The 102,586-nt window shown below is 35.6% G+C and overlaps 2 protein-coding genes across 3 annotated transcripts; both read left to right on the top strand.

The window, feature by feature from the left end:
• The first annotated feature begins 6,151 nt into the window (after positions 1-6,151).
• Positions 6,152-16,172, top strand: LOC114152177 (ras-related protein Rab-5C-like). The gene is made up of 6 exons (XM_028029968.1): positions 6,152-6,270; positions 8,135-8,432; positions 10,176-10,327; positions 11,288-11,410; positions 11,502-11,595; positions 14,877-16,172. Exons 2-6 carry the CDS (start codon positions 8,264-8,266, stop codon positions 15,008-15,010), a joined length of 672 nt encoding a protein of 223 aa, XP_027885769.1. The 5' UTR covers positions 6,152-6,270; positions 8,135-8,263; the 3' UTR covers positions 15,011-16,172.
• Positions 16,173-25,433: 9,261 nt separating this feature from the next.
• LOC114152311 (zinc finger protein 385B-like) lies at positions 25,434-101,037 on the top strand. 2 transcript variants are annotated; one of them, XM_028030154.1, is made up of 9 exons: positions 25,434-25,627; positions 62,133-62,396; positions 87,849-88,003; positions 90,222-90,329; positions 91,904-92,087; positions 95,899-96,255; positions 97,483-97,685; positions 97,841-97,939; positions 99,502-101,037. In XM_028030154.1, the coding sequence occupies exons 1-9, from the start codon at positions 25,585-25,587 to the stop codon at positions 99,730-99,732; spliced, it is 1,644 nt and encodes a 547-aa protein (XP_027885955.1). In that variant the 5' UTR covers positions 25,434-25,584; the 3' UTR covers positions 99,733-101,037. The 2 variants fall into 2 exon arrangements, with proteins under 2 accessions (XP_027885955.1, XP_027885956.1); XM_028030155.1 differs by lacking the exons at positions 25,434-25,627; positions 62,133-62,396 and adding an exon at positions 72,106-72,474.
• The last annotated feature ends 1,549 nt before the right edge of the window (positions 101,038-102,586 follow it).

Raw genomic sequence — 102,586 nt, 5'->3', positions numbered from 1 at the left:
TCTATAAGATTAACTTGTTTTTTCAACCACTGCTGAAAACCATCACCATTACTGTGCATGAATCACAAGTTTAAAAGAAAGAAAAGACTTGAAATGCATATTTCTGTATATTTTTACCAAATTTTCACAAACTCTAAAAAGAAGTGGAAATATTCTTCACAGAGAGACTAATTATACTGGTTTACAAAAAATATTTTTTGGGAGTTGTTTATGTTTTCTCAACTGAATTAGGACTATTTTCCACAGCTGAATCCATAAATGACATCCATGTTTCTCAATCAGGTCAGGTTTTTATTCTAATTTGATTTAGACTAAATTGATTATATTTTTGTGACATTAGTTCATTTCTGTTAATATTTCTCATCCAAAAAAGGATTTAGGAGGAAAGAAAAACTATTTTCTAACACAGTGCATTGATTAAATGATATAATAAACAATGATAAGGGTAAGTACATGTGAATTGAACATTACATCTTCATTGTGCAAAATTTTCTCTCTTTTCTGTCCTGATGGATTCTCTTCTACTCTTTGATCCCAGATCCTGAAGAAAACGATCCATATGTGAGAATAAGTCATGCATTTTGGTGCTCATGTTGCTTCATAGTTCAGAAAGTTGACTTTATTGAGCAAAACCAATGTGATTTTTGGATTCAGCACATCAAAATTACCCTAAAACAGTTGAAAACCCCCAGACAACTTTTTGGTTGTTGACCAGTGTTTTCTATTTTACGGATTGAGGAACCTTTGTCTGATATGATAGGCAGTACAGTTCACATAATTTATTTAATTTTTCTCAGTTTATCTGTACTTCCATAACTGTCACATTATTAAAATAGTTTTGGAGAGATTATATTTTATCAATCAAAAGAATATACCAACAGAGTCTTTTGTTTATTTCTTCTTATTTCAACAAAATGAATACCAGAAATTGAAAAGTAATAAATCCTGCAGATGACTTTGTAAGGAATATTCAAGAGGGAAAAGAGAAGTCTGCTTAAGATTTAAACAGAGATCAGGTTAGTTTAGTGTATCAGATCCATTAAGATGCACTGTAATCTCAGCTCATAAAAAGCAGATCCAGTGCAATGATAATACGATGGGGTTGTATTATGTCTCGCCGCCTGCGTTGTGACACGGTGTCATCTCACGAAGATGGAAAAATACGAAACCAAGGACAAGCAATCACTGAGAGTACAGTGAGAATCTGAGGAAGAACCGAACAGAGTCTTGGTGACACGGCGATCTGAGAAAAACGCAGGGAAGCTGAGGACAACAGATTAATACACTTAACAGAAAAGAGCGAAACAGATTTGGGCCCTGAGAGCCAGAAATTAAGCAGAACTCACCAGAAATGAGGCAGATTCAAACGAAAGCAGCAGCAAAGCCCACTGAGGGACACAGAAAGTGATTAAAGGAGAGGTTTAACTTGTTTCTGGGAGGATTAAACCTTTAATGCACCCATGTGACAAAAACAGCCTTACCCCACGCTTGGCACGAGTAATAAAATAAAATTATTCTTTGAAACTCTTTGGCAAATACAGGCAATTTTTTACAAAAAAAATCTATATTTATATTTTTTTGTTGGCGTAAACAATAGTGAAGCTGTTTTTTATTTCTCATATCTGGCCTTGAAGTTAAGCTTTCTTAGCAGAAAGCAAAAAATAAAAACAACAAAAAAAAAAACATTTTGAGTGAAACTTTACAAATGAATTTGAAATAGCTGCATTATAATTCTGTAATCTTTTTTCTTTCGATCTTCAATCTTTAAAATTATTTTAAATCTATCAAAGATGTAAAATATTTGCTGGAAATTTGATAGTTTTTAAGGTGCATTTAAAATTAAATATTCAGACTAACATGATGCTTGTTTGTGCTAAAAAAAAAAAAAGCTAAAACATCAGATCATGTGGAGACTTCTTCATTCTATTAAACATTAAAAGATCATATGATACCTATTTATGTTACACTGTATAATGAAATAAGTTGGGAAAGTTTTTTTTAATATATTACATTTAGCACTTAAATTACTCTATCAAGCGTATTTATTTCTATTTTTATTGCCAATTATGTCAGAATCCGTCCTTCTGAGACCTTCTTTTGAGAGAAACCCAGTTGAGATTTTTTTTTCTTGTGCAATTGCGCCATCGTGTGTTGAAATGCACACAATAAAAAAAAATCTTTATTTCACTGTTCTTCAAATGTGCAGTACACTTTATTGCATTCAGCATTTTTATTTACTAAAAAGAGACAGAAACGGAAAATCAAAACAGGATTAAATTTTATTAATTTATTATTACAACTATTATTATTCTGACATATTTTTGGTGTGTTGATAATATGCACAAATCTATCCCAGATGGTCACTTTAAACTAGAAAATGATTTTAAAAAAATTAAAAAATCAATCAATCAATAAATTCACTTTAGTTTGGTAAATTGTCAACATTAAACTTAAATTTAAACATTAAATTTTCAGTTGTCGAATGTGCGATACATGCCTTGTCACACACTGAGATCTGTTGTAGTCTGAATGTGTGTATTGCATTAGTTCTTGTAGTTTTTATTAGTTTTATTTCATTATTGTTTGTAGTTTTTAATTGTTATTTGTGGATCCATTGTTCTCTGTTCTGGATGGTTTGGAGTTACTCCAAAGTTTTATTCTGTTTTCTTACTCTTTGTCTTTTCTTTCTTTCTAATCTGACTGAGCTGAAATTATTTTAAAAAGAAAAAAATACTTTGTCTACAGCAACTCCTAGTGTAGAATGGTTTTGTGCAAACAAAAACAAAGGATTTACAGTTGTAGTCTAATAAAATATTGAGATTTGACAGCCTTGACGACATTACAGTTGTCAAAGCTCATCCAGGTTTCTTCACTTCAGAAACAAAAAAACATTTCTATGTTTAGTCCTTAAAAATACAATTTAAAAATAAGTTTTCATTTCGTGTTAATAAAGTAGTTTTGCAGAATTTTCTGAAATTATCTTGACGTGCTTCACTTTGAAAGTATCTTAAAGAGATTCTGTTAATAAAACATGTTTTTGAAGATTATATTCTTATGTCCTTTACCTCCACAGATGTTAGCTAGAACATCGTGTACAAATTTAAAAACTGAAATTGTCTTGGTGCAATACGGAATGATGAGCTGTGCTTTCACTGTAGTTTTAATGGTCAAATGAAGATATTTTTATGTTAACTTTGAAACAGTTATTTAACTTTCCCAGGTATTTGGGACTGTGAAATTCGGGAAAGAAACACATTTACACGGCTGAATCAAAAACAAGAACAGTCTGCTAATAATTAACTTATCAGTAGAAATATCTGATTCTTTTAAAGGCACAATTTATACATTTTTAAAATTATTTTCTAAATTTAACAAGGAGTCAGAGAAGGGAAGCGTGGATTAACGTGATCATATTTTTTATTCTTATTTTGCAGCATTTTGGAAAAGTTGAGGACATTTTCTTTTAGCTAGATGTTCTTTACTTTTGTACTGAAGGCCAAATTTATTCAAAATTTGTGAGTTAAACATTTGTCATTTACGCATTTAAAAAAGGAAAAATAATTAAAGATTATATCGTGATAACAGAAAAGGCCAGAAAACATACGAAAAATCTGCTGAAAAACATGCCAGCTAACGATGATCCCTGTACATGTGTGGTTTCATTCATTCTGAGTCAGATGTGTTTTTGTGCAACAGATTTCCTCACACAGAAAAAAGAAAATCATTACTGCTCACTTGGTTACACAGAGATGTGCTTGCACTGACAAAATAATCAATAATGGGACATTTTGTTTGTGACACAGTTGTGTAAATGTGTGTTTTTCTGAAACCCCGGCCCAGCATTGCAACACTCTAGAAAAAACATACAAAAATTAGTCGCTTGTGCAATTAAGGTACAATAAAAGGACTCCTCTAATCTGACTGGTCTACAGTTAACATTTCAAATTCCAGTAGGACAATTTACCAGGTTAGATGCATGCGTTTTCTATCTCTGGATTATGTTTTACAATTAATAATTGGAGCAGTAATACAGATAATAATCTTCTTGCATTATTTCTTTGTTTTCCAGAAACTTGCACAGACAAGACAGAGACTGTGAAACATGAAGGCTGTTATTTTTGCTGTTTTTGTGCTGCTGCTCATCAGCCAAAGTAAGTAACCTGCGATTCTGTCATATGTATAACTGTTTGTTAGGCTGCATTCACACTGCAGCCAGTTTTTGTCCCTTTATGCGACCCGTATCTGATCTTTTTATGACAGTCTGAACAACACAGGACGGATTTTTTTCGAATGCGACCCAGGCCAGATATCCGATACATGTCCCATTCAAACGTGATCTGAACGTCATTGATACTCGACAAACGTCACTATTCTGCGTCCAGATTCGCGCAAGCGGGAAGAAAAACAACAACCACGGCGGACTATAATGAGGATTAAGTTGTTAATATGCTGCTCCGATCGGACTACCACTTCAAAATCATAAGCTATGCTCCACCGTTAGCATCCATGTTTACTTCCGCAAACACTGAAAAGCGCTACTGCTTTTTCACGGCGGTTGGCAACACACTGCCCTCTACTGCGCATGCGGGACACTTTCAGGCCGTTTACAGTTCACAATGGAGATCACATAATACTGTAGGTCGCTTATATTTGGAAGTGTGAACGATCATGCCAAAAAAAAAATCCGATTTGACAAAATATCACAATTGGGTCACTTCAGGCTGCAGTGTGAACGTAGTCTTAGATACACATATTTGGTTGTTTTCTGTATTTTTGTTCATTTTTATGAAGGTTTAAGTGTAAAAAAGGATTTTTCTTCTAGATGAAGCCTTGAGGTGTCATTGTGGTGGTAAAAGACGATGTCCAAGTTCTATAGAGACCTGCATCACCTCTGACAGTGTCTGCATCAGTGCCAACTTTTACGGTGTACCACGTACGTTTTATACTAGACCATCTGCAAAACCAGGAAAATAACGTTTTTAATACTCTTTATCTTTTGCATTTGCTTTCACAGAGCCCTTTTACTTCAGGGGTTGCTATCGAGAAAGTGACTGCAGGAAGGTGAACTATCCCGGCTTGTCATCTGCCAGCTGCTGCAGGACCGACCTCTGCAACTGATACAAACTGAGAAGAAGCAAACAAGTTCATTTAAACTGACAGTACACTTTGGTTTAATGTGTGTTTGTGCAATATCACAATAAAACTTAGTTCTGTTATCACTTTTGTAGTGAATTATTGTAATTGAACCAAAGAAATAAATACATTCAAAAAAAATGTAAACATATAAATCATCTCAATCATCAAAGATATAACAATCCTAAGTGTTATTAAATCTGTAAAACATATGAAAAGCTGAAATAAACATTTTAATGGGACCAAAAATGGTCGCAAAACATTGAATATTACATAAACCGTAGAAGATATCTACCAATAGACATAGTTGTAATGTCTGCAATTAGAAGACGGTAATCTACAAAAAACAGAAACCCAGAGGAAAAAAAACAAAACATGACATTTGTATTTCTTGCTGTTTTGGTATGGTATGTCAACCGATCTACAGAATATATTTATATGATATTCAGCTCTGAAAAAATGAAGAAACCACTTAAAATGATCAGTTTCTCTGATTTCTTATGTTTTATAGGTTGTTTGAGTAAAATTAGCATTGTTCTTTTATTCCATGAACCATTGAGAACAGGTCTCTGAAATTCCAAGCAAAAATGTAGCATTTACTTGGTCAAAATAACAAAAAAGATGCAGTTCATTCAGACCTCAAACAATGCAAAGAAAACAATTTTATATTCATTTAGAAACAACAAAACTAATGTTTTAACTCAGGAAGAGTTCAGAAATCCACATTTGGTGAAAAAAACATGAGGTTTTCAATGGGGTTCACTGCTGTGGTCTCTTATTTTTTTATATTTTAAGGGAGCCCCTATGATATTTAGTAATTTTTTCGGGTTTCTAAATCAAGATGAGGCCTTAACGTATTACTGTGGTTGACTTAAGGCCAAATGTTAAAATACAATTCTTGAGATGCTAATTAGCTACAAGTAGGCCTATATAAAACGCTTTTTAAAACAAAGTCTATTTATTTTTGCCTATTTTTTCCCCCTCCGTTTTAAAACGTATTTGTACCACGTGCTGTCTGATTGGCTCTTACCTTGTGTCACATGACTGAAGAATCCAGGAAGTGTTTTTCCTCCCACAAAGCGGAAGCGAATAATTTAGTGGACCCGAAACTGTTATTGGAGAAATTGTTTACAAAGGGTAAGACCCGCATAATTAAGTACTGGGTGCGTAGAATCGGTCCAGTCTTTCTTTCTTGATATGAGCTGCTCTGTTGGCTCTTTGTTTGTGCCGGAGGATGTTTTAGTTTAGCTCTGCTAACTCATCGAGCTTTAGCCTCGGAGCTAATTTTCTGCTGTTGTTTCAGTTCGCTCACACGGTTAAAGTTTAGCGAAATACGTTGGGGACGTTTCACAGTCGATTTACTTGGGAGTTTGTTTGTGGTTTTTAGATAAAATTGAATATTTTGTTCATGAGAGTGCGGTAAAAGGTTTAAAGCTCAGCTTTGAGACGAAAACTAGCTGCCTGTGTGTGGCCAGTTTCCTCTATTGTACACACACTGTCATAGTTTAGGAGTTTAGCGGATAGTAGAGCGACGTTTTCTGGTCTATTTCGATAAAACTTGGCAGCTGAAGCCGCGGTATTGTTTGGTGTTCATTAACATTTAGCTTTACATAATATCCACGAAAACATTGTGACCAAAGTACATCAGAAACGACTACTTACCTGACCTTTGCTAACGTTTAATGAAAACTCTTCCTGCATTGCCGTCACTGTATTTTTCGAATTATAGTTTTATTTTATTAATTAAGTGTAAATCATGAATTCTGGGATTATTTTTTGGTATAGGTTTATCCGAAATTATTTGCACTCGATTTAAAAGTCAGATTTTAATTGTGGTTTGAAAAGATAAGCTGTTCTTCCCCGCACCGCTTTTCAAATGGACAAATCTAAACAAAACGAGAACAAAGATAGAAAATGCTGTTGCTATATATTTCAATCTCACTTCCAGACAAATAAACACAGCAAACGGAGCCTCATAACTTCCTTGTTTGACGTCATGAATGCATTACACAGGGATAAAAACATCATTGTTTATTTGCAGTGTAAAGACTAATAGATTGTGATTTTATTTACACAAAGGTGTGATCTAGTTCAGAGGTGTCAAGTTGTAGATCACGGACTATAACTTGACATCTGAGGCAGCAGTCAATTAAACTCAATGTTTTTCACCAATTTTGAGGAAAAAAAATGAGGGAATCTGTTGATTTGTGTGTGAATTTTGAGGATTTGTGAAAAACTGGAAGGACTTATTGATGTAATCTGGAGTCTAGAGGGCCATATAAAGAGCTACGGCGGACCAGAACTGGCCCTGGGGCCTTGAGTTTGACACATTTTGTTTTGGCTACTTTGAAATGTAAATGTATATTTATTTAACATTAATTTATTTCTAGTTTTGATTTTATTACAAAAGTTAAATATATGTTTTAAGTTAGTTAGGTTTTAACTGGAACATACCAGAAATATTTCCAGTCTGCCTAATTGGTCTTTCTTGAAACCAAACGTAAAATGTGTCAGCCTTCTTTCAGCCAGCTGATCGGTAATGAGCAGCAGCAGGTTGGGGAGCATTGTACTACTCTATACTCAACACAATCAAAGTAATATCAATTATTATCGGTCTTCTAGGTTTCAATGCCTTAAATATGTGACTATATATCTAATATTTTCCTATTTCTAGCCAGGGTTTCCCTTTGTATTATAAGCCTGGTGGGCCACCAGGCTTTCCTTGTATCCCCACCAGGCTTAGCACTGTTTATTTATTTATTTTTTTAAGTATTGCCTTTTTTAAGATTTTATAATTGGTGTTTAGTTATTAATCTTCCAATCTTCCAATAACGCATAACTATCAAGTGATATTTTCAAATTTTCTGTCAACTTTAAACATTTTTTAAACTCAAAAACATGGCGGCCGGCTGAATGAATGACTGTCCTACTGTGCGGAGCAGCGGGTTTAGAAAGTTTTCTGTCCACCACTGAATTTTATTTTTTTGTTTTTCTTGTCAAGGACCTGAACTCTTCGCTGTAGCGCGATCCATCTGGTGTCCCCTCCAGTAGTGCGATCGCTGCCATCGCCGTTCCTCGGACTTGGCACCGGACGTTAGACGTTGCTGATCTGCAGTTCCTCTGACTACCAATGGCAGGGCGCGGCGGTGGAGCAAATCGGCCTAATGGTGCTGCGGCGGCAAACAAAATCTGCCAGTTCAAGCTGGTGCTGCTGGGGGAGTCGGCTGTGGGCAAGTCCAGCTTAGTGCTGCGCTTCGTTAAAGGCCAGTTCCACGAATTCCAGGAGAGCACAATCGGAGGTAAAAATAAACTGATAAAGAAATGAAGAGAGATGCAGTTTGAGGGTCTTTAAAGGAGAGAAACAAGTTTTCAGTTTGATTTTATATACTTAGATCAGGGGTGTCAAACTCATTTTCGTTTTGGGCCAAATCAAGATCATGAAGGCTCTTAAAGGGCCGGTTCTGCCGAATGTACTGATAGAATCCATTCACAAACTGTTAAAATATCAGTAAATTCTTATAATTAAATAATATTATTGAACATCTTTTCAGTCTGTCCAGGATTTTGTGATTCTTTTTGTGTGTGTGTGTTGTTTTTTTTGCAATAAAAGTCAAAGTTGGAATTATTTACAATATTTGCGCTTATTTTTGGCAGTAAATGTGACTTTTTATTACTCGCTGTATAGATCATGGACTATAATCTGACATTAATTAAGGCTGAGGCAGCTATTTAGTACAAGTAAGAAAGGTTTTGACAAATTTTGAGAAAAATCTGCAATAAACTCCAAATTGTTAGCACAGAAAATTGCATAGATTTGTTGATTTTGTGTGAATTTCTACAGTAATTCTGAAGATACTGGAGAAACTGATTGATATAACTTAGCAGTAAACAAAAACTGCATTGATAACATAATATTTAAGCACACTTAGTGTTTAGTGTAGAATCTAGAGGGCCACATAAAACGCTATGGCGGGCCGGATTTGGCCCCCTGCCCTCGAGTTTAACATGTGACCTAGATGTAACAGTGATGTATTGCAGATTTTTTGTATTATAATAGTGCTTATGGGATTTAAATTAAATAAACTGCACTTTGGGGAATGAAGATATATCAATGATTTATTTTTAGCTAAATAAGGGATTACATGTACAGACATGGCCAAAACCTTTGAGAATGTCAAAAATGTTTTTCACCAACCTTATTCCCTCATTGTTAATTGTTTCATTGATGTTCTGTGGTTAAGTGATACCCATTTTATATGTTTCCATAGCTTCAATTGCGATATATATTCAAATATGAATAATATTAACATCTGAAGCGTTTTTTGGCCTACATTTTAGTCAGTGAGCCATAAAGTTATCACAGTCTTGACCAAATCGCTTCTGGATTGTCATGCAGAGTTGTTCTTTAAGTAATTTTTTTTTTGCATTTTTTATTTTTGTCCATGTCCAAATTAATTAGTGATGAGAGTTAACCACATGGGATTCAGCCAGAGCTGGATCTAACGATTATTTTAGTAATCTATTGATTATTTTGATGATTGCTTTGTTAATCACATTTGCATTTTATTTCCAAATGAAAAGATACAAATGAACAAATAATTAAATTCATTTTTAAATAAGAAAATAAACATTTTGTTTCTTAAAGTGGAATAACATAGCATTCCTTGAATGGACATATGCAGTTTCTTGTTCTTTCAGCAAATTACCATGTTTTTGTGTCTGTATATTCCATTTAGTGACTAACTAAATTAGTTGTCAACTATTTCTGTAATCGATTAATCGCTTGCATTCAGCAGAGAACATGTTCAAACTACCCGTCAGACCAAAAAATCCTGGTACTTCGTGCAGAATGTCAGGCAGTTCTTGATATTTTTCATGGTGAAATTTTCTTTGCTGCCTTTCTTGACACCAGCATCCCAACGCTTTTCAATCCATGTAATCCTGACCAATGCAACGCAATCTGATCCGATTGTCTAATCGTCTGATCTTCCCTTTGAACCTCAAGTATTAATCAGAACATATTGATGCTGTTTGCCCTTCAGCTGCGTTCCTCACTCAGACGGTCTGTCTGGACGACACCACTGTGAAGTTTGAGATTTGGGACACAGCGGGTCAGGAGCGATACCACAGCCTCGCCCCAATGTACTACAGAGGCGCACAGGCAGCCATCGTGGTTTACGACATCACCAACACAGTGGGTATCAGCTGCAGGATCATAGAGTTGAAATAAATAGAGATGGCTTCTTTTAGTCGTTGAATTAATTGCAATCTAATGAAAGAATATGTTAAGTTAAGCTAGAAGACTGAAAGTTTTGCTTTGATTTTGCAAGATATTCTGAAACCTGAATCCTTGTAGGATGACCGGAGTGAAGTTGGCCCTCCCACCTTCTTCAAATCAGACTAAATTGGTGTGAAATGTTTGTGCTGTGTTTGTGCAGCTAAAATTTTTGTTTGTGCTGCTATCATTTTAAAGATATTAAGAAATGTTTCTAGAGGCCATGAAAGGTCAACGAGCCCCCCACCTGCTTCAAACCAGATAAAATTGGGTCAAAAATTTGTGCTACGTTTGTGCAGCAAAATCTTTGTTTGATGCTATCACTTTAAAGATATTAAGAAACGTTTTCAGAGATTATAAAAGGTCATCGAGCCCTCCACCTTCTTCAAACCAGATAAAATTGGTCAGTCAACTCGACTACATTTGTGCTGGTTTGTGCAGCAAATATTTCATTTGTGTTGCTTTGGCTATGAAGATATTAATGAAAGTTTAAAGGTAATTTTGATTTCGTAAAAGAGTGTAGGGGGGGGGACTGCTAGACCTTTTGAGCTTTAAAGTTTCGTTAATATCTTCATAACCAAAGCAACACCAACAACATTTTTTGCTGCACAAACCAGTACAAACATAGTCGAGTTGATTGACATCAATTTTGTGTGATATGTACGACCTTCCATGACCTCTGGAAACATTTCTTAATGTCTTTAAAATGATAGCAGCACAAACGTCTTGACACCATTTTTGTCTGATTTGGATTGAATGTGTGTTCTGGCTTCCTGATGTCTCCCTGTGTGATGAAAATGTTTCCCTTCACTTAAAAACGTCTTGAAACTTAAATGCTGCAGTTCAGAATCGTGCTAATCCAGTCCACTGGTTTACTAGGACACATTTGCACGTGCAAAAAACTGGGTGAAGGAGCTTCAGAGGCAAGCCAGTCCCAACATCGTGATCGCTCTGGCAGGCAACAAGGCAGACATCGCTGACAAGAGAGCAGTGGAATTTCAGGTGGGAAGATTTAATAATATCACTGAAATATTTCACACCAATGTTTTTTTCAAATCAGTTAAACATAAATCTTGATAAATAATCTTTCCAGGAGGCGCAAACATACGCTGACGACAATAGTCTGCTCTTCATGGAAACTTCAGCCAAGACTGCGATGAATGTCAATGAAATTTTTATGGCCATCGGTAAGTAATGAGTCAGGTCTCACACCAACAGATATTTTTGGTAGCAGCTGGTTAACTCAACTGATTGGATTGAGGTTAGTGAGAAGAAAAGAGTGGGGGTGGTAACTAAGAAGTCTAAAGTTTAAGACTGATTAACATTTGTTTGCAGTCATATGTAGTTTAAATTAGAAATGGAGGATATAGAAGAGCGTTTTCTCACTATCTGATGAGAAAAATAAACTACACTGTATAGACCAACTTACTTTTTTTTGTAATGAATTTAAGACACTCTAAGGCCTTAATTTAAGACTTTTTAAGGATACTCAAACACTTTGTATCAACAGCATTAGGAATCAAAAATCTAAAGTTCTATTGTAATCAATAAATCAATTAATCGCATGATAAATTAAAACAAACTCAATTTCCATTGGCATAAGTGGAAATTCATGCCAATTGATGCTCTTTTTTCTCTCTCTTTCTACCAAAAACTGGAGGATAAAAGTTTTCAGTTTGGTGCTTTGGTCTCAACTACTCCCTTTTTTTGCAGGACAATTTTGTTTATAAAGACTTCAAGATTCGTTTTATTTGCTGTTTGTTTATTTATTTGGGATATTTAAAATGTCTTCAGTTCCAGAGTAAAATGTTAAAGTTTACTGATCTTTGAGAATGTGTTTCTGCCATTATCATTATGTTACTTAAAAATGGTTTCAAAACAACATTATTATTGTTTATCGCAATAATTTCTGGAACTAAATTTATCGTGACATGGCCTAGGTACAACAATTATAAAATTACTCTATAAACTCTGTAAGAAGCTTCTTATCATCATCATCATCATCATCAGTAAATACCAGGGCTCCTGTCTGACAGAATGACAAATAGATTTAGCATGAAAACGTTTCTGAGAGAAACCTGTAACTTTCCCCTGCTGTCTGGCCTGTTTTGTCTTTTGAGGCTGTCATGCTTCAGATTCTGTGGTTACCAATTCACGCTGCACACTCAGCATGTTTAAGTTACCAAAGCTCCTGTTTCACTCCTTAAATACCACAACTCCAGTATTCTGCCACCACAACATCACCAGGAAGCTTTTGCATATGCTCAAACAAGCAAGGGAACTCTGATGCTACATAAATAGGGAGTTCTTTAAGAACCTCCAAAAACTTCTCCAAGACCCAAGACTTTTCTTTTCTCCCCCCTCCAAGTCATTTTGCAGTTTTAATTTGGTTTACAAAGGGCCTAAAGAAATTATTTTGGATCGCAGTGCAATTCAGTTAATCTTTGATGTGACAACTGAAGCTAAAATAGAGAGAATCAGACATATTTTGACACGAGTTATTAGCTCAAGTATATTAACAACCGAAGGAACTGCTAGACTCTTATTTTATCAGGAAGTCACTTGAAGAAAAAAATAATGTTTTCCAGGAAGACTTGGCCATGAGGCACAATGTTTCCCAACACAACCCTGCATGTTTTAGATGTTTCCCTGCTTGATTACAGCTCATCAAAAGCCTGTTAATCAGCTTAACTAATGAAATCAGATGTGCTGAAGCAGGGAAACATCTAAAACATGCAGGGTAGTCTGCCTGGAGGACTGAATATATTACTATTAGAATAGAATAGATTATAAAATTAAGACTTGATAAAATAATTTTAGAGGATTGTCAATAGAAATTATTCTCTTCAGTCAGATTTGGATAAAAATACAACCCTCAAATAAAACATTTATCCATTTTTTCCTAATAAAAATGCTTAACAAATTACAAAACAACACATTTTCTTGTGGGAAAAGTAGATGCAAGTCGGTGAAAACCGGTTTGAATGAGGAAGACAACGAGCATGCTTCTGCAAGAGTGTCAAAAATGGTTTCACATTTCATATCATCACTTAAATCTCCTGTTACTGTAATGTTAAGTTACTTGTATTTCCATCCTTTGAGCTTTTTCATATTGTGCCATTGTGTAACTACAAACCTAAATGAGTTTTAAGGAGCTGATTAAATGAAGAGAGAGCATAATTGGTTGGTTTTCAAACGTCATATAAAAAAACAATCATAAAAGTGTCCTGCAATGTGTAAAATATAATAAAACCGTATTCTAAGCTTTAATAAAATCACACTGCACATTTCAGTTCATCCTAAACTGATGTGAAAAAAGTTTGCAACAAGCACTGAAAGGACACAAATATGTTAAAATGTGGTTTTTATCAGACAATAGAAAATAGCTTTTATCTATGTAAAGGAGTTCATGTTTTGAGTACATGAAATCAGTAATAAAAAGTATAAATGTTATCTTAAAACTGTTCAAAAGGAGCAGTAGAAAGTTTAAGTTTTTTATTCCTTGCACCACTTTTCTGTCACGATCTGAAGCCGACTTCCTGTTTTTTCTTTCCCCTAGCTCACACCTTTATTTACAGCAGTTTCATTATTACCTACTTTGAAATGTGTGTCCCATAAATAACATGATTTCACACCTATGCTCGCATATGAACACATTTACATCTGCACACAAAGAGACACTCATAAATAGAAATGCATACATGCATCTCAGCTCAGTTCTTTGTGGCCCTGGCAGATTTAGATTCAAAATTATTTTCATTTTATAAAGATAATAAAACTCTTCAGCTCCCTGCTAAATCGGGACCTCGTAATCTCTAAAATGTTTAAATACAGTCAGAAAGTAAAAGATTACTTTAAACGCAACCTAATAATTTTGATCTTAACCTTTAAGCATATATTAATGCAGCTCAGGAATAAATTAAGAGACCACTGCACTAAATCCCATTGAAAACCTCATGGTTTTTCCACCAAATATTTATTTCTAAACTCTTCCTGAGGTAAAACATTAGTATTGTTGTTTCTAAAGCAATATGAGCTTGCTTTCTATACATTATTTGAGATCATTGCTCATTTTCTACAAATAAATACTACATTTTTGCTTGGAATTTCAGAAACCTGTTGTCAGCAGTTCATAGAATAAAAGAACGATGTTCATTTTACTCAAACATATTCCTATAAAAAGTAAAATCAGAGAAACTTATCATTTTAAGTGGTGTCTTAATTTTTTCCAGAGCTGTATAATACAAATCCCCACCTGTTACATTAGTTTATCCAGAGAAATTTCTATTAGTTTATAAATTCTGAAGTACTTTTCTTTATTTTGTTTGTATTTCTTTCTATTTCATGTAAAGCACTTTGAACTTGCCTTGTTGCTGAACATGTGTGCGGTTTTGAAGGAAATAACGCTCAAAAACAACACTTTGTTGCTGAAAACTTCATTTGTTTTCACATTTCTATATCTCTGTAGCAAAGAAGCTTCCAAAGAGTGAGCCTCAGGGCGGAGCAGGACAAGGCGGGCGGACAAGAACCGGGGTGGATCTACAAGAGGCGACCCCCGCAGGCCGCGGCGGCGGCGGCGGCGGCTGCTGCGGCGGCCATTAGCAAGTGCAAAACGACAAATCTGGAGAGCGAGCCGTGAACTTCATTTTAAGGACAACATGTAGCTAAAACGCAGGCAGGCGGCAGGCAGGGGAAGGCAGAGCCTCTCGCTTCTCCTGTATTTAATCTGATATTACAGATGTGATTATCTGGATCCTCTTTGATTAAAAGAACTTTAACGAGAATCATAAGCTAGAGGGAACTCCCAGCATCCTCCAGTACTTCTTTACCGTCTTTCCACTGTTTGTCTAAAATCCCGTTCATCTTCCGTCTGTTGATTCAGCCTGTTTGGCTTCTCACAGAGCGCCATCTTCAGGTCGTTGCTGTTCTGGGTGTGCATGTGTGTTTGTTCTGAGTGCGTGAGTCTGTGTGCGTGTGTGTGTGTGTGTGTGTGTATATATAAATATATGCACACACACATGGTCGATGTCTGTCACTTCCTTAATTGCTGATCTTTATTTAGTCAACCAGTACGCAATATTGTTAATGCTAAAATTGCAAGCAGCAGAGCGATGAAGCTTTTTGTCTTATTACAATGAAATTCATATGATTGCATACCTGTTTGTTTTCACCTGGGATTTAACTCAGTAGTTACTAATGTGTATAGTGAGATCTTTGTGTGCCTCCACACATACTACAAAGATTACTAAGATTGTAACCTGTAAAGAACGTCGTTGCCTCCAATGTCTTCAAGGGAAAATGTCTGAAATGAATCAGTTTTGTGAGTGGAACTTATTGACTTTTGCACAAATATTGCTGAAAAACACAGTGAGGTTCATCTACAACCAACAGTGAAAAGTCCATATAATCTGACGGGCATGCAATGCATGCATCTCCCATACCGCCATGCCTATATCTATATCTGTAAGGATCGGACTGATCGGATTTCCATGCCCCGCTAGAAATGTAGATGTTATTTCTGAGAAGGACTCGGATGAAAAGGATAGTTTTAGAAATGCTCACAAATTATTTTTGTTTTTTTGGAGGAGTGATGATTTGGTGGTTCACTCATAAAAAAGAAAAAAAGCTTCTCAAATGTTGGAAAAATATAAAGTTGCTTTCATTTGTTGTGTCCTGATAACTAACATCGAGATGTTAGTTATTTTTTTAAAAAGAAATATGAAATAACTTGTAAATCAAAAAAAATAAATAACATTCAAGACTTCCTATGTTTTTTAAAAAAAAAATATATATATATATATATATATATATTGGGATTTAAATACATTTAGTTTTAATAACTTTTTGGATGAAAATGAAAACATTTGTTTTAAAAAATGAGTATTTCAATATTACAATTCAGTTAAACTCCTATTAGTTCTAAATTAATGACAAAATTCCCCTTCTAAATACATTTGAGTATAATCTAAGACCAGTAAAATGTTATTTGATTCATGCACTGCAAAAACATAAAATCTTGCCAAGTATTTTTGGTCTAGTTTCTAGTGCAAATATTTTATTACGCTTAAAATAAAACAAACAAACTTAAAAGTAACTTTTTAGCAAGATTTAGAGGCTTGTCTTAAGTAAATAATTCCTTAATATTGATGAAAAATTTCTAGTTCTACTGGCAGATAAATTAACTTATAACGTGTGTTGGAGGTGCGATGAAGTTTGGCTTTTGTCCTCTACACCCTTTCTCCAGACTCTGGGATTTTGATTTACAAATAAAATATGAAAATTACATGCAACTAAAAAGAGGACAACAGTCTAAGATGCTTTTGTTGTCTTGGACATTTTTCCTTCCACTCAATTTTCCATCACAGTGTTGTGACAGAAAACGCATCTTGTCAAGCAATGACCTTCTGTGGCTTTCTCTAGTTGCAGATAATGTTAATAACATCCTACCTTACTAAAACAGACAATTTATGTTCCTATGAAATACAAAAATTCTTAGAGAAATTGCATTTTGGACTTTGATTAGCTAGAATTAGAATAGATTTTTTTTTTTAAACTAATAGAATCGTTTAAATATTCTGGGGAAAAAATTAATTAGTAATTATTTCCCAACACTAGATGGTAGCACAACACTTAAATCCTAAAACCAGAAAACACTGAGCTCTCTGAAAGAAGAGGGTCTCTCCAGGTTGTTGGTTTATATAAACAAAGCAAATTAAATATTTATTGTATAAAATAAAAGAACCAAACACATTCAATATTATAGGCATTTTCCTATGTGATGTGAAAACATGGACAAGGCTGCCCATGTTTTCTGTTGTACATACATTTATTTACATGTATGTAAATACTGTTTTGCTTTTTCGCCTCTTTTTGAATGTTTGATGACGTATTTTGGTCAAAAATTAGGAAATCGTGGGCTAAAAAGTTACTTATAACATCGCAAATTAGCTGATTTTTGGCTGAAATACTGGAGAAAAAAAAAACGAAAAACGTAGAAATTCTGACTATATTTTGGTTTTTGTACCACGTAAAGATTACTATTGACTAGTGACTCCATCTGGTAACAAAACCGTATGGATGGATGCCCCCTGGGAACTAATCCTCCCCCTACCAAAATTTCTGAATGAATTAAGCAATAAAAAGGAAATTTTGAACAATTTCCATTGGGGGAAAAGATAATAAACAACCTGATTAGCTTTAAAGAAAAAAAAATGTTCACTTCATGTTATACAGCAAATTTATTTTAGCTTTATTTGTAGTTTCTAGGTTGGCAAGTTTGAACAATATGCCTCGAAATAAATTTGCAGGCCTTATTTAGAAACATAAATATATTATTTCACATATTTTATAGGCATCCAAGTATTTAATCTTCACAGGAAGGCTAAAAATGACCTGAATTGATCAGCAAAAATGTTAATTAGTTTAAATTTATCCCATACGTTCACCTAAAAATGAAAAATTGAGAAATAGAGAACATAGATTAAGCAGGCTGCTTAAAGGCAAAACATCTTTTTAATCTACATTAAATTATGTACTTCCAGTCTATCTTTTTTAAATTTGTTTTTGTGTTTTTTTATTCCACTAACAATATTTTCAATTTATCATCGCTGGCTCAACACATACACCCTGAATTTCATACACACTGCTTCACCGATATGGCGCCATTTCTGCCCAAAGAAAACCGACTGCTCTGCTCACAGTAAATGATTTCTCATTTGTTGGGCTGTCAGTCAAGATGTGTTCTGTCAAAAAAGAAACTCATTTCATGCTTGGCCTCTGTGAATTATAATGGGCTGAGAGCCTGACTGAAATGGACTGTGTTTAGGGGAGCAGCTTAGCAGAAAAATGAAAATGTGGCCTGAAAAATAAACGTGTTTCTCTGCCGTTTCTGGGTTTGTAGTCTTCCTTCAAGACAGGAAATGAGGTCATGGTTACTAGAATTATCTTATTAGCTATTGGGACTGTAAATTAATGTTAATATTTTACAGAAAACATAGAATTAGACGTAGATCGACTATCTTCTTGGAGAGAAAGAAATGTCATTAAATAGCAAGGACACGGGGACGCCCCATCTGGGTTGTGTTTCGCAGGGCAGTCTGAGATTTCTGCTGGCTGATAGCGATCGGACGTGAGATGTGGTACAATAATTGTCTCTTATCTAAAATGAAACATCTGCCACCAGCTTGGGGCTTAGAGAAAAAGGGAACTGAAGGCTTTTTTCCCCTTTTTTTTTAAAGCTGTTGTTGAAAGTGAACAGTTTTAAATAAAGTTCTCATTGAAAAAATAAACTCAATAAATGATTCTTAGAATTTATTACATTTATATTATGACCTCTGTTGCAGATGACTGTATATGGATACATGGGTCCGGAAAGATTTATATTCTCAATTTATAATCTCAAATATTTTTGATTTAAGCTATTATTGCATTTTATTTGATACTGTAGTATACATCTGACCTTTCACCTACATTGTTATTATTTATTCTCCACACCTGTTCAACTGTTTTCCAATGCTCTGATTTTTAAGATGATTTTTTGTTTTCTGGTAAATTGTTTCTCTTCCGCTTCGTTTTGTACATATTTATCTAGCTAAAATAACTTTTTCCTCATCCAACTTTTCCAAAATACTTATCTTTTTATGTGCTGTCCTCAAAATGTTTTTTATCTAAGAGTTTAATTGTAAGTTATTCTATGTTGCTATTTCAGAAAAGTGGAAAGTTTTGAAATTATTTCTATATTGGCACTGATGTTAAACACTAAGTGTCAACTTGTTTTTGTTGTTCAATAGATTGACTACAAGAAAAGATTATTGACATGTTTGGCCTTTTTCTAGTTTAAAGTCATTGTTTTGGAGAACATAAGAGTCCCAATTTATCATTGGTTCTCCAACAAGGTGCATCTGAAGTCCTCCATTGATTGGTCGATCAGTTCCTTGCAATGGCTCCTTCATTGGAAACCCTGGCAGATTTAGTGTAGTTAAATATTTTTGTTAGTAAGTTGTTCTGTTTTTTCTGTGAAATTGTAAGATTTAAATTATGTGTATTTGGGGTTTCTTATTAACTCTCTTAAGACATGTCTCTTTCCATAACCAACTTGATTCCATGTCCAAAGGGAAAAACCAATAAGATACACAATGATCTGAGCCAGAACCATACAGCTAAAAGTCTAGGAGTGACCTTCCTGCCAAAACAACAGCTGTTTGTGAAGTGGTTTTCCGCTCAGTCAAGTTGAGACGGTTGTGGAAGCAGAGTTGGTTCCAGGAGTGCAACCACAGCCCAATGTTGGAGCGGATGAGGTATTCTTTTCTTGTTTGGTCATTGCAGTTCCGATGTCAAAAACGGACTCATCAACAGCTAGTTCATCCCCTGCCACGAGCCTTAAATTAAAATTGCCTTTATTTTGGCAATTTTGCACCTATTGACATTAGAACGTGACGTCACGATCTCCAGAACTCCGCCCACTCCGCCATGACGGACGTCAAAACAACCAGTGCGCTTGTTTAAAGCTAGGCTAAAACAGACATCTGTAACCTAATATCGCTTCTATTTAGTTGATTTCACTTTAAAAATAGTCACAGAGTGATGCGTGGTCGGTTCTATAGGCAGACAAGGTTGCAAACCAAACTTGTCATTTTATTTTATAACTTTTTAATGAGGAAAGATACGGCGACGATGGATAGCAGCTGTCAATCATAATGACTGGCAGCTGTCAATAATAATAATGACCGTCAGCGCTCGTTGTAGTCGCGGATTTGCAGCTTTTTACAAGGTAAGATGATTAACGGTCATATACTTTATAAGTAAGTATGATTAGAAAGATATAAAATATCGCATTATGGAGAAGGTACGTGTCGAATGGTAACCATGGAAACAATGCCGCACCGTCATGTAGCCTAGCATGTATGGGAAAAAACTGGTTAGTATCCCGTCTTTTGTACGTTTTTAGGGCTGATCTGGTGTAAGGCGAAGCCGCTGTTTATGACATAGTGATATAAATCAAGTGCTGTGAATTCAGGAAAAGTCGGCAATTTGATGACCACATTAGGAGGAAAGAGGTTTCGGTCGGTTAAGCTAGCTACCGCCGTCTATGAGCACCAACCAGGTGTGTTACATTCACAGACAAATTAGCTTGACTCGAACAAGTTAAAGCCACACATAAACTGGCAAAAACAACTTTTGAAAACAATTTCAGTCACTCTGTTCAGTCCCTCACTTCCTATGTCCATCATGGCGCCTCTAATGATTAAGTGACGTCGTTGCGAAGGGTCAATAAAGAAGATCTTACTGTGGTTAAGAATACAGATTTACTAGCTTCCATAGATTTTCCTGTCACTGACTGATCCTAAATAAAGATGTTTTTAAATGAATATTAATCCATATGATATATTCACTGATATTTGCATGTGTGATAAAAATCACTCAGAGTTTTTGATAGATTATGAGTCTGATTTTTGGATAGATTGAGAGACTAACAGCGCTGCAGCACTTTGTCCTCAGTGAATCTCAGCCATTGCGTCGAGTGCCATTCCTTTCCTGAAACGGACTCAAGTGGACTTCAGTGACATTGACTCCCAAGGGACAGAATGTACTAGGATATACACTTTTACCCAGGACACATCATGATCTAATTTTCATCACTTGCCTTTCTGAGAGTCAATCATCCCTTTCATTGTCAGCTGGTCAGACTGAGCCTGACTAAGAGGGATGATCTCTTCTAAATCTAAAAATGTTTATGGAAAGTGAGCAGAGTGCTTAAAAAACAGACTGAACCAACCTCACACACACATTTTAATGGTTTACCGTGTTCTACAATAAAATACAACTGTTCTGTTTAGGGCTGAAACTAATTAATAGTACTAATTGTGGTGATCGATTGAAATAATCGTAGAAAAAAAGACAATTTGGTGAAAAAACATTCAGCAACATTTAGAGCAGTAATTAAGCCAAAACTGTACAAAAATATAAGATAGAAACACTTTTCTGTCTTTGTTTTAACTAAAACCTAAGTGTGTTTTTTATTAAGGAGTGGCTTTCGTCTACAGCATGTGTCAAACTCAAGGCCCGTGGGCCAAATCCAGCCCGCCGTAGCTTTTTTTTATGGCCCTTTAGATTCTAGACTAAACACTAAATGTGCTTAAATATTATGTTTTCAATCATATTAATACAGTTTTTATCTGTTTGCTGCCAAATTCTATTAATCAGTCTCTCCAGTTTCTTGAGAATTATTTTGGAAATTCACACAAAATCAACAAACCCCGCACTTTTTTGTGCTAATAATTGGGAGTTTATTGAAGATTTTTCTCAAAGATTGTCAAAAACTTTCTTTCTTGTACTAAACAGATGCCTCAGCCATAATTGATGTCACATTATAGTTCATGATCTACACAGCGAGTAATAAAAAGTCACATTTACCGTCATAAGTAAGCGCAAATGTTTCCAAATCAAATACTTTAATTTTTATCATAAAAGTTCACAAACAAAATCACAAAATCCTGGAGGAACTGAAAAGATGTTTCATAATATTATTTAATTTTAAGAATTCATTGATATTTTAACAGTTTGTGAACAGGTTTTATCAATACATTCTGGCACAACTGGCCCTTTAAGAGGATTTGTAATCTTGATTTGGCCCAAAACGAAAATGACTTTGACACCCCTGGTCTACAGGCTTGATTGTTGGATTGCTACAGAAATGCTTATCCCTCTGGAAGGTTCTCCTTTCTCAACAGAGTGACCATTGGGTTCTTCGTTTCCACCCTGACTAAAGCATTTTCCCTCCGATCGCTCAGTTTAGTCGGCCGACCAGGAAAAGTCCTGGTGGTTCCAAACTTCGTCTATCAAGTCTAATCGACTGAATTTGCAACATTAGACCCAATTTAGACGTAGAAACATCTCAAGGATGAGCAAAGGCTGTTGCATAAATGTGAATTCTTGGTTCCTATTTTGATAAAACTCAAACTTTTTTTCCCACATTGTCATAATTGGGTTTTATGTAGAGTTTTGAGGAAAGAAATTAACTTAATACAAATTGGAATAAGGCTGTAACATAGAAATATTAAGCGTTTCAACTAGATAATGTCCCAAAGTTTTTTAGAAATTACTTTGTAACTTCTTATATTTTCTGATTTGGATTTCTTTAGTTTGTGTTGTTTTAATTTTTTTAAAATGTAATTAATGGTGCTATACTAAGAGATTTCTTGATTATCCAGATCTTGTGGCGAATGAAACTAAATTAATCCTAATTTAACAACCGTGACGTGGAGAGGGGTTTCTTTCATGGACAGGCCATTGTTGGCTGGGGTAGATTTATTCTTCATAACTTGGAAACTGCTTTTTATCAATTTTCTCAGATTGTATTTGTTTGATGTAAAAATTCATTTGGTAATCTGAAACAAAGTGAGATAAAAAAAAAACAGTGAATGCAGAAGACGAATACGAGGGAGAAAATACGTTTTACTGCTGAGATTTGAACTGGACACCTTCTTGCTGAAAAATTACAAAGTAAACTACATTAACACCTTGAATATAATTGCATTTATTTATATTGAAGTAGAAAAATACCCGCCAAACTTAATTGCATCAAAAAAAACCAAACATAATTTGTCTACTTGAAAGCTTGATTGATGGTTTAATTTGTGGTAAAACATCAGTTCAGATGCTCTGTCCTTTTAATTTCCCAACATTTGTCGCATTGAGAAGAAAGGATTAATATTTCTACATTTTTAGATGGCCTTTAGACAGCAGGTATAATTAAATCAGTCGCATACAGAAGACAATAAATGGCACACTCTTTATGAAACAAAAAACAACTACCATAAATGACGGGGGATTGTGTAGTCAAGCTGAAACACTCTTCAACGCTGGGGGTTGCTCTGCTCCAGGCTGTGAAGTGCAACCATTATGTGGCTGCGGCTCCACACTCCATCTTTTTGAAATGAACCACTGGCATCCTGAAAGTGTCATCTCAATCAAAACATTGAAGTTGAAAGGCAAAAAAAGGAGTTTATAAAAAAGAAAACGTGCACATTGCCATGGTGACCGGGTTGGAGCCATAACACGCTTCTCCTCGTCATGGACAATTTCTTGATGATTTGAGCGCAGCAGAATAAAAATGTTCTTTAATGAAAGCACTCAAGATGATGATGGAGCCGAGGGCTGTTATTAAGTCTGATGGAGGGAGCATGATGACTGGCCTGCACACATTTTATTCTAACCTTAGCAGCAGGAGGCTGATTCTTCTTCACTGGAGGTGCCCAGTGCATGCATCTGTTGGGTTTGCTTTCGTCTCCGCACCCAGAAGCGAAAAGACGAGTACAAACACATGAGCTCCTTTATTTTTAGGGCAGCTACCTTATGGTGAGGTCAAGCAGGGCGTCAAAGGACTTCAATGCGAAGGACATAGCTCAAACTCCAAGTATGTTCCACCGTTCATGCATCACGATCTGGCTGACAGCTGAATTAAACACGCACGCATAGTGAGCTGGCCGCAGCGGACGCAGGCATGTCCCGGTGTCACTGGACTCCCCGACTCTTCTGCAGGCATCTGCTTTTGAGCGCAGCCCAACGATGTTAATGAGCAGCTATGACAGGGCCGGGATTGGACCTTACACGACATAAATACGACCTGGAGGTGGAGAGGGATTTGACGTGTCACAGTGAGATGGCATTGTCCTGTGACTTCTCAAGTTGTTTATTGTCAGCCATTAAGCTGGAGCAGGTTTTTACTATAACCTTTTATAGGCTAACATTAGCATTGTTTTTAAGCTTTAAATTCCACTTAATCTTTCATCAAATCTACTATAAGGCAATTTGTTTAGGTTTGTTTGAATAAATACTTCAGGCAAAGGAGTTAGGGGCAGGAAAATGCAACTCAAATCTACTTTGTTTTGCCTAAATGCAACCAATATCCGGCTTTTTTACCACAGTCAGAATGGCCCAATTCAGGTCTTTTCACACCGAAAAAATACAGTCTCTCCCACTTCTATATGTGGTACTTATAATGTAGTATTATAGAAAAAATTAAATAAAATTCCAAGAATAAAGTCATAAAACACTGTTACAATAAGCATAAATATACAGTACATATCACAAGAATAAACTCGTACGAGAATAAAATACTATTACTTGAATAAAGTTCTCTTCCGTATCATTGTCATTTGCAAGCCGGCCATATTGTTTTCTGTTCTCACATTGTGCGCAATAAAGGTGCTCACTTTTCCACTGGCACCCTGCATGACAGAATGAAGTTATGTTTCCATGACTAATGTCCACAAAACTCTGTAAATATTTTGCTAATGTAGACAAAAACACAAGTTTGGTGTTACCATTAGACAAGAAATGTAAATAAAAGCATACATGAATAAGTTTGTTCATGCAATGTAATTCAAAAACAAGCCACGGTATGACACTCCAAATACTTCCTGTCTGTGTCGTCTTCTTCCTGGTTTACGTCAGTGGCAACATCCGTTGATCACGTGGCTCTATGATGTGAAAAAAGTGTTTCCATCGAAACCAATTTCAACACGGCCAAAAAAAAAAGAAAAAAAACACTTCATCCTTGCGCCAAATCTTTTAATTGGAAAATTGAAATAGCTGTTTTCCTTAAGTGAATTTATTTTCAAAATGTCAAATTGTGCAATAGAAACGCAGCTTGAGAAAATGTTCAGGTGTAATTTTTATTTTTAAACTTGGATCAGTGGCACCAGTTTTGCCCTTTTTGTTTTCCCGAGCGTCTTGTATATAAATCTCCATATTTATTTATTTATTTTTTACCTAAAATTTAATTTTAGGAGGTGTTTGTTTTGGGGTTTAAGGGATAAAACCATCAGTCTCTTAATCCTGTTTTGAAAATGTAGAGGAAAAAAGCCCGTTTTTCTAAGTTTTTCTTCTTAGTCGCAACATTTCACAGCAACTCTCTGTGTGTGTGTTGCTGCTTCTTCATGCCTCCCGCTCTGTGTTTTATGTTTTTTCTCACCGGCTGATTTCATTTCGTCCTCCTCTGTTGTCCTCTGTCATCCCAGCTCGCGCGCTGTGATTCGGTATCTCTCTCGCGCAGGCGGCGGTGGCGCAGCGCGCGCCCATTACCCGCGCAGTTTATCTGTTTCTTGACTGGCTCGCGGGAGCGGACGTGCTCTCACGAGGAGCTGAGCTCGCGCTGTAATCTGTGGCAGCTGGAAATGGACAGCGACAGCAGAGGAGCTCCGCAGCAGACTCACTCAGGTAGGAAAACAGTTTTTGTTTTTACGTTTGGAGGCGGGTTCTGTTTAAACTCCATTTAGACTCGTTTTTAAAAAGCTTTTCTTAATGTGTGACTCTCTATTTTACCAAAAAGCAGCTAATTTCTGCAAAACTACCTCAAACCATCAGATGGACAAACACATATAGTCATATATACTCCATATAGCATTCAAAGTTTGTATTGTGCTTCATGTTGAGCTAGTACAAAATATAAATTAAAGTTGGGAATATTTACAGGAAGTAATTTAAAGCATTAAAAACGCAGAAAGGTCTGGAAATTTATTCCCTTGCTTAAGCTTTTCTGTCTTTTTTTTCTGAAAAGATGGTGGAGAATCAGATCAATTTTAGAATAAGATGATGAATATTTTCATATTTTTATACTGTCATTCTTGGTAGCTTTATTGGGCTAGGGCAATTCTTAGCATTGCTGCGTCTGGAGGTCAAAGGGTTGCTGTTAAATAAAGAAGCCAAATTATTTAATTCTTGTTAAATTTAAGGGGGTTTTTTTGGCTGTCTGCTGTGTTCCTTTGCAGTGGTGCATTGCAAAGGAATCACATATATTGGTGTGATTCAATATATGAATCACATCCACAATTCATATATTGTGGATGTGATATTGAAATTTTTTCCTTTTTTTATACAAAATTACATTTTAAAATTTCAAAGATTAGTTAAATATTCTTAGAAAAGATGTAGCACAATTGATTTAACTAAATATTATGCTTCTGTTTTAGCAAAGCTGAATTTCCAATCCCTCAGTATGAGTAAAGGAAAACATATTCTCAATCTTTTTTCTAAAGGATCTCCTCAGGGATTCAAATACATTCATTCACTGGTAACATTTTTCTCTCTAAATAAATTTACATGAAAACATCTTTGCTTTGTTCTAAATTGAAGCTTTTTAAATGACATTTGAACAGCTTAATCCTAACTCAGTAGGGATTATTTTTGTCATTTGTAAATGTTTCTCTGTTATGAATCATATTATATAATATAAGGTTGTTATTTTAATGTTAAGGATAATAATATTAGCCTTAAACAAAAGGAAAAAGTCTCATTCATCCTTCTGCTTGTCCATTGCTGTGAAATGGTCGGAAGTAAATCGCGGACAACAAATCACATGATATTTAGCAGAAATCAACCAACTGAATATGTATTTTTTTCAGTGTTTTCTTCCACATTTTTCATAAAAATCTGAAGCTTGTGCTGAAAAAGCAGAGCAGGTTTGCTCATTCCGAGTGTTCTTCCTGTTTCTGCAATATGGAGGTCTGATCTGCATCGTGTGTAGATTTACAAATTACATGCTAAATACCACAAAATCAAAATGTTTCTTCTTTTTTTTGGCGCACATCTAGTAAGGCCAGAGGTGCATTTGAATTCTGTTTTTCTAACAAGATTCTGCAAATTTGCTAATTTAATAAAAGACAGAAAAGAGAGCATTTTGAGGTATTTCTAAATCTGAAATATCACATTTGAGATTTGTGTTTACGTCCTCGTAAAGATCCCTGTGTGTCTCTTTCATTACTGCAAGTGTTGCTGTGGCGTGCTGAGCTGCAGCTCAATCCAAGTAGAGTAGACACACTTAAACACCCTGCATTGGCCACATCATTACGTTCTACATCCTCTTTAAATGACCTTGCTCTCCTCAGTCCCTCTTTGCGGCAGCTTCAAACCTAAATGGCCACAAATGACTGTCTCCCACCTGCCAAGCGCAGCCAACGCGATGTTCTTTTCCAACGAGGCTGAAGCAATCATTTTGCTGCAAACAAAAGATCCTTGATTCATCAAGTCCCGCATCTCCCACTGCCCACTCCCCAGAGGGATGCAGTCATTTTCACCAGCTCCTTATGTGTGCAGCTGGGAGTTTGCGCTTCTTCTTCTTTTTTTTTTTTTGCAGCTTGCTTGTTCTTTTGGATGCGAATCCGAGAAATCTGGAAACGTATATCTCCCCTTCATGTTGCGTACAAACTACTACTAAAATCAACTTTTTTTTGCCGAATAGCTGACTATCTGGGTTATTTAGTCAATCAAATTTTATTTCTATAGCACAGTGGTTCCCAAAGATTTACTAGGCCCCTCTATGGATTACAATAAAATCCCCCCGAAAAAAGAAAAAAAAAATCAACTGGGCACACACATCGTTCAACCAGACATAAACCTATAAAGATATTTTGTTTTTAAACTCCACTGAAGTTAATTTTACACTTCAGGTTGCAACAAAACAAACTACAAACCATCTTTACAGTGAAACACTTTTGTGTAACTGTTTTTTTTTTAATTCATCCATACTGCTTCCCACGCCCCCCCTGCAATTGCACTGCTCCCCCTCCAGGGGGCGCACCCCACACTTTGGGAACTACTGCTATAGCACATTTCAGCAACAAGGCATTTCAAAGTGCTTTACATCATAAAAATAGAAGAAACACAAAGTCATGCAACATAGAATCAACAATCGAAGCATTACATTTAGTCAAGTGCCATCATTAAATTTGTAATTGATTATGTTTCAAAAGCAACTCCAAGCAGGTGGGTTTTTAGTCTAGATGTAAAGGAAGTCAGTGTTTCAGCTGTTTTGCGGTTTTCTGGAAGTTTGTTCCAGATTTGTGGTGCATAGATGCTGAATCCTGCTTCTCCGTGTTTGGTTCTGGTTCTGGGGATGGAGAGCAGAACCAGAAGACCTGAGAAGTCTGGAAGGTTGCTATGACAACAGCAGATCTTTAATGTACTGTGGTGCTAAGCTGTTCAGTGATTTATAAACTAACAACAATATTTTAAAGTCTATCCTCAGAGCCAGTGTAGGGACTTTAGAACTGGGCTGATGGGCTCTAACTTCCTGGTTTTAGTCAGAAAACCAGCAGCAGCGTTCTGAATCAGCTGCAGCTCTTGGATTTTTTTAGACACTGTTGCAGTTATCAGTGCGACTAAAGTTAAATGCATGGATGCGTTTCTAGATCTTGCTAAGACATTGGTAATGTTCTTCAGGTGAGAGAAGACTGACTTTGTAACTGTCCTTATGTGGCTCTGAAGGTTCAGGTGAGAGTCCATCACTATTTCCAGGTTTCAGGCCTGATCGCTATGGTTTTAGTTTTACTAACTGAAGCTGTGCATTGACTCTAGATCGTTCCTCTTTAGTTTGATGTTTGAAGCCCCCAACTCTGTCCATGTTGGTCTGAATTGTTAGTTTTACTATTTTCCCCATTGTTTGTCAATAAAAATAAATATCAATAAATGTAAAAATAGGATTAATGGGGCACTTCAAAGAAGCATATTGAAATGTGTATTTTTCAAGAGCAGCATTAGTTTGTTATGGAGTCACAGTCATACAGTTATCTAAAAAAGTAACAACAAATAATTCTTATTGCCACTTGTATTGTTATCACAGTAGCATACCAGAAAATGTCCCTGGTTGCAGAAGTTCCAGATTACTGCTTCTGTATGTGGAGCTAAAATGACTAATTTTAATAAAATAATAAACATTGTTTTTTGGAGGAATACCCAACAATCTCTGCTCTTCCAGCTTCTGAGTGGAAACTATTTGCTGCTCTTTATCGACTTACTTGAGGACTGGGGGGGAATTGTCAGTGTTTTTCTTTTTTCATTCTAAATTTGTGCAAATCTGACAGAGGAAAATTACTCCAAAAATTACTGCTACCGACTCATGCAGTGCACTCAGTTTTTAATGAGGTGCTATACATGCACTCAGGCTGAAGTCTGGCCATATTTATGTATATTTACATTAGCACAAAGGTGGGAAATATACACACAGCACAAAAAACAACATTTTTCATTTACTGAGGCAAAAAAAAAGTTTATCGGCAAGTTTCTAACGGCAAGAAAACACTGTTGTGTTATTATTATTCTGACAATGTGTCACAAGGTAGAACAAAGGATATAGAATATTTCTTACAATCTGATGGATTAATAAATTCAGCCATTTTTAATAGCATTCAATAATTCTTTACAGTCTGCAGTTGCTTATTAAAAACATCCATATCACTTATCTTTTGAGAACCTTAAACTCTTTTTACAGGAAATATTTTTCACAATCTGCTTGATCAATTTGTCATTTGGTAAAAGTAGCTAAACATAGCATAGCACCATACTGTTATCGCTGTGATATTAACACACGATCCTTGGGAATATCCATCCATCCATCCATCCATCCATTAACCGTTCACCCTTGTCCCTAATGGGGTCGGGAGGGTTGCTGGTGCCCATCTCCAGCTACGTTCCAGGCGGGAGGCGGGGTACACCCTGGACAGGTCGCCAGTCTGTCGCAGGGCAACACAGAGACATACAGGACAAACAACCATTCACACACAACACTCACCCCTAGGGAGAATTTAGATAGACCAATTAACCTAACAGTCATGTTTTTGGACTGTGGGAGGAAGCCGGAGTATCCGGAGAGAACCCACGCATGCACAGGGAGAACATGCAAACTCCATGCAGAAAGACCCCGGCCGGGAATCGAACCCAGGACCTTCTTGCTGCAAGGCAACAGTGCTACCAACTGCGCCACTGTGCAGCCCCCTTGGGAATATCAAAACAACAATTTAATAACCATCTGCCTAATGTTTGTCATAACACAAAATCAGTTAACCCATAAATTGATTGCCTGACTTTGCAGCAGCGACTTACTTTCGCAGATAAAAACCTTTAGACTTTCTAACTTCCTGCAGTGGCTAGCTGTGCTACAGTCCTAACACTGGCTTCTATGTGAATAAGAACCACAAGTAGAGCTTTAGGTATTATCTTCTTAAATAACTGTGTTTATGTATCATTTTTGTTCACATCTTTGCTCGTGTTAAAAGACGTTTGGTGACGTTTAGTTTTTTCAGTGTAATATTAAGTTGCAATATACGAGGACGCTTTTTTCCGCTTTCATTTTACGAAACTTGTTAAATGACAGGAGATGTGTGAAGGCTATTGAGATCGAGCCTTTTAAAAAAGTATATTTTGTGAGTTTTTTTTCAGTTTGGCAACTCTTGAGAAATAAAAGGCTGATGATGTTCTTTACTTGTTAAAGGGTGTTACAAGTGCAATACATTCAAATCTTTGAAATTGTCGCAATAAGCAATTAATCAATTTAATCGCATGATAACTTAAAATGAGCTTGATAGTTTCCATTCTGATTATAGATATTTCTTGAAGGGGAATTATGCTAATGAGACACCATAATTTGTCTAATTTATTGTTTTTGCTTGTTTTATTTTGGATATTTAAAATATTTTCCAGTGTAAAGTGTTTCTTTTACAAAATTAAAGTTTATTGGACTTCCATTATTATGCCACTACCAATCTGTTACTTGAAAAATGGTGTCAAAACAAGAACATTATTGTTTATGGCAATATTTACTGGAACAATTTAACATCCAATAAAAATGATCATGACAGACCTTGTTACATGGACTCCGACTGAACTTGTTACAAGCAGATGACTATAAATGAGGGATGTCAAACAAATTTTTGTTTTGGACCAAATTAAAATCATGAATGCTCTTAAAGGGCCGGTTGTGCCAGAATGTATTGATAAAACCTGTTCACAAGCTGTTAAAATATCAATGAATCCTTAAAATTAAGTATTATTGAGCATCTTTTCTGTCCCGCCACATTTTTAATTATTTTTGTGATGGTTTTTTTTATTTTGCAATAAAAATCAAAGTGTTTGTGGTACTAATTTGGAAATATGTGCAATATTTGCGTTTATTTATGATGACTTTTTATTACTGGCTGTACAGATCATGAACTACAATCTGACATCAATTAAGGCTAAGGCAGCTGTTTAGAACAAGTAAGAAAGTTTTTGACATTTTTTGAGAAAAATCTACAATAAATTCCCAATTATTTGCACAAAAGTGCAGAGATTTGTTGATTTTGTGTGAATTTCCACAATAATTCTCAAGAAACTGGAGGGACTAATTGATATAATTTGGCAGTAAGGAGATAAAAACTGCATTAATTTGATTAACATAATATTTAAGCACACTTAGTGTTTAGTCTAGAATGTAGAGGGTCATATAAAAAGCTACGGCGGGCCGGATTTGGCCCACGGGCCTCGGGTTTGACACATGATGTAAATAATTCAAAAGACTTTCTAGAGTCAATCTAGAAAGTAAATTGTGATCAGTGGTGTCAAATGCAGCACGGAGATTCAATACTACAACCAAAGAAAGTCTACATGTAAAATGTTATGACTTGTGCCGTTTAAAATGTTTACGGATAACTGAAACACATTGAAATTATTTATTTTATAAGTTTATTATAAAAATAATCAACATAGTAGTCATGATTGTCAGTGTTTTTAAAAGACTTTAACTTATCGAACAATGATGTACTTCCAATTCAAACCTTTTTCATCCTTTTCACTAGATATTTTCAGGAAAATCTGCTCAGGATTTTTTTTTTTGCAGTCACAGTTTACATATGTATTTCACAGCAGGCCAATTTTCTGCTGGAGGAGGGCTCTAACAGCTGGATATGTTGGGAAGAGATGGGGGAGCGAGTCTCTGTCTACGGCACACAAAGGGCAGGACAGAAAATACCATGTGGATTTACCGTCTTTTCATTTAAATCTTTGTACCCATAGTTGCACATGCCTTGTACGGATATAATTGAACCTTTTTTTTTTTGTCATTAAGGAGTCAGTCTGAAGCAAGATTTCAATAGTAAAGAGCAACTCATACTATTGCAGTGCAGAAACATATTTTAGTGAAGAATTGGTGCTGACATATTTGTTTACACAATCCATAAGTCATCAACATCTGAACTGAACTTTAATTTTGTATATCTTTTGATTCATAAGACTCTGCTCCCCCTGAATTGTGCGTCATGTCTTGCAAAAGCAAGGTTGCATTCTCAGATTACCTCAATCACAAACGCCGCTGATGAATCGGACCGACCCGCTTATCTTTTTGACACCCTTCCCCTCCCCCATCTGTCGTACTTTCTCTCCTATCTCAGAGCTTTTTCTTTTGTACTTTAACATTTGGCTGCCGCCGTCTGCCTCAGTAAAAACCATCAGCTGTGAAATTGAGAATAATCATGTGGAACGAGATTGAGCGGGGAGCAGCTTGAGCTCCAGCCCTCTCCTGTCAATGGAGTCATGGCTTCTGCTGCTGAAGTCTACCAAAGACTGAACAATCACCCAATAAGCATACTGTTCCTGTTGACTTCTTGCTAATCAGTTGCCTATTTTTTAAAATCTACAGCCCTTATGTCTTTAGTGACAAGGTGGTAAAAACTATAATTGAATATAAATAACGAAATCTGTGTGTTTCCTGTGTTTTTAATGGAGATTGATAACATGTCCCATTAGCGCGCGACACTGAACGCTACAGCTGCCATGTGCGTGGCATTCCTAATGTGTTTTATGACTAACGTCCATGACAGCCAGCTGGCACACAACTTGTTCTGTCTTTATTTGAGGACCCTCTGGACAATTGGCAAAGTAAAACACAAATAAACCAAGAATTAAAAGTACATAAATCGAAGAGTCCCCACATAAGAGCCTGTTCACCTAGAAAAATACACACAGCGTTCACTGTTCACAGCGTTCACTAAGTCCTAAAATTGTCAGAACCAAATAGGTTTTCATGAAACAGTCTGTTAGATACACAAAAATTATAAATAAATCAATTAATCGCATGATAAATTAAAACAAACTCAATCATTTCCTCTGACATGAATGATTATTTTTTTCTCTGGATGATAAAAGTCTTCAGTTTGGTTTCAACTACTCCCTTTTTTTGAAGGACAATTTTGTCTACTAAGACTTCAAAATGAATTTTATTTCTTGTTTTGTTTATTTATTTTGGATATTTTAGATGTCGTCCAGTTCCAGTGTAAAATATTCCTTAGAATATAAAGTTTACTGATTTTTGAGAATGTGTTCTTGCATTATTATTTTGTCATTGCTTTTATATTACTTAAATTGTTTCAAAACAACAATATTATCGTTTATCACAATAACTTCTGGAACAATTTATCATCCAGCAGAATTTATCATGACAGACCTAGGAATTATAACCTTCATCAAAGAAGTTAGTTTGAAAAACACAATTTGAATGGAGATTATTTAATGGTATTAAGCAAAGTATTAAGAGTGTAGGTGTATAAATCTAAATACTTAAAAATGTATTACTAGTATTTAAACTATTACTATTTTACATGTATTTTTTCAGTTTTATCTATTTAATAGTATATAATTAATAGCAGGACTTTTGCATATCCTCATATAGACAAGGATTACTGTACCTAAAAACAATATTTGAAAAATATTTTATTATTTACTGTTGAGGCTATACAGGACAATGTAATGAGATGATTTAGTAAATCATGCATTAACATAATGACCATTTTAATAATAATAATAATAATAATAAAAACTTCAATATTATGCTAAGGTGAGTTTGGTGTATATATAAAAAATTAATTTATTTTTAAGTAAAAATTTTTTTTATTATTATTTGTGTACAGATCAGAAGAAGAAGGTTTCATTTGGGAGATACGTTTTTATTTTTTTATTTTTTGGTGTGTTTAAAATACTAAAATTGGTGCTGATTCATTTTACATTAGCTGGATATTCAGTTTGGAAAAAAATATATTTCGGGCAGCTGCATTTGACAGAGCTGTTTCTCCAAAAAATATTCTAGAAAGTGTGCCAGGAATCAATAATAACTCAAAGGTTAGAGTTTTAATATTCCAGTTTATTCATGATAGTATATAGACAGAGATATGATTGAAAATATTACCTTTTTTTTTAGGCGAGAAACTCCTCTCTTCATGTTCTGTAGCTAGCAAAGGAAAACAAGCACTTTATATTATCAGTAGTAATTTGAAACAGGACAAACCACCGTTATCATCAGAAGCAAATTGCAGGTGGACACCATCAGTAGAAACAATTGATTCGGTCCAGATTGCTGTTCACAGTTTCCCCCAGTGAGTTTGCCTCAAACACAGATCTGAAATGGATTTATGGTTAAGTCCCCCATTGAAAACATAATAGCTCTCAGGCTCTGTCATTATAAGTCAAATGAGCATCTCCTTCACGCAGTAAACCTGCCTCTGCTCCAATAACCGGGATCTTTATTTGTTGGTCCTGAGCAGAGCCGCCTCCATGGCTCTCTACAAACAGATATCTACAGGGTGATAAAGCTGCTCCTCGAGGTCGTAGAGAAGTGCCAAAACCTCCACAAACGATCAGTAAAACACAAGCCGAGAATGGTCAATACTAAAAACAGTCTCTAATAGTCTTGACTGCATGAATTATAAAAAGTTATTTTATAAGAAGCTGGATTTCTGTCAAGGAATTTGAATCTTCCTTGAGGTAAAACAGCATAAATGTTAGGACGATCTAGTGAAGGTGTGAAGTTTCTTTAAGAAATGCTGTGTGAGAAACAGCATTTTTTTCCCGTCATGTCATCAAATATCAACACTAGGCCTGTCACAACAACCAATAAATCAATTAATCAGATGATAAAACAAACGTAATAATTTCCTTTGACATGATTTATCGTTTATTTCTTTTTTCTCTCTTTCTGCCAAAAACTGGATGATAAAAATCTTCATTTTGGTACTTTGGTCTCAACCAGCCCTGTTTTTGTCAGATAAGTTTGTTTAGAAAGACTTCAAAATTCATTTTATTTGTTGTTTTGGTTACTTAATTTGGATATTTAAAATGTCTACCAGTTCCAGTGTTAAATGTTGATTAGAATTAAAAGTTTACTAATCTTTGAGAATATGTTCTTGCATTATTATTATGCTACTACCATTATATTACTTAAAAATAGTCTCAAGACAATAATATCGTTTATTGCAATAACCTCTGGATGAATTTATCATCCAACAGAACTTGTTATTGTGACGGGCCTAATCAGCACTCTGTATGCTAGAGTATTCAATAATCAGTTGATTTCTCCATCTTTCCTTTGGTAGCGTCATTTTGCTAACACCAAAGCGACGCTGCAGCTCTTTCCTTCACATTTTACCTCCATCTGTAAATGCAGACAGATGCTTTGTGATGTCTGAAATTGCAACCAAATGATGTCACAGATGAACAGCTGCACTTTGTTTTCCATCATATGAATGCAGGGATGCACATACACCTTGTGTGGGATGTTGAATTGTTCCGCGTCCCATTACCTTTCCATTTCCCCCGGGGACGGATTGGTGGTAGATTCAGCACAGCAGGTGAAAGTATTGCGAAAATGTTTCTCTTTGTGTGTGTTTATATGTATTGTATGTGCAGACGTATAGAAAATATGTTTTAGACTTGAACAGGATTCCACATTTTCACCGTTTTTAGCTGATTCTGCTCCACATTAGAGATAAAAGTAATTGCATAACAACAGAACTAACATTACACCTGAAGAAAAATCTCAGCTTTGATTTCAGATGTAGTTTGTGACAACAGAAAAAAACTCATGGGTCTAAATCTAGAGATGTTTTTCATGCTAATTTTGAAGTACAATGCTAATGCTAGTCAAGGTTTCATAAAATTGTTGGGGTTTGTGGAGTCTTGCAAATAATCGTTGCAACCAACAATTATTTTTCTAATTGATTATTCTGACGATTAATCAAATAAAAAATTCTGCTGATTTTTTTTATTTATTTAACCACTTATTTTTACTGTAAATACAATAACAGATGCAAATAAGCAAGTAATTAAATTCCTTTTTTTTAATGTAAAACAAATGACCATTTTAGCATAAAAAATGCAGCAAAGCGACATTCGGTTAGTGAACGCCTGATCATTATTAGTGGAGAAAGCAGCTAAAGCTAAAAAAACTGTACTAACCTGTTTTTGTTTTTTAAATTAATAACTTGGTAGCAAAAGATGTTTAATTGGAGTTTTTTGTTTGTTTGTTTTTTACAGAATTTGAACCAGGTGAAGCTAAAACTCCCACTTGAGCTGTTCTGGGTATAGCATAAGGTTTTTCATCTTAAATGGAAAATATATGTATTTTTTGTACAGCTTTGGCTTATTTACTATTCTGAATGTGTTGCTCTTTCAGCAAATGGCCATTTTTAGTCTGTATATGCCGGTTAACCATCAATGACTAAATTAGATTATTCCAATAATCGATTAATCGTTTCAGTCTTATTGTTTGTCACTGTCTTTGTTCAATTGGTGGGTTTTGACCTCGTCTTGTTTTCAGTTGGCCTGAGGTGGGTGTGCCCCGACGGTTTTCTGGGAGGTTGTCATGGAGATTGATGACATCATTGGTGCTCAGCACCCCAACCTCTGGGGTGGGGGGGTTGCAGTGCCCTGGGTGTTGTGTTGCGGCCTTGCTTCACGGCATGGATGGTTTTATGAGTTATTGTGTCTGGGGGGCTCGCTGTGGGCGGGGTGGTGATCCGGGTGGTGGAGATCGGTAGCCTGGTGGTGTGGAGAGCTGAAACAATTAACCAGATTAATCGATTATTAACATAATAAACTAATTTAGTAATAGATTAATTGTCAACTGAGAATTCAGACTGTACAATATTACCTGGTCGGTAAATTGTTACAGAAGTTATTGCGATTAATGATAATAGTGTTGTTTTGAGACTATTTTTAAGTATTATAATGGTAATTACATGATAATAATGCAAGAACACATTCTCAAAGATCAGTAAACTCTAAATTCTAATGAACATTTAATACTGGAACTGGACAACATTTTAAATATACAAAATAAATACAGAAAATGACAAATAAAATGAATTTTTAAGTCTTTATAAACAAAATTATCCTTCAAAAATAGGGCTAAAAGAGACTAAAACATCAAACTGAAGACTTTTATCCTCCCATTTTTGGTAGAAAGAGAGAAAAAAAGAGATAAACGATAAATCAGGCTAATGGAAATTATTGAGTTTGTTTTAATTTATCATGTGATTAATTGATTTATTGATTATTGTGACAGGTCTACCTCCAAGTTTGAAAAATAGGAAAGAAAACATTGCAGTTTATTGTAAAAACCTTTGTGTAGGTCCTCATAAAGTGGATTTAATTTTAAAGAGCACTGCAGATTTTACTGGAGCCTGGCAGCACAAGCTGTTTTCTCCAGCATTTCTGTCGATTGCTGCTGTATTGTCAAAAATTATATGTGCTGTTTGAATTTTTAGACTATTACAGGTATTAAATGTCTTTTGGTGGGCATCCATAAGTTGCCCTGTCTCTAAAATGTTGCTAGCTTGTGTTTCTCGTCATACATTGTCTCACTAATCTAATAGTGTTTTTAGCTTTGGATGGAATTGATATTATCAGAAATTCAGCTATATTTAACAACATTTAGATGCCTACCTCATCCGTCTGTGACCATTTCTGTCTTGTTTTTCCTTGAGCTCGAACTGCATTGCTTCACACCTGACTTCTCACACAACCTCTTCCTCTAAAATAATTCTGCTCCTTGTTGCTCCACGATTTTGCCCTTTGTGCCCAATTTTCTCAATGATGGCTATTACCACGGAGCACAAAGGACCACTCAAGCGTGCCAAATTAAATGTTTTTTAATTGAAGGCGCCATTATAGTATAGCTGTGCAGCTTGTGCTCTGTTTCTGTCATGGCTGTGCCAGAGGGAGGCGATAGGGAAGCAGCTGGGCTTGTAGATATTCTCCAAGTAATGATCGCTGTCATCATTTGGCTAAGTTTTCATTTACCGTCACCTGGACAGAATTTATTGTTTGACAAGGACTAATGTAGATTCACTCCTACTGTTGTGGTTTTTGTTTTCCTGTTGTGTGTTCATGGAAAAGCTCTTTATCAGAAGAATTTTAACGGTGTCATAATCTGTTGGAGATGTGTTTTAAGTACAGGGTTATTTCCTATTACAGTTCAGTTTTAGGATTTGTTACCTTTGAGCTAAAGTGTTGTTCTCGTAATGTTTACTGTTAAGCTTGTGTACTTTTTGCAACATGAATGAAACATTGGATTAGCAGTGAGATAAGGCCTATTGTCTCTAATCTGCCCACTATTACTTTTGATATCACCCGCCACAGAGTGCTAATAAATAAATAATTAAATAATAATTATTATTTGCTAATAATTATTTTATTAAATACTTTTTTTATTATTAAATATACTAATTTTATTATTATTATTGCTTTTATTTCTATATAAAAAAGTTATTGGACTCAGTATTTAAACATTTTGGGTATTTTATATTTGCCTGATATCTTTATTATATTTTGGTTCTGTGTCATTCCTATTTTTTAGCACTCCTGTACTGTTGGGATTGTGTAGCGCTCAAAAAAAGCGCTGTTGTTTAATGTAAGCGATTATAAGCAAAACTGATTATTTTAAAACATTTGCAGAGACACTGACATGAATAATGTTGTCTTTTAATGTTTTCTTACAATGTGATTGTCTGGAAAAAATTATTTTACATTCTTTTGTGTTATAGCTTAATTTGAATAACAAATAATTTACAATTTTTTAAGTCCACTTTCACAGGCATATCCTGCAGTTGTAATTTTCATTACATTTTAGCAAGCATGGGTTCAATTTATCTGTTTATTTCTGTAAAAAGAAAATTCTACAAAGTGTGTTGTGTATTTTTGAATTATTGCATTAAAACATCAGTTCCTTGCTAATCCAGCTGCAAGGTCTTTGTCTGGTTTGCATGTCTGCAGACTGAAGTTTTTGCCCATTTTTCCTTGTAAAGCTGTTCAAGCTCAGTTACACCGAATAGAGAACATTGTCAATATTAAATTTTCAAGTTTTGCCATGGATTCTTAATTGGAATAATGTGTGCACTTTTTTCTATCCATCAACCTTATATGTATTATTTGATTTTTTTTTTCTCTTTTACATAAATAAAGAAAAAAAAAATCCTTAAATTATGCATAAATTAGGCTTCACAATATTCCATGAAACACTGGTCAGCATTTAAAAATCCATCTGTCTGAGCCTGATTAGAAGATGACAAAACTAGAAAAAAGTGGCCGGCTATCTAAAGGAGCCTGCAAGGAAACAGTTACAACCCATTTTACCTTTTTAATACACCTAATTAAAAGTCAAACCAATCTATTCCTGTCAGCCTTCTAATATGAGTCGAAGCAGATAAGAGCTTGGAGCATGTAAGATTAGAGGAACGGGAGCGAGGCGTAGCACTGATCTTATCTTTAGACGTCCATCAACATTGGATTGGGCTTGAGAAATGAAACATAATCATATATATGCGCAAAGCATTAAAATACATCATTTTCAGTGATTTCAACAGTCCACTTATTACTAAAATCGGCTGCCGAAATAATTATACAATATATACCACATTTAGGCTAGTGATCATATTTAGTGGCACCAAATAGGAATTTTTTTTGTTTTTATTTACTGCAGTTGTATAATACCTCCCTGAAAAAATTTAGAAAAATCAACTTGAGTAAACTTATTCAATGGGGAAAAGTGACACCACCCAGCAGGTTTTTTTTTTGGCAATAGCATCATGTTTTTTGGTGTCGAAAACAAGCCGTTTCAAAAACTTCCAGAACGTAACGACACAAATCAGCAGGCACTGCCCGTTACCTAGCAACCCTGGCAAAGCCCAGCCCGTCACCTAGCAACCCAGGCTGAGCTCCAGGACGTTTCTCCAGCTGGTTTTACTGCTGTATGCACTGTGCAACGGCTACTGGGAAACACAAGTATTTTGTCGTTGATTTACAATCCAGAATAGCTCAATCTTTATGTAATCTGACCAAAGAGCATAGATTCAGTTAAAGTCCTTGTTGAGTTTAACTAACGCCACGTTTACATTTGTGATGGTATAGACTTTTTCTTTCCTGGTATGTCTCCTAACTGTTAGTTCCTATAAATGTAAGATGGCATCGTATTGTTGTTATAGACACCAATTACTTTTTCAGATTTGTTACCTCCATTATTATCCTACTTACTGAGCTTAGTGGTAAAATAAACATGGGTTTTCATGCCCAGTTGTTGCTCCTGAAACAGAGCATGATGAATTTCTAATGTAAAATTTCCTAAACACTTTGAGTTAAAGAGAAAATTTACTTCAAAGGGAAAATAATTAAAATAATTGCGTAACAGGAACTTTTTTCCCCTTATTGAATAAATGTATATGAATCAAATGTTACTGTTTTCCTCCATTACATAATGTCCATTAAAAAACTCTTATAACAAATATTATTTATGGTTTTGTTTTCTTTTTTTTACAAATATTTACTAGGGATAACCATAAATGTGTCTAGAAATATATATTACTCTAAAATGTTATTCTAATCTACAGAAACCACATAGTTGTAACGATCTTAGTTTATGAGTTTATGTTTTGTTTCACTAATATTTTTGTATTTTATTTGTAATACCGATAAAGTACAAACAAGGTTGATGCAGATATCACAGCCGAAGAGAGATATTGTTGACCCCAAAGCTAACAAAGTCAAACTCTTTGCATAGTTATCATGCAGATGTAAGTGTGGGGACTATTTTACATACTCAGTATTTTCCGAGCTCTGTTTTATATGCAGACTGAAGCTTTGAAGTTCTGTTAAATATGTGAAACCCTCTAAACGCCACATACTTTAACTTGCAGTCAAAGCTAAAAACATATATTTATAAGGTGCAAATTCCTGCTATAGCCTGGGTTGTTCTGGAGAAAGCAATCTGTTAGGAGTGTGAAACCCAGCGGTAAAAAAAGTAAAAAATAACATTTGGCAGTTTGTTGATATTGATGTTGAAAAGACTGAACATGCTGGTATCAACATGAAATTACTGTTCCACATTTTAGAACAGATAGTTGTCACGATGGTGCTAAAATAGAGGGAATATGTTAGTTGTTTTTACTTTATAGGTTTATTTCTTTTTAAACAAGGAGGTGCTCCAGTTGAAGACAAGGATTTGTTTACACATAGTTTACACACAGAGCACAGCGTTTTATTTCTGGGTAACAAAAGCAGATATCTGTGAATATAAACATCAACACTGAGAGCTGTGACTTTTTCCTCTGGCAACTGATTTAAGAAGATATGAAACACAATTTAAGTGGAAAAGACAACCAAGTATACACCAGTGTCAAGTCCCGACCCGTGTAGGACATAAATTATAAAAACAAAAAGATAAGTTTCAAGTAATATTGGTGACATTTATTTTCAGTTTCAGAGAGCTAAATAACAAAGAAAATACAGCAGTAATGAAAAATGCCAAACAAAAACTGGTGTCTCAAATCTCAAACATGAAAACTCCATCACAATCTTTGGCTTTTTTCAACAGTATGTTTTATTTAAACCTTGCAAGTAGCTGCATCTGCTGTTTTGTGCCATTATTAATAAAAATGCTAATAAGACAAAGATTTTACCATACTATGGTACAAATATGATTAGCTAATATTGGCAGTACTTATATTGCGCACAATAATACCAATGAAGATAAATGTGGACTATATTGTGCTGTGAACAATGCAGACATTCTTGTTATCATAACTGAGAGTGTGTGAAAAAATGAATTTCACAAGAGCAAAACACACCCGGGATAATTCACACTTCTTCAACACCTTCCAGTCTACCCTTTTGTTTAAATATATCGCGAACTATTTAAGGAAATTGAGGTCAACTCTTTTTTTTTTGAGTGTGACTGGAAGGCAGTGTAGGATTACAGATGACGTTGACTCAATCCCTCCGCAGCCTACGCCTCACACTGCTGCCAGCAAGGCATTTTCATTATAATCCCTTAGCACAGTTAGCTTGTGACACTCAATATGCATAGAGTACCTTGAAATCTCTGCAGGTTTAGTCTGTTTAAAGCATCTTCCTGCAGATTTGGCTGTAATAACGCCTTACATGTGCACATTTTGTATTGTAATGTAAGCTAAGTATTAAGCTTTCCTGGTAGTTATGACGAGCTTGTGCATGAGTAAGGTTTCCACCTGTGAATGTAGAAATAAAATGTAAAATGTTTTCTGGGACTTTGCCCCAGATACTATAAACCAGGGGTCCCCAAACTTTCTCCTGTGAGGGCCACATAACTTGTCCCTTCTCTGATGGGGGGCCGGGGTCAGTTTGTAACAGAAAAAGTGTGACGATTGTATGAGTGCTAAACATAAAAATGTATTGTTTTTCAGAAAGCACAATCAAATAACCTTTTCTGGATTCTTCAGAGAACAAAAGTCAGGAAATAACACTATTTATGAAATAAATAATAACCAAATAACACTGGGTTCTCCACATAAAAAAAAGGGTTAGGGTCAATTATATGCATGTATAAAATAGTTACTAACTAATAGTTAATAATAAATAAAGTTCATTACTAAGGAACATTTTATTGCAAAAGTCCAACTTATCAAATAAAAATGCACATATATGAAAATACTCTGGTATTGTTCAGGGGGCCGGACCAAATGTGGAGGCGGGCCGCATCTGGCCCGCGGGCCGTAGTTTGGGGACCACTGCTATAAACAAACAGCTTTTCAATGTCAATGTATTTTCAACTCTTAATTTAACCATCTGAAGAAAAACTGACTAAAATTATGTTGAAAGAAAATGCAAAATAATTAGTTTTAACATTCAATATCGGAGACTAGGGTTTCACATTTATCATATCGTTTATTATTTATTGTAATATCTTTTAATGGTATGAATTTTGATTTATCGTCACGATAAATTGTAATTTAAAAAACTGTCTTTTTCATTGGGATTGTTGTTTTTTCTATTTTCTCCGCTGTTTGTTCAATAAGAGTATCAATAAATACACTAAACACTAAGTGCTTTTATGCCACACAATAATCTTCTGCGTGGAAGATAATTGTTTCAACAACAATAACAAATCTACATATATGGTATTAATAAACAAATAACTATTAAGTTAGCTTTAATGTTGCAATTACTGTGCCAGATGTCACATTTTCTGCTGTGTCTTTGATGTCACAAAACATGCCTCCTTTTTGGCCTGTTCATTGATACTGGCACAAATCTGTTTCCTGTGTAGCATCATCACATTAGATATAAACCTAAATAAAACCACCCTCTTTTAGTTGGAATTCAAATGAGGAATTAATAGGCTCAACTCTGGTGAAGGATTTGTTTGCTCCAACATGTATTAAGTTCAATCTGCTTTGTAAATCAGATGCAGATTTGAAGCAGAATAGCGTGAGCAAAAGTTTCAAAAACAAGTGGAGAATTTGTTTCCTAAATTCTTCCCAGAATTTAAACTCTGCTTCCTTTCACTGCTGCACTCAGGACACTAGGATGGGATAAGAAAGTAGGAAATATATTCTCTTTTTATTCAGAGATTTTGATGCTGTAAGGAAGTTTTACCATATTTCTGTATTGCTAGCAGTGGATTGAGTCAGCAGGTACGCAGCAGAGCCTCCAGGGCTACATTAACCTGCTACATTCACCTCAAGGGGAATGTTAACGTGCTGCTAAAACATTTCAGCAGCACCAGACATACATTTGACCTGCTGCAGAGTGATGCTGCAGGCAGATGCTTGTCCAGTCCTCAGAAACTGAGCATGAACTGCTCTTTGGACTTGATTGATGTCTGCAGATTAATATCAAACTCTGATGAAGTGATACTTCTGATACCAGTACGTTGTACTGTCCTACTAAAAACAGATGTGTGTGATAAAGAACTACAGGGGTAGAAACATAATTAAAAAATGTGTTGTGAAAGAGCAGGACCTTTTTAAAGAGACAGAGACCCAATTTCTAAGCTTAAAATTACAAAGTCAAAATTCTTTTAGGTCATATTTAATACATATAACATTTTTATAACAACTGAAGGTAACATAGTTCCATGATTGTGCTACAAAGTGGAACTATGTACCTGGAAAATACATAACATTGCCCCTTCAATCAATATATATGTATACTTATACATATATGTAGTCAGCATGTATAATTCAGGGCTATGCATTCACAAAACCAGGTTTTCTCTCAATTCACAGGAGCGTTGGTCAAGGTAGACAAAGTGAGAGAGTAATATATAGAAAAAGATTAATTTTGGAAGTTTTCAACCCCAGTATTTTATATTACACCACTCATCATTTTTATCATTGGCTTCATGGCTCTCATTTCCCATGCATGCTTCTTGAAGCACCTCTAGGCTTCACAGCAGAGCAGATTCAGTGTAAATGTGTCTTTACTCTGCTCTGATGGTAAAGTGCACAGCAGAGACGCATGCAGTGCAAATCTGGTGTGACTTCTATTGGACATCTGAGGTGAACAGAGAGAAAAGAAATGGTGAGAGTACTGATCCCTGTGAAGCTCCTGATTTGCTGACCACCTTGTCAGACAAAATACTTAGGTTTTTGTGTAGATACTGAGAAGCTCTGGTATTTTTACAGAAGGTTATTGCATTATTAAGAATCGCATACATGCTCAAGTCTGAACTGCATAATTGCTTGGTAATCTGTAAATATTGTAAGCCTGGTTTTCTCATGTTTTTGGATCAGCAGATTGTCGTTTTGTAAACATCTCAGAAATCAACCGTAAATTTTAGCTGTAATTACTGAGTAAGTTAATATTTTGCTGAAATGCACTTTTTTGTACTACTATTTATTGTTTGCAGTGTTGCTCTGACGTGTTCTCTACTGTCACACTAAGGTCACATTTGCTTTGTTGCCCACAGGAGCCTTATGGCTCTCCCAGATGGCCGGTGACAGATGCCACAGTTGCTCTTGCCCTTGGTTGCAGGCGGTCTCTCCCACTAGATTAAAAATAAATGAATAAAAAAGTTATATTTGAGTCCCCTCAAGGTCCCATTTCTTCCATTTGTCCTTGGCTATTTTTTTAGTAAGATTTACTTTATATAACCTTCTGTCTCTTAGGACACGTTTGCTTTTCTTATGCATCAAAATATTTTAGCTTGATCTTCTCTGTTCCATTAGGACATTAATAATGCCCTGTCCCGTTTTGTCACCGCAGCATTTTGGCCTAGGGTTAAATGTTTTTTCGACATCTCTTCATATTTTCCGTTAAGTGTAAAACAGAAAACCTAAAGGTAGGACATTTTGTTGTTTCCTAGATAAAACCTGCCAGCATGCATCGTACAACTTTATTCTTGCTTTTTTATTTGCCAAAGTTATATTATGCTTCACTTAGACCTACAGCTATGACCCTAAAATAACTACTAAAATTACCGTTCTAAAGCCAAAAATAACAATGCAAAGGCCTTTTTGGCGTTGTTTTGTTTTGTTTGTTTGGGGCTTTTTAAAGAGTAGAATAAAGGTTTAACAAATCAGTGTTTGAATGAATGTGCCGTAATTTTACGATAATTCAGCCTAAATTTGACTACTCCAAGTATTGCAGGTTTCGAGCAGAATCCCATCCAAGGTGGTCGTCTAAGTTCAGGCTTGGTCAGTCTCAATAGGTGCTGCTAAACCTCTGAAGCCTGTAATGCATATTTTTGTCTTGCGCTCCAACAATTGCTAGAATATACCAAAACTCTGTAAGCTACTGCTAAGCGCTGATTTATTGTCGCACAATGAAATGTTCATTGCAAAAATACAAAATCTTACCAAGTAAACTGGTCTAGTTTCTAATGCAAATATCTTATTACACTTCAAATAAGACAATCTAACTTAAAAATAACTTCTTAATAAAATAATTCCTTAATATTGACGAAAAAGTACTTGTTCTATTGGCAGATGAAATAGCTTATAACATGGGAAAAATGTCTTTCAAGTGAAATAATCTGCCAATAGAACTAGTACTTTTTCATAAATGTTATTAAAACAAGCCTCTATATCTTGCTAAAAGTTACCTGTGAGTTAGTTTCCACTTATTTAAAGTTTTCTGAGATATTTGCACTAGAAACTAGACCAAAATTACTTCGTAAGATTTTGTGTTTTGATGTTGAGATCATTCGAACCGATCAAGCGGTGTACTTTTGTGCAGTGTCTCCAAAAATCAGTCAATATGATTTGTATCTGCATACAAAGTGTCTATTTTGAATAAAAGTTGACTCTAATCTGCAGGGGTGCAGTAATGGTTGACACATCTAAAAACCTAACTTAATGTTTCTACCTTCCTTCTCCTCCCTCCTTGTTGTTTCTTTCAATGCCAGAGTTTGTTTTGGTGCTAATGTTGCACTTAAACTGAAAAACGAAAGACCTTTCTCCCGTCTCCCAGCAACCAGCAAAACCAAACATATGTGAAATTTGAAGGTTTGCTCACTTCTCCCCAGCTGTGCGCTCTTATCCACAAGTGTAGAGCACACTTGTTCTATGTGAACCGCATCTGGCGTTCTCACTGTATATATTGGGAATTTTTTTATTGCAACTGCTTGTGGAGATCCTTTTTGCTGATGCCAGAGCAGCAGCTGGACACAATAAGTATAGCAGCTGCGGTGCTGAGAGCCTTACAATAGCTCACTTGGAGCAGTGCCATGCCGGTTCGTTGAGGTTTTAGGTTTGGAGTGAGGCCAGTTTGGTAGTCCTGCTTCAGTTAGTCTGATGGCCAAACTACACCAATACACGAGTTACACATTCTCGAATTTGCAGCAGCAGTGTTGAAGCTTTTTCTCATTTCACCTATTGCTATTACCGCTTTGTTTAACCTCCACCATCTCACTATGAAAGTTTTGTGCATGGCTAAATCAATCAGGGAACTCTCACTCTCCATCACATGTCATCTGTGCTCTGTGTTTTCTACACTATTCATAGAACTTAGACTTAGACTTAGACTGACTTTATTGTCATTTTGCATGGACAGGGTGTATACAGAACAAAATTTTGTTGCATACGAAGACTGTAGTGCACGTGTCAAACTCAAGGCCCATGGGCCAAATTCGGCCCGCCGTAGCTTTTTATGTGGCTCTCTAGATTCCCTACTAAACACTAAATGTGCTTAAATATTATGTTTTAATCAAATTAATACAGTTTTTATCCATTTACTGCCAAATTATATCAATCAGTCCCTCCAGTTTCTTGAGAATTATTGTAGTAATCCACACAAAATCAACAAATTCCTGTAATTCTTTTGCGATTTTATTTTTCTCAAAAATTGTCAAAAACTTTCTTACTTTAATTGATGTCAGATTATAGTACATGATCTAGACAGCGAGTAATAAAAAGTCACATTTACCATCATAAATAAGCACAAATATTGCAAATATTTCCAAATTAGTACCACAAACACTTTGATTTTTATTGCAAAAAATCACAAAAAGAATCACAAAATCCTAGAGGGGCTGAAAAGATGCTCAATAATATTCTTTAGTTTTAAGAATTCATTGATATTTTAACAGTTTGTGAACAGGTTTTATCAATACATTCTGGCACAACCAGCCTTTTAAGAGCATTCATGATCTTGATTTGGCCCAAAACGAAAAGGAGTTTGACATGAGATAAGCCAAGATAAGCCTTATCTTCAACAGATTTCTTTTTTGTTAAATAATTGGTATGTAAAATATATATTTTTCTTTTTTGTAATGTTAATTTACCAAAATAAATCATATCAGTATATGAATTTCCTCCAATATGCCTCCCTGGATTGTAAACACAGTGGACTAAATCCATTGTGTTCAGGTCTTTATTTTGCAGTTTGACAAAATATCAGCAATGACAAATATGATTAAATTTCTGCGTCATTAAAATAAAGTTAGCAGTGAAATACAGATTACGTATTTGTACAAACACAATGAGATATTTCACTTATTAAGTCTGATGAAAATGGTAACAACATGACATTTAAGTAACACTGAAAATAAATTTGCTTTCTGTGAGTTTTTCTTTCCTCTCTTTGACTGTAAACACACTTGTCAGTTTGACAGAGTCCGTCTGGGCGGAAGAGATTACATTTAGTCATTTCTGACTGCTGCCTGCCTGCGCAGTGTTTGTGGAGAGTAAAGTAATGTTTGAAATTCAATCTGTGAAAACGTTTACTTTTATTTTCTCAAAAACAGTAGACATAACTAAATGTAGCTCACATTTAAGTTTGTTTATGTTGTTAAATCACAAACTTAAATGTGACAAAAAGCAGTCGGTTTATTTGGCTACTGGTCAGATGAACCTGTAACACACATCAATACATTAACAGCAATTTTTTTTTATGGTTTACAATCTAAAATATATTATTTTAAAAATACATTTGTATTTGTTAGTATTTTCCCCAACCATAACTGCATATTTTTATATAATAATGATTATCTCCGAAACTAAAATCAAACTTCAGGATAAGATTTTTAAAAACGGGCATTAATAAATTGGATATAACTTGGGTTTAGTGACCATCTCGGATGTTTCAAGTCTCACTGGGGCTGTTAGACGACACTACACAGCATTTTGCCAAGGAGATGGCATGCAGGGCTGCCTTGTCTGCAGCAGCCTCCAGACACATCAGTGATGGTGACAGTTGATTGGCTGGAACTCCTCCTATCTGTCTGTAGCACTCGTTCCCTCTGAACAACAACAGACAGACTCACAACTCTGATCAAGACACCACTACATGTCGGGGTGTGTGTGTGTGCATTGTTTCAGTGTCGAAACAGTGTTTGAGTGAAAGTGCATCTGTGGAAGCTTAAAGCCGGGCTTAGTGATGGATTAGGAACAGTTTTACAGTTCACTGTTGCTGTGATTTTTTTTTTTTTTAATCAGGAAACAAATGTAAGTCAGTGCAATGTCACTAAAGCGGGAGCATATGGATCTTTCTGTGTCTTCTCAGATATGTACCAGCCAATCTAATTAAAGAGCTGGCATGTCAGAAACCTGCTCTGCCTCTTTGTTTAACATTGGGGCTAATCTCTTGCTACAAGAAGGTGTGGGGGCTGGTCTGTGTGTGTGTGTGAGTGTGTTTGGGAATCCTGCCAAACCATCTCAGAAAACCATGTGTTTCATCTTTTACTTCACTTAGAGCCGTTTAACATCTTGTGTTGCTAATATTTCCATTGATCTCTGTGTTTTGTACCTAATTTGTCAGCAAAATGTGCAGTGCACTAGAAAATTATATGCTAATACATTTTAAAGGGCCAATGTTATGTCGCAGTGCACTGATTGCAGTTTTTTGGCCGATTGGCGATCACTGATCTTTAAAAAGCCTGAGCTGCTGATTCTGATTTTGGTCGATACTTTTTTTATTTTGGTCTGAAATGTCACTAAATATAGCAAGAAAGTCGCTGAGTTGGTAACAGTGGGGTGACTATTGTTAGCTGCAGACATGATCTGGTGGGCCGGTCTGTCAGTCAAACCTCTCCAACAGCAGAGCAGAAGAGGACAGAGGTTGATTTTTAGACCTTTGCTGATGTAGATAAAATCGGCTTCACATGTAAGTGTCGGCTGATCACCAGTGTCCCAAAATTAAGGAAATTGGCGCTAATAAAACTGTTTTCCAGGCATAAAGTGCCATTTTATAGAACAATCAGGTAACTTTGTTATCTACAGTTATCATAAAAATGCTTACCTGAAATATGATTTTAAAGAAATTTGATGTCATAATTTCTTTTACTGCACTCACTATTTTTGGCCAAGTTTAATAAAAATGCTTTTGCGCAATTTTGCTTTTGTGCAAACATCAAATGTTTGTGGCCTTGTTTACTATAAAATCGAAACAAAGCAAAGTTAGTAAAAAATATATATGCTGTACTGTGCCCAATAAAGGCTATTTTAATTTATTTTGGTGAAAAAAATAAGCAAAATGCACAAAGAGTTTGCTGTTTTGTAGTGGTAGCCATGCTAACTTCACAAGGGCTAAAATAGGACGGTTTTGTTTGCTTTTGTTTTAAATCTATTTTGTTTGTGTATAATTTTTATTCTTTTATTACACTACGTTCAATAAAGTCAAACTCAAAATGTAAACTCAATGTAATGTTTTTGTTCTAAATGAGTAAAACCGTGTTGTATTTTGAAACATTCATTTATTTCATTACATCATTACAAAATATACTGTTTTTCACTTTCATTTAAGATCCAAATATCCTCTCAGACCGATAAAAATGTGCTACATTTAATAAAACGTGTTTCACTTGGTTGGTTTAGGAGGTACAAGGGACTCACATAAATCTTGACAGTGAATGAGGAGAAAAGATGGCATTTAAGATATTTATTTTCATCCGTATCTCGCCTCGTTTCTGTACAGGCTGGCATTTAGTTTTACAGAGAGCTCCACCTAACAAAACAAACAATCACATAAACAGGAGAAAACTGGGATTAAGAAAAAGACAGTGCTCTGCTACAATTTTACCAAAATGAGTACAAATTCTATAATTTATTGAAGATTTTGTCTTCTTCATCAAACCTGAGTTAAAAACTATCATTACAACCGCTGCGGTACCTGTCCAAGGTATCCTACATGGTTTCCTTTCTCTGTCTACGTCACGTGTCAAACTCATGTAGCCCTCTAAACTCTAGACTAAACGGGCCTAATTATTACATTATCAATCAAATCAATGCAGTTTTTATCCGTTTACTGCCAAATTATATCGATCAGTCCCTCCAGTTTTTGAGAATTATCTTGAAAATTCAACAACAAATTCCAGCACATATTTTGTGGATTTTTATCAAAAATCATCAAAAACTTTCTTACGTGTACTTAACAGCTGCCTCAGTCTTAATTGATGTTTGATTATAGTCCATGATCTATACAGCGAGTAATAAAAGTTCGCATTTACCGTTATAAATAAGCACAAATATTTCCAAATCAGTGCCACAAATACTTTGATTTTTATTGCAAAAAAATCACAAAATCCTGGAGGAACTGAAAAGATGTTCAATAATGCTATTTAATTTTAATAATTCATTGATATTTTAACAGTTTGTGAACAGGTTTTATCAATATATTCTGGCACAATCAGCCCTTTAAGAGCATTGATGATCTGGATTTGGCCCAAAACGAAAATGAGTTTGACACCCCTGGTCTACATGTTCGCATAACGTTTTGTTCGACATTAAGTCCATGTGGAGCGTCGCTGCCCCGTGCTTCCGGTACCACTTCAAGGGAAGCAAAGTCTAAAAATATTCTAAACAGCTCCCACTCACTTACCTAACACTGTGAATCACTGCATTATATTAGTGTAACATTTTGCACATGACCTTGTCTAGCGACACTGAGGACCACTCATACTGTGGGTTTCTGTGTAGCAACACGGCGCTCTGTTCTGCTCATTTCTTAAAGTGTGTTATTGTGAGGGTCAGGGCTTTTGAGCACCCTGTTGCTGTGCGTCTCCCAGTGCAGCACATTTATATTCCACTGAGCCGTCCAGGTGAGTCACGCATCTCTTAGGAATCCTATAAGTAGAAGAGCTCCCTTTTAAATGGACATAATTATGCAAGTATTGTTGATATTTAATTCATTTATATTAAAATTAAAAATATCTCATACGAGTGATTCTTGCGTATTTATTTTTTGAAGTTCTATTATGTTTTTATTTCTTTAAATTATTTAGCACATTTTATGTGAGGATGAGAAATTTTGGTTTTAAAATGTCCATTTTGTGTTCTGAATCAATGTGACAAACATTTCATTTTCTCTTTGACAAGCTTCGAGGGGAACCTTTTAGTAAGTCTCTGATTCTCAGGTACGTTCCAGGGGCTTCAGCTACTTCCGTGTATTCAGGGGTGTCTTCAAATTGAACAATGCCAGCTGCAAATTTGCTCCTATGAGGAACAGCTATGATCTTCTCCTGAGTTACTTATATGTAACTCGTCTATGTTCGTCTCGGGTCCAGTAGGTTGACTTTACAAGAGACAAATTCAGGTTCATTGAATTTACTCTAACAAAACAGGAAGTCAAGTTGGTGGTTGACATCAGTCCAGCAGCTTCTGCACCTATACATAAAATAAAATAAAATATAATAAATAACCCTAATCAAACTACAGAGCTACAGTTAGCAGCAGTTAGCAGTTGGAAAATTAAACATAGCTAAAATGGACATTAATAATGATAAGAGTTAAAAATGTATACAAAACAAAGCAAGATTACTCATGAAACACTTTATATGATTAAATTTGTCTAAAAATATGTTAAAATATAATATTTGTAAAGAAAACAGAGCTGATCCTAACATTGCTACAGTTGCAGAACGGCAACTGAAAAAAAGGGGGCGGGGCTAGCAGTTACTGGTTGCTACGGCAACTGCCAACTGCCAAGCGCAGTATGACAGAACTTAAAACACCAGCAAAGGGCTAGAGAAACACCTTATTCACTAAACTAAATATAGTCAAAGAATATATAAAGAAATTTGGAAAAACTTTACGTCTATAATGCTGTTAAGATAAAGGAAATATAACACCTGAAAGCTGTGGGAAAGCTAGGCTACACCAAATAAGAGGAAATATAGATCCGCTTTGAGGTTTACTGTTCAATAAAAAAGTAAAACTTAAAATTAAGAAGGTGGAATTTATTACAAGTGTTAGTAATTCAATCTCTGCCTAAAAGTAAAGATATTGTTTCTGTTGGCGGAGTCTCGCGCAACAGATTCTAAAGGTCGGAGGTCAGTAAAGAGTCTTGATGGAAGAATATTAAGATTATTATCCTGGCAAGATTAATAAGATTACAACAACATTATGTCCTTGTATTATGGGGAAAAACTTAGGACATGATGAAAACTTTTACAATTAGAGTTAGCATAAGAATATCTATAAAATAAGTGAACCAATGCTGGCTGATGGTGGCGAAAGTTTCTGGAATCAAATATCAGACTATTAAAACCCTATCCTTTCACTTTAACATAAATTGATAAATTGCCTCCAATTTCAAAACAAATTAATAAAATTTAATGCTAATTTTGATGTGTCCTGGTTTCTACATGAAGACTGAATACAGTCTTTTTGTCAAGTCTTCAAGAATATTCTCTTAGTAAAATAAAGAAATTGTTTTGTTAGGTAAACAAATGTAAATATAACCTTCTAAAAGCTGTAGACCAAGGATGGAAGTTTAGTTTTATGAATATTGTGTGCAAATTCAGTCTGGGTATTGATATGGTTATACTTTTGTTAAAGTCTTTATAAAATGTGTTTGTTGAAGCTGAAATTACTTTCATTTCTATTTAAAATGACAACTTTAACTGCTAATAATTCAGTCTTACTGTGTGAAAAGAAAGATGTGAAAAAGTAAGTGCACCCTTACAGATTTATTCTTATTTGTGTTTCATAATCTATTAAATTTTAATGTCAGGCAAAGATGACTAAGGAGAGTTATTAAATCACGACTTAAGCGATTGACCACTTTTCTACACCTGATTACTCCCAGACCTCATAAAAACAGAAACCACTTTATAGATTGTGTTCTTGACGTATGTATGTCTTACTGATTGCTTGCATTAGTGGCCTATTAAATGCATTAAACAAATAAAATCCAGATTTACAGGCAAAATGTTGACCAGCTCACTCTCAATTGCACTTTTATTTTATGTGATCTATAATCTGCTGTTATTAATTTCTCACATTTAGCACAAAGTGTGTACAGAGGGACATGTGTACAGTATGTTTTCTTTTTAAATGAAGTGTAATTATCATTTCTTTTCTTCAACTCTTATTAGACTTATCTGTGTTTTCTGGTCTGCTGTGCAAAAGGATGTTTGGCCATTTTTTCTTCTTCTGCACAAATTGCAGCATAATTGACCTGCACTTTCCGTAGAAATTCTTTAGCGATTTTCACAGAGGATGTCGGGGTTGCCTAGCAACGCAGCTGGAACTGTAGTCGAACTGTAATTTGCTTGTTCAGTGTTTATTTTGAGGACTGACAGCCAGGAAGAAAACACTGTTCTGGGATCCCTGGCGCTTCCTCTGAAATCTGCTCTCTCATCGCTCTATGTGCAAGTTCTAACTTATATTCCTCCGTGGTCCCGTCTTTCCATTGCTGCTATCTCTCGTTGATGTAATGGAATCGTGTGGACAGGTGTTGTGGAGTGGGAACTCTTTCTAATCCCGCTTCTCAGAGAGCACACGTTTGTGCCAAAACCTCCTGTGTGCAGCAGCCCTGCATATGGGCAAATTTTCCAGGAAGTTTCCTTGATGGCAGACGGGTTCAGACGGTCTGGGAGGATTAAAAGCCTGCAGGGGGGTGGGATTTGTTTTGTCTTAATTCTCAAAGGTGGGTCTAAAACGAGGACGTGGTTCTCTGAAGGATATTCATAGGACACCTTGTAGTTATATGTGGCTGTTAAAGGTTTGGCAGCATTTGGTTGTATGGAGACAGAGGGGCAGAGTGTGGGGCTAAGCAGCAACGACAACAAAAAAATAGATATACTGTTACATATAATTAAGCAGCTGTAAATAAAGAGGTGTCATCTAGAGCTGTGAGCCGCTGTTGAAGGTCCAAGACAATAATTCACATGCTGACTGAGTGATTTTACCTTTTTATTCTCTCAGAATTTGGTTCAAATTAGATATTTTATTCCTTTTGTGAACACTGCAAAAACACAAAATCATACAAAGTATTTTTGTTCTAGATCCTAGTGTAAATATCTTAGTGCACTTTAAATTAGGGCTGCATTCATAATCGGTTAGTCTGACAATTAATCTCATAAAAAACTGAAACGTCCAACAGATTTGTCTAAAATATTAGAAATATATTAATTATGCAAATAACCAAATAATCACAATTCCTATTTTAAATAAGAACATAAATACTTTACTGCCTAAAATGCAATAATATAGCATTCCTTTGGTGCACATGTTTCAAACTCAAGGCCCGTGGGCCAAATCCGGCACGCCGTAGCTTTTTATGTGGCCCTCTAGATTCTAGACTGAACACTAAGTGTGCTTAAATATTATGTTATCAATCAAATCAATGTAGTTTTTATCTGTTTCTTGGGAATTATCATGGAAATCTAACAAATCCCATTACTTTTTTTGTGGATTTTTTCTCAAGAACTGTCAAAAACTTTATTTGTACTAAACAGCTGCCTCAGCCTTAATTGATGTTAAAGTCCATGATCTATACAGCAAGTAATAAAAAGTTGCATTTACTGTCATAAATAAGCACAAATATTTCCAAATTAGTACCACAAATAATTTTAATTTTATTGCAAAAAATCACAAAAAGTATCATGAGGAGGGACTGAAAAGATGCTCAATAATATTATTTAATTTTAATAATTCATTGGTATTTTAACACTTTGTGTACAGGTTTTATTAATATATTCTGGGACAACTGGCCCTTTAAGAGCATTCATGATCTTGATTTGGCCCAAAATGAAAATGAGTTTGACATCCCAGATGCCATTTTGAGTAAAACATTTAAAGATAAGGTGTTTTATATTAAATGCAAAATAAATATTTAAATATATTGTACTGTTTTGACTTAATTACTTCTGTGAATATTTTGTTTTTTCATCAAATAGCCTTTTAGATTCTGTGTACTCCAGTTAACAATTAATCAATTACTAAATTAGTTGACGATTAATCCGATTGATTGTTTCAGCCCTACTTGAAATAAGAAAATGCTAACTTACAGAGAACTTTTCAGCAAGATATAGGAGCTTGTTTTGAGTACATAATTTCTTGATAGAAAGTAGTACTTCCACTGCCAGAATATTTGACGTATAACATTGGAAAAATGTCTTGTTATAAGTGGTGTTATCCACCATTGAAACTAGTACTTTTTTCATCAATATTAAGAAATTATTGAGTTAAAACAAGCTCCTATATCTTGCTTATTTCAAGATATTTGCACTAGAAACCAACCAAACCAAAAGTACTTGGTAGGATTAGCTTTTGTTTTGCTTTTTGAAGACCTCATTTGTCAAAGCGGTTTGATTAACCGGTTCACCCCTGAAAGAGCAGCACCTCAAGGTGGGGAGCTCGTCATACAGATGGCGACAGCAGCCTGAGGGAAACAAGCAGGACAGTTTTATAGCAGCCTGTCGGCTCGCGATCCACCTGGCTTGACTCTGCTTGAGTTGTTCGTCTCTGACGAACCTTCAGAAAACCATCCATCCATCCATCCATTTTCCGTTCACCCTTGTCCCTAATGGGGTTGGGAGGGTTGCTGGTGCCCATCTCCAGCTACGTTCCAGGCGAGAGGCGGGGTACACCCTGGACAGGTCGCCAGTCTGTCGCAGGGCAACACAGAGACATACAGGACAAACAACCATGCACACACACACTCACACCTAGGGAGAATTTAGAGAAACCAATTGACCTGACAGTCATGTTTTTGGACTGTGGGAGGAAGCTGGAGTACCCGGAGAGAACCCACGCATGCACAGGGAGAACATGCAAACTCCATGCAGAAAGACCCCGGCCGGGAATCGAACCCAGGACCTTCTTGCTGCAAGGCAACAGTGCTACCAACTGCGCCACTGTGCAGCCCCCTTCAGAAAACGTACATAAGTAATCAACAGTGAAGAAAAAATATCTTACCAACTATTTTTGGTCTAGTTTCTAGTGCAAATATTTTAGCAAACTTGAAATAACACAAACCTAACATGCAGGTACATTTTCAGCAAGATATAGAGGCTTGTTTTAAGTAAACAATTCCTTAATATTGTTTAAGTTCTTGCTCCATTGGCAGATTATTGAACTTAGAACATTGTTCCATGTTATAAGTTAATTTATCTGCCAATAGAACAAGTACTTTTTTAAAATCAAAACTAAGGAATTATTTACTTAAAACAAGCCTCTGTATCTTGACGAAAAGTTACTTTTAAGTTAGTTTGTCTTATTTTAAGTGTACCAAGATATTTGCACTAAAAACAAATCCAAAAATACTTGGTAGGATTGTAGGTTTTTGTAGTTTTGATGTGACTGTATAATTAAAAAAAATATTTTATATATTCAAAGGGGATATTTTGTTACTGTGCTGCTGTAACAAATACATTTTGCCACTGTGAGATTTCTATTCTAGTCTATAATGATTGATGATGATGATGATGATGTCACAGATCATTTTATTTTATGAGCTGAAAAACAATCAGAATCAGCTTTATTCACAAAATTTGTTTACAAAAAAAGGAATTTATCTTCAGTTCCACTTTGAAAGTTTAAACAGTTTGTGTCCAGGATGTGTGGGGTCTGCAGAGATGTTACCTGACCTTTTCCTGACCCCAAATTTGTAAAAGTCTTGGATGTAAGTAGGCCAGCCCTGATGATCCTCTGTGTATTATCGTCTTCCTACCAAACAAGAAGGATTAAAAAAAATGAATTTTTGATCAATTTATTGCAAAAGTACCTTTTCTTAGGCCTGTTTGCCACCTTGTTGACATTTCCTTCATTCCTGTGTAAATGACTATCAGCTGAAGTGACTGTCGCCTGCTGTGTGATGCTGTCTTTTCTCACCCGGGAGCTTCAGACAGGCTGATGAGTGACGGTATTTAAAGAGCCGCAGGGATCCGATAAGTTGACCATTAAAATAACCAGATACTGAGTTCTTAGATAAACCTACTCAAAGAAGTGGCATCTTAGGTCTGATTACATCTGTCAATTTATAAATGATTCTTTTTTCCATCCAAACTTTACATAAATATAAGGATACACCCTCACTAAAATGTGCTTTTGATCACATATTCCATCAGTTTTCAAAATGGCTGACATTGGAGTGTTGGGAAGATTATTTCAGAAGATGTTTGAAATACTTTCTATTTTGTTTTGGAACATCCAGTTTGTCCAATTTTCAACCCTTTTCTTATTTATTCCACCTTCTTGGCTGCGTACCAGTGACAGCAGAACAGTCCCACAGTATGATGGTACCACTGCCATGCTGAACATTTGGTTTAAAATCCTCACCTTGACTCCCAACAGTTACATTTTTTAACTCGACTTTTCTCCAGAGAAATGTACTTCTCTTGTTACAATGATGATCTAATTTTGCTTTTACAGCAAACAAAGTTTAATTCTCACATAACTTTGATTCTTTTTTCTCTCCTTTTGGTATTGTTTGTGAAAAACCTGCTGTTTATCTCCACTGTTATTACTTTATATTTACATGTAACATTTCACAGAGATTTTGGATGAGATTCATCTTTAGGGGAAAGTATTAATTCCAACTGAAAATGTTCAGCTAAAACACCACAACTTTACAAGTACAACAAAACGTGTTTTTTTTTTTCAATTTTGATAACTGAAAACCCTCAGTAACTTAATTTGTGAACATTATTGTTATACATCATATGAAAGGGTAAATTTGAAAGATTTTCTTTGTATTATACTGCAAAAACACAAAATCTTACCAAGCATTTCTTAGTTCCTAGTGCAAATATCTTGATATAAGACAAAACTAACTTAACTTTTAGCAAGAAATATGAGCTTGTTTTCAGTCAATAATTGTGATAAAAAAGTATGTGGGAAAAAATGTTTCTTGAAAGTAAAACATTCTGTGGAACTAGTCCGTTTTTTTCCACATATCTTGCTGAAAAATTACTCTTAAGTCAGTTTTGTCTTATTTCAGATGTAATAAAAATATTTACATTAGAAACCAGGCAAAAATATTTGGTAAGATTTTGTGTTTTCACTTTTGAAGAGCTGGAATTTTCTCAGTAGAAATGAATGTACCACAATCAAAAATATAGCTGTGCTAATTTAATATGGAAGTTTTCAGCGTCAGCTGCAAGTGGCTGGTTCTGCTGGATTAATTTAATTTAATTTAAATTTAATTTATGCAGTTCGATTTAATTTAATTTAGACTTCTATAATTAAATTTATTTAATTATTTTATTTTTATTTAATTTGCCTCTTAATAAAGTATTTTTGCATTTGGACGTCCCTCTCTGCATCCATCCAGAGGACTGGTCTGATGCCAGACTGGCAGGCTGAAGCGCCAGCAGCTACCAGCAGCTGCTGGCCTGCAGGCAACCTGTTAAAAGGTGCTTTTTATTAGTGCTGCCGGTGCCAGCTGACTGCATGAGGAGTGAATGGAGCAGCTCCAGTTATTTATGTGCTGCGAGGTTTACACACTAACTGTTGGTGTTGGAGCACGTCGTTAAATATCAGCAAACACGACCGTCTGACTCCAGGCATTAAAAATCAGCTGCTCGGCCCAAATCGGTTTCTAATATGTCATATAAAATGTACCTGATTGTGAAATAAACGTGTTTTAGAAGTTGACATGTTAGTTTGCTGGTTAATAATTTAACCATTTTTTGTATTTTAAAAATCGATCTAAATCATTTCAATATAATAATGTTTAATTCATTTAACAAGTTTTGTCTGCATCTATTCAAAAGTACTGATTAAGTCATTCAGTGTGATGTCTGCTTGCCCCAGTCTGGAAGGTAATTATGATTTTTTTATTCTAGAAAAAAATATACAAACACCCTCTATCAGAGAGAACTCAGAAATACTGCGTTTTAAAATATCAAGTGGCTTATTTTTCTATTTATACCTAAATGGTTTTTATTGAAAGCAAAGTGGGGCCTAAAACTATTTAGTATTAGTATTACATAATAATAGTATTACATTTACTGATACTCTCGTTTTTGGGGCTTTCAAAACATCATCAGTACATTGTCCTCATAATCATAGAACATAAGAATGATAATTCTTGTTACTTTTTTTATCCTGGTAACAAACTATTTAATCCATACAACTTGTCAATAAGGTCTAGATATCAAGAAAAAATGTTTAAGGCGGCAATAGCGCATAGCAACATGAAACTGGAAGACATTTTAATATCCAAACATCCGCAAATGGTTATTTAAATAATCATTTGTGATGGTAGAACAGAAAGGTGTTTTTATCTAAAACGACCATCTTGTGACGTAGTTGCAATCTGGTTGCTATGGAGATACGGATGAGTGGAGATTAGTTTACCTACCTGTCCAACCTAATTAAAGACAAACTAAGGTCCTCGTCCACTCTTGTTTGTATTAATTGTTTTCTTTCACTCATTTCCTGATTCATGAAGATAAGGAAGCATCTTGGAATAGTATGTTTGATTGTCTTTCCCATTTTTAAAAGTGGGTAAAAGTAGTAATCTTCTACATCATGCCTTATTAATAATCCAGGGAAATGAGAAGTTGAGTAAAACAAATTTCTTAGACTGCTTGAGCTTAAACTAAAAAAATAAGTCAGTTAGGTTGTTTTTTTTTGGTTGTTTTTTTTAGAATTTTCAGTTGTGGTGCAGTTTTAAAAAACAAATAGGCTTCTCTCAACAATCAACAAATCAATTAATTGCGTGATAAACCAAAACAAACTCAATAATAGTTAAATAATAATAAAAGTTTTCAGTTTGGCGCTTTGGTCTCAACTAGCCCTTTTTTGAAGGACGATTTTGTTTACCCAGGCTTCAAAATTAATTTAATTTGTTGTTTATTTATTTTGAATATTTAAAATGTCTTCCAGTAATGCAATAACAGAATATGTTCTTGCATTATTATGCTTGCCATTACCATTATATTACATAAAAATGGTCTCAAAACAGCAATATTATCGTTTATTGCAATAAATTCTGGAACAATTAGTCATCCAGCAGAATTTGTTATTGTGACAGGCCTAAAAACAAATATTTTTTTTATTCCACTGAATAAATATCAGATTAAACCCTATTTTTCTCCTAAATTTTCCAAAGTGAGGCTATTCTGCTTCAATCCAACATTAATGAATTTTAAGGAATTTTGTGCATTTTGTTGCCTCGCTTTGATAAGCGCCGTTGTGCTATTTAAACCTTTGTGTGTTTTCATTTCGTGCAGAAACGCGGTTATCATCCCCAGCAGCAGTCGCTCATGTCCCCACCTACCAGACTGCCAGGGCTTGATTCAGATAATTGTGATGATGTGCTGCGACTTTGAAGTCCGTGTCGCTGGTTGGGGGCTGATGAATTCCAACAAACACATTTACATTCTGCTTTCATCTCGACACGAATCCGAATTTCCAGAGCTGCTAACGTTTTACCGATGGTGGTTCCTGGATGCGGCGGGGCGGGGGGGAGGATGGAGAAGCCAGGGGATAAAATGTCCAACATGAGTACTTAATTGATTCCATTATCATATGAACAGAAGCAAAACAAAGAATTCAATCAGACTTTGGATGACATTTCTGCATTTAGAGCACAGCGGGTGTTTAGCTGCAGCTTGATTTATGCTGTCAGCGTGCCATAATTGCTCAGCCATTACAGGTAGTGAAGCTGCATCCTTTCACTAAGAAACATGTAACACATTCAAATCAGCTTTTATTATAAATACAGACATGTAGGAACAATGTACTTCTGTCTGACTCTAAGATGTTTGACACATCCATCTGGAGTTTGACGTATTTTTGTCAGCGTAAAGTCTGGAGAAAAATAAACAAAGTGGCCTTTGCATGCCTGCAAAATCTCATAAAGCTACCATTGAATATGTTAAAACAGGAAACTGTGCGACTCTGTTGCCCCCTTGTGGACGATTCAACAACTTACATACAGTTCCTATTGATACGTCCTGAACTTTTCCCCATTTTGTCATGTTATAGCCACAAACTTCAATGTATTTTATTGGGATTTTAAGTATTTGACCAACACAAAGTAGTGCACAATATTGGGAATGTTTTCAAAGATTTTTTTACAAGGAAAAATCGAAACGTCATTTTTAATATGATCACCAATGATAAATTTGTGAAATATTTCAACAGGTGTGAAAACTTTTGCAATTTAACTGTTATGACATAAATCTTATGCAGATTTTTCCTTTCACTATTTCTCATTCTAGATATTATGAAACGTCCAAAGAAAAACGAGTGGATGGACACCAAAAGTAAGGAAGGCCAGGAGGAAGACGAAGAGGAGAATGAAAGGGTGAGGAGGGTCAGGGTTGGATTTAAGGTCAAGCGGGAGCGTCGGCAGGGGAGCAGCAGCGCCACCATGTGCCAGGTGTGCAACATAAGGCTAAACTCCAGCGCCCAGGCTCAGATCCACTACAGAGGCAAGACGCACCAGAGGAGGCTTCGCCGACTGGCAAAAGCTGTCAGCGCAGGTAGGAGCAGAGCATGAGGTCAACATAACGCTGGCTTGCTTTTAGAAATCTTTGTCGTTATTTGGGGGCTGCTGGTCATCAACATGTCTCAGTACACACTCACTTTTGCTTAACACCCGCTTTTACAATTTACAATTTACAACAACCAGCATAGGACCAAGTTAACAGTTAATTAGGCTAAAACAAACAAACAAATAATAATAATTTAAAAAAACACATTTAAACACTCAATGCACTGGTGATCCGTGGGATCCCCCTAGTGGTCCGCGAGGTACTGCATGTAAACAATCGTTTATTTGCGGTGACGTCAGCTCAACGACAACTAGCTTACCAAACGATTGCGTTTAAAAGTAATAATGGATAACTTGCTTAAAACCGGGTCACTCACAAGAAAAACTGAAGCTATCAGTGGAAAGAAAACAAGACCCGGACTCGGAGGAAGTCAAACCTGATGAGAGTGTTGGTGAGTCATTCATGAGTGATTCGATTCTTTTGAACGTGTCGTGACCGAGTCTCAATTGGTGAGTTATTTGTTTAACGACTTTGTTTGCTTATAATGCTCTGCTTACGTGTCAACAGCTATTGTTATTTTGATATAATCAGAAAATAAATACAGCTGATAGAAATGGGTGGGTAGTTTTATATTTAATAATGCAGAAGAGGATTTTTATTTCTGCCACAGCAACTGAAGTCTATTTATCTTTTATTAGTCTTCTAAATTAAAAATAGCTCTGAAATGTTGTTAATACACACAACAATAGTTAGTAAAGAACATCTTCTTTTTTTATTTCTATGTATTTAATGTCATTGGAAAGCTTAGGATCCACACTTTGAGAATCTTGAGAACTTGTAGACTTGTTCAGGGATCATTATTTTCATTAGGTAGCCATACCTCTGCACGTCAGGTAAAACTTTCAGCAGTGAAACATCTACGCAGAAGTTGCAGTCTTTTCTAATAAAGCACCCGAAATTATGAGATGAGCAACATGTTGGGTTTTGTCAACTTGGACAGAAAATCTCATATCTTTGTGTTTGTTTGACATCACTCACGTTGGCTCAAAATGACCACAGTTTAATCATCAACTGCTCCATCCTGAACGGAAACGTTATGAACTTTGACAAAATGTTATTTTCTGCAGGGCTGTTGTGTCATCAGCACTTCTTCTACTGGGATCGGATTTATTGTATTCAGTTGAATACAGGGTTTGCTTACAGAAAAATGACCTGGTATGTAGAAATGTGGCATAAAATTCATATCACGGTATATATTGTGATGTATGGCAGTCACAATATACGGTCTGGCGGAGTTGCACAGTGTGCTTTTACGAGTTTTTCCTTTTCTTTTCTTCTTTTTTGGGGGGTTTTGAAAAGACCGTCATCCCGCCCCACGGCGCTTTCTTGCTGTCTGACCGTGGCATCTGCTGCGCTCCTCCTGAGCATCACACTAAGACTGTGGGAACCGGGAGGGTTAAGAAACTGGGTCCTTTGGACTCAGCGAACTCTAACCCCCTACACTGTAAAACATTTGAAGGTGGTATAACTTGAAAATTAAAGTCCACCTGCTGCCTTGAAAATGCAATTTAAGTCAACAAAAAAATTGTTTTTGATTTTAACTCAGAAATTAAAGTTTATGAAGTTAATTTAACAACAAGAGAGAAGTTGTCTAAACATTGTTTTTTAAGTTCATTAATCTTAAAATATGAGTTTTAACTTAAAGCTGCAGTTTAAACCAAATAATTATTTCACAATATGCTAGAAAAAATGCTGTCACCTCATTAAAGAGAAGACGTTTCTGTTTTTTCACTCACATTATGAAGTTAAAATAACAACTTATTTACTTTAGAATATTTAAGTCTTGTTTCAAATTGCATGAACAAAATTTCTGATCTGATAATGAATTTTATTAAACATCTCAATAAATTCAGCTCAGAAACATTTAGTGTGAACAGGACATTAAAATAAACATTTGTCTTAACACAAGAGTCAGATCAATGTAACACATCTCAGGATACAAAAACATGCCGCTAAGCATTCTGGGAAATAATTCCCACTACTGTCTTTTTCTTCTTTCAGTTTTTTAAGTGCTAACCTAAAAACTCTAGTTTATTAAACTCTTGGAGGTTTGACAAAATTAATAAAAAGTTAACACAACTTACTGTTTATCTTTCACAAACTCACACATTTAGATTCAAAACCTAAAACTCACTAAATTTATTTGACTTAAAAAGTAGAAGATAGTTGACACAACTAAATGCGGCTCAAATGTTTTACAGTGTGCACATCCCGGCAGGGTCCCACTGACCCTGCCTGCGCTTTTACCCTTCACTTCCCTGCTGTCTGACCGTGACATCTGCCGCGCTCCACTTGAGCATCATGCTAAGCCCAAAGGGAGGCTAAACCTGAACCAGGTCCAGATAATTTACTTTTTACACCTGTCTTTTTAATGATCTCTTCTCTTGTGCTCACACGCTGCTTCCTGTAGATTGCAGATCTTTATTGTAGACCAAATTTCTATTGTTTCTACTTATATTCCTACTGGTCTGTCTCTTATCTTGTTCTGATATTAGAACTACTTCTATTCATGGATTAACTTGTGCAAACTTGCATTATATTGTAAAATATTACAACTTGAGCCACCAAACTGGTAGAAGTCTTTTGGAATTTTCTTTACTTTTTTATATGGTAACTTTTGCAAACCATTATTGCATGCTAAGAATGTAGCTGCTGCTCCAAACAAGCCTTTTCTGAGCACCTGTTCTGTTGTAGGATCAATAATCACCTCCCGTCAGAAACATCTGTGTCACTCTGCGTCTCCGACTGGCTTGATCAATCTGCATTTGGGAAAGTAAAGGAGTCTAATGAACAACTGGCCGGTAAAATGCCGCTTTTCTAATGCTGATTTATGATGCTGTCTATTGCTGTTGGCTTGGCGCACTTATTTAGCTGCTTGAGTTTCACACAGCACAAAAGATTAAATAAATTTAAATCCACTGGCTAATTTCTCCCTTATTTGAACCTTATTTTGTCATCACGATCACATTATTGACTTTTTCTGTGTCAGATAATGGCCTTCTGCAGATCATCAGTCATGCTTAGCCTGCCTGATGGATTCCTTTCTAATGGTGAGATGGGCAAAATATTGAGCATGCTTCTCTATGCATATGCCTGTGTTTGAACACGTTGTTCACTTTAAGCTTTTTATGGAAACAACTTGTATTTTTATAATAAACAAGCCTTTTAACTGCTAATTTACATGCAAAATATCAATACTGGATACTGTCAAAACTAAGATAATAGTCACAATATGGTTAGTATAAAAGAGCAAATAGTATTGACTTAGTCTGCACCTTTTAGAGTTGTTTTTGTATAACATTTTGAAAACTTTCTATCCTTTTTGTATCACTTATAAGTAATGTATTCCTCTCTGTTGATATAGCTCATACAATCCCAGTAAATACATTGAAGCTTGTGTTTGTAACGTGACAAAAATGCAGAAAAGTCGTCCGTCCTGTTGGTCTAAGAGAAATGAAGCTCTAACATTTCTAACAAAGCAAACAGGAAGCAGAAAGTTTCTGCTTCCTGCATCTTCCTAAATACTCCAATTGAATAAAAAAATATATATATGTAGTTACATTTTATTTTTTTATAGCTTTATTGGGATTCTGGCACTAGTGGAGTGAGTTTAATGCATTAATGTCTTATCACAAAATCCTGCTAAATACATGCACCAAAACTAAACATTGTACTTAAATTAAGCAGCTGGCTGCATTAAAATATACTTTTTTTGCAATCTGACAATACGTGTAGAACACGTTATAATTAAAGTCAATAAAAAATAACTTCTAGACTCCTTATGTTACTAAATATCTACATTTAAAAATGTAGATGCAGATGAAGGTCACTTTTTAACAACCGATTCTGAAATTCAGTTAATTTGAGCATTAGCTACTACTTGGAATAAATAATTGATTCCTTTGCAGATATATCACGAGCAGTAAGTACTACATTATAATATTTCTGCATGGATTGCTAAAATCCAATGTGAAGTCAGGGTTCAGGGTTTCCCTCATGGTTTTGTAAGCCTGGCGGGCAACCAGGCTTTACTTGTGCCCCCACCAGTTTTAGCATTATTTATTTATTTATCCATGTCTTTTTAAAATATTTGCATTTCTTAAGACGTTATAGTTGGTGTTCAGGTATTAATGTTCCAGTCTTTCAGTAACACATAATTATCAAATGATATTTTCAAATTTCCTGTCAACTTTAAAAAAATTTTAACTCAAAAACACGACAGGCAGCTGGATGAATAAACCACCGGGCTTGTCAAGTTTTCTGGGGGAAACCTTGGCAGTAACAAATATTTTATGAGGCTTTTTATATGTTATTTTTATCAAACCAACGGAAAGTTTGTGTGTTAACCTTTTAATGATGTGATGGGAAAAGATTTAGCTACATAAAAACCTCCAAATAAGACAGATTTTGTATTTTTCACACTACTTTTCTTAGGCAGCCACTGTCTGCTGCTTATTTAACAGCTAAGAAGAGAAAAGAGGACAAGCCAATTCAATTAAGGTGACTGTTAGTATAATTCAGACTGTGCAGCAGTGAAACATCTAATAATACTTGTTCCCTCCAATCCCTTCTCACAGCTGAACCAGCTCTCCTGTTTTTTTTTTCATCTTCTTCAAGTGATTGCACAAATGAAAAGAGATTTTAATAGACTGTTCTCACTGGGGGCCTTTTGAAAAGGGAACTGAGCAAATCACTTATCACCGTTCTGCTGAAGAACAGAACAGAGGCAATTTCAAATCACGATCATGTTTTTTTTTTTTAGGTTTTGTGTCTGGATTGGTGGATTTAAAACTACAGGAAAGTAAAGAAATATTAAGACATAATCTCTCGGTTGTGCTCTATTTCATGTTAATCTGTTAGCATTGTATCATGTGGGTTTCATAACCCCAACTGTCCATTTGACATTTTCAGCCCACCTAATCTGTCTGAACTAAAAAACTCTGAGCTGCATGGTGTCTGATTTGGCTTTTATTGTGGATATCCTGTCTGTGACCTTATTTTTATTGTTGCCTTGCAGTGAGAAGGTTCTGGGTTTGAATCCCCGCCTGGTGTCTGTGCATGCATGGTTCCCTATAAGACCGTGCCTGCGGGCAAAGACAATGGGTGGATAGATAAAAATAGGGATTCATGTGAAATCAAGCATCACTTCCCTTTTCAAAAGGTCATGCTTACATATGTTGCATCTGTGATCTCCTAGATTTATTTTCTACTATTCTTCCCTCATCTGTGAAGAACCTTGTTTTGATGTTTGACAGAAATGTTAAATTTGAGATCCTGGAGGTCAAGCTTCTACCAATGAAGGTCAAAGGCCATCATCGTCTCAAGGATCTGGCCATTATATTATTGTGGCTGGTTTATTGTAATCCACTCTGATTAATTCATTATCTGGAACTAGTCAGAACGCAGCAGCCTGTTTTCTTACTGGTAAGAGGAAGCATGACCACATATCACCAATACTGGCTTCACTTCATGAGTTTCCAGTTGGACTCATTTTCAATCGTTCTTGGTTTTTAAGGGTGTTTTTACACCCGATAGCTCAGTAAACTTGGTTTATTGGCTACCAAAATTGCAATATTTGTTACATTTTCAGGTGGTGCGGTTCGCTTTCTCACTGCATTGTCAAATGAACGGTTGCTGTTCCCCTTCTCGCCTTTGGGGTCAATGCACCAAGAACCACTGAAGGAAACATCACAAAAACCTCTGAAGAAGACATGAGCGCAACTTCTTTCTTTGCAAAACGTGAACATAATGGGATATTGTGAGATTTTAGTGGTTGTAGGATTTCTTTTTTGTTTAACTATAACTAGCATGTTTGTTTTGGTTGTATTTACACAGAATGCTTCCTGCTTTTGAAGCGGTCTCCAGTCCACTCGGCATTCACATATGTGCGTCAGAGTTTACTTCAACCAAACTGAGATCTAGGTTTTAAATGAACCAGTGTTCGATTCACACCTTCCCAAACAAATCAGACTTTCTGAGCAAACATACTAGAGGTGAATTCATACTAACTTTTAGTATTTTAATGGTCTGGCACCCCCAGGACTAAACACTCGGCTCGTGGACTCAGGAACATCCTGCCATTGAGATAGACCAACCTCGCCCTTTGAGAGTTTTAAATATTTTTAAAGAATCACTTTTGATGTTGGCTTACAATGACTTCCACAATATAACTTTATATTTAGTTTTAATCTGCCCCGCCTCTTGCCCGGAACGTTAACCTCAATAGGGACAAGGGTGTTAGAAAATGGATGGATGGATAGTTTTAATCTGTTCTGTATCTTATACTTTCTCTCTTTTTGTTCTTTATTATGCGCATGTACTAACCACTGTTGACTTTGGTCACCTTTGGTTGTTTTTAAAGTGCTTTATAAATAAACTCTAACTTGATTTGATACATATTTTGTATCCTGTTGCAGCTTAAAGCAGAACTACATCCTCAGATCAACAAATATCATCCCACATTTACAATACAGTGTGAGAAAAGGTGGAGCAGAACTTCTCCTTTTAGATGCTCTACAAACTTTCCAACCTGAAAATGTTGGTTTTTGTGAGTTATGACCTTGAACGTTGCTTACACCATGTGTGGTCATTTTAGCCTGAAAGGGGAAATCAAAGCTTTTTGTCTTCCTTAAATAAAATCTCACTAATGGAAAATTTCTTAAAAGTAGCTCTGCTGCAGATAGGCTTAATCAGGGGTGTCAAACTCCAGTCCTGTAGGGCCGCTGTCCTGCAACTTTTAGATGTGCCTCTGCTGCACCACACCTGAATAGAATAAGTAGGTCATTAGCAGGACTATGGAGAACTGATCTACACAAGGAGGAGGTAATTAAGCCATTTCTTTCCAGTGTTTTGTACCTGTGGCACATCTAAAACTACAGGACAGCGGCCCTTGAGGACTGGAGTTTGACACCTGTGGCTTAAATGTTTTTCTCAAGGTTGATGGGGTCCTGTAAACTAAAATACATTATTAGAGACATTATTAGAGGTTAGCTGTGGCAAAGAAGAAGCCATTAGGGGCAGAGTTTCCAGAAACATATTTTACAGACATCCATCAATCTCATATATTCCATACAGCAGAGCAGCCATGTTAGAGAGAAAGAGCTTCACAAATTTAGTGCTATTACTTTGTGCAGTGTAACAGATTTGCAGCTATGTCAAGATGAGAAATGTCATTAAATGTGCACCACTTAGCTATGCTTGGTCTAATAACTGGGGGTGTAACAAAGAGATGATAAACCAAGATTGTTTCATGAGACAAGGCGAGATTTTAGGAATATTCTCTGGAAAACTAAAAAAGGAAGAATCCAGATTTTTTAAAATGACTTTACAATTTTCACAATTTCAATCTGTTTGATAAATTACTCAGTCCAGGTTTCATCTGTCCCCAAATGAAGGTTGTTCCAAATGCTGAAAGTGTTCAGAAATGCTTTATTTTTGAGCTTGCACAATTATTAGTCATCATTCCATCATTAGTATGGAGTCATATTGCTGCCATAAACACCGAGGAGCACATTACGCAATCACAACAGCGCATAATAATCAATTGCTTACAAAATAAAGAACACCCAGCTGTTTTTTGACAGTAAGAATATCTTTTGGTGTCTGGAAAATGAACCGTTTCAAAAACCTCCTAACTGTTAAATCACGCTGCATTGTTACCTGGCAACCCCAGCCAAACGCAGCCCATCACCTAGCAACCAGCTTCAGGACGTTGCTAGGTTACTGTGTGTTCGATGACTTTGTTTTGGTGTTTTTATGCTGTAGAGCACTTTGTACTACCTTGTTGCTGAAATGTGCTGTACAAATAAACTTGATTGATTGTTTAGCTAGTCTGTATGTGCTGTACAATGGCTTCTGGAAAAGACATGTTTTATTGTTGATTTATTATTCAGAAACCACTTGCTGCGTTCTTGAGGTTGTGCAGGAGGCTCCACTTCTGCTTTTCAAAGATGTCTGGTTGTATAATTGTGCATTAGTTTGCTGCCATTTTCACATGAGAGTGTAAACGTTGTGTTGGTTGTTGTGGCCAGCAGGAGCTTCTTTGGATTTAAAGTGACAAGCCGCCCTAAAACGTTGGATTTATGTTTGTAAACTTCTGCAATAAATTTCAGGTTTGGGAACTGTTCTTATTTTTAATCTGCCAGATGCTGTTGCCATATTAAAGCCTTTGTTTCTGTAACCTCATTCTTCCCCCATAACCTTTAACAAATCTGTAGTTTCCGTAAGCAGCGCAGCATGTCTGGTGCATGCAGAGTCCACAAACAGCATCTGTGGAGTCCACAAACAGCATCTGTGGGGAGTTTTCTAGATTCATGACAAGATAAAAGCTCGATGTGTGTTTCCAACATGCGATCGTTTCGCCTGAAGTCCTTTCTCTGCACGTTCCATTTAAATGCAACAGCCTGAAATCAAGTGTAAAACTGTCAGGTTTTGTCAGTGTTGTGTTTTCACACCACATTTATTGAGGTGGACAAGGAGCCAGAGAGGAGCTCGGTGAAAACACAAGCTATGTGTGAGAGTCCCTGTTAAATCTGTTTGATGATTTCATCTTCTACTTAGGGACAAAAACAATTAATAATCCTACAAAAAAATATGTTTAACCTCAATCTGTATTTTTTTTAACGTCAAACATTTTTAAAACTTCTTCAGCCTGAAATATTGATATGTTAATCCTTTAAAGGGAAAGATGCATATCTAACTATGTTTTTAAATTAAATAAAATGTCTCCTTTCCCTACATTTTAATGGGGGTTTGTTTTTTATTATTGTTAGAGCTTGAGATGGGAGAATCTTTGACAAATTATGTTTTTTATGCATTATTGGTTTTTTTGTTTGTTTGTTTTTAGATTAAAACAGAGATCATACTCAATGTGTTTTGGACAAATTATCAGTTATTTATTAGCTTTCCTAAAACAGCAGTAAAAAATAAAATGTCTTTAGCCACTTTAAATAAAAATACATCTTTTAAAACTACTAAAGCGTAAAATACACATTCACAAAAATCCATTCATTCACAAAAAATAACTCATTTTCTTTATTTGATTATGAATATTTTCATTAAGCTCAACAATTGAAAGCAACATTTATTGTTATCATTATTATGTTTTCAGAAACACTTGTTTTGCCTCTAAAAATACACTTTGTTGTGCTTCTAGAAGCTTCATATTAATACAGACTTACAGTAATACGAGGTGCTCGGTTTATCACCTTTCATATAAAATAAAACTCTTATTAGACTGAAATATATTGTACAATTATGCTTATAGCAAACTAAAATGATTACAGTTAATTTCTGATTAACTTCAGAAATAGTTGAAATATTTTACAGATCTTTAGTTTTTTTATATTTCAAAACCAGTGGCACCGTTTTTCTTTTAATTCAGAAACAAAATCTTCTTAAGCTTTTTAAAAAATCTTTTCTGACTAATAGATTTTATCCATCCGGTGTGATGTAAACTTTCAGACTCTTAACAGCCGTGTGCGAACAACAGCAGTCCATTCAGAAGAATGAAAACAGATTGAGGTCTATTGTTTGGCGGGGAAATGTGCGGGGAAGGAAACAGCATAGAGCGTCCTTTAGGGGACATGCAGGTGTGAACCGTGAATAGAAACTGTAAGAACGAAGAGGGAGAGAGATTTTGGAGTCTCTTTCTCTCCTCACTCAGTTTCCTCCTCCTTCGCTCTGCCTTACATACTCATACACGCTCGCTCTTCAGACTCTCTCAGCTTCTCTTTCGTCCTCCGCTCATTTCCAGCCCGTCTTGGCTTTTCCGTTTCCTGTGCTGAAAAGAACGACCTGATCAGCGGAGCATGACACGTTTAATTAAAGCCCATGTGAGTCGTTCTTTTGCAGCAGTTCTTTGGATTGCGGCTAAGACGTGTCACTGACCCGAGAAAGGAACGCAGACACAGAAAAAATAAAAAGTCTTTCTTTACTGGGAGATACTTTTGGTTTTGCTGAACTTTCCTGATTTGAGGAATCCTAAAACACGTGGAGATGCTGCTGGGTAAGAATTAATCTGCTTTACTTCTTTACTGGAAACAAAAAAGCTGATTTTTGTTTAACTAATTTTGTTTAATTTAACTCTTAAGGTTTTGAATCTGACTTCTGCCTGCATGCATGTGAACGCTCTCCTGTCACTGGATGTTTAGAAACAAAGACTTCACATCATCATCGCTCAGGGGGAGGTTTGGTCTCCTGACTACCATCTGCCCTAATTCAGTTCCTCCTGCATGCACAACGAGTCCCAGGCCTGTTTGTTTTCCTAATTGACCCCTTTTGATGAAGCCGAGTGTGGAGTTCACACCGTTTGCAGCGCCGCCGTTCCCAGATGTGTCAAGTCATTTCGGAGCCACGCAAGAACAGCAGCGCCTGATATCACTGCGCACATTGCTGCCAATTATGTCTCTGCCTCCCCAGGGAAATATGCCCAGATTAGCTCGCATAATTGCTGGCTGTTAAAGATAAAAGAGGTGTAGGAACATCAAGTCAGTTTTGTTTATGTTTTTGTAATTAAACGGGCAAAATGTTGATTGTATTTTAGAATGTTTCAGTTTAGTTGGGCTTTAACCAGCAGATCTGGATTTGCATTGATTTATATATTTTTCAAGAACAATCAAAGGGTCATGTTAAGGAAATATGATTATTTTTAATGCTTAATACAGTTAATCTTAAAAGATATATGGAACACTCTTATTTTGAACAGGTTTGTGTTAAGCATTTAAAACTAAACCAGATGGGTAAGTATTCAGAGACACAGGAACCAAATGCAGATTAAGGGAGATCTCTCAATGGGACCCCCACTGTGAGGCCGGGCCACAGGCGAAGCCATAAAATTAGCATTTTCCTTGGGAGACAGGGACGTTAGATTTCTCAGGTATCTGTGAGGTCTTATCTCAGGATCGTTCTGTACTCAGAATGACCGTGGGAGCCACGGGGGGTCAGAGCGGTCAGAGCGCAGCAATCAGCTATCCGCTCTTTTGTTTTGGTAGAAGGCAGATGGTCCTTTGATCTTTGCGTAGATTGAGGGGAGTGTCCAAGTTTCTCTGGGAGTTTCCAGTTGGCCAACAAGAGGAACGCCTAGAATGCATAAATTAAATAGGAAAACACCCACTCAGTATAAAATTTAGTGTCATCACTAAATTGTCAGAAAGTTGCCATCTTTTTGCTTTTTTGCATTGGCTCTCTCTCCAAAGACGTCTTTGCTGTTTGTCTTTGTTTCGTGTTTGTTTTGTCTCCCCTTGTGTGTCTTTATTTTATGAGAAAAATGCATATCTCTGTTCCTCTGCAGCTTTGTTGTCGATTGCTTTGTATGAGATTAAACTCTGTGATCTGTGACGTCAACGCGCAGTGTGGTGGTTCCACTTTCTAGCGGCTGCCCTGCCCGCTGAGAGGACCCGGGTTTTCAGGAAGAAGACGAGCCAAACGATTTGTCTAAAGTTTTTAATAATTATTCTTCCTTCACAGTCACTTTAGATAAAACGGCTAAAGAAAATGTTAATGAATAAATTTAAATCAAATAGTGGAAAAAAACCCTGATAAATCTTTAGTTATTTGGGACATTAGCTATCGAGTTGCGCAATATATCTCAAGTTTATGGTCAATATCAATGTGCATATAAACAATGTTGCAAGAGCTGTTTGGTATCTGATACACATTTTGCATGTCAATAAGATATTCAGCCTATTGGATTCTCATTGCAGACACAGAATAAAAATAAATTGCATTATCATGTAATAAAATCTTTAATTCAATGAAATCACCCTTTGCTAAAAGTAAAATAACTCCTTAGAAAATTTGATGACTGTAGATAAATGGTAATATATAAACTGGGCTGCATTTTTTTTAACTTAAAATATGTATTTGCAGATTTTGTTCAGTTTGTTCCTTAAAAGTCAAACTTTTAAGTTTATTCCTGAATGCTGGCTGTGACGTGCATTCATCAAGTACCAGGCACCACTTAGTAGTTTCATAGTTTCACATTTTTGGCTCAAAAATGTTGTTCCTTATTTGCCAAGTTGTGTTAGTAGCTATTTTCTCTATTATTGGTGACTATATTTTTTAATGTCTATCTATTTACGACTTTTTGTGGTCACCAAAATTGTATCAAAATGTGGCCATCAAGTTCATTAAACATTTGTCCAACAGGAAAAATATTCTCTTGACATGCAATTTGATATACGGTTTAGCGCTATTTTTGTGATTTTGTTACAATATTTCTCTAAAATATTATTAAAAATACTTTAAAATGTGTGAGTGCTGGAAGAGGCCTGCACTTTGCAGCAATAGGTAGGGAAGGGGAGGGACTGCATTACTCTGTGCACCATACATTAAATGTTAGGAAAGGAGCTAAATTTATGGTTAGTAGCTGCTAGGAAGACCATGGTAGACTCTAAAAGCTAATGTTATGTCTAATTTTTATGAGGTTGTTGATATGGATGGAGGAACAGCTGTTACACTTGTAGAACTTGAAGCAGCAATGTTTTGGTTTAAAGTCCAATCTGGACCTTCATTCTGGGTTCCCCAGCTTTCTCCCACAGTCCCAAAACGTGTGTGTTGGTTGTTAATCCTGAGATACGCTGGTATATTGAGGAGATGGGATTTAGTGGTTATACTGAATAGATTATTATTCATTTTATTATTGTTCATTAATATTTCTTGACTAAACCCATAACCAAGCTGTGATATGTTAAATAAACCACAGCTGGATTTGAGGATATTTGAACCAGGACTGGATTAGTAAAATAATCTTTAAATGGGTTAGAGCGCCCCCTCTAAAACACTTATTGTAATAGTTCAAACAACAATTATACCTTAATATGCATTAATACACACAGTGGAGGCCGAGTTAACATATCTGCAGAAACTAGCGTCCATAGTTTTCTCGCTCTTTGGGGTTCAGCCAATCAGCACTAAGGAAAAATAAATGCCGTTTTTGGATTGGCTGTTTTGAAAATGGCAGCCAATAGAGTATCAAGCAGCATTTCAGTTTCCTAAGCTGCATTTTCAGTCAAATATTTTGGAAGTCTAAGAGAAAATCTGCAAATAAGAAAGGGTCCACTATGGTTTATTGGTTTATACACAGTAATTTTTAGATTGTGGCGTCATTGTAATTTCTTTGCCATTAGAGAAACTTTTTTAACTTTGCTGCAATGCAATCATGTTCTTCTGTGTTGTGTTATCTTCTAATGTGAAGTGGCATTTTTTCCCTTTAACTTAAACATTCACCAGAACAACTATTGTTGTTTATTTTGGTCTAACTTTTGCCACGTTTAAGAGGGGCCATTTCTATAAACAAAAAAACTATAGTTTGTAGTGGAGGTACGAAAAATGACGTACAATATTATGCATTTGAATGAAAATACACTGAAATGGACCAAAGATACAGATTAAAATCTCTGAGTTTCTTCAGTGTACTGCAGATGTAAATATGTATGTGTGCAAAATACATACAGGTGAATACAGAAATGTATTCAGAATGGTCTATGTAAGCTTCTGTGAATGGAAACACCGAGTCTCGTCTATGTGCCGGCTCTGGGCGCTTTCTTCTTCAAATGACAGATTAGGAGGATCAAAGGGAAACGGAGAGAAGATAACTGTAGCGTTTTGCCCGACGGCCATGCTGCATCTGTCCCCACCGTCATCAAGAGCGCGTTTCGATGTCGCACTGACTGTGTGTAATAAATCTCATCTATATCCTGTCTTACCTGAGAGAGAAGCTATAAAGATACACCAACATATTGAATCACAGTTTTCTGAGTTTGTTAATTTACATTTCCAGTAAAGTTAGTGAACTTTAGATGATCAGGCTTCTTAGCTTTGCTCTCCTGCTTTTACTTTATGTCCATTTAAACCAAATAAAAATACTGATGTGTAACAATTCATATATCTGATGGCTGTACTCGGGTTGTTCAGATCTGAGATGTGCAATACTCCCAGTTAGCTTATATTCTTAAACATGCTGCTAAATATACTTAGATATACTTTTATTGATCATATTTAAGGGTACGAATGACCTTGTAGAGTTTAAATTTATGATCTGAAACTGACTCAAAATGTGGGCTGGGTTAGACCAAAATTATTTGTGTGTTGGTTGAGTGGAGCTCGGCCTTATGCAGTGTGTTTAATAAACCTACATGCACGACATAAATTGTGGTAGTCTACTTACTATAGTCTAAATAGAGGAGTTTTTGTGGGAGAATTTTCTGCCATAATTCGAGAACATACATTTTCAGTCTGAAAGCAGGATTTCATGTTTTTTATTCTCAAAACTTGTAATGCTTGTACTCAAAACTTCAAATATACACTGTGTTTTCTTAAACCTTTCTCCTCGCACTCAAAACTTGTCTCTGCTCGGATCAGATCAAGCAGAGAGGCTTGCAACCTCTCTGCTCGATTTTGAATCATTTTCTGTTCGCCCTTGGAACAAAATACCACCGTCGCCTGGCAACTTCTCAGCCAATAGCATGAACGTGTTATACTGGGTGCGTTTGTTTCCTTCTAATGGATGTCCCTGTGTGGCTATTATTGATTGTAGCAACTAGATAGCTAAATATCAGAACGCTGAGGTCGTTTTTTTCTCCCTTCATCCAGTGTGGAAATTTCTGTTATCAAAGAATGAGAGTCTGTTCCAATAACTAGGGAAAGATTAATCTTTGTCTATGTCTTTATTTTTATTCGAAGGCAAAAACATTCGGGGCTCTTCTACTGACTGTGCTCAGTGAGATGGGTCTTCGATCACATGATTACATAGTCACAGCAAAAATGAACACACCCCAAATCTGAACTTATCTCCATTACCAAATTAAAGCAATCCAATTCTGCAGGCTATTCTGTTGCGTGGAAAGACCAGAGTCTGAAATGAACTCCAACTGAGGCACTGGCAGTCTGCTGTCTTCAACCAACCTCAACCTCAGCCTCAGTGGATGAAGATGTGGCCATTACCAGGCCACATCTTCATCCACTGTCATGCAACTGCTCCTCACCTCATGGTGAAAATGGGAGGGAACGATTTTTAGTTGAGACCTGTCGTTGGAAACCCACACCCTACATGTATGGCAGGAAATGAGAGCTGACAAGGAGTCCAACAGAAACTTCTAGTTCTTCTTTATCAGTTGCAGGCTCTCTCACACTTACACAGTAACAAACATGCAAGAAAAACATTCATGTACACAAAACACTGTCAATCCTTATTTAGATAAAATTAAAATGAAATAGTAAAAATGAAATTTTCTATTACAGAGACGCAGGTTGCTACAATTGATAGTAGACACACCCAGTGATAGGATAAGTCAAAGAAACAAACTACGTAGAGAGACAACTCTTCGTCTTCTGTTACGTTGAGTCATGTTGCTTTCACAAAAATACTTCCCAGAAAACCGTCTGTTGAAAAAGTAGCAAAAAGCTAAAGACAACTAAATTTTAAGCTGTTTCTAAATCTTGTTACGAAAATAGAAAAGAGAAGGTTTTCATGTCAGGTTTTTTGTGAGGTTGAACTTATTCACAGTTAGATGCTTTTTCTGGATCAGTTATTAGTCAGTTATAATTTTTTTTTTTTATCAATTGTGTTTTCGAAGAAATCTTTCAACTGTATTCCTTTGTGATTTGATGGCAGCTTTTGGATTTGTTAGGGTTAGGGAAGTTAGGGAGCAAGAAGTTGGCATCATGGGTAATCCCGCTGCTTCGTTATCCAGCAGCGTTATTGGTTCATTACTCTGATGGAAGGCTGACGAGTATTCAGCAGTGTAGTTTTAATGGCTCCGCTGCTGGTGCAGATCATTTCAACGCTCTGATGTAATTAGTCTGCTGTACTGACTTAATATTCATTGTCAGTAAAAGCGTTTTATTTCATTTGTGCCACAGCAGTACACGGATGCACTGAGTGGAGTTCAGTTCAGCAAGTGGATTTTCTACAACAATTTATGTCATAAGCTTTTATCCAAGTCTAATTTTGGATAAAATTACACTTTTAGTGATAGGATAAGTCAAAGAAACACTTCTTATTATTATAATATTTTATAATATGCATTCTTTCACAGTAGAAAATTAACTTTCTGTGTTTATAGCCCAATATATAGTGGCTTGCAAGAGTATTTATACCCCTTTAACTTTTCCTCATTTTATCAGGTTACAACCGCAAAATCTAATGTATTAGTATTTTATTTGAAAGATCAACACATGTTTATAAAATAATTTTTTATTTCAGTAAACCAAAAATAAAAACAATAACACAATTACATACGTACATGCATTAAACATACAGAAAAAACTATATTTTCCAACATAAGAATCCGTAATTTTAGCTGCTGTACTTATTTGAAAAAAAGTGAGAAGATGTTTTTTAAAATTCGTACTTCCCCTTAAATTTTATCCTCATTTTTGTTCTGTAAAGGATTCTTGAATATTTTTGGGTTGTAGATTATATTTTGCTTTGTGCATAATTGTGAAGTTGAAGAACAAGGGTACACAATTTTCAATTTTATTTTATTTTTTGCAAATACATCTGAAAAGTTTGATCTGAATTTGTATTTACCCAACAAAAACCTTGGACTTAGCCCCACCTTTGAGACGTAGCTCCTCCTCTGGTCTGCAGCTTCCAAGCTGATGAGTTTCCACCTCACAGAGCGCAACTTCCCCACTCAGCTCCTTCAGACTAGCCAGCAGCAATTAGCAAACACCTGGTAGATTCTGCTGAATTCATTATACGAGTTACTTCTCAGTGCGACATTGGTAAATAAAAAAATTGTTAAAGTCAATAGAGGAGTGATATTGTGATGACTTTCTGAAGGGACAGAGAGAGTACCAATCTCAGGGCATTAAGTGACATTTGTTATTGTAAATTTGTAGCGGCTGTGGTAGTTTGGCTTTTTCACACAAGATAGTAGGAAGTGCAAAGTGTTGGTATTTTACCGCATTACAGATTAAAACACCTATGTGTCTGTTTTTAAAAAATATGAATGAAATATGAGACACTGAAACTAAACGGCTCATAAAACATAAAAATATGTCTGCATTCTTACTACCGGTAATTAGATATTTGTTTGAACATAGCTCTCTTAACAGCGTTTGACATATTTACTAATATTAGGTTGGCTACTTATTAGTTTACATTAATAGATGATTTATAGGATTGCTTTTGTTTTTTGCTAGATGTGATTATTTTTTGTGCTTTTACATCACTTTTACCAGCAGCTCAAGATAATGAATGAATTAGAGAATTTCCGATACAAACTTCTGCTGGTTTGTTAAATTGTTAAAAAATGAGAAAACTAACAAATTTATATAATGTCTTTAGCCATTTTTGTCACAGCCTCGTATCTGAAGCTGCTACAGTCTTTCAGGCTGGCAGCCATATTTACTGCTGAAAAGAGCATTGGGTCAGAAAAACTGCTAATTACTAAGTTCATGAGGCGGATAACGCTCGGCACAGACTCTAAATACCAATAAGTATCTGCTACACATTTGCCTGCTGCCATTCAGCGGTTCTGATTGGACTCTTATCAGAGTTTGAACAGATGGTGGCGGCGTATTTTGAGTGTGTTTGATACGGCATGTTAATATGTAAAGTGCAGAGGGTCGCTAATGGAAACACAGCAAAAATGTCTCTATCTGCACGAGCCCTGAGCACGGGATGCAAATGCAGGATTCAGCAGACGTTAGTTTTGGTGCAGAACGCTTCACATGACCAACGGAAGGCAGAAACCAAGCCAAGATCAAGGCCGGGCAAATATGTGGAAGAATATGACAAATACAGAATGAAAATATATTGGAAATATACTGGAAAGGAGCAGCTGCAGTCAGGATCAGGGAAACTGTGGATGATTAGAAAATATAATAAGCAGCAGGTAAGAAAAAGATACTAGGAAGCAAGAGCTATAAAGAACTATACAGTGGTATGTAAAGGTATAACCCTACCTAATGATTTATTTTTTTTGTATGTCACACTTATGTTTCAGAGAATAGGCAGAAAAAGATTTTAAAATATATATGTATTTTTGAATACTGATTTAATTTATTAAAGCTGCAGTATGTAACTTTTATTTAAATTTTTTTTGTTTTTTTACAATTTGTTAGCTGTCACCATATTCTATAGTTTAATATAAGACAAATAATCTGTAAACATATTGAGCTCCTCACATTGTAAAAAACAAAAAAAAGTCTCTAATTTACAGTAAAATAACAACTGCTATGGTCGCCAGAAATTTACCCCAAAATTTTCTGGAAAAACTTAATACGACTACAACCACAGAATTTTACAGTATAAATACAAATTTTGCTGAATTTACAGGTTTTACAAAATTTATGTGGTAAAATTCTGGCAACCACAGATTTTTACCTTATAAATGCTGATTTCACCGTGTCAAAATTTATATGGTAAAATTCTGAGGTTGCCAGAGTTTCGGTTCTGGTAAAATTCTGGTAACCACAGCTGACGGTAAATTACCTTTTTTCTCTTTTTTTTTACAGTGTAGACGTAACTTGTTGCCGAAATGTGGTGTACAAATAAGTAAACTTAAACTTCTTGCCATCTGAAGAAAAGTAATTTTCCACTACTGATCAAAACCAACCAAGTTTTCAACTTTGTGGCCTTCGAACCCATACACCACAGATTGCTTTTAGAAAATCAGATTCAACATGTTCAACATGAACAAATCAATATCTATTATTAAGGTAACTGTTCATCCAATCACATATTATCCACATGATAGCATTTATTCTCCGCTGGTTCAACGGCTATCCAATTAATAGTCAGATTGCAAATTCTGTTTTATTCATTGTATTTTTACCATTTCTATAAAATGATCAGTGCAGTGCAAACTCTTTTATATTTGTCCTTTTGTTTTTTAGAAAAATGTTTTTCTAGAATATACCAAGACCAACTACTTTGACGCTCCTGGAAGGGTCACTGAAAACAAAGAGACATTTGTAATATGTTTATCATGACTACAAGCAGACTTACTAGCAGGACCTTCGATAATCTTCCTGTTATTCAGCAAACAGTTAGCCCGTCTGGCCTTTGCCGTGACCTTTAATTTGTCTTCGACCAGCAAAGACAAGTCTTGAATTTCACCTTGAACAAATTTCGTAAAGCTTGTTGGAGCCTGTGGTGAAAATAGCCCCACAATGCTTCAGATGAAAGTAGGACAGATTACGACAGGAAGCCATGATCAGAGCCGCTCGCTGCCCTGCAGGTAGAAACTCTCCCGAAGCTGCCAGCTCTGCCAGCTGCAGCTGTGTGCGTTTAAATAGACACTGTCAGCTAGCAGGAGATTTGGGCTGCTGGCTGCCAGTTGAGGCCTAAATGTACTTTGTCACAATAAGGATGATTTATTTAAAGACCACACAGAGCATGGCGGGGGCAGCATTTCAAGCCATGATGGAAATTAGACCTTCACTCCTCATCTTTTTTTTTCCAGTGGAATGAGCTTATAGCAGAGCTGTCAATAGCCGCTTTAATGGATGCTAATTCATCCACCAGAGCTCATCATAAATGCCTAGCGCTATGCCTGTTGTGTAAGCAATGAATGGCATCATCATTACTGCAAAAAGCGCAGTGCACCAAGCACTTGTGTTTTATGGCTCAGAAAAGGTGTGCTATTATAGAGAGGGAAACGTGCCATTCAGTTTTTATGATTTGACGATGGGTTTTGCTGGCTAAACGGCAAACTGCTGTCAAGAGAAGAGACACCTTTTTACTTTAATACACCACATTTAATCCTGCCTTTGGGTTAGGGTTTGATTCTGTTCTACAAAAAGAAATATTATAGTTAGCTGGAAATTAATTAGATCGAGTTATCACAACTTTGTGTCCTGTGGGACTTTACTATGTGACTTGAGTAGAGTATTTTTTGGCCCCAGTATCTTCTACTCATACTCATATTTAATATGTATCTTTACTATGGACAGAATATACAAATCGTCTTGTATAATAAAGTATTTTTCCTCTTTATTAGGTGCAAATGTCAACCGTTTTCATGGGTCATTAAAATCTTTATTCAGATTTATGATGTGGTGAGGCTGCAGTGTCAACAGCAGATATAAAATAACAACCTTTACAGATTTGAATGTATTAGCATATATCATTAAATATATTGCATTAAGCAAGAATCTGAAAGTTGAATGAAGATATACTGTTACAATACTTATAAATAGGATGAGAACTCCAGAAAATAGGTAAATATATAGTGCTGATAAGGCTGTTTGAATTCACTTACTGTGAAATAGTCGACCTTTCAGAAAGTATGAACTGAAACTACTTACAATTCAGGTGATCCTTTAACGTTTTTGAGTTTCTAAAATTTTTATACATATATTTCGATTTTTCCTGATAAATTTAAAGCGCCAACTTACTTGTCGGTTTTGTGAACTTTCACGTGAATAAAGTTCGACGTCTGTGTAAAAGTTTTGGTTATCGACCGTTAAGAAGACGTTGATATTCATACTCTTATTTTGAAGTGATGAAGACTTCTGGCGCAGCAGTTCCGCTTCCTTTCCTCGTGTGCTCTAGTTTTTCGCCAAGAACTTTATTTCAAACAAGAAATGTACGGGCTCAAAATAAAACACAATCGACAGAGAATAATGTGTAAGCATACAAACGACATATAAAGATGTTATAGAACACGTAAGTTATAATGTTAAAATTAATTTGGCGCTCGAGGGCTGTTGTCCTTCCGGTCCAGTTAGCGACTTAGCATTAGCTTCTGCTAAGTACCGTGTTTATCAAGGGAATCTGACAGATCACATGCTAATTTTAATGTGAACCTTTTAGCACTCTGGCTTGGGTCTGTTCTTTAAATTAATAATTTTAATTAATTAATTGGACTGGTTGTTCATAAACCCTCTCTAGAGTCCCAAATAGAATAAAAACTGCTGTTTTTTATTTTTACTAATAATATTGAGGTGCCACAGTTCACAAGCTGTATTTTCAGAAAAATAACATTTAGTCTAGAATATTACATTCCTTATTTGACACATCTAAAGTTAGTCCAAGTGTCCCAGTGACTCTAATATTCCACATTTGATCATTATACTCACCTATTGATCAATTTTCAGAGTTAACACTTAAATTTAAAATTTGAAGGCTGCATTTCGTAAGTATAAACCACTAACTGTCCAAATACAGCTGCCAATGTCGCTGAGCACTGAAATCACACAGCTGACGCTCGTCATTAGATGTTTGTTGTCAGAAATAAGAGCTTGGCTGCGAGCCGCCATGTTGGTTCAGAGTGAATCACAGCCTGGCACACAGATAATCCCAGGAAATGCGTGCGCCATGAAAAGCATGAAATGAGCGTTTCCTCTGATGACTCCTCCTCAGTGAAAGCCTCTCATCTATGTTTTTCATCTAAAAACCATTAAAATTTCTCATCCCCTCTCCATCTATGAACACTGAGATGTTGAGTCGCACAGAGTCTAATATTGGAAATAAAACAAATAAAAAATTTCTCATTTTCAGTAAGAGAAATAGTTTTAGTCATAATTTAGCTAGCATTTAAATAAAGTAGTTATATCATAAAATAATGGGTAAACCTTTTAGTTAGCTATTTACTAAAGTTTTCAAAGCTCATTCATTTTGATCAGTTGATAAATATTGTGAATTATAGTCACATCAGATAGTTATTTATATAATATTTCATAATCAAAGTCCAAATAATGTAACAAATGTAGGTTTTATACACTAAACAACAGCAGTTTACTAGTAATATATCTGTCAGAAGTACTTTTTGCTTAAAAAAAAACAAACCAAAATATAAATAATAAAAACCCAACTTCTATGCAACATAAACTGAGTTTGACTTTGTATTAAACTTTCTGACCTGCTGGAGAGGAACCAAAAAAGTGCAAATTTTCAAGTGTTTTGCTCAGCCAGACCAGAAAATGCCAGATTATTGGTGTAGCGATCTTCAGACGTCTTTGAATTATGACCTAATTGTAAAAAATCTTATCAATCTCACCAATTTTAGTCCAAGTAGTTGAGATTGTGATTGGCTTTGCAACCTGACTCAAGTAGGAGATAAACTCTGAAATAAAAAAAGCAGTGAAAAAACTGTTTGTTTACTTTTATGCTTTTCAAAACTAAATTAACTCTAATATAACTTTAAAGGGCTTCTCAGAAAAAGGAATGGGCATTATTAATACGCAGTTAGATATTGGATTTGTTTCCATTAAAGGTTTTGTGAAGTTCAAGTGATTTCTCAGTTTTCTTTTAGTTTATGACTCACATCACGATCAAGTTTTTTTTTTTTCAGTCGCAATTCCAGTCATAAACGCTGCCTGGCACATAAAAATGAACATTTTGTTTTTCTTTAACACATAATTCTCTCCTTATCCTCTGATTGTCGTCTGGTATGCTATCCAACTTCGTCAGTCATGTTCTTTTGGTTTTCCTTGGCCAGATTTCCCTGCTGCCATTTAGTTATCCTTTCGTCCTTCGCATCTCTTCCTGGCATTTTCCATCCTGCTACAGCCAAACTTCCCAACCATCCTCCCTAACCGCAAAACTTTAAGTCTCTTCAATGTCTTTCAAATGGATTGCAAAAATATTACTCACTTGTTTTCACTCCTATTTCAGGTAGATGAACCTCTCTCTCTCTTTCTAGTGACTTCATTTATTAAGCTTAAAAATGGTCTCAGTTAAGTTTCAAACCCACTTTAATCTCTTATTTCTTTATTTGCACATGACTTTTAACATAACTGCTTCCACAAATTCAGCAGGCAGGAGTCATAAAAATCTGAAGATATCATACTTATGTAAGGCACTCTGCATTTTAATGTGAGCGCATTAATGTTCCTCTGGGTCTAGGCAAAGGTCAGAGCCGCAGTGCTCTTTTAAAGCATGTGCAGTCTGAGAGCGTGCAGGTCAACCAGAGTTAAGTGTGATGAGATGAGAGGTCAAGCAGAAGGAGAGTTTGAGACATAATGGACAGAGGAAAAGCTGTAGAAGTTGTCTAAAACAATTAAATGTACAAAAGAAAAATAGCTGCAGGTGAGCAGAAAGAAGAGGAGAAAAGAAAAGTGCAAAAATATTTATATTCTTTCAACCTCCTGTTGGATAGATGAACAGAAAGTATTGCATTATTCTGAACTGAAGGGGAAATTATTCCATATTTCTTTTTAGCAAATAAAAACCTCAAAACTTAGGCTGAATTAATGCTTTTTAGAACCACCGTTCAGTCATGCTATTACAGCTACAAGGCCTTTAGCATAACTGCACATTTGGCACTTTAAGAGAGCAATATTTTTGTAAATTATTCGCCTGCAAAATAATTAAAATTCAGTTAGATTGGATAGAAAACATCAATTTTAAAGTGAATTCTCACTTAGATTTAGGTCTGGGTTATTCAAGGACAAGAATATGCTTTGAAACATCAACAGTTTGTGTCTGTTGGGTTTTCCACCAAACCAGTTCCACTTCTAAACTGTTTTCAACTCTGACCCAAGTCAGAAAACATGGGTCAGAGTCAGAGTCATTACGTCATTGAAGACATTCAAAAATATATATATATATACATATATATATATATTTTGTTGGGATTTTATGTGACGTAACAATACAACTGTGTGCCAAATTGGAAAGTGAAAGAACAATATAATTAATAATGCATGTAAAGAATTAGGACACCCCACTGAATATATATATATATATATTTTCTTTTTTTTTTACCAACAAATGTTCCCATATTGACATCTAATCTATTGTCTCTAGAAAGGAAAGTTTCTTGCAAACATCCAACATAAGTTCATTTTGCTTTTCTTGTAGCCTGGTTTGTCAGTTTTGGAGGGAAAAGTAAAAACACCCATCATCCTAACAGCTAGTCTCGTCTTCTTTAAGTTTAAATAACTTCACTGAGACGTTTTTTGTTCCACTCCTCACTTTCAACTGTGAGATGTCAAACTTTTTTCTAGTTACCCCACAGCATTTAAACTTTAACCCGACTCTGGACTTTCCATTTCTCAGTTCTCAGAGCTTTTCATTGAATGATGGATTTACTTCATGGTGAAAATGTACTTTGTTCCGGTGCCCAAATAATTCAAATTTAGACGTATTTCTGAAAAACACTGTTCCAGAAGTATCCGACTTTGACTCGGTCCTTTCTGGCAAGCTTCATGTTTTTCTTTGAGAGCAAAGTTTTCCTAACACCACACCCCTGTGAATATTAAATGTGAACTCTTTGTACAGACATGGAATTCATACCAAAAGCCTGCTGTTGGTCTTAGATGACAGTTTAGCGTTTTTAGAGACGTTTTAAAGCATCTTGCTATGAATAGTGTTCACTTTCACTTTAGCAGTCAGGAGCACACCAGCCTAAAAGTCTGAGGTTTAAACAAGAGAAACCTTCAAAATGTTGAGTATTTATTTTCTAAATATGTCCACCTGATTGGATGTGGATGTCTTACACTGACATATTATATCAATTACAACCACATTGTAATGTTCTTTTGTATAAATGTGTAATAAAATCAAAAGAGTCGCACATTTTTATAGGGGAAATATTATGCAAAGTTTATTTTCTACGTTTTTGTTCTTCCATTTATCTCTCAACTGCTTCTAAAAACAACACAAGTGCTTAGAAAAAAAAACACCCAGCTGTTTTTAAATGTGTGGAAAACGAGCCTTTTTGAAAACTTCCTGGTTGTTGAGTCACGCTGCACTGTTACCTAGCAACCAGAGAAGATCTCCAGCATGATTGGTCAGCTGGTTTTACCACTGTATGAGCTGTACAATGTTTTGTTGTTGACTTATCATACAGAAACTACCTGCTGCATTCTTGTTGGTTGTGCAGGAGGCTCTACTTCTGCTTTTCGAAGATGCACATTTGTTGAGATTCAATGACGTTCAGGTTGGATGAATGCGACCTGGCCCTTCAGATTCAGGTCACATTTGAAAAGATCAGATAGTTTCAGATATCCAGGTAGCCTGGGTCGCATTCGGAAAAAAATCCCACCTTTGTTGTTCTGACTGTCTTGAAAAGATCAGATACAGGTCCCATTAAGGCAAAAAAATAAAAATTGGAATTGGGTCACTTGGTCTGCAGTGTGATCGCAGCCTGAAGTAATCTGAAATGTTAAAATGTCTGGACTCTTTTTTTTCATGTTGATCCAGAATCAGGGAAAGAAACAAACAATTACAGACGCTTGGTTTGCAGCTTAAAGGCCAAAGACATTTTTCAAGATGAAAAAAGAAAAAAGCCAAACAAAAAGCTTCTAATTTTTCCCCTGCTATTAGTGAAGTCATTAAGGGTTTTTTACTGCGTGAGTCATTCATTCCTGACGTCTTGTTCTCATACGGCCGCTAAAATCAGTTTGTGTAGCTGAATGTACATGTAGATTTTTTTGAGGGGGGTCGAGATACAAAAGTCCAAAATGTGTCTGTGCTTTCAGGTGCGCTGTCCCAGAACCAGGTCCACCCGCTCCTCGGTTCTCTGCCCCTCCCGGGTCGACCCCTTCAGCCGCAGACCCACGCCCGGCTGGAGCACTTCCTGCCGCTCAGGGTCAACGGCTCCTCGCCCCTCAGCCTCTTCCCTAACTTCAACACTGTAAGAAAACATGATTTAAATTATCACAAGGTTTTTTTCTATACTTTCAAGTCAAAGATCAAATGCTAATGAGTATTTAGAAATATCAAGGAGCCTCGATAAAGTCAGAAACATTTATTTTCTTTCTATTTTTAATTTATATTTAAGGAGAAATCTTATTTATAATCTTAATAATTTTCCTGTTCTTTTTCATGACCTGTCGGGAAAAATAATCAAGTAAAATAAAAGTTTTTCTTTGTTTGAAATCATACAAACAAAAACAAACATTAACAAACAGAACATTAACTCTTCATGGCAGAGTTAATGTTCGAGTCTCTACTGAATTTTCTGTGAAATTTTGACAACATTGTATGAAGCACCTGCTGCGTGTTTTTGTAGGAAGTAATTTAGATTTTTTATTTTTGCAACAATTTTTCTGTTAGTTTTGGGGGAAGAAATCCAAAACTATTAGCAGATGTAGGATGCTGTTTCGATTTTTTTGTTTGTTTGTTTCAAATATTTTTTATTTTTAGTTTTACAATTATTTTTCTGTTAGTATTGGGGGGTAAAAATCATTAAACTTTATGGCCCCACTTTAGCTCCTTATGGATTTATATTGCCAGTGAGAAAAAATAATATGCTGAATCATGTATAAGAACGATAGTTATAGACTCAGTAGGAGTCTATAACACAGGTTAAAAGTTTACAATATTGGGAAAAATCGTTAATGTTCTGACAGGAATGCACCATTTGTTTGGATATTCTTTATCTGTGATTTATTGACAGGGATTTAATCATTTAGTGGTATGTATTTTAGATAAAAATGTAGCTTCTATTTGGGTAAAACACTATTAAAAATCACACTTTTGCGTCACTATTAGTAAATGTAATTATATAAGTTGCAATATAGTTCAGCATTTTTGGCTCTGTCATCCATGTGCGCTCAAGGCTTGACCTGCAGAATATTACAGCAGAATGCAAAATGAGATCAAGTGTCACTTACAATAAAATATCCAAAAATTACACATACTGTGTAATATTAGCTACTTTATATAAAAATATTTCCCACTACTCCAAGCATGCAGAAAAAGCAGAGCAGCAAGATTTTATTCAAATGTTGTCCCAGTTAAGTGTTTAATGTGTGTTATTTTAGTTTTTTAAATATTATACTTACATAAGTCTCTGCACTTTCCCCTTTAAACAAGTAATCAGTAAAATATTTGTTTGAGTCTGCATCCAGACTCATCAGTTAATGAGGAAAAGCAAAGGTTGTCTTGTTAAAGGCATCAAGCTTGTGGGAGGAAGGGAAAATATTGCTGTGTGACAGCTAAAGCTAAAAATACGGTTTGAATGGCACAGCTGCTCTGGAGGGATTTAAAAAATGAAGACAGATTTCACCCAAACAGGCAATTTAAAAAGTGTGAATTCAGGATTCTGGGTTTAAAACTGAATATACAAACTTAGTTTACATGTAATTTTTACTTAAATGTCACTTTAATAGAAAACGATGTTAAAACTAAATGTGTGGTATTATTAGAGATGCATACTGAGTCAGTCAGTGCAATAATCTTCATAATTTCAAGGTTTAAAGAAGAAAAATGCTAGAAATAGGTCATAGTCATAACAATAATAGGAGCAGGATTAATTCTAAATGCACATTTCTAATCTGTCTTAAAGAAATTATTCATCTTGCACAAAACTTTGGCTCACTGAATATGTCAAAACACACAGAAGACAAATTTCTATTTTTCCTCTGATGACGAACACAGAGGGGAGGAAGGGACTTAATTATGCCATTAACTTGTCTCATTGAGGCAAAGGACAACATGTCAGAAAGGAGACTTCAGCTGAAAACTTCATTGCTAGAGTGTTTTGGGGTTTTTTGTAATTTTTGGATTAATTTTTTGTTTCTATTTTAAGCTATTTCCACTGTTCAGACTCCCTGAAGATGTGAATTATGGTGATACTAATGAAAACTGTAGATAAATCCAACTTTTTATGGGATTACTTTTAATTGATGGGGGGGAAATATATTCAACAAAGGTTGAATATTATTACTTATTATTCACATTTTTACCAGTTATGCAAATATATGTGGAGCGAAGATTTCTTAACATGTATAATCAGAAAGGCACCATTTTGCTTTATTGTTTTTATTTCAAAGTCAAACGTTTAATTGTTCTGCTGTGTCCATGTAAAGCAGCGCTGATGGTTTTTGTTTGTGTGTTTCTTCTTGCAGATGGACCCGGTGCAGAAAGCGGTGATTAACCACACGTTTGGCGTGTCTCAGCCGAAGAAGAAGCCCATCATTTCATGCAACATCTGCCACCTGCGCTTCAACTCAACTGTGAGTCAGACGCTTCGAGATGAAATTACATTTGTCTCTTAAGTTTTGTTGTAATCCTTAGGCACAATGTCGCAATTATTATGTTTTGCACAAAAAAGAATGATTTTGTGCTAAAAAATGTAATGAACATGTTTTGTATAGACCTGTACTAACTTGTTCAAAGAAGCATAATGTTTCATCTTTAAGATGTTTTTAACAGAGGATAACTGATTTCTAGTTTGTGGATACACTTTTCAATTCCTACTACAAATTACTTGGTAACATCGGAAACCATCGCTCTGACTGACAGAAAAAATCCCTCTGAATGTTTGGTGTGCGCTGACATTCATCATTGCCAAAGGGCTTGTATGACCTTTGCTCTGCCCCAACTCTGCTACATCACACTTTGACCCTCGATGGCGCCCTTCATGTCTGTGCAGCCATCCAAGTTTTATGAAAAGTGATAACAGGAAGACGTCTCTTCATCCGCTCCTGGCACAAAGCCATGAAGGAATCACCTTGACACATTTTGAATTTTGACTGGGGATGAGAGCAGAAGCTTTTTCTGTTTATTACGCCTCACATTTGGGTCTTTAATCTTGAAGTGTTTCAGTAAAATTTGTTCATAAAAAATAAGAATGGTTATATTCTTAATAGCATTTGTTTTTGTATAAAAATATGAATGGAATTGCCAATATGAGCAAAAGTATATGAGCTGAAGCATTTTTCTTTTCTCTAAAGTGAAAATAACAAAATTAAAAATGAATAAAACTCTAAGCAAACTGCTGAGACAGGTGCAGGTTAAACAATACAAACATTATGTTTTGATACTGCTATCTGGAAGATCTGGTTTCATTCAAACTAACTCAATAGTGCAGGAGTAGGGAATGTTTTGATTTGCATGTTGGAACATAAATTCTATAAAATCTTGTAGCATTGCTTGTTTAAATCCATAAAAAAATAACTTTGCCAACAGCATTACTCTCCACAGGTGCTGAAAACTGAAGTCCATTGCAAACAAAATAAATGAGGTTTTCCTGATTTTACTTTAAGATACACATTTTTGAGAAGTTTAAGCTGGGAGGTGACTGAAGAAATACTGAGATTATTCAATCAGTGGGAAATATTTAGCACCCACAAACTGCAAAACCTTACAAACATTATAAAATAAGATTTTATGATGCAAAATTAGCTCAGAGTTTACATCTGAAACATTTTTAGGATCTAAAATATTTCATAAACTTGTTTTTCTTTCTGTCAGATGAGAACATGAAGGTCATGTTACGTCACAGCAAAGCAGACAGGGCAATTTCTGTCAGTACAAATCTGAGGAAAGATGAGCAAATATGCTTAGTGGATGAAGGAGGGCACCAGTTGACAGCTGATGTTCATTTGTGCAACATGACTGATTATTGTCAAACCAACAGTGCGACTAAATGCATAATTCCTCCAATAAAATCAGTAATCTACCTTGTTTATTTTCTCCTTTATACATCGTCGTTACTCAGCTTCCCTGTAAAGATATTGTGTGATCACTAATATCCCTGTTTACTTGTTTTCTCTTTGCATTCACGTTTGTTTGTCTGTGTGTGTAGACCCAGGCAGAAGCCCACTACAAAGGTCACAAGCATGCTCGCAAGCTAAAGGCCATGGAGACCCAGAAGAACCGGCAGAAGAATGGACCCGGTCAGCCCTCTGCTGGGAAAGACAGAGTCGCAGAGACGGCGATGATGGAGGGGGAAACCGTACAGATCGATGCCGAGCTGAAAGACAAAACAGGTACAAGCTCTTTCTTTTATTTAAAAACAGCCTCCCCTCTTCAGCACCCTCTGCGTAATTAGCTGTAATTGAAGAAAACGGGCGCCAAGGCTCTGGAAGCTGCCACTCAGCTGGTTAATTACAGGCCATTACCTGTCCTGCTATCTCTGGTTCTGTCTGATAATTACAGCCATCAAGCGAAGACGTTCTGCAGAAGAAGAGATGCAATCTTAGGAAGGACTCTGTGATTGTCACTGTGGTTTCTATTGATTCGTCAATAGAAATCACAAACTGTAGTCCGCTGTTACTGTCATAAAATGTTAACATCAACACCTGTGGTAAAGATTTTTTTTTTTTTTTTAACTCCAGTTCAATTCATCTTTAATTGTTTAAGAAGAATTTTACACTGAAAACCTATAAAGATGCAGTCAGAAAGCCTGAATTTATTTTGTGTTTTTGCTATCATGCAGATTCTAAAGTAGATTATTAATTTGAATACATCAAAAATAAAACATATGCTTTAGTAACAAGAGTGCAAATTTGTGAATTTATGTGTTGCGTATACATGAACAGGCTTATTCTTGTCCTACACATTCACAAATCATATGGGGAATTTTTCTGCCATAATTTGAGAGCATACATTTTCAACCTGAAAGCAGAATTTCATGTCTTTTATTCTCTAAACTTTAAATACTTGTGATTACATTTCAGTCTGAAAGCAGGACTTCATATCTTTCTTCTCAAAACTTGTAATGCTTTCAGACTGAGAATGTGTGCTCTAAAATTATGGCAGAAAAATTACTCCATACATGCAGCAGATGCAGCTGTGAACACAATTAAGAGACCACCTAAAATGATCAGTTTCTCTGATTTTACTCTCTATAGGTTTATGTTTGAGTAAAATGAACATTGTTATTTTATTTTGTGAACTACTGACAACATGTCTCTGAAATTCCAAGCAAGAATTTAGTATTTATTTGCAGAAAATGAGAAATGACCTCAAATAATGTAAAGAAAACAAGTTTATATTCATTTAGGAACAACAATACTAATGTTTTAACTCAGGTAGAGATCAGAAATCAATATTTAGAGGAATAACCTGGAGGTTTTCAGTGGGATTCACTGCAGTGATCTCTTCATTTTGTACAGAGCTGTATGTATATCAGAGGTGATAATATCTACTGTTTACTGATTGATCACCTTACCAAAACATTCATTAGATACAAAATAATATTGGAACATGAATTGTAGGCCTGTGTGTCTATCTGGTGAATTTTTGGTTAAAACATATTTGGTTTTCTTTCAGAGAAGTTACTTTCCGAGGGCAGAGCATCCAGAAATTTTACTCAAATAAGAGCAGCAATATTTTATAATCATCAGAAAATGTTACCTGATTAATTTCTTTCAAAAGTTAATGCAGTAAATGTAACTGAGAGAATATAACTTTCCACTGAAGGTCTAAAAAAACATTAAAATATTCTGTCATTTTTGCAAGAAATCATGTCCAAAATCTTCCACATTTTAAAGTATTTTTTTACAAATTTAATTTAAACATTAAATAGTCAAACAAATGAAGGCAGCTGTTATGATTGGAGAATTATCTGATTAAATTTTTTAGTATCTCAGTCGACCTTTTGTGGTTTAAATTGTACTATATGTAGAAGCTTGTAGTGACTTCTAATGTGTAATATTTCTGTAGAATTTGTGAGGTTTTAAATTAGATTTTTTTCCTGCACTGTAAAAAAAACAACATTGTGCGGCTGCCAGAATTTACCATATAAATCCAGATTTTATCGGATTTATATGGTAAAATTCTGGCAGCTACATATATTTTACTATTTCTTTTACGGTGTGCTAAATAAAATTGAAATACAACAATAATTTCTGTATTTTAATCAATCTTATGAGGAGAAAAGGAGGTTTAAAGCTGTTAAATAAGTTGAAAATCAGGTTTTTTTACAGGTAATCTTTTCCCTGATAATAGTTTTCATTGAAATATGAGATGAAAATCCACCTGAATTTCTGTTGTCTGATTTGTTACCATATTCTCACTGTAGCTGCCGTTCTAGTAATGACTTTGTAATTTACTATTTCTCTCCTTCCCGCCATCAGTCACTCAGCCTCTCGTTCTACCTGACAACCAAATATCACCTTCTTTCTCTCCGTTCCCTCTCTCGGCTTTTTTCTTTTCCATTATTGATCCTCTCTCTTCCATTTTCTACGCGGCACCTATCAATTTCCCTCGAAGCACATAATAATAAGCTTGTTACACTCGGTGGTTGCCATGGTTGTTGATTGATGGTGACGGACGGAGCCTCTGCAGAGAGAGCAGCCAACAAATGACAGAGAGACGCGGTGACAAAAGAAGAGTGATTAAGATGGCAGGAAAAAGACAGAAAGATGGGGAAAATTTAAGGGATGACGGCAAATAAGGCACAAAAAACTTTTTTTAATGGAAAAAAGAACAAAGCTGGTAGAGAATATTAGGACATAAGGCTACGTTTATCCTGGATTGTGCTTAATATGTTTTACATGATGCATTGTTACAACTTGTTCATATTCATAAGGAAATAAAAAACAAATAAGCATTTTTATGAATGCCAAAAATCTAAAAATCTTAAGACAACCTACAACTGTCCACATTTATTCCAACTTAAATGGAAATCTATAACAACTGCCAGCATGGCCAAGTTTATCCTAAAAGCAGACTGGAGCATGGAAAGAGCAGGTCACCGGAAAAAGACAACAATGCAAAAACACAAAATCTTACAAGTATTTTTGGTCTAGTTTACGGTGCAGATATCTTAGTACACTTGAAATAAGACAAACTAACTTAAAAGTAACTTTTCAGAGAGATATAGGAGCTTATTTTAAGTCAATATTTTGTTAATTTTGATGAAAAAGTGCTGGTTTATTGGCAGATTATAACATGGGAAAAATGTTTGGTTATAAGTGGATAACATTTCATTAAAGTTAAGGAATTATTGGCTTAAAACAAGCTCTGATATCTTCTTGAACAGTTACTTGTAAGTTAGTTTTGTCTTATTTCAAGTTTACTAAGATATTTGCACTAGAAATTAGACCAAAAATACTTGGTAAGGTTTTGTGGTTCTGCTTTTAGCTGCAGCAATCAGTATTAGCCAATCAGTATTAATTTAGTTGGAAAAACAGGTTTATAAAATCTTATTAATGACATAGAGGGCCTGTCATACAGTTTTAAAAGACATGCACATAAAAATAGTTATTTTTTATAAAATGGTCGTGTTGTGGCTGATAGAGACCGATATTAAATCCTTGTTTGGGGTCAAATCCTGACACCAAAACAGCTGCAAAGGTTTGAGTTCAGTCAAGCACTCCAGTACTGATCATTTCCAGAACCAGGAGTCAACACTACAAATTGTATCTGGATATATTTTGTGTTCGTGTCGATATCTAATTTTAAACAGAATTGTCTTGTAAACAGAATTTGGCTTATATCAGTTTAGAAAAGATAGTTTCTTCATGATGGCTTTTTTAAAATCTAAATTGTGGATGATTATGTTGGTGCCTGATTTTATCTACACTAAATTATTTGGAAACAAGTACCTCAAATGTTTCGAACCACAATCAACTTGTCATGTTGAAAAAACAAAGATGATTATCAGGAAAAGTTTATTTTTGTCGTCAAGATAATGAGATAAAACTCACTCATTATCTTACAACAACAGAAAATCCAGCTGTTGATCTTTGCAAAATTACGTGTTTGGACGTTCTTGGCTTCTGTCGACAACGTGGGGGAAGATTTATGAAAATGGCTGGAAGTAAAAAGCTTGCATTGACCATCTGTCCACAGACCCAAACGCCTCACCCCAGCCTGAAAACAGCCAGGAGAACTCGCAGAGCGCCTCTCCTTCCTCCATGCCTTCATGCTCAGACTCCTCCTCACCCTCCTCTGCTCAGCAGACCCTCCAAGCCTCCGACGGCTCCCAGCTTTCCGACCTCCCTTCAGACGCCCCACAAGCAGACGGCAGCGACGCGGCCAGCGGTTCGGCATCAGACCCTGATCCTCAGGGAAGCGCCGCAGCAGGAGGAGAGGAGGCTGCAGAGGGGAAAGAGGCTAAAGAGGCCAAAACCAACAAAAAGCCTCTTCACTGTCTGACCTGCAAAGTGACGGTCAACTCCAACTCCCAGCTGGAGTCTCACTGCAGCGGTATTCACTTCCACTTTTACTGCTTGTAAAGCATGTGTCAAACTCACGACCCGGGGGCCAAATCCGGCCCCCTACAACTATTTATGTGGCCCTCTAGACTTTCGAAAGCTGCATAAAAAGAACCTTCAGGATTATAGCTGTGCGCTTAAAGTTTTTATCTGAATAAAAACTTTAATACTGCCAAATTAAATCAACATTCAAAAGAGAGTGAAGCTCCAATTTAAAACAAAATGTTAGTCACAATCAAATTAAGTTTGTGAAATTTAATTTGTTAAGTTGTCAAGGTAAACAAATGGAGACCCAAAAGTAAGTTTGATAAAGCTTATTCTATTATTTCTCTTTTTTTCAAAGCACCGACTCTTCCTTACCTGGGCAGGTAGAAAAAAAGGAGTAAATTTCTGCCAAAAAAACTCAAGGTTAATCTCAGAAATTTTCTACAAAAGCAAGGAAATTTTTGAGCTCCAAAGGTCAGAAATTTCCAAGACAAAAACTTTTTAAAATTTATAGATTAATTTCATAAATTTTCTACAAAACAAAAATGATTTTTGAGCTCCAAAATTAAAATTTTTGAGACAAAAACTCAGAAATTGTTAGATTTATCTCTGGAATTTTCTACAAAACCAAGTAGATTTTTTAGTTTTAAAAGTCAAAAATTTGCAAGACAAAAACTCTGAAATTTTGAGATGAAACTTAGAAATTAGAAAAAAAATCTTGGAAATTTTTGAGTTTCAAAAGTCAAAAAATCTTTGATTTTGAAACTCAGAAAATGTACAAAAAAATCAAATGTTTTTTACTACTGTATGGCAAACAAATTTTCTCTAAAATTTCTGAAATTAATCTCAGAATTTCTGATTTTTTTCAGTCAATTTTTTAATTTTCAAGCTCAGAATTAGCAAGTTTTTTTCTGAGATTTATCTCAACATTTGAGTTTAGTACTGTTTTTCTATCTAGCATGACTCTAATACACCTGACTTGTACTTTTCATCGAATGTACAATGAGTACTTATTTTTTTGTAAGTACTCATTGAATGGAGAGGCAGCTATTTATTAATAAAACATATTTATTAATATTTTATTAGAGTAGTTTTATTGATACATTCTGCCAGAACCATTTGAGGACATTCAAGATGTTGATTTGGCCCAAAATGATAATGAGTTTGACTCCTCTGGCCTAAACCGTTCAAACCTGCATTGACCTTTTACCTCTCCTCTGATTGGTCGAATCAGGCTCTAAGCACAAACAGATGCTGGACGGTCAGAACAACAGCCAATCGCATCGCAGGGTCAAGGTGACATCAACTCCCAGACCAAAAAGTCGAATGAAGCAACGGATGGGGAGCAAGAGCAGAACGGTTGTTGGTGTAACCAACCAAGCATTTCACTGTGAACTGTGCCAAGTGTCTGTTAACTCAGAGACGCAGCTGAAGCAGGTATACGGAGACATGTTTGACTTTTATTTGAACCGTTTACAGCTAGAGAAAAACTAAAAGAAGGACAGTTTTGTATTTCTTATCTTGTACTTGGTGTTTGTTGGCTGTATAGTTAGTTGGATCTGTGTTTGCTTCATGTGTCTTTTCTTTTTTAGCACACAAATAGCAGGAGACACAAAGAGCGTTTGGCTGGGAAGCATGTCAAAGCAAAGTTCACCCCCTATAATAAACTTCACCCCAATGCTGTCTTAGCGGTGAGAGTCTCTCTCACACACACACACACACACACACACAGATATATCTCCAAAACTGCAGCCCTTGTATGGACTAAAAAAATTATCACAATGTTTTGTGGTATTTACAATAGAAATAAAAATTCTGATCATTTAAAATTGTTTCCCAGCTTTATTAGCATTAGACCTTTTGACTGGACCTGAATTTACCTCCATTTAAAAACCCACAAACATGAATACTACTTTAAAAAAGGACTTGTAATTGATTAAATATGCTTCTTCAAGGCTCTGGTTACAGTAGGCAGTGGAGTTTTATTGCCAGATAGCATCAAATATATATTTAATTATTCTTACTTATACTTTCAAAGATATTGATCCAAATAATACTGTTAGTTTTTGGAGTTTGGAAAGTTTCACTGGCAGATTACTTCACTTTCTAGAAAACAATATGGAATATGAGTTTTTCCAACATGGAAAAAAAATCGTGTTATAAGTGAAATAATACCTTTTGATCAATATTAAGGAATTATTGACTTAAAACCAGTGCCTATATGCTGAAAAGTTGCTTGTAAATTTTGTCTCATTTCTGGTGTACAAAGATATTTGCACTATAAACTAGACAAAAAATTTATGTAGCATTTTTGCAGTGACGCTTCACTGCAGTATCAGCACCTGAAGACAAATTACATATAAACCAAAAGAAAATGTATGTTTCTGTATCTCAGTTTCACATTAATACGGCTGTAGCTTCTGAATTTGAATTTTCCCATCTTGCATAAATAACATCATGTTTCCAGTATAAACTGCTCAACAGTTGTTAAAATCATTATCTGCCTAAACAGCTGCTGGATGACCAAATTCTATACAGTTTATTTTATATAATCTTAAACCATTACTTTACTAACTTCCTGTTTCAGGAAGCTGTGCTAGAGTGCTAACACTAGTCGGTTGAAGGTGTTTTGTTCCTATTTCTGTCCAACAGAGTTGAGATATCTTTTCTTATTAGTATCTACTTGTGAAAACTGAAACTTCTCTTTGCTACTGATTGTGTGAAGTTTCTGTTCCTGCTCTGATTACTGTCTTAACCCTTTATGACCCAAATTTCAAATCTAAAACTGGATATTTTTGCTTATTTTAATTTTACAACGTTCTTTAAATGCCCTGTGAGTAAATATATTTGCCCATTTATCCATAACAACTGGAACTTTCAATATCTACCAAGTTATTCTTGCAATTTACCATCTATTAAAAGAGCGCCCCTCAGATTAATTTCACTTCCTGCTACAGCGGGAGTGAAATTACCGTAATAATCCCATATTGTCTGGAAAGCGCAATGTCTCCCCTTTCAGAAACTGTTGGAATTTTTCAGATAGCGCAAATTTGGCTGGATTGTCGTCGATACGTTCGGCCTGGAAGGATTTTTAAAAAACTAAAATAAAGAAACAATTCTTAGCCTGGTGGGGGTCCAAGTACAGCCTGGTGGCCCGCCAGGCTTATAAAACTCTGGAGGAAGCCCTGATATCGTAGGTGCTACTTTGACCAGTCTTCTTTATAGTCAGTATTTCTCCTGTTTTTACTTTCAGACTAAACTGGCTCTGCACAAGCAGTTGTCCAAAGCCCTGCCGGCAGGGCTACTGAGCGGCCCGTTCAACCCAGCTGCACTGTGCAGTATGACGTCCGGGCCCCTGGCGCTACGACTGCCTCCGGGGCCCGCAGCCATCATCCCTGGCCCCATCATAAACCCCACACTCTTCAGGCCTGCGCCGGGACCGCTAAGGGTCACACATGCTCCTATAATCTTCTCTCCTTATTAACGATTAGCACAAGCTGTTGGAACTGAGAGAGGAGTGGACAACTTTACCAAATCTGGACTTGTGGAAATGATTAGCTTGGTCGCCTTTTCTCAGCACAGTTCTGCCTAGGTGACCCAAAACACTGCAGATACAAACGGAGCAGCGGGATTCTCAACTGTTGGAGGATTCAGAGCTCCCGAAAGGATCAGCTGTCAGTCGTTCCTGGCGAGCAAACAGCCAAGTGTGTGTCTGGACCTCTCTGCAAGCCATAATGATCACTTAGTTTCATTACTGACAACAACAAACTAAGACATCAAGGAGTTTAAATGCTTGAAGACATGCTTTCATTGTAGAGACTTCTAATCATACTCTGGAGAAAACACTCGCAGCTTTAGTTTTCATAAGGGAATCAAAGCTTATCGTTTCTATGTTTCATTATTGTCCTGTAAAACATTATAAGAATATAAGCGACTTAAACATTTAAAACAGAAATCTGCAGTTTTGCACTGATGAAAATTTTGTATCTTTACAAAGTTGCATCTTTTTTTATGCTCCTTTAATGTACATTTGTTTTATGTTAGATTTAAAATGTCTTTTTTAGTCTGTCTGTATCAGTGTGAAAACGGTGACAATCAGCCGCCATGCTTATATGAATGAATGAGCGTCTACCTAATGGAAAAAATACACAACATCTAACGTACAAAATGAGATGATTTTAAATAAAGTTATAGTTATTGTTTGGTATATTTATTAACGTTTACACTTTAGGTTGCCCTATTTACAGCATTTTTATATAAAAAGCAGTATTTATGTGCCTTTATAGATTTATCAATATGTTGCTTACTTTCGTGAGCAGCATAAAGAGGCATATTTCTCTTTGACACTACACAAAATGGGAAAAACAAGAGCACATTATTTATAATCTCTCTAATTTTGCCAATATTGAACTGCCATTTGATCCTTTGGAAAAACATTTTAATGTTGCTTAAACAGGTGACATTTAGGGTAAAATAATTATGTAACAGCTTGATGCTGTTTGTGCACTATGAATGATCAAATTCTGTCTGAGCTGATCAGAAACATCTAAATGAGATTTATTTTGTTTAGAGGGTAAAAAACAATCTACTTTCATTATAAATATAAATCTACCCTTTGACTGCTGAAACTCACTAAGCAATATTTTTTTTCTTTTCATGCCACCTGCTAAGATTAACCAGAAGTGTAACTGTTTATTTATTGCAATAATGTAAATCATTATGTGACTAGGAAAATGTTAATAATGTATTCCACATCAACTTATAAATATCTCTTGTTGTTTTGTAAGCAGTTGTCTTCTTTTATCCTATTTTGTATCACTATTTTCTACACTTGTTATTACAACAATAAGGGGAAAAACTATGCAATTTTGAATTCTCAGTACATAATTAGTATAATTTTACATCCATTCATGACAGATTTAGCTTAAAATCTGTCCTGTTTGCTTAAAAAACATTTGATTTGTAGTTTGAATTTGTTTACTGTGGGGCTTTTTAAAATCCATGATACTAAAACTGAATAACTTATTACAAATCAGCATAATTATGAAACATTCAGTGAACGTGTTGCTCAACATTAGTCCTGTTTTCTGTATTTAACCACCACGTTAGAATAACGTTACTTTGTGTCAACAGCGCCCTCTAGTGGTATTTGGTTTCAAAGTGCGATTCAGGTCAAACAAACGAGGTGAAAATTATTCTGCTTCCTGCATTAATCTCACTGGATTCCAAAGATATATATAATTTGGAAGTTGTGTATGTTATTTTAACTGAATTAGGACTATTTCGCACGGCTGAATCAAACAATGGCATCCATTTTCCTCAATCAGTTCGGGTTCTTATTCTAATTTGATTTAGAGAAATCTGATGTTCTGACTAAATTGATGACATTGTCTTCTCATCCAAAAAAGACTTTAGGGGAAAAAATAGTTTTCTCACAGAATGTATTAATTAAATGTTACAAACTTGGATTTCTGTAAATTGAGAAACACTAATGAGGGTAAGTATATTTAAATTGAACATTACGTCTCCGTTTCTTTTCTGTCCTGGTACAGTCTCTCTCCTCCTGCTTGTCACTCATTGATCCCAGATTCTCAGGAAAACGATCCAGATGTGAGAACAAGTCATGCATTTTGATGCTCGTGTTGCATCCATAGTTCAGAAAGTTGGCCTGATTGAGCAAAACCAATGTGATTTTTGGATTCAGCACATCAATATTACCCTAAAACAGTTGAAAAACCCCAGACAGTTTTTTTTTTTTTTGGCTGTTGACCAGTGTTTTCTTTTAGCCTTCGCTGAAAAATTGTAATGGTGCATTAACCTGCTTCAGAGAGACTTTATGCCTTTAAATCTGACATTATCTAAAGAAGAACTGACAACTATGCGTTCAGTTGTTTTATTTAGGAATTTCTAGATAATTCTGTCTCAGTGAGCATTCACCATTCTAATAAAATGAACATAACTTTTATATATTACAACATTCCTCTTTATCATGTTGTTTGTCTGAGGCTGCTGCCCCAACAGGCAATCTCTTCTGCCACCATCGGCTACTCTGGAACGTCTAGAGATTATTCTGCAAAGAGGAATTCTTAAAAATATATAAAATAAATTACAGATAACCTATAGATTGTTATACAGCAGCAGTTTGTCTTAAATCAGAGGTTTGGTCAGAATACAGACTGCTACTGCCCACATCTTTCATCATCTACAACAACTCTTTGAAGAACCATGGATAATATGAGGTCCAACAACATTTATTTTCCCTTTGGGATCAATAAAGTATATTTGAAATTAACTCAAATAACGATGGCAGAAGAGATTACTCTCCACAACAGACTTAA

The sequence above is a fragment of the Xiphophorus couchianus genome, chromosome 10 (assembly GCF_001444195.1).
Source record: "Xiphophorus couchianus chromosome 10, X_couchianus-1.0, whole genome shotgun sequence".
Taxonomy (NCBI): Eukaryota; Metazoa; Chordata; class Actinopteri; order Cyprinodontiformes; family Poeciliidae; genus Xiphophorus; species Xiphophorus couchianus.
The sequence above is the reverse complement of the archived record's forward strand: the minus strand, read 5'-3'. Positions and strand labels throughout refer to the sequence as shown.

Excerpts from the sequence above, each read along its gene's own strand:
- LOC114152177 (XM_028029968.1), top strand. The coding sequence starts at position 8,264 with ATGGCAGGGCGCGGCGGTGGAGCAAATCGGCCTAATGGTGCTGCGGCG. Across the intron at positions 8,433-10,175 it reads CCAGGAGAGCACAATCGGAG|CTGCGTTCCTCACTCAGACG; the intron begins GTAAAAATAAAC and ends TTTGCCCTTCAG. Across the intron at positions 11,596-14,876 it reads TGAAATTTTTATGGCCATCG|CAAAGAAGCTTCCAAAGAGT; the intron begins GTAAGTAATGAG and ends ATATCTCTGTAG.
- LOC114152311 (XM_028030154.1), top strand. The coding sequence starts at position 25,585 with ATGGACAGCGACAGCAGAGGAGCTCCGCAGCAGACTCACTCAG. Across the intron at positions 92,088-95,898 it reads CGAGCTGAAAGACAAAACAG|ACCCAAACGCCTCACCCCAG; the intron begins GTACAAGCTCTT and ends ATCTGTCCACAG. Across the intron at positions 96,256-97,482 it reads GCTGGAGTCTCACTGCAGCG|GCTCTAAGCACAAACAGATG; the intron begins GTATTCACTTCC and ends TGGTCGAATCAG.